A 130,551-nucleotide genomic window follows, 5' to 3' on the forward strand; every position below is an offset into this window, starting at 1 on the left:
TGTAAATGGTATAATGTCGGTGATATGAGGAGAGGAATAGTAGTTGGGAAGCACATAACTAGTGTTATCACTTCACGAAAATTGTATAAGGATGAGCCATTCACCCTTGCCTGTCAAGCATGCCAAGTGTTTTACCTTAAATATACTAGTAAACGTGGTAATTGGTCTATCGTGCAAAGGGTGACCAATAGGAACATGTATGATGTTCCAACTATACCATTGGTTAATGATGATGATGATCATGAAATGGATTTTGCAGCTTTCCAAGAGATCGAACTCTCATATGTAGAAGTAGAACCTGAATATGATGATAATGACATTAGGAATCCCTTGCATAGGTCCGACGTAGAACCCATCCATGTTGCTCCTAATACAACATTGAAAGACGCAATATCTCTTCTAGATGATGAAGACTTCATTGATGACGATATAGAGAGAAACGAGGATGACGACACTAGTAGCAGTGAAGATCTTGAATCTAATACCGATACGTCGTCTGAGAATGGTATGTATTCATTTTGCTATAAGTTTAAGCTGGCCCCCCTCCCATAATGAATAAAAATATGAATACATAACATAGTATGCTGACTTCTACTTGGAAATTATTTCATTTTGTTACTTAACCTTCCATTTTTTGGCAAATTATAGGTGAATGAGGGTAGCTCATGTGATGTTCGAATAGCTACAGAATATCACGAATTGGTATCTCTCTTCACTCCTAATTGTTGAGAAGTCACTAGCGCATATGTCTATACTCTGTTGTGATGTTGAATATTACTGCCTAGGTGGATATATTGTTGTTTGGAATTTAAAAAACGAATGTTTGTTAATTTGGGAGATGAGTTGTTTTTCTGTTTATTAAAAACAGAAAACCCACAAGTAGATGCTTTGAGATGTTTGTTTCCTGCTAGAATTTGTAATTTATTTGATGGTTAACATCATGCTGTTTTTACAGGTTTAAACAGTCTTGTGGACTTAAGCGTAATATATGTTGGTTTGCCAAAAGTAGCAATAAGCAAGGGCAAGGACACATTTTTGGTAGTCCGCGATACTTGAGTTGTGGTTTGAAGTGAATTAGGTGAATATGTTCACAGTGATGGCGTGAGAGCTCACCAGAATACTAGAGTTGTGATGGTTTATTGTATAGATGGTGTTGTAAATTGCTAGCTAGTATGACGAAGATCAATTTGAGAATAGGGCATTTGTGTACATGTGATGTTTTATATTCCAATGTACAGATGTAAAAATCAATTCCTTTTAAACACTATTCCGTATGAATAGTGTTAAGGTATTTATTCGTGCTGGTTTTACTAGTGAAGTATTTGGGGTTTAACCTCATGTAAGGTGATATCTCGGTTGATTTAGCTTCTTTCCAGAAGTACTTGAAAAAGTGTGGATTCCCTACAATCATAATGCTCTTCTTGGGTTTTATATGTGATGATGACCTAAATTGCTTCATATAGATGGTGCCGTAGCTTCCATTAAAAATGACAATTTGATAAAGAGTTTACACATACACGTGTGATGACCTGAATTGCTTAATATAAATGGAGCCGTAGCTTCCCATCTGATAAATATATATATATAAAGATATATTAAATGTTATCCAAATGGCGTGTCTTTTACTCGCCAATTGTAAAAATAGCTGGCTCAACATGGTAGCTTCTCCTTATAATTCAAAAGTAATATATAAAACCAAATGATGGCTAATTGCTACTGATGTATGTCCGTCTTAAGTGACATACTACATTAGAACACAATTGCTTTTTAATGACGGTTGAAAAATTTTGACAGTCCCCAAACCGTCACTAAAAAGCCTTTTCTGTGACAGTTTCTGGAAACCGTCCCTAAAGATAGATGAGATTTTTTTTGCGTTCCAATGTATGGAAAATTTACGTTGGAACGTCACATATACGTTCGAACATTGTGGCTACTTACGTGCGAACGTGAAATGTTTTGGCGCCAACATTCAAACGTAAAATGTTTTGCACCAACATGCGAACGTTAATTACTAACGTTCGAACATTGGCGCCAATTTTAATTAAATATGACTCTAATTTAAAATTCATGTGATTTATATAATACATAATTTGTGAACAAGTCTATATAATTGAATTGTATATATTTATATATACACAATTTGTAATATATAAATATATATTTATGTTTATATATATTTTAAGTGCAGTGATTTAGAATTAAAGATGGAAAATATGACATTAAATAAGATTGAGAATTGAATAGTGAAAAACCATAGAAATATTAAATAATATTTTTCTTCACAAATAATAAAAGCAAAATATAAAATATGATCGAATTTCTTAAACAACACTCAAATGATAGCGTTGTTCACGAAATTTGAACTCTGTACCTCCTCAATCAAGGTATCAACCTTGTTGTTGAGGATACCTACACGATGGGCGATCTCAGAGACAGATGCCTTTATAGCCGCAGGAGATCGATCGAAATGCGCAGTCAGCTGTGAGATCACCGCATCAACCCAAGCAAGCCGCGTATCTCCCGCAGATGTACTCGGCGGCTGCTGACTACTACTCCCCACATGACCTGGCTCAGATTGCATCGGAGGAACTAGATCCTCTACAAGGGATGGCTGACGTCCCCTCGCTTGTCCAATGCTACGTCGATGCGTGGTCATGTCTAGGGGGCTCATATGATCTTTGACCCGCTCATCTGGCTGAGTTGGCACTCCCCATACAAGTAATAGCCGGCTGATTAGGACACCGTATGGGAGATTATCTGTGGAGACGATGCTCACCTCGTAACGGATCCTCTCAAAGATGTGAAGTGGAAAATCTATGAAATCTCCACATGCCACTCGTATCAAAAACTATGCCCGAAGCTGACTAAATGCAGTTTTATGTGCCACAGGATTCACGTTTGTTACAACAATAAGGTGCAACATGTGGCAGAAATGTAGCAAATGGTTCTGGTTGAATGCATTCTTCCTCTCTATCTGCATGCGGTCCCTCCCGGTGAGGATGTAGAAATCCTCATCTCGGTCATCATCCCGAGCCTCAAGGCCAATATCCTCGACCTCTAACCGGTCTGCATCTCTGGCTGATGCTGGCTCAAATGGGCGACCAGTAGATGATGCAGAAGTGTCTACATCCTCACAAGGTGTAGAGTGTGCAGATGTCTCAACTCCTCGACGAATCTCGAGGTCCTCGGCGATGACATCTGGTGAAATCTTAATGGGAATACAACGTACAGTCACGATGTGAGAGGATGTGTCCTGAGACATGGCACATATCCCCATATAGAACTCCTGAACCATTGAGGGGTATACCTTCCCCCTCAATGTGCAGATATTTCCCCTGCCTCTACTGACGAAGACATCTCTCAGATTGTCTGCTCCCATATGAGTTCATCGAACTCATGAATCAAGACCTCTCGCTCTACCATAACAATACGAGCCCCGATACTAGCAATGTCCTGAATGGCTCCTTCCCTCCCTCGTTTCCTAGTATGTAGAGGATGAGTCATATCCTAAAAATAGAAAAGAAAAGAAAATTATTTACAATGATGTATTTTTTGTGTTAATTTTAAACTTCTTTGAATTAACGTTCGAACATAGTAAACTTAACGTTCGAACGTTAAAATAAAACGTTCGGACGTGTATACTTTACGTTCGCACGTAAAACACATACGTGCGAACGTATAACATACACATTCGAACGTAAGTAGTAAATAAATTTAAATGACGTATTTTCAGATGTTTATCTTGTACGTTCGCACATATGTGTTTTACATGCAAACGTAAAGACACGTCCGAATGTTTTATCTTAACTAAATTTAAAAAGTATTACGTTCGGACATTATAATTAAACGTTTGGACATAAATTTTATGAAAAATAACGTCCAATGTAAAACAATACACGTTTGAACGTTGAAGCCTGAACGGCTATGTAAAATGTTCGAACGTTACGACTCAGAATTGCTAAGTCGACTCAGCCATTATTGAAATCTCAAAAATCAATATAGAAGGTTCTAAATGCCAAATGCTACCATAGAAATGAAGTATACACTTCAAGAAACTTTTCTACGGTGACTATTTGGCCAATGGCAAGTCGTGGTCACCGGAAAACGGAGTTGAAAATTCGGCCACCACTTAACCCGTTTTAAACAAAACTGAATCTAAATCTCAAATAAAATACATGTTATTTGATTAAAAGATGAATGTCTACCTTTTAGTGACAGTTGTGGCAGAGTTTGATAGCGGCAGCGACGGAGGAGTGGCGGCCTACAAACGGGAACAAAGTTAGATAACAGTGAAAATGACGTTTCACTGTTCTGTTTTTGCCTTATATACCCAAAACGTTTGAACGTAATTCTTATTACGTTCGAACGTTTTTCGATTTATTTTTCAAAATAATGACTATAATATTTTATATTATTAATATATGTTATATATATATAATGTATTATACAGTATATTAATACATATATTATATAATAAATTATTATATACGGAGTAAATTATATGACTAATATATATATATGATCCATTATAAACTAATGAGAAGAATATTAGAACTACAAGCTCTTATTATTAGCCCAAAATGATATACTGTATTATGACAATCTATACCCAAAATTCTAGTGTACAAATTCCTAAATAGATTAATTGGAATCAAATTACCCTCCCTAATGAATGTCAATTAGTGAATTTGTGAGTGCTAGTTATATTTCTAAAGTTTAGCAATATGTTTATACATGTTGTTGTGATTTTATGCTTACTCTTGAAATAATTGTCATAATTGTTTATGAGTTTTATGAATAGCTTGTGAGTTTATGGTGTTCATTGATGAATTAATATATGTAGAAATATTGTTGTGAGAATATTGTTGTTGTTGTGATATGGATTTGAAATATTGTGATTATTGTTTTTGAATTTTTATTGAATATGTTTAACAAGAAAATTATAAGTTTAGGATCTTAATTTAAGTTAAGGTTAAAGACGGGGCTGGCCATTGGATCAGTAAATAGAAATGCAGTTTTAGTGGGAGGATCGATTCCTTTTGTTTTCAAAGTAATGTTCAAACATCCTCCATGATTGTGTTACAAGTAATAAATATATAGAGGACTGACTAGCTAGCTAGCTTGGTGATCACGTTGTAGTTGCGTACTTTCATTTGTTGCGTTTGTGGCTATGAAGTCCATTAAGTGACTAACAGTCGTACGGGCCTCTGCTGATAGTCGTGGTTACATTAAGTGTCCATGTCGATAGTGTAAAAATTTGTGTGCAATAGGGTTGAATGAAGTTGAAAGTCATATATTTATGAACTGTATGGATCTGGGTTGGATGAAGTTGAAACTGAGGGATCTGGGTTGCAGGAGTTTCTGCACTAGGTGGTTCAGTATTGAGTGTAAGAAACTGAGGGAACCCTTATAAGACCCATCCAAGCCAAGGTAGGCGTCAGGGCATACTGGGTTGAAGTAGCTATCACACTAGGTAAAGTTCGCAGCCTCTTTGAGATGCAACCTTTCCTGTAGAGTAGGATCAAAACCTGCTAGGATGAGGAGGAGTAATTCCTCAATTAGTTCCAGGTCGACTTTGCCACCTGATATTGTTAATGAAGAGGATTGCTCTTATGGGGAAGAGCTATCTCCAAATCTAGGATCATGGAAGATCCCAGATATTAAACCATCTTCTATTTATAAAACCACTTGGTTGAAAAATACTTTTTTGAATACTTTGAATGTTCGAACAGTCGAACAAACCTATAGTATATCTAAATCCCAAGAAAAATGTTATCTTCTTAATGGTAAGGAGATTGAAAGTTTTATAAATGAGGGATTTAAATATATTCACATAGGTTCTGTACAGATTGCTGCTAAGCCTTTAACAAGGTTAGGCATCAATGCTTCTGTTCTTTTTTGTTTAAGAGATGGCAGATTCCTCGGGTTTGAGGATAGCATTCTCGGAATGGTCCAGTCTTCTCTTTCTGAAGGACCAGTCCATTTTGATTGTTTTCCAAATATTACGTTGGCCTTGACTGACAAACATATTTTAAAATGTTTAATTTTAAACATTTTAACTTCTGGATATCATATGATTGAAGGAAGTAAACCTCTTGCTTTGATTTTCAGGGTTTATTATCGTCTTTTAAAAACGAATTTAGATCCAAAAGCCATTGCAAAACCTTCTGGAAAGCATACTCTTCTGATCCAGAGTAGCTCTTCAGATGTAGATATTAAAATTCCGAAAAGGATTTATTGGGATGAGATTTCTCTCCCTAATGAATGGATTTTGGAACAAGAAATGCCCTTGCCTCCAAGAAATATTGCTCCGGGTGCTGATGTTGACATCATCCAGCAATACCTCAATGGAGATGTTAAAATTTCTTTTCATAAATCTGAAACCTCCAGCAGTAGAAGAAGAAATTCTTTTGCTGGTTCCAGATCTAGTTTTGTTGGCCCTGTTCAGAACAATCCAAGAAAGGATATTAATTTCCATCAATTTCTTGAAGATTCTGTAAGAACAGCCCAACCTGTTGTTAAACCTGCTTTAAAAATGAAAGGAATTTCTACTTCCTCTCAAGTTACTTCTGCTTTTTATTCTGCAAAAGGAGAAACTGGTTCTTCACAAAACCAGAACATAAATGAAGAAGCAGACAAAGAAGATACGTCTTCTATGTCTCCAACTGCTTCAGATATGCAAGCCCCTGTTGCGCCTGTTTTTCCACCTGTTCATCACAGTTTAAATGTTTTGAGCAAACCTTTTGAAATTGATTTACCTGCTTTATTACAAGATTTTGCTTCTTCTGAAAACAAACAAAGGCGAAAAGCCTATGTTGCAAAATTTTCAGATTTAGAAAAACAATGTGTCAAACGCAAATGGAAGGAAGAAATTAATAGGCTCCAGCAGCATATTTCTCTTCTAGATTTTGCAGAAAATACTTATGTTTCAAAAAACACGTTGAATGTTGTTAAAAATGAATTTGTCAAAGAAGAATGAAGGACTGTAATCCAATCCAGTCATCCTCCTTTGGAGACTGTTGTTATTCCTTTTAAAGGATCGGAAGTAATTGCTTCACCTTTCAAAATATCTGATACTAATGTTTCAAAAGATCCAGAAAAGGACAAGATTCTGAAAGAAGCAAAAAAGATTATTTCTCAAAATAATTTTGCGAATCTTGCTCTTCATAAGATCGGAGAACAATTGGATCGGATTGAAGAAAATGTTGAGAAGCCTGTTTTTACTTCTCCTCCTGTTTTTAAAAATGATTATCCTTTGGTCTTCTCTAAAGATCAGCCAAAGAAAAAGATTGAAAAACCTTTGATTAGTTTACCCGAAGATAGGCCAAAAATCGATTTTAAAAATCCTCAGGCCAAAACCTTGGATAAAATTGATCAACTGCTTGCTGGTCTAAAGAAAGAACAACCTTCTACCAGTACTCTCAACAGTAATGGTGATGGATTTGTTCCTGAAAGAACTTCAGAAGAATCTTCTTGCGAAGAATCCTCTGAAGACAAGGATATTGATTTAATTGAAAAGAATTTTCAAAACTTGGAAATTGCCAGATTCTCTTCAAAAGGACCCAAGCCAATGAGTCTGACGAAGAATTGGTACTCCAGACCCACACCTCCTGATTTACAGTTTGAAGAAAAAGTTTTTCAAAACCAATCTTCTTACTCTGCTGACAAAGTTTACGAATGGAATATTGATGGATTCTCTGAACAAGAAATCATCAATACCATGAGTAAGATGTCAATGGTTGCTAATGCTTATATCAACAATAACATTAGACAACCAGATATTATTATAATTTTAACACAAGGTTTTATCGGTGTTTTAAGGAATTGGTGGGATAAGTATCTTACCAATGATGCCAGAGATGCCATCCAACATGCAGTAAAATGCAATAAAGAAGGCTTACCTATTTTTGATGAGACTATTGGGATGGCTCAACCTGATAGTATCAACACTTTGATTTTTACTATTTTAAAACATTTTATTGGAACACCGTCTAATATAACTAGTCGTATAAACGACCAGTTAAATAATCTCAGATGTCATCAGATGTCAGATTATAGATGGTATCAAGATGTTTTTATTTCTCGAGTAATGCTTCGTGACGATAGCCAAAAGCCTTACTAGAAGGAGAAATTTATTGATGGATTACCTCGACTATTTGCTTATAAAGTCAAGGAAGAACTTACTGGTGCTGATGGACTACTTAACTACGAGGAATACACCTATGGTGATATCTTCAGTATTGTTAAGAAACTTGGCATTAGTATGTGTCATGATCAAAGAATGCTTCGTGAACAGATGAGAAATAGTAAGAAGGCCAAATACGAAATGGGCACATTCTGTGAACAATTCGGTCTTCCTAGTATTGCTCCATCTAAAAGAAAGCACAAAATTACTAAACCTCATGGTGGTTTCAGGAGAAAACCCTGTGATGAATTTTATAAGAAAACTTATAAAAAACCATTTTCCAAACCATTTTTTAAGAAAAGGAATTTCAAAAATTCCAAAAATGATTCTTTAGAAAAATGTTTTAAATGTGGCAAGACTGGGCATTTTGCTGACAAATGTCCCAAGAAAGCCAAAGCTTTTAAAAAGAAGCTTAGCCAGATGGATATCAACCCCAATGATAGAGAAGAACTGTTTCGACTCCTAGAAACAGATTCGTCTTCATCATCGGAGATTCTTGAATATAGCTCTAGTGATTCAGAATATCACTCTGAAGCTACTATTCCTGATTCCTCTGACTTGAAGCTAGGTTGCAATTGTAATTCTACTTGTTGTAAACCTCCTAGTAAGACAATCAATGTCTTAACTAAGGATGAAGAACGAGAAAATCTTTTGCTAACCATGATTTCTCAAATTACTAACCCAGAGCTTAAAGAAGACTATCTTTTAAAGCTAAAGAAAGTAATGCTCCGTAAGGATCCTAAACCTTCTAATCAAAGGGTTAATTTTCAAGAAACCTTGGAAAGATTTTCAAAGAAAAAACCCAAGGATATTTCTACTTCTGATTTACAATTAGAAATAAATTCTGTCAAAAAAGAAATTTTAAACCTCAGATCTGAAATAAACAACCTCAAATCTGAGAATGAAGTTTTAAGACAAGAATTTTTATTAATCAAGATTGATAAACAACTTGATCAAGACATTCCTTCTGATAATGAGCAAACTGAGGCTAGTTCTAGTCAACAGGATTCTCCTGCCGACAACCAGATTTGTTTAATTCGTCATACTATTCCCCCTAAATGGTTTTCACAAGTTAATATCATTGTTGCTCATGATTTTCAATTTTCTGTTGTTGCTATGATTGATTCCGGATCAGACTTGAATTGCATTCAAGAAGGACTCATTCCTAGCAAATATTTTGAAAAATCTACTGAAAGATTATTCTCGGCAAATGGCTCAAAGATGACCATTAATTATGAGCTCAATAATGCTCATGTTTGCCAGGATAATATTTGTTTTCGGATTCCCTCTGTTTTAGTCAAAAACATGTCCGACAAAGTGATTTTGGGAATCCCTTTTATCTCTTCTTTATATCCTTTCATGACTGAGAAAGACGGTATCACTACCGACCCTTTTGGTCAGAATGTAAAATTTCATTTTGCTTCTCGTTTTGAGATTGATTCGGATAAGAGCAAGAAATCTTTGTTTCTAGCAAAAGAAAAACATTTGAATTTCCTCCAACAGGAAATCAAGTACAAAAAGATTTCTGAACAATTATCCAATTCTATTTTGATTTCAAAAATTGATGCTTTTAACAAACGTTTAATAACAGATGTTTGTTCTGATTTACCCAATGCTTTTTGGTATAGGAAGAAACACATAGTTTCTCTCCCATACATTAAAGGGTTTAATGAAGCCAATATTCCAACAAAAGCTAATTCTATTCAAATGAATAGCAAGACGCTGGAATATTGTAAGAAGGAGATAACTGATCTTCAGAATAAAGGCATTATCAGGAATAGCAAGTCACCCTAGTCTTGTCCTGCTTTTTATGTTCAGAAAAAAGCAGAACTAGAACGTGGTACCCCTCGTCTAGTTATCAATTACAAACCATTGAACAAAGTCTTAGAGTGGATTAGGTACCCTATTCCCAATAAACAAGACTTAATTCATAGGTTAAGTGATGCCTTGGTCTTTTCCAAGTTTGACCTTAAGTCCGGTTTTTGGCAAATCCAAATATCCGAGTCAGATAGGTATAAGACTGCTTTTGTTACCCCTTTTGGTCATTTCGAGTGGAACGTCATGCCTTTCGGCCTTAAAAACGCTCCCAGTGAATTCCAGAATATCATGAACGATATTTTCAATTCGTTCTCTACTTTCACCATCGTTTACATCGACGATGTTCTTATTTTTTCCAAATCCATTGATGAACATTGGAAACACTTGCAAACGTTTCTTGACATCATTAGATTCAATGGTCTTGTTGTTTCGGCAACAAAAATTAAATTGTTTCAAACCAAGATTAGATTCCTTGGTTATGACATCTCTGAAGGCAAAATCAGGCCTATCCAAGGAGCCATCGAATTTGCTGATAAATTTCCTGATGTCATTCTTGATAAAAAACAATTGCAGAGGTTCTTAGGATCTCTCAATTATGTTACTGATTTCTACAAGGATATGAGGAAACAATGTCGTCCTTTGTTCGAACGACTTCTTTCTAATCCTCCTCCTTGGACAGAAATTCATACTAATTTAGTAGGGAAAATTAAGGCACATGTCAAAACTCTTCCTTGCCTTGGTATCCCTACTATTGATTCATTCAAAATTGTGCAAACTGATGCCTCAGACATAGGTTATGGTGGCATTCTGAAACAATGTGTTTCACCAGGTTCATCCGAACAAATTGTTCGCTTCCATTCTGGAACCTGGAACCCTGCACAAGAAAAATATAGTACTATTAAAAAAGAAATTTTGGCTATAGTACTATGTATATCTAAATTTCAATCTGACTTTTTAAACCAAAAATTTTTAGTCAGAATTGACTGCATATCTGCAAAATTTGTTTTAGAAAAAGATGTTAAAAACATTGCATCAAAACATATTTTTGCACGATGGCAAGCCATTTTAAGTGTTTTTTATTTTGATATTGAATATATCAAAGGCACACAAAATTCAATCCCTGACTTTCTTACCCGTGAATTTTTGCAGAAACCACACCATGGCCAGCAAAAAGAAAACCAGAGAGAGAGAGAAAAAGGTGAATCCACCACCACCAATGCCCAGTATAAACCTCATCAAGAGTGAGGCTGGACCTGCTACTACCAGTGCTGTATCCACAGCACTAGATATTGCTAACAGGTTCCAGCCACTTGGCAAACCTGTTCAACCACAGACTTTCTCGTCTGCGGTAACTACTACTTTTGACCCATATGCGAAAGCAATTGAGTCAAAACCCATCCCTATTACTCCTCAATTTTTCCTCCCAAAAGGAAAAGCTGAGTATTTGAAGAAGCCCTTTTCTTCATATCTGTTTCATATTGAGCCCAATAGCACAATATATACAGATGCTTTCAAAATCTCTTCTTCCTATTTTCCTCCTCTTTATCACTGGATTCCTGAAGATTTCTCAAAAAATCTCCAGTTTTATCACAGTGCCTATTTTCATCGAGTCATCACTCAAGCAGAATGGGGACCCTCCCCATCTTCTACTAAACGACTTGACCTAATAGACACTCCTGTTTCTTATTTTGATTATATTGATGCTTGGAAGCGCTTCATGTTCTTCCAAACTCCTGCTATGGATCATTCATGGTTCTTTTGTTTTGATAAACATTTTAAAGGAAATTTTCCTCTTTGGTTCATCCAATGGTAGAACCAATTTGGATATATTCCTGAAAATCTTCCTGATGAGCTCCTAAAAGCTTATCAACATTTTTCTACTAAAGTTGGTCCAACCCTGGATCAACATTCCAGAAAATTTCACCATACTTTGCTTTTCTGTAAGAAGTACCACTTCCCGTGGATCTTCAAATGGAACTATGAAAGAAACGGTGATGTAATGACACGAGTTTATTTCACAAAATGGCGGGATAAATTCGCCCATAATCAAAAAATTGTTGATTTACTGATCAAGGATTTTCCCCAGTCTGCTCCCAACCTGCAGAATATTAAGGAATTCCCACAGATCATGGCTGGACCATCCAAAGGACCTGAATACCCACTACTACTTCAGGCCCCTACTTCTCCAACAAAATCCGGGGGGGTACAGGATAAGGACAAAGAAAGTTCATCCAGCAAATCCTCTAAGTCCAAAAAGACAACAGATTTACTCTTCGACAGACTTAATAAAAAGGATTTAATCAACATATTAAAAGAATCATTGTCAAAGTCTCAAAGCAAATCTGGAGATGACTCAGACTCTGCATCAGAGGCTTCATACAGCAATTTCTTCAGCAATTCCGGATTTATCGGAATCGACACAGATGAAGAATAATTGCTAAATACTACCTGACAGAAGGTCTCACTTCTGTCGACTACTACTTGAGTTCAAAAAAAAAAGATCGGATCCACCAGTCTCTTTTGAGCTTTGTCGTTTTGTGCCGAAAGCAGCACCAGCCGCCAGACACAATAATGACACCCGTGGTTAAACAGTACTAACACTGTTCACTCACGGATTTACTTTTGCTTTTACTAACCCGTGCTTCAATAGTAGTTGACAGCTGTGAGTCACGGATCTTTTGTAAACAGGGACTCCTTCACCTATAAAAGGAGAACCTCATTTCATTTCTAAGGGAGGGAATTTTAGCGAAACAATCTTGTAAGCTATCTACTACTCTCTGCCTATTACCCTTACTACCCAAGAGCAAATTCTGTTCTACCTTGTGCCATAAACTTTGTAATCTTATTAAAGTTTATGAATATGTTTATTTTCATATTATCTGTTTTAATTTCTTTATTTTGCATTGCATCCATGCATATGGTCGGTTTTACCGCCTGTCTTCATCTTCAATCTCTCTTCTCTCCATTCCGCTGTCTTGAAGGAAGGAGAATATGGAAGATGATTGCAAAGCAGATAAATATGCACAATTAAAGACAGGCAGTAAAACCGACCATATGCATGGATGCAATGCAAAATAAAGAAATTAAAACAGATAATATGAAAATAAACATATTCATAAACTTTAATAAGATTATAACGCACTACATATATACTATGTGGTGTATTATATATATATATATAAGTTTTGTTGTTAGTTTTATTAATTATATATTATTGATTCATATATATAGTATAGTATATATACTATATTATTATGTTTTCATTTAAAGTATTATACTATCATACTATATGTATATAAAATATAGTATATATACTATACTATAATATACTATATAATATACTATTATATACTATACATAGTCCAGATTACTTACATTGGCATCCACCTCTCATATTCCTAAAAATGAGCTTTTTTTTCAACATATTCACAAGTGATTGGAGAAGATGCCCAAATTCACACCTTGAGTGAGGAAGAATTTAATAAGGAACAATGAATATCTCAAACAAGCGGATTATATGAAAAAAGAAAATAGTGACAAAAAGTTAGAACGTGAAAAATGCGGCACTAATTTCCCGCTCGATTTAGGCATCTTTGTGATGATCTGAAACGTTCAGACGTACATATTCACCATATGTACATTTGCAATGTAAACATTCAAACGTAAACTTTTTTAACATTCGAACGTGAAATTAAAAGTGCGGGAAATTTCCCGCTCGATTTAGGTATCTCTCTGATGAATTGAACATTCGGACGTTGAAATTTTACGTTCAAAACGTTAGTCGATAAAAATCATTGGGAATGGTAAACGTTCGAACATGAAAATAAAAGTGTAGGACATTTTCCGCTCGATTTAGGTATCTCTGTGGTGATCTGAATGTTCAGACGTTGAAATTTTAAGTTCGAACGTCTGTCGATGAAAATCATTGGGAATGGTAAACGTTCGAACGTGAAAATAAAAGTGCAGAAAACTTCTTGCTCAATTTAGGTATCTATGTGGTGATCTGAACGTTCGGACGTTGAAATTTTACATTCGAACGTTAGTCGATGAAAATCATTGGGAATGGTAAACGTTCGAACGCGAAATTTCTTAACATTCGAATATGAAAATAAAAGTGCGAGAAATTTTCCGCTCAATTTAGGTATCTCTGTTATGATCTGAACGTTCGAACGTCTTTCGCAGAAAACATGCCTGATTTTTTTATCGTTCGAATGGTTACTAAAAATTGGGCGGGATAATATATAATATTCGAGCATGACGTTCAAACGTTTTGTTTAAAAATTTTATGATTAAATGAATATACGCACGGGAGGCAGCAAATTCATTTATGCTGCTTCTCCCGTGCGCACAACAGAGAGAGAGGTGAGAGAGAATCTTCGTGGGTTAGAGAGAGAGAGGGACGTGGGTTAGAGAGAGAGAGAGATAGAGTGAGAGAGTGTTAGAGTGAGAGTTAAGTTGAGCTTTGGAAGAAAAAATTATTTTTCTTTTGTATTTTTTTAAATTTTATGATATTTGTTTTATGTTTTTGTTTTATATATTTCTAATAAGTTAGTGTTGTATTTTTTTGATGGATTGGTTGTTTTGGCAAGTTGGAAGCTTTTGATTTGTAAGAGGATATTGTGAGTGCTATGTATATTTTTAAACTTTAGCAATTTGTTTTGTGATTTTATGCTTACTCTTGAAATATTGTAATTATAGTTTGTATATTTTTTGAATAGTATGTGAGTTTATGGCATTCATTGATAAATTAATGTGTATAAATATTGTTGTGGGAATATTGTGAATATGTTGTGATATGGATTTGAAATATTGTGATTATTGTTTGTGAATTTTGTTTGAATATATTTACATGGTTATAAATATATTGTCTTTAGGTTTTGGATTTATGTGAAAATTTTGATATAATATTTTTTGGTTTTGAAGAATTTGTGAGTGCTAGTTATGTTTCTCAAGTTTAGGAATATGTTAATACATGTATATGTGATTTTATGCTTCCTCTTGAAATAATTGTAATTATTGTTTGTGAATTTTGTGAATATTTTGTGATTTTATGGTGTTTATTGATGAATTAATATGTGTAGAAATATTGTTGTGGGAATATTGTTATTGTTGTGATATGGATTTGAAATATTGTGATTATTGTTTGAATATGTTTACATGGTTAGAAATATATTGTTCTTAGTTTTTAGTATTTATGTGAATTTTTTTGTGTTTTTTGAATTTGTTTTTTAACAAGAAAATTTTAAGTTTAGACTCTTAATTTTAAGTAAAAATGAAAAACGTTTAATATACATTTAATATGAGACTTATTATTTAACATTTAATAAGTATATATAATATATTCATACTAATTTAGTTAGAATATGATTATTATTCAAGTTATAACTATAGTATAAAATTTAATTTTAAAAAGAAGAAAAAAGAAGTATATAACTTAACTATATATAAAGTATAATATATACATACAATAACTATAATTAATAATTACTTATTAAATTTTCCTACCATAGTGAGGTTCCAAACCATTAAATGATATTGTTCAAAAAATATTCATAATCAAAATCCCTTTGGCATAGCATAAACTGAAACATCACATATTATCTTATCATATCAGAACAAATACCATGTTTAACCCCCGTGGTAGGGTTGTGCAAATCTCGGTAGCTAACCGAGCAGAAACAAAATGTGAATCTTCCCCTTATTCATTCTCGGAGCCCTGAGTGTGCACATAAGAAAGACCATGCAGAAAACCACTTTGTTTCCAAAGTGGGTGCACCAGAAACAGAAAAGTTGGTACTAACCCGAACAGAGGCCACAGTTTTACACCCGTGGTGAGGTCAGAATAGAATAGAAATAGAAACAGAATGTTATGCCAGAGGTTTTCAGAAATCACATCAGATCATATTAGAGTATAGAAAATCTTCAGAACAGAACAAAATTATTACACAACATAATTTTTGTACAAAATTTCATATTCGCTCTCTTTTTCAAAGTTCAGAAATAAAATGTCAAAAATAAGCTCATGTCTACACCAGTCATGACAGAAAATAATTTCTTCTTAAACAGAATCTCATGAGTAATGCAGAACAAATAACTGAGGCAATTCAAATTTCTTTTCAACATCAAATATGTATATTTTCCAAAAATAACCTCAGCTCATTTTATTTTAATGCAAAGTCTAGCATAAGAACCCCGCTTACCTGAACTTTTTAGCTTTTTCAGAATTCCTCAAAAATGCCGAACAAATATTAATCGTCACCTATAAAATAATCAAGTAATTCCCGTAAATTTCCAATCAACCATTTATTTCGATGTTTTTATCCTAAGCTTCTAAAATAACCTATTTAATTCCTCAAAACCTAAAATTCTCATAATTCCCAAAATACCATCATTTTCTAAAATTATCAATATCCACTTAATCGAATTCGTACCAAAAAGTGATTTAATCGAACAAGTGTTAAGACAATTACGGAACTCAATAAAAATTAATATTTAAAATATCTAAAGTACCGACAACGTTTTATAAATTAATAGAATACTTAGATTACTTTAAAAAATCTTATAAAATACGCCATGAAAAATTCCTCTCTTAAAAAAATAGGTTTACTTTCTTTAGTTAACAATATTATTAAAATATTATCCACACAAAATAATATTTTATGAGACTTAAAAATAAAACTCACTTAACATACACAACCTAAAAAAAGCCCTATCGTCCGAAACATATAACTAGAATTTACGCTAAGGTAAATTGGTAATAGTACACATCTATCAAGTTAACACTTTACATATATATAATATATATTATGCACGTATAAAACTTATAAGAACAAGACCGAACAAATAAACACACGGAATAACACAAGCATGCGGCGGCAGAAGCTTACTCAAGGGAAACCGAGGCACGCGTGGAGGGGTAAGGCGCGACGGGGCTGGTTGGAGGGGTTGTGGTGGCGCGGCAGAGAGCAGGAGTGCGGCGGAGCTACTGTCAAGCTGGGCTAAGCACGAGAGAGAGAAAAAGGGAGAGTGAGAGAGCAAGAGAGCGAGGACCACCGCGTGCGGAAAGAAATAGAAACAGACCGTGAGACCGGAAGGAGGCGTTCGACAGAGGCTCACCGCGAGAAGAGAGAGAGTCGTGGTTGAGGTAGAGGGGTGCAGATCAGTGGCTATGAACGAAGGTGGGAGATAAAACAGAGGCTCAACGGGTTGACTTTGTGAAGAGGATGGTGGCGCACGATGGGTTGGTTGAGCAGATGGGTTGGAGGGCGGTGCGCTGTTTGCAAGTAGGAGTTGCTGGCTAGGACTTCGAGTGGCAGGGCAGCGGCGTGAGGCTTCTTCGCGCAGAGGGTGACTCGTGATGATGATCTCCCTCTGATGGCCGTGCGTGGTGGAGTTTTTCCGAAGTGGGTTATTTTTCGGTGTTGGTGGTTTGCAGTGGAAGTTTTAAGTTGGCAAAGTGGACGAGCATAGAGCCGAGAATGCGGAGAGGCAGTGAACGAGAGGGAGTTAAGCATGGTTTGCGTCGACTTCGTATGGAGGCAGTGAACGTAACAGAGCAGTTTCTCTAAGGCCAAAGTGTGAGTATATATGATGCGAAAACCCTAAAGATACGAGAGAGACATGCGTGTGGAGAGTGCTGAAAATAGACGTGTGTGTGCATGATTGTGTGTGTGTGCATGGAGTGGACGAGAGGAAACCCTACGGGATTTAAAAAAAAAAATATAGACGGAATTAGAAATAAATAAATAAACATGCGGGAAAGAAAAAAAGTTAACGTGTGAAAAAAAATATAAATATAGTTATAAATATAAATAAAAAATAAAATGAGCTTGACTTGGTCCGAGTGTTACAGTGTTGTCTCCTTTCTAGCAGATGAAGTTAGATGATTGGAAAAAGTGTTGTGATCTTTTCACATCTCCAGATTATCAGGTATTTTACATTTATATCTTTTAATTATTTGCATTCATATTCATTCTATATATTATATGTATACATATTACAATTAGCATTCTTAATATATTTTGTAGCACTTGAGTTCTACAAATGTACAGAATAGATCCGCTATGAATGTCCACCATCGTGCCGGTTCAAGGTCATTCCACCGTCTTGCTGAAAAAATGGTAATTAAAAAATTATAGAATTCAATTCTTTTTCTGATATTCTTTTATTTAAATACTAACATTATATTTTTTAAAATTTCTAATGTCGCTTTGTTAGGATCGTGATAATCCTAAAATTTTTTTCCTCATTCATGTCTATGCTGCTGCTCACACTAATGAGCATAGTGAGTGGATGGATAATGTCGCTGCATATAATTATGTAAGGAATGTTAATTTTGTTAAATAAATTATGTAACATGTGAATGTATTTAGGAATGCGTATCAGTTCTCTTATTTACATAAAATTCCTTTAGTCAAGCATGTTTTTATTTGGTTTTGTTCACTTGTTTTTTGTTTGAGTTTTGTGTTGGTGTTTGGTGCTTGGGGCTTAATTAGTCTTTCTTATTATTGTAAAGCTCGAGTACATATGTTTGTTACCACGGTATTCCTACGCCACAAGTGAGGGCTTATTATTAAAATTGGGTGGGGATTACTATTGGACAGGTGATTTCTCACTCTTGTTTAAAAAAAAAATGTGAATAATTTTTTTTTATTTCTATTTCTTTTAATACGTTACTTATTAACGATCATTACCTTTCAAATTACAGGAAAAAATTATAGAGATGCAGTCGGCTTCAGGGGAATCCTCTCCTTGTGACGTAGACATATTCATACAAGTGCTCAGGCCGCAGTCTAGTATGGCAAGAGGTTTGGGACAATCTATCAAGCGTAGATGTTCATCATCCTCAACCTCATCGACTTCATAAATTAATAATCTTACCAAAGATTTAGAAGCTGCACGGTGTGAGAATGAGTATATGAGGTCGAGAAAGCAAGAGTTAGAGTCTCTTTTAGAACGACAGTCTTATTTAGAGACGCGTTTGCAAGACCAACAGAGAGACCAGAAGGAAAGAATACGCAGTGAAGTCCAAGAGCAAGTGTAACGGGAGATGATGGTGCAAATGGAGCATGTTATGTCGTTGCAACAGAATCGCAGTGGGCGAGGAAAAAAGAATAAATAAATTTTATCAGTAGTGGTGGCTAGTTTTCATATCTAATTTTAAAATTTTATAAGACATTGTTAATTGTTAATTGATGTTATGTAATATAATACAATTGGTATGCTTTTAAATTTTATGAAATTAGTATTTCTGATCTGTACATTCGAATGTAAAGTAAAAACGTTCGAACATTGGTTCCCATTCTAACAAACGTTCGAACGTGAATACATAAAATTGTATAGTAACATTCCAATGTAGGCATATACGTTCGAACAAACCTCCGAACGTACCACTTGCATTCAAACGCTCCTTCGTTTACAGTCAAAATAATGTCTGAACTTTAAACCCGTAATGTTTGAACATTGGTCTGTTAATGTTCAAACGGATATTCGAACGTTTATTATAATTTACGTTCCGACACATAAACGTTCAAATGTAAATATAATACATTCGAACTATAATCAACGAATGTCAACTTCTCTCATTCGAACGCCAATCGGTCGGGTTGCCGTTCGAACATTCAATTGGACGTTCAAACGTTACTTTCTGTGATGGTTCTTAGCTGTCACAAAAAAGAATGAACATTCAAACTTTCAACCAAACGGAACACCTTCAACCATCACTAAAAATATTTTTAGTGATGGTTCAACTGTAAACTGTCACCAATTCTTTTCTGTGATGCAGATTAGGTGACGGTTTTGGCGACGGTTTCAAACAGTCACCAGATATCTTTAGTGACGTTTTGGCAATTTTTGGTAACTGTTTCCTCTGACATAAAAGAAAAATTGTGTTATAGTGCTACTACAGAAGGTACGAACTAGATCTACTTAGTACGTTGGGTCTAATTATCTAAGCGGGAGATGGGTTTTAAGTGGGAATGTTGTTTTTCATTACCAATTGTTACATGTCTAGCTAATATCTTGAAATACCAACGGGATAAGTCTTTCCATTTCTGCTAGATGGAGCTGCAAAGTTGCGAGAAGCTATCTTCAGTACCATCCATTCCAGCATATCTGAGAAGGTACATGATTTCCCTTTTGTACAGCTACAAACTTGGTAGCCAAACTCTAGTTGATGTATGTTAGCTGGAGTTTACAGAGCATCTATTTACTTGCTTCTCTTGTGTTGGTTTCATGGCCATAATGTAGTAGCAATGATTCATAGCACTAGAGGGAGAGGCTGAAGAGCTTCTGGACCTATGTGAGCTGGAGTGTTGTGGCCCAATGGATGAACCTACAGCCAGAACCAGAAGGTTGGAGTTTGAGAGATGAAGATGCTGCCGTGGACTCTGATGATTCCACTCAACCCCTAGATGAGTTGCATCCATCATTTTTGCATCCTTATACTCCTACAGAGGTCAAAACGACAGACATTGGTAAGTATAAGTTACATCCTTTCCTGTTGGTATTTCATAAACATTATGCTTGTGCTGCTCCTCTAGAGGTATTATATATACTCCATGGTTTAATAGCATATACTGTTGTTTGTGTTGCTGGTATAGTAGCAAACACTAGCCAACGTCGTAGGGGTGTAGCCATAGGTACGAAGTTTGAGAAGATGCTAAAATTTGGCAAGATACCACTTGAGATAAAAGATGGGAAGATAAGTCCATCATGCAATAACAGAACAGTCTACACAAAGAGAGTTACATGGATCGTGAAACACTATGCAGAAATGAGGCATGTTAGCTGGAGTGTTGTCAATGAAAAAGAGAAAGAGAAACTTATTGAACGAGTTCGAGTATGGCTTTCATTTTTCTGGTTCATACCATTGATTTGCTAAGTGCTATTAATTAAATAATTTCAATAAGTTCTTTTGATGGTGAGGCATAATATAAGCATGCTGTGATTTGAATCAGGAACTACTATAAGAATTTTCTTGCTTATTAGAAGTTATATATGCTTATTCTGACTTCCCAATGTCAAGCAAGTAAATGAACCCAGATATGAATTAAAACCCATGAGCTTTTGGAAGAAACTACGCAGATTCTGGGTTTAAAAAATTGCTATGAGTTATTGACACAATTGTGCAAAGTAATAAAAAAATTTGAGATGGGTTTTTAACTCAATGACATTGATAGGCTAACTTTGTCTTGGATTGGACCAAGAAAAATCATCGTCGGACAGTCACAAATCAGCTATCTCATGCATATAATGTGTTTCATTACAAGCTACACCTTAAATACTTGAGTTATGCAAGACATGAGGAGGCACTAGCTAATGGAGGTGGGTGGGTAAAGCAGCCAGTTTGGGAGTGGTTATGCAATCGGTGGGGGAGTGATTCATTCAAGGTAAGAACTATATATTCATATCAAAATTCATATGTTTAACTTTGTTCTAATGTGGTTGTAAGCTTATACTTGCGTACCTACAAGGTGGTTTAGACTTGTGTCCATTAGTGAATGACATATAGCTAATAATAATGGTAAGATGGGAAAAACTGTACAGATTTCGTTAAATTTAAATTTGTTGTTGCTATAAGTTTATAATTGTGTCTATTAGATAACTATTACATATGGAATTTCCAACCCCCATACAATTTGAAAAGACTAAATTATGTAGAGAATAGTTAAGTGATGAATTGTTATAAAACAGATACATAACTGGGTAGCCAAGGTGATTATATAGCTATATTACTTAGAAAAATTATTTTTGGACAAATTCTATATAAGGAGAAGTTTCTTTATAATTTCCCAAATCTAATAACTATTTTAAGTTTAACCTTTTTCCTATTGGCATCCATTCCTTTGAACTTGCGTATATTGATGAAAAATCTTTTTGTTGCAGAAAATGTCTAGCCAGAACAAAGAAAATAGAAGTAAACAAAAGGTCAACCACACAAGCAGAAGGACATCATTTGTTGTACTAATGGAGAGAAAGGTATTGCCATAATTCCATGTCGTAGGTGTTGTGGCAAACTCTAGTTGGTCAATATGTGGAATACTATAGTAATATGACTGGTATTTTTATGACAAGTAGAAGGACAAGAATTTGATTGATTTCTACAAAGATGTGCATTGGTCAAACAAAAAGGGCAGATTTATCACACCAACAACAGAAGACAATTATGTGAGCATCTATTTGCTTAAGGAAGTATAGTTGTACTAGTATTAATTTAACTTGTTTAGCACATGGCGAGTGAACTCTTTTGGTGTTAGCAAGCATACATACGCATGTAAGGTTATAAGTTAAGTTGCTAGTGATATGGTGGTAATGGTGGTTCTGATTCATGCAACAGAATCAGATGGTTGAAAAGATGACTGCTATTGAGCCATATGCTTGCACAGATGAAGCAGCAGGAATATTTAGGGAGGTTTTGGGACATAGGCCAGGCTATTCCAGAGGGCTGGGCCACTTTGTTATGCCCGAATCTCCTAGAGTTCTTGGAGTACCCAATGAGGAGTATGAACGGCTTGTCGAGGAAAATGAACAAAATAGAAAAAATGTAGAGTATTATCAAAATCGGCTTAAAGAGTTGAGAGTGGCCTAATGGAAATGCAAGAACATATGCGAGAATATGAAACACGTTTAAACTTGAGAATGTTAGAAGTGGAGATAGAAGTAGAGTCTCAAAGAGAGACTCAAGCTGAAATTCCTTAGGCATCCACTGCAAGCTAGCAGTAACTACTATAATTATTTTGTCCTACACTTTTGCTTACCTTTTTTGATGAAGTTGTCTTGGGGAGAATGAAGTACTAGCAACATTAGTTTTGTCCAAGATTCTACTCTTGCTGGAGAGGATGAAGGAAGCTTATGAAGGTAATGTGGAACTTGAAGAGTTAAATATTTTTTTACCTAATATTTATCCTAGTTACTTGGTTTTGTGATCAGTCAATCCAAAAATAATTTAGCCTCTTTTAAATGTCGCTTAAAAAAGCAAGGGAAACTACTATTTCATTGATGAATGAAGAAAAAGCAGTAAGAATAGGGATACTACTATTATATCCAGCTTTGACAGCTCATGTATGAGTCATTCAGCTGTTACATAGAATTTCTTGAGGATAACATGTTGTATAGTCTAACTAGATTAAAGGAATTGGCCCACATATATGTTTGCATGCTATTAAATTACATAGGTCATACGTGGTATATAAATTGGCCAGCTTTGAATTTATAGTCTATTGCATGGTGATATCCTTTTAATTATTTAAGTGAGTGTCATTTGTAGGTATGTTTTAATGTTGTATAAGATAGACAAGTGTAATTAAAATCATAGATATCGTTATAGTGCTCTAGTAAAATGGAGTTTGATATATAACATTAGCCAATTTTGTAAAACCAGAATTAGTATGAAATTTATGCTATTATACACAGGGTTCTTGTATATATAGGCAATATTACATAACTAATATGTTATGATTCCAGTTCAGGTGGTACACAAGAGGTTGGTAATGGCCCTGTCAACATCAGGTAAATATAAACTCACGAGTTTAAAATTATCTCATCATTAGTTATATTTTCGAAAAGGCCATTAATTTCCAGCAGATAACTAAATGACAGGTAGCCCCTTCAAGGAGTTTTGTTTATGGAATTTTGTTTAGGACGTTTTAGGCTGAAGCTGGAAAAAGATGAGTGTTTTGTTCTTTTGGCCATTGTAAGTACTTCATGATGCATGGTATAGGGATGACCAAGGAGTCATTATAGGTTGGTGGTTGTGTGGAATTCATGGATGTAGGATATGGTCTGATTCCATTTTGTTGATGTGTTTTGTAACAAGTCAATTCACCTTCCAAGGCAAAAGCTTTTTTGGCATCTGCTAACTAATACCCCAAACAACTTCTAAGTGTAAAAATTAATTTGGAGTATGTACATGTACGTGTAGAGTTAGTAGGACTACTGGTATGTTGAAATAGCAACTATGGATGCATTGTTATGGTACTGCTAATTAACTAAGTTATCAAATTTCTACTATATGAAAGAGTATTTTCATGGTGATCATGAGATGCATGCTTGTTGTATATGCATGCAATTTGGACTGAATGTTGTACATAGACATATCGATCATTTCTGGCATGTTTTAAAACCAGATGCAGGCATTGGGAATCATTGTATCAATATATGCTTACGTCTGGCTCAATGAACAGGGCAAAATTGATCAGCTAGGATGTATTATCTAGTGACAAGCATTGAAGGTCTGAGAATATAATATAGTGATGTAGTACGTATATATGTGTCTATGTCATGATCATGTGTGAAAGTTACCATATCATTTGCAGACCCAATATCGAAGATAAAAAAGTAAGAACAACATGCATGCTCATGAAACGTACCTTAAATGTTTATGGTGCCAAGTAATTGATTTGTAATCCATCTAGCTAGTGCAAATCATGCTCAAAAACCAATATGCATGTGCATAACACAAGATTGGGAGTGGTAGTACCATTTTTTCCACAGATCATCGTGAATATAGGAACTTTTATAAAATTTATGAAATTTTGTGAAATTTTAGACCCAAATTTGTAGAATTCATGCAAAAAAATTAATAGCGAAGGAAATAAAGTTACCTGGTCGCAATTTTGGAATCGGCGTTTTGGGCAAACGCCATAAATAGTGTCCAGCCTTTTTTCGGCTTCCGATTACACTGTAGCTAACTTCTCAAGCTATTTTTGAAAGCGCCAAGATGAAGGGTCTCATCTGCGACGAACTACAGATTGCAGAGAGTTTATCTCCCTTTGCGACGAGAAGGCCGATGCGATGGAAAACAATAACGTCAACCAAGTTTATGGCTTTTCAACATGTAAATCGACATAAATAGTCCATCTATGCGGCGGTTCCCTTATCGGCAAAAACCAGACCAACTGTCAAGGTAAAATTGCGTCATTTTGTCTGGAATGGGAAAAATGTGGCTGAAGGGTATCATCGACAGTTTCATACCCTAATGCGATGACTTAATAGCGTCGTAAAAACAATGTTCTCTTGTGGTGGCTAGTCGTATATTTCTATGGTCTTGATTTTTATGAATTCCTCAGATTTATCTTTAGTTCGTAACTAAGGGCTCATTTGGATAGTAAGTTGAGATGAGATTAGATATTGTTAGAATATTATTTTTTAATTTTATTATTATTTTATATTTGAAAAATTTAAATTTTTTATTATATTTTATATGGAAATTTAAAAAAATTATAATAATGATATAAGATGAGATAGTTTCTGTATCCAACCGAGCCCTAAATGCATTCTCATACAGACAACTTTTGTACTAAGGTTATGCTTATTTTTATATTAATAAATTGTTGAGATTGATTGTAGTGATCAGTTGACAAATATAGATTATCACTTCCCATATATTGCTGCATCGAAAGATAGGAAAGCATGAGCAAATACCATCTCCAGATAAAAGAAAAGCATATATAATCCTGCGTTAATTGAAGATGATGGCATACGTGTTTAACTTCTCAAAAATGGGATGAAAGGAACCAAATTGTTAATGAATAAAATTGGCACATGAACCTCACCCACACATTGGTCGGAAATAAGCAGTGGATGGTGGTTGGTGGATTAGTAGGCAAAGAATCCGATGGTGGGGATACATTCATGGTAGTGGTACAGCTTAGGCCTGGGGGCCGAGTATTGCTTTGCCCACCCCAGGCAGCCCACCCACTCGACCCCTGCCTGGGGTGGGCAAGGTTGTCCTCCCGCATCATGCAAGTAGACGGGCGGGTGAACAACTGGGCAACCGCCCAATGTGAAAGGCAGGGATGGGTGTTGGGCTTGGCTTCTATCCTACTCGGATTTCACTTGATCACCTGGCCCATATATATAAACATATATATATATATATATTAAAAAGATATAAGTTTTGTAATGAAACAATGTCGTTTTGAAGAGTTTATACGGCGTCATTTAATTTTAGGTTAATCATCCCTTGCTCTGGATCTATGTGTCTCTTTGTCATGCCTCTCTTAAGGAATGCTTGAGGAGAGAGATGAGATGAGAATTTTGTAAATAATATTAAGATGGTTTGTGAACAATAGTGAGATAGTTTGAGTTAAGTATTCACTAGATCTTGAAAAATGAGACAGAAAAAGTTGAATAAAAAAAGTTATAAAGTTAAAATATTGTTAGAATATTATTTTTGTTTTGAGATTTGAAAAAATTGAATTATTTTTTTGTGTTTTGATTGGAAGTTTAGAAAATGTGTAATGATTAATTTGAAAAAGTTATAATGATTAGTTTGAAAGTGTTTGTCTTTGAGTGATGTTTGCGAAGAAGATGAGATGGGATGAGATGAAAATTATTTCCAAACAACCTGTTAGACTCTCTCTCTCAAACTCTCTTAACTCTCTCAGCCACGGCGTCATTGTAGCTCACATCGTCATTGTCGCAGATTTCATTTTCTCTCAATCTCACCTTGTAAGTATCTCGAGGCCCTAAGTTTGAGATTCTGAAATATGAATTGTTTTATATTTTCGATGGATGATGGGATTGTGTTTTGGATAATGTGAAGTTGGATTGTGTGATTAGGTTAAACTTTTGGTGTTTTATTTTGAGGAAAAATTTTAGAGTTTCAATCCGAAAGCCTAAATTAGTTTAGGGGTTCAAATTTAACCCCTAGACTATTTTAGGTTCTTTTTGGATTCAAATATGAGTTGAGATTGTTTGTGAATAATAGAATAAAATATCATTAGAATATTATTTTTTAATATTATTATTGTTTTGAGATTTGAAAAAGTTGAATTATTTATTATAAAATTTGAGAAAGTTGTAATGATGAGATGAGATTGGATAAGATGCTTTTCGAATCCAAACCGGCTCTTAGAGTGTCAAATTCAAGATCCTAAATAATCTAGGGATTCAATCCGAACCTCTAACCTAATTTAGAGTTTCAGATAGAAACCATAAATTAGGTTAGGGGTTCAATTTGAAACCTCTAACCTAATCTATTTTGAGGTTTCACAATTGAAACCCCAAACTAGATTGTGGTTTCAATGTTGCGTGGAAAAATTCAGGAAAAGATACTGCATCTCAATCTACATTGGCCGCAATATTGGTAGTTTGACTTTTATGCACCATTAGTTTTTTAATTAATTATTTATACTTTGTACTCATGTTATTTTTTTTTTCTAAATTGACATTCTTTTATTTTTTGAGATATCATATCATTCATATCCTCATTTTTTTACCTTTTTTTTTAAGGTTTTATGATGTCACTTGGAGTTGGAGGGAGTTCTCAAATGATCTCTTATGTTGTTACCTATATTTTTTTAAATGTATTTCAAATTTTCTAACAATTTTATTCATTCAAGTTATTTAACAATTCTTAATATTCTTAAACAATAAAAGGCGCAGGAATTCATGTCACTTCGAGCAGTATATTGCCAGATTTATGGAGCTTAAAAGATTTGCGCCTCATTTGATTGGCACAGAGAATATGCAAGAACAAAAATTTCAAGAGGGCTTGCAGTTGAGGATTCGTAGCCAGGTGGCTTGTTTCCGAATTTAAAATTATCAAGAGCTAGTTAACATGATAGCAATTGCCGAAGCCGAGCAGATGGGGGTAACTACCCAAATTAATTCAAAGAGAAATAGAGCAGCTTTCAAATATGTTGGAGGTGTAAGAAAAAAATAAAAATAAAAGGATGATAACCGAAGCTAATAAAAGAAAAGGGTATCGTGACTGGGGGACAAATGCCAACTATACTACTCATATATGGGAAGTGTGGAAGAAAACATGGGGCGAATGCATACTCGCTATAAGGGTCTGTTTCAAGTATGGTCAACCAAGCCAAATGATTAGAGACTACCCCAATAATGCCAAAGGAAGTGGAACTACCCCAACATTGATAGCAAACCAAATCCAAGACCCCAACCACTAGCTCGAGTGTATGCGGTCACTTTGGGAGATGTAGAAACCTACGCTTTAGAGATAGAAGAAGTTGGAGTTATCACTGGTATTTCTCTAGATGTTTATATCTTTGAGCTTTGAGCTTAGTTAAGATTAGTTTAACTATGGTTAATTGTAGTATTTCAGTATTGTCAATGTGAGATAATGTCAAGCTATTGATGTTTACAGCTTGTGCACTGTTTGATTAGGGCGCACCACAGTCTTTTATGTCTACAACGTTTGTACAAATATGTAGTTTGCAAACCAAAATGTTTCTCCAAAAGTAATGAAGTAACGATTCCCGATGGGAGTATTGTTGTTTGTACTTGAGTAGTTACAGAGTGCCCTATAGAAGTAGAAGGAAAAATATTGAAGGCCGTTTTGATGGTGTTTTGTCGAATGGGAATTGATTTGATTTTGGGGATGGACTAGTTGTTCAGACACTATGCTAAGATAGACTATCGAAAAAGGGTAGTTGTGTTTGAGCCACCCAAGGTTAATAAAGTAGGTTATGCGGGAGAGTTAGAGCCACCACACCTATAATTTGAGCTTTACAAGTTAGGAGAGGCATTGTTAAGGGTGCATCGACATATCTAGCATTGGTAGTTGAGAAGTCTATCTAGAACAGAGAGGTTCAGGGAATACCTAGGGTAGAAGACTTTCCTAAAGTTTTTGTAGAAGATTTGCCCTGGTTACCACCGAATATGGAGATAGATCTACGAGCAGGACAACTTCAGTCTCGTTTGGTTATTCAGATGAGATAAGATAAGATAAAAATTGAAAGTTAAATAAAATATTGTTAGAATATAATTTTTAATATTATTTTTATTTTGAGATTTGAAAAAATTGAATCGTTTATTATATTTTGTGTGAGAGTTTGAAAAAGTTGTAATGATTATATGAGACGAGATGGTTTAGTTAGTCTAGCTCTAGCCAGACTTAAGGAATAGGAATTGTACACCAAACTTAGTAAATGTGAGTTTTGGCTTAGATAGGTAAAATTATTGAGACATGTGATATCCAGTGAATGCGTAACTTTTGACCCTAGTAAAGTGGAACCAGTGATGAATTGGTAGAGACCGACCAATGTACACGAAATTTGGAGTTCTACTTGGAAGGATAGGACACGACTATGGGCATTGAGACCACACGGGGAAGTGGAGTCGAGCCGTATTGCGAAAGCACGAGCCACTATCCCAATGCTTGAGACTTCAAAGTTGTCGATGTCTTCCACTCATCGATATCGCCACCTTGAGGATGGACTGCCTTCTAGTGAAGATGACGAGCTTGGACCAGAGATTGACCTTGTGTTAATCGTCAATACGTATTATGACTCCAAGGATGACGAGTTGTACTACCTTCCTCAGGATTCCACCTCGGACGGATTAGGAGACCCCCACCTACATCACCAAACGACTCTACGGGGAACAAAGGATGTTAGCTTGTGGTGAGTATATTACATAATTGTTTAATCCATTTGTTTTGTGCATACCCTTTGATTTCGAGGAAGAAATCTTTATTTAAGGTAAAGATTCCCTCCATTTGTTTAATCTATTTGGGTTTCACTTACACAATTCAAGCTTAGTACAAATTTGTAAGAAGGTTGAGTGTAAAATAAGGTAAAACAATGCTTTCATTCAAAGTCTTACAACTTTTTTTCAAGCACCATACCTTGCCCCTCTGTAGCCTTGCACCAATTCTGCACAACCCTCCATCAATTTTGAATTCAATCCTCCAAAATTGCCCAACACACTCAATCGGATGCATGCCCCTTCACACACTATTGCACTCCTCACAAGCAGCCTAAACCAGCCATGCTTGGCCTGCTTGCATAGCCCATACCCTACCCTTAGTGGCCAGCTTTTCTAGCCAAAAAAATCCCCTTTCACTCAAGCCACCTGCCCCTCTCTCATGCCTCTCAATTTGCTCGAATCCTTTGCATCAAACCACTTGTCTAATTTGACAAACAACAAGCATTTCAACCCATGCCCTTCCTTGTACCGAAACCCCCTCCCTCTCATCTCAAGTTTCTTTTATTCCCGCATCCACCCTCGGTCATCCTCACTTACACAAGCTAAGCACTTCAGACTTTGCACAAAAGAGAAACCAAGTGTGAGAGAGAGGATAGAATGGAGCAATTTTTTTCTCTTAGTGCTAATTTCGGTAAGCCCTCTTTCCTCATCTTGCTCTTCTATTTTTGATACTCAAGTTAAGAACATGTTAGCATGTGTGTTGAAAGGATTTTCTTTAAGTGAAATGGTTGATTTTGGTGAACAATTCGGCTTGCATGAGTCTTTTGTTGATTTGGACATTTGAAGTGCCAAGTAGCCCTAGGACTTGCTTGGTAAATTCAGTTTTGATAAGCTTAGAACTTGCTTTTGGTATTAAGATTTATGATCCTTACCTAAGCTTTCCATATTAGAAGTTACATGAAAAAAATAGTATAACAAAAGCATCTTGGCTAGCCACTTTGCTACAAATATTGTTGACTTGAATTCTTAGTTCTAATGATGAGTTTTGTCATTTGTATGGTGAACGTAGTTTCAGTTTTGGGCTTGTGAATTGAGGGTATTGTTCAAATATGAGAGTTTTTAGGTGTTGGAAGCTATTAAATAGCATACTCATTTATGCCTATCTCGGTTGAACTTTGGCCTATGTATTTGACTTTGTCCCATGTGTAATTTTGGATTGTATGAAGATTAGTGTCTTAGAACTTTCAAGAAATGTTGTTTGACAACATGTTACAATCTTGGATCATCTTGAAGATTTTAAAACCTAATGAACATTACAAACAAAGCATACTACACATGGATCTTGGAATGATGTTCTTGATTTCAAGTTTTACTAAAGTAGACTTTTATGTCTTGAATGATGTTAACAACTTCTATGCTTGTAATAAGAGTACATTGAATGATTATAAATTTGTATTAGAGGATCATGAAAATATATAGAAGATAGTTTGCAAAGTTTTGCAATACTCATGTTTTAGCAAAGGCTAGATTTGTTTTTTATTATTATTAAATGGTTTCCCTTTCCATGTATATTTTAGCTCGATGTAAATGCTTGGTTTTAACACTTGATGGATTAATTTTGGTCATGAGTATATCAAAAACTTTGCTTCCCATGTAGTGCTAGGTTGTAATGAACAAAGGGAAACAAAGAATGAGTCATGGTTTTGATGATTGTTAATAAAGATTGTTCTAATTATGGTCCTATTCAAATTTGAATATTTTAAAGTGAGATTAGCAACTAAACATGTTTGTGAGGTCATGTTTTGGAGTGCTAATCATGAGAAGTTTCGGGGTTAAGCATTCAAGCATAATTTAGGTTCAAATCCTCACTTTGTCAAGTGTTCTTGTTATAAATTTCAAGGTTATGTATGCTTTTTGGTTAGAAATTTAGAAATTCCAAGGTCAAAGTTAGAAATTTAGATTCAAGTCCTCACTTTTTTAATTTTTTGAACAAGTTGACTGCTATTATATATTAAAAACCAAAGTACACCGAAAGTAAATAAACAATAGTGATTAAACTAAAGATAGAGAAGGTGGGTCTTTCCCGCAACAGAGAAGGTGGTAATAGGATTTGAGGAATATTCCCAAAGGCTTGCGTCGCCGTTGCCCATTGTACGCATTGATTATTTGAACGATGAATTTTTCTGACCTTCCATTCTTTGAAAAAGAGTATATGGTGTTTGATATCGCTGATGATGGGGCTTATGGTCCAGTCATGTGCTATCGATGAGTTGGATATTGCTTCAATAGTAGTACTTGAGTCCCCTTAAAATCCTCACTTGGTACAATACTTCTTTTGGTTTAAGGTTATGTTTTTCAAAGGATACTGAACTAGCATAGATGTTAATGTTATGAAAAGTAATTTTGGATTTTTGTTAATTCTAGAACAATCCATAATTGAACAAATTTTATGCTATGATTATTGCATACTATTATACGCATATTGCATACTATCTTTCATGAACCGCCGGGAGGGGGGGTTATGTTGTGTTTCATATTCAGACGCTTTAGCCTCCGTCAAATCCCAAGTAATGGTAACTTGATCATCTCATTTGACCAATTCTAACTTCTTGATTTGAAATATTTTGTTGTTTGAAGTATTTGGAAAAAAGATTTAGAATAATTAAGAATATAAAATATTTATTTTAGTTTTACATATCGTATTTTAGTTTTTTTTTTAACTGACTCCTTTAAAAAAAATGAGAGCTGATGAATCAGAAACAATTAACTAAGAATAAAATATTTTTATTTATTTTTGTGGAATATACATACCATTCATGGATCATACATTTCATTCAAGTTATAATTCCTATGTTAATAAGGGTGGGACTTCTCCTTTTTCCGAAGGCAACAAAAAATATTCGCCACGTGTGGGCTTTTCCTAGTGTTTTATTGTTAAGTATAGTTAAAACAATTTCAGCCAATCTGTCTATATAGCAAATAAATAACAGTTATATCTATCAATATGTATGGTCTTGGACCATCAATAATGAATTTTCTTTAGAGTTCAGCTACTTGATCAATACACTTACTTCTATTATGTTAATCTTAATTACTACTACTAGAATTATGGGGATTGGGAGCATCATAACCACTCAACCCAAAACAAATATTTTTAATAAAATGACGTCATTTTTGTGACACCCCATCTCATAAGGATAATGGTATGTGGTGTAACATTACTTGAGAATGAGAAGCTCTTGCTATTTATAAGGTTTCAATGGAACTCCAATTGCATCATTGACTAGTCATTTTGGAGTATAGTTCATATAGTTTGGGACTTCCATTGGGGCGTTATAAATGATATCAGAGTCTATCTCAACCAGAAATGTAGGACTTGAGTCGTGCCACCAACAATGGACTAGCCCGACGAGGAGGTCAGGAATTTAAGGGGTGGTAGACTTACCCCATCTGATAAGGATAATAATAGGTGGTGTATGAGATCCCACATTGATTGGGAAGGAGAAGTTCTTGCTCTTTATAAGTTCCAATGGAGCTCCAATTACATCATTGACTATTCCTTTTGGAGTATAAGTCATGTGGTTTGGGCCTTCTATTGGGGCGTTACAGTTTTGGTGTAGGGTTTTGCTTTAAAACCCCCTTCCCCATCCTTAACCTCTTTATCTCTCTCTCTTTCCTCTCTCAATCTATCTTCCCGCTATCCCATCTAGTTGCCATTGCCCCCAAGCCCATCTCTCTCTCTCTCTCTCTCTCTCTCTCTCACCCACCCTGAGCATCAAGTGGACAGCCCTGGAGGCCAATCCACTCACAGTCGTCCAGACCCCCACGCGCCCACAAGGGGCAGGGTTGAGGCCTAGTGGCCAACTTTCACTTCATAAATGTGAAACCTCATATTTATTAGAGTTTTTATTTATTTATTTAGAGACATTTAATTTTATATGTTAAAGATTTTCAAATTTTGTAAAAGTTTTGAAGGGAAAAATAGGTTTTGGGCTAAGTGTCCCAAAAAATTACAAAGGCACAAAAGCAGGTTCTTGGCCTAAATAGGCTGTGGGACCCATTGAGGCCCTTGTGGGCGGGCGGATGGCCTTGGGGCACCGTCCCAAGCAGGAGGGGGTGTGGGTGTGAGTGGTTAAGGGATAAAACGATTAGGATGGAAAATAATATTTTGAAGTACAAATTTGAGAAAACCGTAACAAAATTAAGGAAAAGAACAAAAGACAAGAAAAGAAAAACATCATCTCAATTAATCTCTTCAAAACATAGAAAAATACAATCTTTCACTCTCTCGAGTCTGCACAAGAAAACCCCATGGCAAAGGATCCAAACTGAGCAACAAATCAAATTACATTATTTATATTTTACTTCTGCAAAAGAATGCAACTTTCAATTTGACTATATTTCCCCCCAACTCAAATAACTTAGAATGTAACAATGAACGAATCAAAATAATAAATTTCTCTCCCACTTTTTTTTCATCTGTCCTCTGCCCTACACATGAATCCAAGACAAATTAGTAGCTTTTGTTGACCTTGTACCGATACAAACCCTCTTCTTCTTGCTTGAAGTGTTCACAATCGTGAGGACAACTTTCCCAAATTAATTCATTGGTTCTAAAACTGTTGCAAATAGGTCCTTCTTGATATCCCATCTTCTTTGCCTTCTGCACAATGATAGTGTAAGAGCCCTCATCGATCGGAACGAATTCCTCCTTGTAATTCACTTCCCAGCCTAAAACACTCAAATCCCAGACAAATGTGCTTCCAACCTGCCACCATTTTTAATCTTTTATCAAAGCTCCAAGTAACATCAATCCATGTTAACATCAAGAGTAAAAGAACCATATTTGGTTCCTCCAATGGGTTCAGTTGATCCAGCCTTCATTATGAGTTCTGAAGCCATGCTGTCTTTGCCGGAGAACTCATAATCATTCTCCTTCTTGAAGCCGCCGTAGTTTTCAGGAATCCTCCATCGGAATGTACCTATGCAATGAAGAATCGGGTTAACTTTGTCAACTTCGAATGGGTAGGAAATATAAGCAACTGTCAACAATTTCCAGAATTTTCCCTTTTTTAGGATATCTCATATATTTTAGCCTACTTTAAAAGTGAGAAAGTTTCATGTAGTAAAAATTCTAATTATTTAATTTGAATTTCCTGGCTCAAATTTAAAAATTCTAGATAATAAAATAACCTAAGAATAATAGAGGATTTTAAAAATCAGAATTTTTATGTAGAATATTAACCCACCTAATCTTTACTTAAATCGCAAGATATCCATGCATAACGCGGTACAATATTGACAACAATGATCTGTGCTGACCATCATGATCTTCTTCTTCTTCTTTCTAATTGTTTTCCCCTTCTCACTGGCTAGCAGTGCCCATCAATGTCAAAAGTGCAGAAAACGAAAGCATTATTAGCTCTTATGACCGGAAATATGTTTCAAAGACTTCCTTTTTAAAATCTCATAATTAATTAATTAGCAATTCATCATGAGTCTCGCTCGATCATGTATTCATATATAACCAAATTATAAACCAACGGATCCAAAATATAATTGATATAAATAATGAGAAAGATTTGAACATGATAATCATGATCATGTCAGAAAATAAATATTGTTTTTGTATGATCTCCATGAACATATATGCATGTCTCATTAATATATATATATATATGTATCTGTGAAAATTAACCTGAAAAATTTACAATCCAGTGTGTGCGCGTACTGCATGTGTGTATCCATATATAGCCGTTAGCCGTGCATATTAAATGGAAGCTCAATAGGTGAAAATAGGTAGAGAAAAAGGCGTTATCGCCGAGTACATGCAATCTTTAATTTAGATATCATATAGATCTCTAAATGTCACCACTAATCACCAAGATGAAAGAGCCGGAATGCTTTGTTCAGTCCTGAAGAAATTAGTAGGATTGATCATAGTCTGTCTTGCCTTCCGTACTATTTGTTCCTATGTCAAGGTCCCTATAATTGATGTATGCAGCTCTTGGAGATTTCGAAACATAGGCAGCCATGTAACTGTACAGCCTCCTTATCCAACTTATATGCCCGCCCAGATGCTGCAATTCCTTCATCTTCCCAATTGACCAAGTATTGGATTTTGTAGATATTACCAGCTCTATGGGGGAAAGGAATTGCAGACTCCAAAATTTCTCTCATTTTCTGCCCATAGGGAGTGAAGATCAATAATGCTGTTTCTGCCTCTTTCTCATAAAATCTCACCCAAATCCCTTCCAAGCCAGCTTCGGGAATAGGTTCCATCACATAGATTTTGCATTGAAAAAGGGTCTTATTAGAGGAGTCCTGTTTAGTAGAACATCAAGGGTTGTTTAGCGCATGCCCATTCCTGAGCAGTCCACAATGGTTATCTAGTGCTAAGTAGGTAACTGCATTTGCAGTTACCAATTGAATGCAAATTAAATGCATTCATACTAATATTTGCCTATAAATTGAGGCTCCCAGCGAGAGCCTCAGACACAACAAGGAAGAAGAGAAAAGAGAGAGAGCTAGGACAGCTCTAAGAGAAAAGAAGAGAGTTGAGTGGAGTGGAGTTTGATCCTCCACTTCTGTAATATTTTCTTGTGTTCCACTATTTATTAGTGAAGCTCTTTTCTGTAGATGTAGGCAGTTAGCGAACCACGTTTAATTCTTGATGTCACTAAATGCGTGGGTGTGCTCTTTTATTTTCATTTTTATTTATTCCGCTGTGTTGATTTCCCCAACAAAATTGGCACCAGTAAACACAACGTAAATGAATAGATCTTCATGAATTTTGTTTACAACATGTTGCCACCGATAAACAAGCTTGGTTGCATTTTGTTCCAAGTTCCTATTAACTGTGAATACAGTCACAATTGATGGAACATGAACCAGCTTGCTTTTCCATGCAACAATGATTCCAAAACTGGACCCTCCATATAACGCCCCGCTCCCAGAGGTCCGGAGAGTTAGCTCTTAATACATAAAATTAACTTAAATAACACAACTATAAACTCTAGAAAAATCCCATAAAATATTAATACACTTAATCAAACCAAAAATCTAAGTTCCTCCATGGCGATAATAAAGAAATCCCCAATAACATAAATTAGAAATTCTCCAAAAACTCGAAAACATCCTCAACTCATAAAATCAAATACCCGAAAAATAAATCAGTTTACTAACTACGACTCTCAAATAAGCATTTGTACCCTTAGGCACTTATTCCACTACGATCATCACACGTTGCTAAACTTTCTACTCTTGCTCCCCAGCTGAACCATCAAAATTATCTGAAAAATATATGGAGATAAGGGATGAGTTATCAACAACTCAGTAAGCAGAGAACATATACCACTGTATAAACATGAGCATTTACAAAAACCAGAATGCAGAAAAAAACATTTTCATTTTTAGAGTGCGGAAGCAGAACATGTTATCGAAATATCAGAGCGAAGATTTAGAAATAATTTCATTCAAAATATTCTTTGGCATAGCATAAACGATCATCATCATCATCAGAACATCATATCAGAATAGAGGCCATGTATAACCCCCGTGGTAGGGTTGTGCATCTGCGGATAGCCAAGCAGAACATAAAACACTCTGTCACCAAGGTGTGCACTCAAACAGAGACCACTACTCTAACCCGTGGCAGGGCCGTATCCACTATTATTACCCGTGGTTGGGCCGTATCGACTATTATAACCCGTGGTTGGGCTGTATCCACTATTGTAACCCGTGGTTGGGCCGTATCCACTATTGCAACCGGTGGTTGGGCTGTAACTGAACAGAGCGGAAACAAAATCAAATTCAGAATCAGAGAGCCATGCCAAAGGTTTTCAAAAATCACATCTTATCCAAACAAAGTACTGAACAAAATCATATCACAACATAATTTATGCATAAAATTTAATATTCGCTCTCTTTTTCAAAGTTCAGAAACAGAATGTCAAAATTAAGCTCATGTCTACACCAGTCATGACAGAAAATACGTTCTTCTTAAACAGAATCTCATGAGTAATGCAGAACAAATATCTGAGGTTGTTTTCAAATTTCTTTTCATAGTAGAACATGCACATTTTCCAAAAAGGACCTCAGTTCATTTTATTTAATGCAAAGTCTAGCATAGGAACGCCGCTTACCTGGACTTCTTAGCTTTTCAGAAATTTCCTCAAAATGTCGATAATTAACAATCGTCACCTATCAAATAATCAAGTAATTCTCGTAAATTTTTAATCAATCACGTATTTCGGTATTTAAGCCTAAACTTATAAAATAACCTATTTAATTCCATAAAACCCTCAAAAGCCCAAAATATAACATCCCTTCCTAAAATTGGCAATGTCCATTTAATAACTTCGGCTAAAAACCTTTAAAAGTCTAACTTATTTACTATTGACGTGTATTATAAAATCTAATACCAGCTAATATAATTACACCAAAATATTTTAAATTACACAACGATCATATAATAAACCAAGTCATTGTAAAAATACAACATTACCGATTATCCTTTGAAAGAAATAACAATTTAAAGCATTTAAGAAACATATTTTACTAACATAATAAAAGACTTATCTGTCATCAAAAACCCTTCGTAAAAGTCAACCCAACCCAACCAAAAAATATAAACTCAGACCGCCTAAAGCCTTGGCTTGTAACTCAAGGGGTAAAATCGTAATATCCTAGATCTACGTTTCCCTAACCTTACGTAAAGATCAAAACACCTCAAAATACAGGGCAACAAATTACTGGAACCACAAATGCATGCAACGAATGCTAACTAAAATCGGAAATAGTTTTCAAGTGTGAAAAGAGGCAGTGACAAGGCTCACCGAGGAAGGAGCCTACACCAGGGATCCGATCGGAGCTGAGTGGCTTTGGTGGCAAATGCTGGCAGTTGGGTGGCGTGCTGATGAAGAACGCACAGCTGAACAGGGCTGAGGAAAAGTATTTAGCCAGCGGTTTGAGGTTGGCTGAGTGGTTTCGGCAGCGTGATAAGCAGAGGTATCATGCAGCGTCGGCGGTGAAAGGTGGTGCTAGTTGACAACTGGACAACTTCCGACTGTGGAGACTTATTCCTTGGCGTACACTACTGCTGCTGGCGGCGCTCGACTGGTTTGCTTTGAAAAGCAGCAAACGAAAAAGGAAAACAAATGCACTGTTTTCGGAGACGAAAACAGAGGTTTCTTCAATGGCTTGAACGATGGCTTAGGGCGGGACGCGACGGCAGCGTTGAGTCAGATTCGTGGGGTGCTGCTACGGGAAAGACGCTGGTGGCAACGACTGGATCGTGTTGTGGAAGAGTTTGGCAGTGAGACTACCCTTCGGTGGTGGTTGTGCGGTTTCACGTGGGGCTCGGGCAGTGGCTATAACCTGGTGGTAAGCATGGCTGTGTGCGTGAACCAAAGGTTGGGTGCGGCAGGGTGGTGAATGAGCTAGAGGGCGAGCGCTGTTTGCAAAGAGGAGGAAAAAAAAATATCCTGGGCTAAGGTTTCGCATAGGAGGGCAGCGACGGAAGCATTCTTCGGATACGAATATATATAAAAAATATATGTGGAGGAACAAGAAAAAAAAACCCTAGAGGAGGAGACGTGTGAGCGGATGAAGATGAGATGTGTGTGAGCATGCACGACGTGCACGAGAAAAACAAACTTACGGGAGAAATAAGAGATAAGGACTGAAAGAGAAATAAAACAAAAAAAAATGATACATGCGGAAAAAAATAAACAAATAAATAAACGTGTGCAGAAAATAAAATAAAAATCACTACTCAAGTCTGTAAAATAAAAAATTAAAATATCAAGCTCCAATAAAAAAATAAATAAAAATTTAAAAAAATATCTAAAGTCCAACTATACCAATTTGGGTCCGAGTGTTACACTCCACCTCCTCGAATGGCCCAAAACAAATCATCCCCCATGGATTTTCTGTCAAGGATTCTACCCTTGAGTCAATCATTTGTGCGTCAATAATATTATTTGCAGCAAGGCCATATTTGCGCATCAAGGTGCCATATCCTCCCCTACTGAAGTGTCCACCAACACCCACAGTCGGTCAAAGTTCGGCCCGAAAGTCAAAATTTATACTTTTCTCGGCAATCCTATAATAAACTTCACCAATAATGGCACCGGATTCAACCCAAGCCGTGCCATCTTCTGCATCAACACTAATTGATCGAAGATTTATCATATCGATTATGAGAAATGGAACATCAGCTACATAAGAAAGGCCCTCATAATCATGACCACCGCTTCTAACTCTGATTTGCAGGCCATTCTTTTGGGAACAATTAATGGCTGCTTGAATTTGGGAGACATACAATGGCATAACAATGACTAGAGGTTTCAGGGCGGCAGGTGTTGAGAATATGAGGAATTGGCGAGTGTAAATGACTTGAGAAATTGAGGAGGTACTGGAGTTTCCAGTATGAAGGGTCAGGCATTGAAGGAAGTCGTCATTAGTGTAAGCCGAAGTTGCCCATAGAAATGAGAAAAAAGCAAAAACAAATGCTAGCGCTGATGTCCTAAGAAACTTCATTCTCGTCTGTGTTTCTGCGCTAGAAATTGGATGCGAGCATCATTACATATTAATTTTGTGTTATGAGGAGGATCCACAACTTGTTTAGGAATTGGAAATTTAATGTACGTGAACGTTACGGCGGTATTATCTTTTGCATGTTGTATTTTCTAAGGTTAATTTGCAGACCATTCCAACATCCAGATTGGAGAGATGAATCGCCACAAGAAATTAAATAGGCCGGAACAGAGAAAATTCGAAGGTAGCGTACGTCTGCAAGTAGTAAAGTCCAAATTGCATGGCAACTTTGACAATATTGAACTTTGACAATGTAACTTGTCACTTTTCTTCACCAAATTTCTTTTGTGTAAATCTTGGATTCTTTCTAAATATTCATACATACATACATACATACGTCTATATATCTATATATATATATATGCATACATATATACATGATATGGATAGATCACACACAGACACGTGTGGATATAATATCAATAGTAGTCATTATAAGAAAACTATTTATTTATGTTAGGATATTTCCTAGGAAATTGATTATTTCCTGCTAAAATAAGTTAATTTATTTTCATTGCAAATAATCATTATCGTCTCAAATAATCAGTTATAAATGCTCATTTTGATTCTACTTCAAGACTTTATTAATTTTAAAGTAGTTCTCGAACAGCCTTTTCTTTAAGAAGAAGCAGCTTAATTAATATATTTTAATTGGCAATGCTTTAATTTAGAATTCTAGATAGTAAAATACCCTCAAGTATATATGGATATATAGAGCTCGTGTTTTTATCTAATATTATTTTTGTATATTTCAAATTATAAGCCACCTAATCATTTATTTTAATCGCAATTAATTTATCCATAGAAATATAATAGACAATGATCGTGGAATTTTTCCACCTTCTGCTAACCATATGTCAAATTTTTGTTGAAAAGGAAAGCATTTTTTAGTGGCGTGCTTCTCGTGACCGGCAATTGTCAGAGACCTTTTCTGTAGCTCTGAATATTATATATAATCGAGCTAAAGCCTCCTCGATAATGATATAAAATAAGATGAGATAAAATGATTTTAGAATAGTTGAATAAAATATTATTAGAATATTATTTTTTAATATTATTATTATTTTAAAATTTAAAAAAGTTGAATTGTTTATTACTTTTTGTGAAGAAATTTGAAAAAATTATAAGGATGAGATGAAATGATAGATTTATGTATCCAAACGAGGCTAAGAGCTGATTAGTGATGTAATTGAGTATCATTAATTCATAACCACCAAACCAATATATCAAAATATATAATTGACGTAAACGAAAACTATATATATATTATTAATGGAACATAAACATGTCACAAAATACAATATTTATTTTTCTTTATATATATATATATATATATGCATCATCATCAGCAGACTATATGCCTCAATTTGTGGAAACCCTTTTATTTTACAATGCACATAAAATATATATAGATATATAGCCTTTATGATATGTGCTTATTAAATGGAATAATAGGTAAAACATGATAGAGAGGATTTATTGTTGAGTACAATATCTTCTGTAATTAAAATCACCTCTGATCACCAGGATGAAAGAGCCGGGATGCTTTGTTCATTCCTGAAGAAATTAGTGGGATCGACCATGGTCTTCACATGAACCAACCTGTTAAAGTTGCTCTTGAAATATTTTGTACCCCATATACTTGCCCGTCTATAGCTTGTGTTGCCATCCTTACTATTTGTTCCTATGTCAAGGTCCCTATAATTGATGTATGCAGCTCTTGGAGATTTTGAAACATAGACAGCCATGTAACTGTAAAGCCTTCTGATCCAACTTATATGTCTCTCGGATGCCGCAATTCCTTCTTCTTCCCAATACACCAAGTGTTGGATTTTGTAGATGTTCCCAGCTCTATGTGGGAAAGGAATTGCAGATTCCGAGATTTCACTCATTCTTCCCCCATACGGACTCAGGATCAATTCTGCTTCCTCGGCTTCTTTTTGGTAAAATCTCTCCCAAATCCCTTCCAAGCCAACTTCTGGAATAGGTTCCATCACGTAGTCAGATTTTGCTTTGAAAAAAGTTGGTCTTGTTAGAGGAGTCCTGCTTAGCAGTACATCCAAGGATTCTCCACTTGGAAACCCGGCGAAGTAGAGGGTAGATTCAATCCAGCTCATTTCAGTGCAATCTTCTCTTACCAAACCCAGTTCAGGGAAGCTCTCTTGCATCAATGAAAGGAGATTATCTATCCCCCCGAGATACAAGGAATTAAATGAAGCTTGTATTGTTCTCCTCCCTTCTTGGCTAGAATTAGCAGCACTTAAGATGACGCGAATGAATAGGTCTTCATCAAGCTTGTCTGCAACATATTGCCACCGATGAACAAGCTTGGTTGCATTTTGTTCCAAGTTCCTATTAACTGTGAATACAGTCACAGTTGATGGAACATGGACCAGCTTGATTTTCCAAGCAACAATGACTCCAAAGCTCGCCCCTCCACCTCCTCGAATGGCCCAAAATAGATCTTCTCCCATGGAATCTCTGTCAAGGATTCTGCCCTTAACATCAATCATTTGGGCGTCAACAATATTATCTGCAGCAAGGCCATATTTGCGCAACATGGTGCCGTACCCTCCCCCACTGAAGTGTCCACCAACACCCACAGTCGGGCAAACTCCCGCCGGAAAGCCAAAGTTTCTACTTTTCTCGGCAATCCTATAGTATACTTCACCGATAATGGCACCGGCTTCAACCCATGCAGTTGCATTTTCTACATCAACATTGATTGAACGAAGATTTATCAGATCGATTATGACAAATGGAACATAAGAAACATAAGAAAGGCCCTCATAATCATGACCACCGCTTCTAACTCTTATTTGCATGCCATGTTTTTGGGAACACTTAATGGTTGCTTGAATTTGGGAGACATGCAATGGCGTAATAATGACTAGAGGTTTCGGGGTGGCAGGTGTTGAGAATCTAGGATTTCGTATGGAGAATTCCAATACAGATGAATATGAGGAATTGAATGGGGTGTAAATGACTTGAGAAATTGAGGAGGTGGAGTTTCCAGCATGAAGGGTCAGGCATTGAAGGAAGTCTTCATGAGTGTGAGCAGAAGTTGCCCATAAAAATGAGGAAAGAAGAGTAATAACAAATGGAATAAGCACTGAAGAGCTAACGGGCTTCATTTTTGTTTGTGTTTCTGTGCTAAAAACAGGATGCGAGCTTCCTTATTTATAGTGTTATGAGGAGATATAGTATACGTAATTTGTTGAATACTTGCAAATTTCGTACATAGAAAGAGAGAAAATTCGAAGCTATCGTGCACGTAGTAATGCCCAAATTGCATGGTATTTGACAAAACATGGAACTTTGACAAACTTAATCGTACGTCGTGAGTACGTACTTTTCTTCAGCAAATTAATTGTCTTGCATGCGTGATCATGTATATATCGACCTACGTGATCATGTATGTTTCAGTTTTCACGACCGTAATGTCGGGTTTATTTTTGACATTCTTGTTTAATATGGGTCAAAACAGGAGCCATGCGGTGGAATAGTCAAAGCTCAGCCTCCGAAAATGTCACGATCTTTCCCTATTTAATGAAGATTCTAAAAGCTAAGGGACATTACCATCTTAATTTCTTTCTTTTCTTTTTTAGTTCACACTACAACATCTTAATTAGTTCACACTACAACAAATTGTGTAACTAGTAACTTATAATAGTTATAGTAACTTATAATAGTAACTAGTAACTAGTTACTATAGTTACGATAACTTGTATAGTTATCATAACTTATAATAATTGCACTGAAGTAGCTATAGTAACTATTTTAACTATAGTAGTTATGATAACTTGTATAGTTATCAAAACTTATAATACTTACACTGTAGTAGCTACATAACTAATAACTACTATATATATTAATTATTTTCACTTGTATAGTTATTATAACTTATAATACTTACACTGTAGTAGCTATATAACTAATAACTACTATATATATTAATTATTTTCACTTGTATAGTTATTATAACTTATAATACTTACACTGTAGTAGCTATATAACTAATAGCTACTATATATATATTAATTATATTAAGATGTATAGTTATCATAACTTATAATAGCTATAACTACATAGTAACGATATAATACTACATTGTAGTAGCTATATAGCTAATATCCACTATATCTATATTTATATTAATTATATTAATTTGTATAGTTATCATAACTTATAATAGCTATAGCTATATAGTAACTATATAATACTTACAATGTAGTAGCCATATAATGTATAACTACTATAGTTAGTAACTACTATAGCTATATAGTAACTATATATAATACTTATGCTGCATTTATATAACTACTAACTATAGTTAGTGTTATAATATTATATAAACTATAGGAGTATAGTTATCATAACTTATATATAGTACCTATATAATTCAACTATTGTAATTATACTAAGTACTTAGAGTATTGGCATTGGACTCGTCAAATGAGTTCAATCTTCAAAATTTGATGAATTCATGTTTAAAATCACTGCATTGGATTCACCAAATATTAAATGATGAAACTTTGACGAATTATGCATTCCAATTCATCTTCAATCGCTATATAGCTAATATCCACTATATCTACATTTATTTACTTAAATTATTGTTTCCCAATTTTGAGCCACAATATATTTAAGTATCAAATTAAATTATTAATTAACATATAGTTAGTATAATTTTAAAATATGAAAAAAATAAATTAAAAATATTTTTATTAAAAAAACCATATTATATTATTATTTTGATGAATCTAATGGCTAATTCAATGTGGGGTTATGGATAGGGAGGTTTTGAGTTTATGGAAAATATGTACTTTTCATCAAATTTTGAAGATGAAAATGATGAATCCAATGTTAATGCTCTTAGTATGTACTTAGTGTAATAGAAACAATATATTTAAAAAAAATATACTAAATATATTATTAAAAGTATTATAATACTATTATTAGTTTCATTTTTATACTTTTGTACTTTGTAATATTATTATTACTATATATTATTATTAGCAATATAATTATAAATATAGTAATATAAAAACCGTTCGAACGGATATTTATCCAGTTCGAACGAGACGCCACGGTCATTATAGACCCAGTTCGAATACAATGAAACAAAACTCTCTCATTCGAACACCGAGAGCCTCCGAGTTCGCTCCTTAACTCCGCCGCGAAAACCGCCACTCAACCGCCGTAGGAACCCCACATTTGAACTTCTAAGAGGTATGGGTCAACTCTCCACCTCTATTGTTTAGTTTTTTGCACGAATGGGATGTGTTTGGGGGTATGGATTTCGAATCCGAAATCCAACCATTTTGGTGTATTCCATGGAAATAACATCAAAATAATCTGTATAAATGATTGGAATTCACTCCTTAATCATTTCTCCCTATTAAAACAAAGGATAACATCTAGATAGGAAGTTTTTCAGTTCGGGACTGAGTCGACTCAGCCATGGCTGTTTGGCTTCTTACGTTCGAACAAACTCTAGTCCGTTCGAACAAAATAAATTCGTTCAAATGAACAAAGAAACTCTATTCGAATGAACAAAACAGTCCATTCGAATAGAGTTTTCTAGTTCAAACAGACTATATTCTGTTCGAACGAATTATTTCAATTTAGTTCAATATACTATAATTCTTCAATAATATAATTTAAATATTATGGTTAATTATATTCTTACTTTCACTATGGTTAAACAGTATATCAATGGCATCCAGTGGAAGAAAACGTGCGAGAGATCAGCCCAGCCAAAGTAGTGGATCAGCAGCTCATGCTCCGGAGACAAGGCCTACACTTGTCGAGCATGAAGTCGTTTTGTCTGACTTCTCCAATCTTTCATGGAAGGGACAGAGCATACATTCCATCTTTACCGAGTGGGGATGGATACCGATCTATGAGCACCGGGGGACTGCATATCCAAAGATGGTCGATGAGTTCTACCGTGCCACAGGAGAACTTAGCGCTGATGCTCTGTTCTACACCACATCAATCTGGGGAGTGAGTATTAATTTCTCTCCCCGCATTATTGCTGAGTTCCTTGACATTCCTCGTATAGCCGACGCATATCCTGCAACGGCTACACGGGGACCAGAGGCTGCACCATCTGATTCCGACACACCGGCCGCATCTTCCACGCTAGCCCCGAATGTAGATTCGGATGCTATTTCGGATGGTAGTGAGGATGAGGATCTACCTGATGATGGTCTCACAGACGATCAAGTGCGTCAGCTAGTGCGAGACCCATCGGCTCCTCCATATGATGGGAGCAAGGTGATCCGACAGACTGATTGTATAGGATTTTTTAGAATGCTTAATTTGATTGTTGGCTATAACATCGATCCGAAAAAAATAAAGACTGATTTCGGGATCGATCGAGCCAGATTTTTGCTGCGGATAGCATGGGGGGATCCCATTGATCTGGCATTGTATTTATTCATCTGCATTCGATCGGAGTCACGCTTTTCCAGTGGCGATAGTCTACCATTTGCACTGCTGATATCTAACCTCCTACTCCGATCAGGGGTTACGGTGTCGGCCACTGAGCGGACGTCGCCACAGATGGGGCCCCTTAAAAAGATCACATTCAGCAAGAGCAAAGGGCACTTGTGGAAGACTGCACCAGAGCAGCCTAGTGATCCTCCCACAGATCCAGCTTCTAGTAGTGCTGCTGCTGTTGAGAGACAGCCTCCTGGGGCTACTTTGGATCAGGTACGAGCTCTATTTGTGGAGTTCGTTGAGCCCATCAGGAAGAAACTTAGGGATCTGGAAGGATCTATTAAAATGTTACAAGAGGATGTTGATATACTAAGGAATCAATAATTATGATCGTTTTAGTTATTATTATACTTTTTTATGTTGTATTGAACATTATATATTTGAGATGTAATTAATGTTTGGTTTTTATTTCTCGTGTTTACTACTTTGTTTATTTTTTCCATTTTACTTGCCATTCATGATAATATAAAAAATGACAATATCTTTAAAGTTATATTTATATAAATTTAACATAAAAGAAATCATTATAAAGTTTTGAAGTTAATTACATAAAAGTAATTTATAAATGTTTTAACTCTCCGCAAATCATAATATATAATATATACAAATTTTTATATTTTGAAAATGATAACAAATTAATGGAAAAAATATTTATTACTTTAATGGAAAAATATATGCACAAATCCATACTAATAAAAAAATTAATTGAATCTCTATCCGTTCGAACAAAGAAATTTATGTTCGAACGATTGTTAACTTACCCCGGAAAAAATAAATTAATTTCCTGCCAATATTATTATTCGAACAAATTATATACTGTTCGAACGGACATTAATTCTATGTTCGAATCTATTTTGTTCCATTCGAACGGTTTTCTTTTTTTGAGACTATTTTGTTCGTCACAAAATATCTTGTTCGAATGGATATTTTTCCATTCGAATGAATTTAGTAGCTCAGGCATTTTTGGAGACGAAAGGTAAATTTCGTCTCTAAAAATGACTTTTAGGGACGAAATAAATTTTGTCCCTAACAAATTTTGTCCCTAAAAGTCAAATTTCTTGTAGTGTCAAACTAACCCGGTACGAGTAGTGAAAATAAGTTTAAAATAGTAATTAATTAATAAATCATTTTTTTTTGCTGAATTATCTATTATTTTTTACGATGATCATTCAAAGAGATCAACAACCTGATCTGCCTTTGCTCATTAGGACTTTGATCATGTACGTTTGAAGCGTAATTTCGCGTGCATGGATCTTTCACTTCATCAATCTTATTAAAAGTTAGGAAAATGATAAATACACAACAGGCATTTTATAATCATTTTTTAAATATATAACATTTTTATAAAATAATTATAAAAATATTATCACCTTGCAAAAATACCTTTACTTTAAATCATGATTATGAAAAAGAGTAATACTATATTATATTTATCATCTATTTTCTCATCATCCCATAATGTACTGGCATTAAATGATTGGAGACTATTTATTATATTTTATTTATGAATCTATAATTTAATATCACTTCATAAGATAATTAGAGGATGATCATAAAAAAAATAGATGACGAGTAAAGTTTTTCTTATGAAAATGATTGTCTTTATTGTTACTGAAATCATGATGAGTTTTATCGCTTCTAGAATGCTTAAAAAAATAAATAGGAGAAAGTCATCTCATAGAATTTTTATAAATTATTTATATATAGATATATATATATATATATATGAGAAGGAAAATTTTATATACTAGACTACCATCTTATTTTCATATCACAAAATAAGATGTGACACATTTATTACGGTAATAAATATATCATATCTTACTTAATAAGATAAAAATAGGATATATGAGAGTGTGGTATATAGTATTACTCTATAAAAACAAGCATAACCCGAATATAAAAGTAGTTCGTACGAGAATGCATTTAGTTAGGAACTAAAGATAAATACAAGGAATTCATAAAAATCAAAACCGCAGAAATCTACGGTCGGCACGTAAATAAAACATCAGGTAGATTTTATTTTCTGTTTATACCAAACAAAGTTACAAACATCAGAGGAAGCCTGTAGAATCCTGATCGAGAGCAGGCAACTCGGCCCATCGGAACCTATACCACCAAGCAAATAAGTGATCTATTAATTGAATACTTCTACGTACGCCTAATGCCATTAATTAACACGAAATATATATACAGTGGACCCTACGAACTTGTTATTTTCTTATATGATAGAGATGTTTACGTACGAATTTCTGCTTTCTGAATTTCCTTCTATATACTGCGAAACAATTGCGGAACACGCAAGGACTAGTTGAAAAAGTCCTCATTATGGAGATTAATGATCAGTGCATTATGCAACCTTCAAATCGATATATATATATATGAGAAATTTTATATAGAAGTTTTATATCACACACATTCATTTAATCAATATATGATTTGTCATTGTTGCTCTTCTATCCTAATGCTTAAATATGTGTATGTTTAAATATATTAGAATAATAAAAATGACAAATTACATGTTGATCAATTGGTAGTGTGTGGTGTAAAGCTTCATATATATATATATATAGTAGCATTTCTCATTTTTATATTAATAAAATCTTTCCGTATTTATAAAAAAAAAAGTCAGTATATTTTTCGAGAAATGAAATAAATAGATTGTCATGGCCAAGACAGTTTTTATTAAAGCAATCAGCTTATTAGCTTTGGCTGATATATATATAATATTAAAAAGAACAGTTCTTCTACATACAACCGGCAGTAAGGAACCGCCAGGTAATCGGTTATGCCACATCAACTGATACTAAAAAAAACAAAAAAACAAAGTTTTGATTTCAGTCGTCGTCTTCATGACAGGGGGAGCTATTTCACTTTAGACAAACAATTGAATAAGATTGGACATATCTATCCTTGGATTTAATTCATGAGAATTTTACAAATAGTTGAATTGTAGGATTAGTACTGGAAGACTTTAGAGGCCACGGAAGTTGAGCTTCAAAATTATTCACAAAACTGTCTAAGAAAAAAAGAAAAAAAAAACATTCCTTTCACCTTGGATCAAGATTTAAATCATGAAAATAATGTCTTAAGAAAGAAAGGAATTCTTTTTTCAATGCGTGCTCTCATCACGAGCTAGTTCTCATGGTGAATCTCTCGATGTCGTCCAAAAGAGATTTTTTTTTCTTCTTGTTGGGCTTCTTGTCAAGTGTGTGCTTTGAATCATTGGCTTGACCTCGGTCTTGTTACAAAATTGATGCACCATGGCCTCATCATGCTTTTGAATCCTCCACCCCAAACTCTCAGCCAACCCCAACATCTTGTCATTTTGCTCCTATGTGAACTTGGTCCTAAACCTCTTCTTCGAACAATGACCCACCTACTTTCCCTACTTGGATTTCACCTTCTTGATGATGGAAGTAAATCTGTCATTCTCCATTTTAATTTCATCCAAGGTGTAGAAAAAAAAAAGTAAAGAATTAGATAAATGGGTGTGGGGGAAGTGGCTGAGATTGAAATTCAGAAGAAAGAGTGGTTTGTGGCAGGTGGTTGGGACAGTGAAATTCCCAGTCTTATCTTCTTTCTTCAGCTTTGTCTAAGGAAAAAATCTAGGAAAAACAAAAAAACTCTTTTTTAGCTAAGCCTAACAAAATCAGAGAGATTGTTAGTCTTCGAAAGATCCTCAAGAAGTGGAGAAAGCTTCCCAACAAGTCAAAAGCAACGAGCAGCAACAAGAGCATAAAGTTTCGCAAAAGAACACTTTCTTTGTCAAATAATAGCTCTACTTGGGAAGTCTTCGCCATTAATGGAGTCCTGAAAGGCTATCTCGCCATTTGTGTTGGAGAAGAGCTAAAGAGATTTGTAATACCAACCGAGTGTTTGGGTCTCCAGGCTGTGAAATTCCCACCCACACCTATCTACTTTTCTTTTGAATGGTGAGAGAGAGCGAAAATGGTTATGAGGAGAGGGTGTCTAGATCGCAAGTGAAGCATAGTAAGAGTTGGTGGATGTCAAGCTAGGTTCTCGATGCCTGGGTTGTCATTATTTTTTATCAAAAGGTGTGCCAGTTCTGCAGTGTTTACACCAGCCAGTTACAACAAGCATTTTTCTAAAAAGAAATAAGTTTAATAATGAAACAACATCGTTTTGGAGAGTTTATATGGCGTCATTTCATTTTAGGTTTAATCATCCCCTGCCCTGCATCTCTGTGTCTCTTCCTCGTGCCTCTCTCAGGGAATACTTAGAGAGTGAGATGAGATAAGAATTTTGTAAATACTATTAAGATGGTTTGTAAATAATATTGAGATAGTTTGAATTAAGTATTTACTATATTTTGAAAAATGAGAAAGAAATAGTTGAATAAAAAATATTATAAAGTTATAATATTGTTATAATATTATTTTTATTTTGAGACTTGAAAAAGTTGAATTATTTTTTATTTTGAAGTTTGGAAAATGTGTAATGATTAGTTTGAAAAAGTTATAATGATTAGTTTGAAAGTGTTTGTGTTTGAGTGATGTTTGGGAAGGAGATGAGATTTGATGAGATGCAAATTATTTCAAAACAATCCCTTAGACTCTCTCAAACTCTCTCTTAACTCTCTCACTCAGTCACGGCATATTTGTAGCTCACGTCATCATTGTTGCAAAGTTCATTTCCTATTAGTCTCACCTTGTAAGTATCTCGTGGCCCGCCCTAAGTTTGAGATTCTAAAATACAAATTGTTTTATATTTTCAATGGATGATGGGGTTGGGTTTTGGATACTGTGGAGTTGGATTGTGTGATTTGGTTAGATGTTTTGTGTTTTATTTTTGAAAAAAGTTTTAGAGTTTCAATCCAAAGCCTAAATTAGTTAGGAGTTCGGACTGAATCCCTAGACTATTTTAGAGTGTCGAATTCAAGATCCTAAATAATCTAGGGACCCAATCCAAACCCCTAACCTAAATTAGGGTTTAGGTTAGGGGTTCAATTTGAAACCTCTAACCTAATCTATTTTGTGGTTTCACAATTGAAATGCCAAACTAGATTGGGGTTTCAATGTTGTACGGAAAACTTCAGGAAAAGAGACTCCATTTCAATCAACATTGGCTGCAACATTAGTAGTCTGACTTTGATACACCTTTAGTTTGTTAATTAATTATTTATTGTTTGTACTCATGTTATTTTCTTTTCGTAATTGACGTTCTTTTCTCTTTGAGACATCATATTATTCATATCCTCATTTTTTTGCCTTTTTTTTTTAGGTTTTATGATGTCACTTGGAGTTGGAGGGAGTTGGCGAATGATCTCTTATGTTGTTGACCTTTACTTTTTTAAAATGTATTTCAATTGTTCTAACATTGTTATTCATTCAAGTTATTTGACACTTTATAATAATTTTAAACAATAGGAGGTGCAGGAATTCACATCATTAATACAAGGGAACATGTCGGTCAAGCAATACATTGCCAGATTTATGAAGCTTGGAAGATTCGAGCCTCATTTGATTGCGGGTGGAAGCACAGAAAATAAAAGGATGATAACTGGAGCTAATAAAGGAAAAGGACATCGTGATTGGGGGACAAATGCCAACTATACTACTCATATATGGGAAGTGTGGTAGAAAACATGGGGCAAATGCATACTCGCTATAAGGGTCTTTTTCAAGTATGGTCAACCAGGCCAAATGATTAGAGACTTCTCCAATAATGCTCATGGAAGTGGAACTGCCCCAGCATTGATAGTAAAAAAAAAAACCCAAGACCCCAAGTACCAGCTCGAGTGTATGCAGTCACTCTAGAAGATGTGGAAACCTACGCTCTAGAGACATAAGAAGTTGGAGTTATCACTGGTATTTCTCTAGATGTCTATATCTTTGAGCTTTGAGCTTAGTTAAGATTAGTTTAACTATGGTTAATTGTAGTATTCCAGTATTGTCAATGTGAGATAATGTCAAGTTGTTGAGGTTTACAGCTTGTGCACTGTTTGATTGGGGTGCGCCACAATCTTTTGTGTCTACAACGTTTGCACAATACGTAGTTTGCAAACCAAAATGTTTCTCCAAAAGTAGTAGTGTAACGATTCCCGATGAGAGTAATGTTGCTTGTACTTGAGTAGTTAAAGAGTACCCTATAGAAGTAAAAGGAAAAATATTGAAGGTTGATTTGATGGTATTTTGTCTAATGGGAATTGATTTGATTTTGGGGATGGACTAGTTGTTCAGACACTATGCTAAGATAGACTATTGAAAAAGGAAAGTCGTGTTGGAGCCGCCCAAGGTTAATAAAGTAGGTTATGCGGGAGAGTCAATTATAGCCACCACACCAATAATTTCAACTTTATAAGTTAGGAGATGCATTGTTGAGAGTGCATCGACATATCTAGCGTTGGTAGTTGAGGAGTCTAGCTGGAATGGAGAGGTTCAGGGAATACCTATGGTAGAGGACTTTCTTGAAGTTTTTGCAGAAGATTTGCCTGGATTACCGCCAATTAGGGAGATGGATATAAGATTAAGACACCTTAGGCCTCATTTGGTTATACAAATGAGATGAGATGGGATAAGATAAAAGTTGAAAGTTAAATAAAATATTGTTATAATATAATTTTTTAATATAATTTTTATTTTGAGATTTGAAAAAGTTGAATTGTTTATTATATTTTGTGTGAGAGTTTGAAAAAGTTATAATGATTATATGAGATAAGATGATATTAGATAGTTTGGTTGGTCTAGCCAGACTTAAGAGCAAGAATTGTACACCAAACTTAGTAAATGTGAGTTTTGGCTTAGATAAGTGAAATTATTGGGACATGTGATATCCAGTGAAGGAGTAACTTTTGACCTCAGTAAGGTGGAAGCAGTGATGAATTGGTAAAGACTAACCAATGTACACAAAATTTGGAGTTCTACTTGGAAGGATGAGACTCGACTATTGGCATTAAGACCTCATGGGGAAGCGGAGTCAAGCTGTATTGCAAAAGCACGTGCCACTATCCCAATTTTGAGACTTCAAAGGTGTTGATTTCTTCCACTCATCGATATCGTCACCTTGAGGATGGACTGTCTACTAGTGAAGATGACGAAGTTGGACCCGAGATTGACCCTGAATTAGTCGTCAATACATATTATGACTCCGAGAACAACGAGATGTACTACGGGGAATGAAGGATGTTGGCTCATGGTGAGTATATTACATAATTGTTTAATCTATTTGTTTTGTGCATACCCTTCAATTTTGAGGATAAAATCTTTATTTAAGGTAAATATGCCATCCATTTGTGTATACCCTCCATTTGTTTAATCTATTTAGGTTTCACTTACACATGTCAAGCTTAGTACACATGTGAAGAAGGCTGAGTATAAAACAAGGTAAAACCATGCTTTCTTACAAAGTCTTACACCTTTTTTCCAAGCACCATACCTTGCCCCTCTGTAGCCTTGCACCAAGTCTACACAGCCCTCCATCAATTTTGAATTCAATCCTCCAAAGAAAAATGCTTAATACAGTCACTTGTCTCAAGCGCCGTGTAAACGGCTGCTGAGTTGGCAAAAAAACAAAACGCTGCATAAAAACAAGACCCTTCCCTCTCCTCCATCCCAAATCACCTACAAGACCTTCCTTCTCTCAACTCAGACCCTCACTGCATGACGGCAAGACCCTTCCCTCTCTTCCATCCCAAATCACGCTGCAAGAGATTCCCTCTCTCTCTCTATGGTAATACTGAAGCCGACCTTGCAAAAAGGGTCTAGCCGTTTGGAGCTGAATGGTCCTAGAAAGAGTGGAGGGATAGGCCAAGATCTTGGGTGGGGTTGGAGGCTCTTGAAATTATTTCAGGTGGGTAGCTCTGGAAATGATAGAGGAAGTTGCAGAACTTGTCGGGAATAAAGATTTCAAGGTATCTGTGATGGCCTCAGAGTCTAGACTTGGTGGAATGAAGGTTGAATTGTCATCTGGGTTCTCAGCTAATTCCCGATGGAGCTGAAGTTGTAGCCAGAAGATAATGATTGTTCTACTATTTTCATTTCTGTTGTGCCTGCATCTGGGTCTGGTTGTTTCTGGGTTTTGCATAGCCTCTGGTTTGGTCAAAAATATCTCTGTTGAGTGCTTTTGTTTGGTGAGAAGTTTATGCGTTCCCCATTTGGTTGAAGGTGTTGGGGGTATTGGCCAAGGCCTTGTTCTTCTGGTTCTTCTAATGTATGAAGAAGGGAAAAAAAAATTATCCAACAGATAAATCTATTCAAAATTCTTGGATGAAAAACATAGAAAGAGAGACGAGAAAGAAAAAATATATATAAAAAAAAAGGCAAGGAAAAAAGAAACTGAAAGAGAGATGAGAAAGAAGAAACTGAATAAGAAAGAAAATTTTACGGGGAAAGATAGAGAGAGAGAGAGAGAGAGAGAGAGAGAGAGAGAGAGAGAGAGGGTATGGTTTGTTTTTGTCGTTTTTACTTTTTTTTTTATTCCTACGTTTACCTACCGCTTGCATATACTAACTGTGCCTAGCAAAATTGACCCTCCAAAACCGCCCAACACACTCCATATGATGCATGCCTTTTCACACACCATTGCACTCCTCACAAGCAACCGAAACCAACCATGCTTGGCATGCCTGCACAGCCCATACCCTGCCCCAAGTTGATAGCTTTTCAAGCCAACAAAATCCCTTTTCACTCAAGCAACCCGCCCCTCTCTCATGCCTCTCGGTTTGCTTGAATCCTTTGCATCTAATCACTTGTCTAACTTCACAAACAACAAGCATTTCAGCCCATGCCCTGCCTTGTACCAAAACCCCGTCCCTCTCATCTCAAGTTTCTTTTATTCCCACATCCACCCTTGGTCATCCTCACTTACATAAGATAAGCACAACAAACTTCGCACAAAAGAGAAACCAAGTGTGAGAGAAAGGATAGAAGGGGAGCAAGCTTTTTCTCTTAGTGCTAATTTTGGTAAGCCCTCTTTCCTCATCTTTCTCTTATATTTTTTATACTCAAGTTAGGAACATGTTAGCATGTGTGTTGGAAGGATTTTCTTTAAGTGATATAGTTGATTTTGGTGAAGTTGGTATAGTCTCAATTCAGTTAGCATGAGTCTTTTGGTGATTTGGGCATTTGAAGTGCCATGTAGCCGTAGGACTTGCTTGGTAAATTCAGTTTTCATAAGCTTAGAATTTGCTTTTGGTATTAAGATTTATGATCCTTACCTAAGGTTTCCATATTAGAAGTTACATGAAACAAAAAGGGTAACAAAAGCATCTCAGTTAGCCACTTTGTTACAAGTATTGTTGACTCAAAATCTTAGTTCTAATGATGATTTTTGTGATTTGTATGGTGAAAGTAGTCTCGGTTTTGGGCTTGTGAATTGAGGGTATTGTTCAAATATGAGAGATTTTGGGTGTTGGAAGCTATTAAATAGCATATTCATTTATGCCTATCTCGGTTGAACTTTGGCTTATGTATATGACTTTGTCACATGTGTATTTTTGGATTAGTATGAAGATTAGTGTCTTAGAACTTTCAAGAAATGTAGTTTGAAAACATGTTAGAATCTTGGATCACCTTGAAGATTTTAGAACCTAATGAACATTACAAACAAAGCATACTACACATGGATCTTGGAATGATGTTCTTGAGTTTAAGTTTTACTAAAGTAGACTTTTATGTCTTGAATGATGTTAACAACTCCTATTTAAGCTTGTAACAAGAGTATATTGCTTGATTATAAATTTGTATTAGAGGATCATAAGAATAGAAGATAGTTTGCAAAGTTTTGCAATAGTACTCATGTTTCGGCAAAGGCTAGATTTTTTTTGTATTAAATGGTTTCCCTTTCCAAGTATATTTTAGCTAGATGTAAATGCTTGATTTTAACACTTGTTGGATTAATTTTGGTCATGATTATACCAAAAGCTTTGCTTGCCATGTAGTGCTAGGTTGTAACTGTAACGCCTCGTTCCCGGAGGTCCGGAGAGTTAACTCTTAATACCTAAAATCAACTTAAATAATACAACTATAAAGTCCAGAAAATTCCATAAAACATTAATCCAGTTAATTAAACCAAATATCTAAGTTCCTCCATGGGGACAATAAAGAAAACCTCAATAACATAAATTAAAAACTCTCCAAAACTTGAAATTATCCTTAACTCATCAGATAAAAAAAATAACCGAAAAATAAAATCAATCTACTAACAATGACTCTCAAATAAGCACTTGTACCCTCAAGTACTTATTCCACTTCGATCATCACACCTTGCTAAAACTTCCTACTCTTGTTCTCCAACTAAACCATCAAAATTATCTGAAAAATATATGGAGATAAGGGGTGAGTTATCAACAACTCAGTAAGCAGAGAACATATACAAGTGTATAAACATGAGCATTTACATAAATCAGAATGCAGAACAAAACATTTCCATTTCAGAGTGCGGAAGCAGAACATGTTATCAAAATATCAGAACGAAGATTTAGAAATAATTTCATTCAAAATATTCTTTGGCATAGTATAAATGATGATCATCATCATCAGAACATCATATCAGAACAGAGGCCATGTATAATCCCTGTGGTAGGGTTGTGCATCTGCGGATAGCCAAGCAGAACATGAAACACTCTGTCACCAAGGTGTGCACTCAAAACAGAGACCACTACTATAACCCGTGGCAGGGCCGTATCCACTATTATTACCCGTGGTTGGGCCGTATCCACTATTATTACTCGTGGTTGGGCCGTATCCACTATTATAACCCGTGGTTGGGCCGTATCCACTATTGTAACCCGTGGTTGGGCTGTATGCCACTATTATCACCCGTGGCAGGGCCATAACTGAACAAAACGAAAACAGAATCAACTTCAGAATCAGAGAGTCATGCCAAAGGTTTTTAGAAATCACGTCTTATCCAAACAGAGTACTGAACAAAAATCTTCGGAACAGAACAAAACCATATCACAACATAATTTATGCACAAATTTCATATTCACTCTCATTTTCAAAGTTTAGAAACAGAATGTCAAAAATAAGCTCATGTCTACACCAGTCATGACAGAAAATACTTTCTTCTTAAACAAAATCTCATGAGTAATGTAGAACAAATATCTGAGGTTGTTTTTAGAATTCTTTTCATAGCAAAACATGCACATTTTTTTTAAAAAAGGACCTCAGATCATTTTATTTAATGCAAAGTCTAGCATAGGAACCCCGCTTACCTGGACTTCTTAGCTTTTCAGAAATTTTCTCAAAATGTCGATAATTAACAATCGTTACCTATCAAATAATCAAGTAATTTCCGTAAATTTCCAATCAATCACGTATTTCTGTATTTAAGCCTAGGCTTATAAAATAACATATTTTAATTCCTCAAAACATAAAACCCTCAAAAGCCCAAAATATAACATCCCTTCCTAAAATTGGCAATGTCCATTTAATAACTTCGGCTAAAAACATTTAAAAGTCTAACTTATTTACTATTGACGTGTAATTATAAAATCTAATACTACCTAATATAATTACACCAAAATATTTTAAATTACACAGTGATCATATAATAAACTAAGTCATTGTAAAAATACAACATTACCGATTATTCCTTTGAAAGAAATAACAATTTAAAGCATTTAAGAAAAATTTTTTACTAACATAATAAATGACTTATCTGCCATCATAAAACCCTTCGTAAAAGTCAACCCAACCCAACCGAACCGAAAAATATAAACTCAGACCACCTAAAGCCTTGGCTTGTAACTCAAGGGGTAAAATCGTAATATCCTAGATCTAAGCTTCCTAACCTTACGTAAAGAGCAAAATACCTCAAAATGCAGGGCAACAAATCACTGGAACCACAAAGGCATGCAACGGACGCTCACTAAAACCGGAAATAGTTTTCAAGTGTGAAAAGAAAGAGGTAGTGACAAGGCTCACCGAGGAAGGAGGCTACACCAGGGTTCCGATCGGAGCTGAGTGGCTTCGGTGGATATGCTGGCAGTTGGGTGGCGTGCTGATGAAGAACGCACGGCTGAACAGTGCTAACGAAGAGTATTTAGCCAGCGGTTTGAGGTTGGCTGAGTGGTTTCGGCAGCGTGATAAGCAGAGCTAAGTAATGACAGAGAGAGAGCAACCGTGAGGGAGAGAGGGAGTAAACTGAGAGATAGGGAGAGGGGGTTTACGTATCATGCAGCGTCGGCAGTGAAAGGTGGTGCTAGGTGACAACTGGACGACTTCCGACTTCCGACTGTGGAGACTTATTCCTTGGCGTACACTACTGCTGCTGGCGCCGGCGCTCGGCTGGTTTGCGTTGAATAGTAGCAAACAGAAAAGGAAAAAAAAATGCTCTATTTTCGGAGACAAAAAAAAGAGGTTTCTTCAATGGCTTGAACGATGGCTTAGGGCGGGACGCGACGGTAGCATTGAGTCTGATTCGTGGGTTGCTGCTACGGAAAAGACGTTGGTGGCAGCGACTGGATTGTGTTGTGGAAGAGTTTGGCAGTGAGACTACCCTTCGGTGGTGGTTGTGCGGTTTCTCATGGGGCTCGGGCAGTGGCTATTATCTGGTGGTAAGCATGGCTGTGTGCGTGAAACAAAGGTTGGGCGCGGCAGGGTGGTGAATGAGCTAGAGGGTGAGCGCTGTTTGCAAAGAGGAGGAAAAAAAAACAATGTTGGGCTAAGGTTTCGCGTAGGAGGGCAACGGCGGAAGCTTTCTTCGAATACGTATATATATAAATATATATAAGTGGAGGAACAAGAAAAGAAAAACCCTAGAGGAGGAGACGTGTGAGCGGATGAAGATGAGTTGTGTGTGAGCATGCACAACGTGCACGAGAAAAACAAACTTACGGGAAAATAAGACATAAAGACCGAAAGAGAAATAAAACAAAAAAAAAAAATGATACATGCAGAAAAAAAATAAACAAATAAATAAACGTGTGCAGAAAAATAAAATTAAAAAAAAATCACTACTCAAGTCCCTAAAATAAAAACTTAAAATATCAAGCTCCAATAAAAAAGTAAATAAAAACTAAAAATATCTAAAGTCCAACTATACCAATTTGGGTCCGAGTGTTACAGTAATGAACAAGGGGAAACAAAGAATGAGTCATGGTTGTGATGATTTTTTATAAAGATTGTTCTAATTATGGTCCTATTCAAATTTGAATATTTTGAAGTGAGATTAGCAACTGAACATGTTTGTGAGGTCATGTTTTAGAGTGTTAATCATGAGAAGTTTCGGGGTTAAGCATTCAAGCATAATTTAGGTTCAAATCCTCACTTAGAGTGTTCAAGTTATAAATTTCAAGGTTATGTATGCTTTTTTGGTTAGAAATTTAGAAATTCCAAGGTCAAAGTTAGAAATTTAGATTCAAATCCTCACTTAGTAAAATACTTCTTTTGGTTTAAGGTTGTGTTTTTTTAAGGATAGCCAATAGATGTTAATGTTATGAAAAGTAATTTTGGATTTTAGTTTATTCTAGTAACAGTCCATAATTAAACAAATTTTCTCCTACGATTATTGCATACTATTATATGCATATTACATGCTGTCTGTAATGAACCCCAGGGGGGGCGAAGGAGTATGTAACTTTGCGTTGCATGTTCCGACATTTTAGTCTCCATTAAATCCCAAGCAAGGGTAACTTGGTCATCTCATTTGACCAATTCTAGCTTCATGATTTGAAATATTTTGTTGTTTGAACTATTTGGAAAAGATTTAGAATAATTAAGAAAAAAAAAATTTATTTTAGTTTTACATATCTTATCTTAATTTTTTTTTTTTATTAACTGACTCCTTTAAAAAAAAATAAGAGCTAATGAATCAAAAATAGTTAACTAAGAATAAGAGATTTTTATTTATTTTTCTAGAATATACATACCAATATTCATGGATCATACCGTTCACTTTAATAATAATTCCTATGTCAATAGGGGTGTGACTTCTCATTTTTCCGAAGGCAACAAAAATCTTCGCCACATGTGGCTTTTCCTAGTATTTTATTGTAAACTATAGTTACGATTTTTTCTGTCAATCTATCTATTTAGCAAATAAATAACAGTTATATCTATCAATATATATGATCTTGGACCATCAATAATGACTTTTCTTTAGATCGTTCAACTACTTGATTGATCAACTTACTTCTATTATGTTAATTTTAATTATCAATGTTGGAATTATAGGGATTGAGGGCATCACAACCACTCAGCCCAAAACAAATCCTTTTACTAAAATGACATCATTTTGGTGTAGGGTTTTGTTTTAAAACCCTCTTCCCGCTGTCCCATCTAGTTATCATTGCCCCCAAGCCCATCTCTCTCTCTCTCTATGGAAGCGCTCTCTCGCCCTGGGCATCGGGGTGGACAGCCCTGGGGGCCAATTCACTCCCAGCCGTCCAGACCCACTTGCCCACGGGGGGCTGATTGGGGTATTTTTTTTTTTTTGGGGGGGGGACGCCTTGGTGGATGGCCCTAGGGGTGGTCGGGTGTGAGTGGTTAAGGGATAAAACGATTAGGATGGAAAATAATATTTTGAAGTACAAATTTGAGAAAACCATGACAAAATTAAGGAAAAGAAAATAGACAAGAAAAGAAAAACATCATCTCAATTAATTTCTTCAAAACATAGAAAAATACAATCTTTCACTCTCACGAGTCTGCACAAGAAAACCCCACGGCAAATGATCCAAATGGAGCAACAAATCAAAATTACATACATTATTGATATTTTACTTATGCGAAAGAATGAAACTTTCAATTTGACTATATCCCCCCCAACTCAAATAACTTAAAATGTAACGAATCAAAATAATAAATTTCTCTCCCACTATTTTTTCATCTGTCCTCAGCCCTACACATGAATCCAAGACAAATTAGTAGCTTTTGTTGACCTTGTACCGATGCAGAACCCTCTTCTTCTTGCTCGAAGTGTTCTCGATCATGAGGACAACTTTCCCAGGTTCATTGGTTCTGAAACTGTTGTGAATAGGTCCTTCCTGAGAGCTCATCTTCTAGGCCTTCTACACAATGATAGTGTATGAACCCTCATCGATCGGAATGAATTCCTCCTTCTAATTCACTTCCCAGCCCAAAACACTCAAATCCCAAACCAATGTGCTTCCAACCTGCCACCATTTTTAATTAGCATTTATTTTATCAAAGCTCCAAGTAACATCAATCCATGTTAACATCAAGAGTAAAAGAACCATATTTGGTACCCTCCAATGCGGGTAACTCAATGGTTTCAGTTGATCCAGCCTTCATTATGAGTTCTGAAGCCATGCCGCCGTCTTTGCCAGAGAACTCAAAATCGTTCTCCTTTTTGAAGCCGTCGTAGTTTTCAGGAATCTCCTCCATCGGAATGTACCTGTGCAATGAAGAATCACGTTAACTTTGTCAGCTTCTAATGGGTAGGAAATATAGCAACTGTCAACAATTTCCAGAATTTTCCCTTTTTTAGGATATCTCATATATTTTAGCCTACTTTAAAAGTGAGAAAGTTTCATGTAGTAAAAATTCTAATTATTTAATTTGAATTTGCTGGTTTAAATTTAAAAACTCTAGATAATAAAATAACCTAAGAATTATAGAGAATTTTAAAAATCAGATTTTTTATATAAAATATTAACCCACCTAATCTTTACTTAAATTGCAGAGTATTGAGCAACTTTGTCAATTGGACAATCAAGTTTTATCTCTTATTGATCCAAGTACTAAATGGTGGGACATTGCTAAAGTTAGAGCTCTTTTCAATCCAAATATTGTGGATGCTATTCTCAGAGTGCATCCAAGTCATACTAGAGCTGTAGATCATTGGATGTGGGAACATGAGAAGTCAAGATCTTTTTCTGTCAAAAGTGCTTATAGATTCTTTAAACTTTCTTGGAATCAGCACATGGGGAATTCTCTAATGGGGCTTTGATGAAAAAATTATGGACTGCTCTATGGAAGTTATAAGTCCTCCATAAGGTTAAGGTTTTTGCTTGGAGGGCGTGTAAAGACAGTTTACCAACCAAGGCCAATCTGATTAAGAGAAAATTGGACATTGAGGGGAAATGCAGTTTTTGTCAACATCCACTTGAGGATTTGAGGCATGTGTTGATATTATGCCCTTCCATCTATGAATTTTTAAGGAGTAGGTTTCTAGTTTTCCAAAATGGAGGCCAAATTAGCTCTTTTCTCACTGCTGCAATGGATATTTTATTCAAAGGCACTTCTGAGGAACTGGCTGATTTCTTCTTGATGGTTTGGGCTTTTTGGTTCAAAAGGAACAAGATGGTTCATGAACAGATTGCTTTACCACCTCAACAAGTTATTGGCTTTGCTTCTACAAACAAATTGCATAGTGTTGTGGTTAGACATCAGTTGGGGCTTCATAGTTCTAAAAACCTGGTGTACAGATGGTCACCCCCTACAGAAGACTCTCTTAAGCTAAATATTGATGGAGCTCTTTTTTTTTATTTAAACAAAGCTGGTATGGGTGCGGTTTTGAGGAACCATATGGGTGAAGTTCTTGTGGCATCTAGTAGAGTGGAATCTATTTTCCTGGAACCAGAACAAGTTGAAGCTGTGGCATTATTAAGAGGCCTTCAATTGTGCATGCATTTGGGTATTCCTAAGCTGATTATTGAAAGTGATTGTTTGTTCCTAGAAGAAGAGATTAACAGATCATCTGAGTCTAATGCAGCTATACGATTTACGGTAACAGAGGTAAAAGGTTTGATGCAAACTTTCCCTCAATATAGTATTCAGCATTGTAGCAGATTCACAAATGAGGCTGACCATAAACTTGCAAGACATGCCTGGTCCATTAAAGATAGTTTATTTGGTGGAATAGTATACCTTTTATCATTCATAATGTAATTTTCATTGATCAACACTATTGTAACCTATCTCAAGGTGTTATGCCTTTATGAAATGAAGTTATTTTCTATCAAAAAAAAAGAAGAAAAAATCGCAAGATATCCATGCATAACGTGGTACAATATTGACAATAATGATCCGTGCTGACCATCATCTTCTTCTTCTTCTTCTTTTTAATTGTTTTCCCCTTCTCGCTGGCTAGCTAGCAGTGCCCATCAATGTCAAAAATGCTGAAAACGAAAGCATTATTAGCGCTTATGACCGGAAATACTTTTCAAAGACTTCCAGCTTTTTAAAATCTCATTATTAATTAATTAGCAATTGAGTATCGCTCATGTATTCATATATAACCAAATTATAAACAAACGGATCCAAAATATAATTGATATAAATAATTATGAGAAAGATTTGAACATGATAATCATGATCATGTCAGAAAATAAATATTGTTTTTGTATGACTCCATGAACATGCATGCCTCATTAATATATATATATATATTTATATCTGTGAAATTTAACCAGAAAAATTTACAATTCAGTGTGTGCGTGCGTGTGTGTGTGCGTGTGTGTGTGTGTATCCATATATAGCCGTTAGCTGCGCATATTAAATGGAAGATCAATAGGTGAAAATAAGTAGAGAAAAAGGCGTTATCGCCGAGTACATGCAATCTTTAATTTAGAGATCATATAGATCTCTAAATATCACTACTAATCACCAAGATGAAAGAGTCGGAATGCTTTGTTCATTCCTGAAGAAATTAGTAGGATCGATCTTAGTCTTCACATGAACCAACCTGTTAATGTTTTTCTTGAAATATTTGGCACCTCATATACTTGCCCGTCTATAGCTTGTCTTGCCTTTGTTGTTATTCTTTCCTATGTCGTGGTCCCTATAATTCATATATACAGCAGCTCTTGGAGATTTCGAAACATAGGCAGCCATGTAACTGTACAGCCTCCTTATCCAACTTATATGCCGCTCAGATGCTGCAATTCCTTCATCTTCCCAATAGACCAAGTATTGGATTTTGTAGATATTACCAGCTCTACGGGGGAAAGGAATTGCAGACTCTGAAATTTCACACATTTTCTACCCATAGGGAGTAATGATCAATAATGTTGTTTCTGCCTTTTTCTCATAAAATCTCTCCCAAATCCCTTCCAAGCCAACTTTGGGAATAGGTTCCATCACATAGTTAGATTTTGGTTCGAAAAAAGGTCTTATTAGGGGAGTCCTATTTAGTAGAACATCAAGGGATTCGCCACTTGGAAATCCGCCAAAGTATAGGACTGATTCAATCCAGCTCATTTCAGTGCAATCTTCACTTACCAAACCCAGTTCAGGGAAGCTCTCTTGCATCAATGAAAGGAGATTATCTATGCCGCCGAGATACAAGGAACTAAATGAAGCTTGTATTGTCCTCCTTCCTTCTTGGCTTGAATTTGTTGAAGTCCATGCCCATGCCTGAGCAGTCCACAATGGCTGCTCAGCAAGTAACTGCATTTGCAGTTACCAATTGAATGCAAATTAAATGCATTCATACTGATATTTGCCTATAAATTGAGGCTCCGAGGGAGAGCCTGAGACACACCAAGGAAGAAGAGAAAAGAGAGAGAGCCAGGAGAGCTCTAAGAGAAAAGAAGAGAGTTGAGTTGAGTGGTGTGATCCTCCTCCTCTGTAATATTTTCTTGTATTCTAATATTTATTAGTGAAGCTATTTTCTGTGAATGTAGGCAGTTGCCGAACCACGTAAAAATTTTGGTGTCACTGAGTGCATGGGTTTGCTCTTTTATTTCCGCTTTTATTCATTTCGTTGTGTTGTTTTCCCCAACAAGTGGTGCAAGAGCGATTATTGGAAGGAGTTTTTACAAAAAACTCATTTTTAGTGTGTTGCTCAGTTTGCAAATTTGAGCATACCACTGTGTTTGTCTCATCGAGACAAGAAAAGTGGTGAAAACCAAAGGCTGAACGAATGCCGCACACGCCCCCATGTGCCTCCTGAAGATCGGAGAGTGAAGTCCACTCTCGACATGCACCACACACACCAAGGAAAGGATCGAGCGCGTGACCCCATGCGCACCAGGCGCCACACGAGCTCCAGAGAAGTATTTGCGCATGATGTCCACGCGTTTCACACTCTACTGACCATTGAAAGGCGCGTGACTTCCATGCGCCTAGGCATTTTTCACTCGCCACACACTGCACGCGCGACACAGTTCATGTTTTGGTTTTTTGCTCATCCTTGTGCTATTTGAGTCTGATTTTCATGAAACAAGATTCATTTCCAACAAAATCAGGCTTTCCCAGACACAATGGTGTTGTTCGTTTTGCAATATTCTACATCAAAGATCCTATACTTGCATTTTGTATTTAGAATCAGTCTAAATCCATGGAGGATTCAGTATCAGAGGCCATGATAAAGCTAACTTCCTCAAACTACAATCTTTGGAGACCTCAGATAGAGGATCTCTTGAACTGTAAAGATCTGTCTGACCCCCTAGAAAATGAAGAGAAGAAGCCAAATGAATATACAGATCAAGTGTGGAATAAGATGCATAAAAAGACTATCGGTCAGAGCAGGCAATGGATCGACCATAGTGTCTTTCACCATGTGGCCTAAGAGACAGATGCATATAATCTTTGAAAAAAGTTAGAGGATATGTATCAAGCTAAGACTGCTCGAGACAAGACCCTCTGAATAAGACGACTTGTTAACTTGAAGTTGAAGAGTGACACCTATGTTGCCGAGCGCTCTAGCGAGTTTCAAAACCTAGTTAACCAACTCGAGTCCTTTAAGTTGAATCTTGACAATGAAGAACAAGCTTTGCTACTTCTCAATTCATTACCAGACAATTGGGAGATGTGGTCTCCCTAAGTAACTCTACTCCAAATGGTAAACTTACCGTGGCGATGGTTAAGGATGCCTTGTTCAATAAGGAGGCCAAACGAAAGGAGATGAGCATGAATCAGTCTCATGTCCTTGTCACCGAGAGTAGAGAAAGGACTCAAGGTAATGATAGAGTGAGAAGTGGAGGCAGAAACAGAGGGGAAGTCTCAACCACCTGGAAAGTCCAACAATAGCAGGAACCAGTAGACGGGTAACATGAAGTGTTACCATTGTCGCAAAGAATGCCACATGAGGAAAAATTGCCGCAAGTTTTTAAGGGAGCAAGGTCAAAGCAGTAACCTGAAGAAAGAAGATGGTGAAACTCTTGTCACTCTTTTAGGAGATGTGGCGATGCTCTCCACCAGTGACGAGACGTGTCTGTACGTTGCAAGCCACGATGTTGAGTGGGTGGTAGACGTAGTAGCATCATACCACACCACTTCCCATAGTGAATTTTCACTCATACAAAGCAGGAAACTTTGGTACGGTAACGATGGGGAACGCCAGTTCCTCGAAGATCGTGGGAGTTGGCGAAGTGAAAATAAAAACCAACATTAGTTGCACCATGGTGTTGAATGATGTTTGACACATTCTTGACCTTCGGCTTATCCTGATTTCTAGAACTGCCCTTGATCAACATGGCTATGACAGCTATTTCAGCAAAGGCACTTGGAAGTTGTCACAAGCTACCATAGTTGTTGCCGGAGGACATATTTGCGGTATGTTGTACAAGACCCATGTGAAGATCAGTTATCATAGCCTCATTGCATTGGAAGACGAGGCATCACAGAATCTATGGCACAGGAGACTCGGACACATGGGTGAAAAAGGGGTTGGATATGCTTGTGAAGAAGGCACTCATCAAAGTTGCCAAAAGAACAACGTTAAACCCTTGTGAGTACTGTTTGTTTGGCAAACGATGCAGAGTCTCGTTTAATTCCTCTACAAAGAGAGGATCAGAGTTGTTAAGTCTGGTACACTCTGATGTATGTGGTCCTATTTAATAAGAGTCATTGGGAGGTAATAGATATTTCATGACATTCATTGATGATGCTTCACGAAAGGTTTGGGTATATGTTTTGAAATCAAAGGATCAGGTCTTCAAGTACTTCAAGAGTTTCCACACCCTAGTGGAAAGAGATACGAGAAAGAAGTTGAAGTGCCTGCGAACGAACAATGGAGGAGAATATATTTCCAAAAGGTTCGCTGCATATTGTGCTAATCACGGTATTCGACATGAGAAGACGGCCTCATATATCCCTCAACATAATGGTTTAGCCGAAAGATCGGCTCAGACCATCATGGAAAGAACAAGATGCATGCTCAGTATGACCATGTTACCAAAGCCCTTCTGGGGTTAAGTTGATCGTGCTGCCTGGTACCTGATCAACAGATCAACTTCTGCACCATTGGAATTTGAAGTTCCTGAGAAGGTTTGGACTAGAAAAGATGTCTCTTACTCTCACCTGAGAGTGTTTGGGTGCAAAGTCTTTGCACACATATCCAAATAGTTGAGACATAAGCTCGATGTCAAGTCAACTCCATGTATCTTTGTTGGATATGGAGGTGAAGAATTCGGATACAAGTTATGGGATTCAATGACAAAGAGAATTATCAGAAGTAGGGACGTTGTATTCCATGAAAACCAGCACATAGGAACTGAAGCTTCCTCACCATCAAGAGAGCTTAGTTCTTATACTCCAAATCTTGCACCATTACAGTTTGCCACAGATAATGAGGATGTGCAGGATCTAGATCCAGAAGCAGAAGAAGAAGCTCGGGGTGTCGAGCAGGGGGAGCAAGAATCCTCTCCACCAGAAGCTGGTGTACCACCACAGAGGTTAGATAGTGATGAACCTCCTTTGGTTGATGAAGCTCAACCAAGAAGATCGGCAAGAGGCCGCCTACTGATTCCGTCAAAGAGATATCCGGAATTAGACTATATTTTGCTTATTGATGAGAGGGAGCCAGTGAGCTTCTAGGAAGTTCAAACTCATGCTGATAGAAGCCTATGGGTGCAGGCAATGCAAGAAGAGATGAGTTCTTTGCAGAAAAATCAGACTTATGAGTTGGTGAAACTTCCTGAATGAAATAAAGTCTTAAAGAACAAATAGGAGTTCAAGTTGAAGAAAGATGGTCTAGGAAAGCTGATAAAGCACAAGGCCAGATTGATTGTCAAATGATTCCAACAGAAGAATGGAATCGACTTTGACAAGATACTTTCTCTGGTGGTGAAGATGATGTCAATCCGGATTGGTAGCCAGCTTGAATTTGGATCTCGAACAGATGGATGTGATGGCAGCCGTTCTCCATGGAGATTTAGAGGAGGAAATCTATATGGAACAACCAGAAGGGTTTGAAGCTCTAGGGAAAGATCACTTAGTCTGCAAGCTAAAGAAGAGTCTATATGGCCTCAAGCAAGCGCCGATGCTGTAACGCCCCGACTCCCACGTATAGGGACGCGAGAATCGTGACGTCGGGATGATGACAACATGGGTCACGCATCCCAATGAAATGTGCCCAAGTGTGTGCAACATGCAAAAGTGCACAACAAAAGTCACAGCAGATAATATAATAAGTCAACTAAATACCAGAAATTTAAATACAAGTATCCAAAATAATTTACCTTTAGAAAGTTATACAGTCATCCCAAATATATTACAAATGATAAATACATAAAAGAAGAGGATAATAAATCTCAAAATACGAGAGCAATCCCAGATCGCTCTTCCAACAGAGCCAAAGCCTAAGGCTCGTCATCCTCATCTGCATCAAAATCTGCATTACCACAAAATGGTACCGCAGGTAAGTATAACACAAATAATCCTCAAGAATAAAATGCATTTAATGCAACCAACATGCATGCATGTGATGAAATATGCATTTTTCTCAAAACATCATTTTCGCCGAAAATGATAATTTTCCAACACAGCCCAAAATCTCATTTGGCCCAAAATATCCATAAAACATTTTCCCAGAAAATGATTTACACAAAATCCAACACACACTATTTTCCCAGAAAATAACCAATTAATCCGTTATTACCCTATGCACCATGATCTCCCCTAGGGATCATCCGCACGTCCTGGCTTCGTAGCGATGCCCAGTGCGTTCATGGCCAGACATCCACTACACAACAAGCGATGCCCAGTTCCGCGCCCAGCCCGTTTATGGCCAGACATCCTCTAGTCCCCGCCAGCAGAAGGACCACGGAGTCGGCACGAGACCATCTCGTCCGATCCCATTGTCGCCCAGCGACAATCCAGGGAACGTTACTCAGTATATTCCGCTCCCGAGTAACCAGAGGAGCTCCACCGAGATAATGCCCCATCTCAGCTTGGGGTCGTGATACACACGCACCCAAAATCCATTCTCACATGAAAATCCAGTTTTCATAAACACATGAACATGAATGCAATACACGAAAACCCAGTTTCCTTTACAAATATGATTATGCGTGCAAAATGCAATGTACATGAACAACACAATATCCAAACTGACAATTACCAACCCAATCAAATCCAACCAAACAACTCCATTCACCAAACCATCCGACTCCCGTACTCCTCAGACTCAGTCCGGTAAAACCAATCAATAGTTTAAATACAGTGTAATGTGTTAGTGAAAAAATACATTAAATTCACAAGAATTCTTTGGAAAATACTTACAGTGCTATATAGCAATTTCCGAAGGATCACGAAGCTGCAAGAGGCGGCAACACAGCAACAGAATAGTGTCAAATACACTATGGCCGTGAGTCTCAAAGACCCACTTTTCAACGGTGACAAACGAAGACCCAAAATTGATAGGGTAGGGCCTAGGGAGGTCGGTGAATCTAGTGGTGGTGAAGGTTGGTCGTGGGTGGCATCGTGGGCGGCGGTAGCAGTCCAAAATACCCAAATCGGAAATGTTGATGAATGTACTTCACCGATGACGGATCGGAGGTGGGGTTGGGTCCAATGGGTTACCAAGAGGTCGAGGATGAAGTGGTGAGAAGATGGTGGCCAATGGTGGTGCGACGGCGGCGCAGCAGCGGAAAGAGTGAGCTGCTTCAATGGGCTCGTGGTGGCTAACGGGGGGCTTGAATGGAGCTGGAAACGGAGGGAGGTGGTCACCGGCCGGTGGGGAAGCTGGGGAGCCGGGCGGTGTCTACCACCGCCGGCGCACGGCGGCGGGCTGGGGGAGAGAAGAATCGAACAAAGAGAGAGGGAAGGGCTGGGTTGCGCGCGGGAGAGCCAAGGGAGAAAGAAAAAAAAAAGAAAGAAAGGAAAAGAAGAAAAAGAAATAAAGAAAAGAGGAAAGAAAAATGGAGGGAAAGAAATGAGGTCCAATCCTCACATCTTGGGTAACAAAAATGACCCAACGGAAACGATTTTGAAACAGCTAGTGAAATAAAATATTTCAAACGCAGTGATTAACATGAAAATAAATAATTAAACCCAATAATAAGTTAATTTAATTCGAGAAGAAATTTAAACACATAACAATAATTAATTTAAAAAAAGCACTTCAAAAATAATTTTCGTAAACTAAAAATCATAAAAATAACCCAATTAAAAATCCAATAATTTTAAAACAAGAGAATAATTTTTTGAATAAATAAAAATAATTCTTCAGTAAAAATACACTAAAATACGGGGTGTTACAGATGCAATGGTTCGACTCATTCATGATGAGTCATGGTTACAAAAGACTTGTTGCAGATCAGTGTATCTATGTTCGAAGATTCCAGGATGAAAAGTTTGTCATATTACCTTCTTTACATTGATGATATGTTAATCATTGGTGATGATAGGTCCATTATTAACAAACTAAAAAAGGAACTATCCAAGTCCTTTGACATGAAGGACTTAGGCCCAGCACAACAACTTTTGAGCATGAAGATTGTTCGTGATAGGAAAGCCAAAAGGGTGTTGCTATCACAACAAAAATATGTTGAACGGGTTATCAAATGTTCCAACATGGGAGATGCTAAGCAAGTCAATACTCCACTTGCTAACCACTTCAAATTGAGCAAGAGCTTGTGTCCTTCTTCAGAGAAAGAGATTGAAGAGATAAGAGCAGTCCCCTATTCTTCAATAGTAGGAAGCCTGATGTATGCAATGATTTGTACTAGACCAGATATTGCACATGTTGTAGGCATGGTGAGCAGATTCCTTTCAAATCTAGGAAATGATCATTGTGAAGCAATCAAGTGGATTCTCAGGTACCTAAAAGGTACATTGAAGATGTGCTTGTGTTTTGGAGGAGCTAAACCAGTTTTGGAAGGCTATACTGATTCAGATATGGCAGGAGATCTAGATAGCAGGAAATCTACTTCAGGATTTCTCTTCACCTTTGCAGGAGGATCTGTCTCTTGGCAGTCCAAATTGTAAAAGTGTGTTGCTTTATCTACAACAAAGGAAAAATACATTGCCGCAGCAAAGACTGGGAAAGAAATGTTATGGATGAAGCATTTTTTCCAAGAACTAGGGGTTAGTTAAGAAGACTACAAGGTACATTGTGATAGTCAAAGTGCTCTAGACTTGAGCAAGAATTCGATGTACCATTCCCACACCAAACATATTGATATCCGCTATCATTGGATATGTGAAGCGATGGAACAACAGCTGTTGAAGCTTGTGAAGATCCATACGAAAGAGAATCCAGCGAACATACTGACGAAGGTGGTTACAAGTGAGAAGCTTGAGTTATGCAAAGACATAGCTAGAATGAATAGCATCTAGGCACATGGACATGGAAGGGGAGAATTGTTGAAGTCCATGCCCATGCCTGAGTAATCCACAATGGCTGCTCAGCGCTCAGCAGGTAACCGCATTTGCAGTTACCAATTGAATGCAAATTAAATGCATTCGTACTGATATTTGCCTATAAATTGAGGTTCCCAGTCAGAGCCTCAGACACACGAAGGAAGAAGAGAAAAGAGAGAGAACTAGGACATCTCTAAGAGAAAAGAATAGAGTTGAGTTGAGTGAAGTGTGATCATCCACTTCTGTAATATTTTCTTATGTTCCACTATTTATTAGTGAAGCATTTTTCTGTGGATGTAGGCAATTGCCGAACCATGTTAAATTCTTGGTGTCACTGAATGCGTGGGTGTGCTCCTTTATTTCCGTTTTTATTCATTCCACTGTGTTGATTTCCCGAACAGAATTGGCACCAATTAACACAACTTGAATGAATAGATCTTCATGAACTTTGTTTGCAACATGTTGCACTGATAAACAAGCTTGGTTGCATTTTGTTCCAAGTTCCTATTAACTGTGAATACAGTCACGGTTGATGGAACATGAACCAGCTTGATTTTCCATGCAACAATGATTCCAAAACTGGACCCCCACCTCCTCGAATGGCCCAAAACAAATCTTCCCCCTTGGATTTTCTGTCAAGGATTCTACCCTTGACATCAATCATTTGTGAGTCAATAATATTATCTACAACAAGGCTGTATTTGCGCATCAAGGTGCCATACCCTCCCCCACAAAAGTGTCCATGCCAACACCCACAGTCGGGCAAAGTCCCACCATTAAGCCAAAATTTATACTTTTCTCCGCAATCCTATAATAAACTTCACCAATAACGGCTCCGGATTCAACCCAAGCCATGCCATTTTCTGCATCATCAACACTGATTGAGCGAAGATTTATCATATCGATTATGAGAAATGGAACATCAGATACATAAGAAAGGCCCTCATAATCATGACCACCGCTTCTAACTCTGATTTGCAGGCCATGCTTTTGGGAACAATTAATGGCTGCTTGAAATTGGGAGACATGCGATGGTGTAACAATGACTAGAGGTTTCAGGGTGGCAGGTGTTGAGAATCTAGGATTTTGTATGGAGAATTCCAATACAGATGAATATGAGGAATTGGCGGGGGTGTAAATGACTAGAGAAATTGACATGAGGAGGTGGAGTTTCCAGCATGAAGGGTCAGGCATTGAAGGAAGTCTTCATTAGTGTGAGCCGATTAATTAGTTGCCCATAAAAATGAGAAAAAAGTAAAAACAAATTCAAGCGCTGATGTCCTAAGAAACTTCATTCTTGTCTGAGTTTCTGCGCTAGAAATTGGATGCGAGCTTCAGTATTTATTGTGTTATGAGGAGGATCCGCTGCTTGTTTAAGACTTGGAAATTTAATGTTCGTGAACGTTACGGCATTATCTTTTGCATGTTGTATTTTCTAAGGTTAATTTGCAGTCCATTCCAACATCCATATTGGAGAGATGAATCGCCACATGCAAGAAATTAAATTGGCTGGAACAGAGAAAATTCGAAGCTAGCGTACGTCTGCTAGTAGTAAAGTCCAAATTGCATGGCAACTTTCACAATATTGAACTTTGACCATGCAACTTGTCACTTTTCTTCCCCAAATTTCTTTTGTGTAAATTTTGGATTCTTTCTAAATATTCATGCATACATATATACGTGTATATATCTATGTATATATATATATGCATACATATATAAATGATATGGATAGATGCCACACAGATCAACACGTGTGGATATAATATCAATAATAGTCATCACCTCTCACCACGATGCAGAAAGAGCTGGGATGCTTTGTTCATTCCTGAAGAAATTAGTGAGATCGACCATGGTCTTCACATGAACCAACCTGTTAAAGTTGCTCTTGAAATATTTAGTACCCCATATACTTGCCCATCTATAGCTTGTGTTGCCTTCCTTACTATTTGTTCCTATGTCAAGGTCCCTATAATTGATGTATGCAGCTCTTGGAGATTTTGAAACATAGGCAGCCATGTAACTGTAAAGCCTTCTTATCCAACTTATATGCCTCTCGGATGCCGCACTTCCTTCTTCTTCCCAATACACCACGTGTAGGATTTTGTAGATGTTACCAACTCTATGTGGGAAAGGAATTGCAGATTCTGAGATTTCACTCATTCTGCCCCCATACGGAATCAACATCAAATTTGCTTCCTCGTCCTCTTTTTGGTAAAACCTCTCCCAAATCCCTTCCAAGCCAACTTCTGGAATAGGTTCCATCACGTAGTCAGATTTTGCTTTAAAAAAAGTTGGTCATGTTAGAGGAGTCCTGCTTAGCAGTACATCCAAGGATTCCCCACTTGGAAACCCGGCGATGTACAGGGTAGATTCAATCCAGCTCATTTCAGTGCAATCTTCTCTTACCAAACCCAGTTCAGGGAAGCTTTCTTGCATCAATGAAAGGAGATTATCTATCCCTTCGAGATACAAGGACATAAATGAAGCTTGTATTGTTCTCCTCCCTTCTTGGCTAGAATTGGCACCAATTAACACAACGCTAATGAATAGGTCTTCATCAAGCTTGTCTGCAACATATTGCCACCGATGAACAAGCTTGGTTGCATTTTGTTCCAAGTTCTTATTAACTATGAATACGGTCACAGTTGATGGAACATGAACCAGCTTGATTTTCCACGCAACAATGACTCCAAAGCTGGCCCCTCCACCTCCTCAAATGGCCCAAAATAGATCTTCTCCCATGGATTCTCTGTCAAGGATTCTGCCCTTAATATCAATCATTTGGGCGTCTACAATATTATCTGCAGCAAGGCCATATTTGCGCAGCAAGGTGCCGTACCCTCCCCCACTGAAGTGTCCACCAACACCCACAGTCGGGCACATTCCCGCCAGAAAGCCAAAGTTTCTACTTTTCTCGGCAATCCTATAGTATACTTCACCGATAGTGGCACCGGCTTCAACCCATGCAATGCCATTTTCTACATCAACAGTGATTGAACGAAGATTTATCAGATCGATTATGACAAATGGAACATAAGAAACATAAGAAAGGCCCTCAAAATCATGACCACCGCTTCTAACTCTTATTTGCATGCCATGTTTTTGGGAACACTTAACGGTTGCTTGAATTTGGGAGACATGCAATGGCGTAATAATTACTAGAGGTTTCGGGGTGGCAGGTGTTGAGAATCTAGGATTTTGTATGGAGAATTCCAATACAGATGAATATGAGGAATTGGCGGGGGTGTAAATGACTTGAGAAATTGAGGTGGTGGAGTTTCCCGCATGAAGGGTCAGGCATTGAAGGAAGTCTTCAGGAGTGTGAGCCGAAGTTGCCCACAAAAGTGAGAAAAGAAGTGTAATAACAAATGGAATAAGCACTGAAGAGCTAATGTGCATTTTTGTTTGTGTTTCTGCTCTAAAAACAGGATGCGAGATTCCTTATTTATAGTGTTATGAGGAGATACAGACGTAATTTGTTGAATACTTGGAAATTAATGGGAAAACTGTACGTACAATGACAGCTGTTGCATATAACGTACATATTTTTTAACTTTGCAGGAAACCATTCCATGCATCCAGCTGATTGGCCAGGACAGATCACGAATTCCCACAAGAAATTTCGTGCACGTTGTAAAGTCCAAATTGCATGGCGAATTGACAACATAGAACTTTGACAAACGTGTCTCAAAACTTGCCAGCAAAACAAAACCGACAGCAAAACCAGTCCAGGTTCACCAGTTCACGAGGCCATAGCTTCACAAAGCGAGGCCATCACGTTTCAACACATTTAACTATTATATTTTTTAAAATTTTTTTTATAAAATATAATAAATAATTTAATTTTATTAAATATTAAAATAATAATAATATTAAAAAATAAATTCTAATAATATTTTATTAAAATTTTAATTTATATATAAAATCATCTCATCTCATTTTACTATACAAATCATACTTAAAAAAGACATTACCTTTCTTTTATTATTATTTTTTTAAATGATTACCATCTTAATTTCAAACTAACCCGGTACCTGTAGTAAAAGTAAGTTTAAAATAGTAATTAATTATAAATCATTTTTTTGCTGAATTATCTATTATTATTAATTACGCTGGTCATTCAAAGAGATCAATTACAATCTGTCTTTGCTAATTCGGATTTTGACATGTACGTTTGAAGCGTAATTCCGCGTGCATGGATCTTTCACTTTCATCAATCTTATTAAAAGTTAGTAAAATGATAAATACACAACCGGCCTTTTTTATAATCATATTTTCAATAAATGAAATTTTTATAAAATAATTTTAAAATATTATACTCTTGCAAAAATACCTTTATTTTAAATCGTGATTATGAAAAGAGTAATATTACTTATCATTCATGTTCTCATTATCCCATAATGTACTGGCATTAGATGATTAGATTATTTATTATATTTTATTTGTAAATCTATTATTTAATGTAACATCATGGGATGATCATGAGAAAATAAATGATGAGTAGAGTTTTTCTTATGAAAATGATTGTGCTTATTGTTACTGAAATCATGATGAGTTTTATATGGCTTCTAGAATGCTTAAAAAAATAAATAGGAGAAAGTCATCTCAAAACATTTTTACTGTAGTACCCAGCCCCTGAAACCCAAGCCCAACCTTTCATGAGGGAACGACGCCGTTTTAGTAAGATCTTCCTCCTCACACTTCAATTGCTTTCCCCGATTTCTTCCCATCCCTTTCAGTTTTCTTTACCCCCAAAATTTGCTCCACTCCAGTTTCCAAAACCTCCACGTCTCTACGGTTTCTCTTCTACTCCTTATCCTCATATCACAACTCCCCTCTTTAGAATAGGCTCTTTCCCTCTGATAGCCACCGTGAAACATCAACATTCTTCTCATTGCTGCCATCTTGCACTAACGCTGCGTAGATACCCGAAAAACACCATGCATTGCCGAGTATAAGCTGCCATCTTCTCTTCCCTTCACACTGTAGTCACCTGCCCCTTGCTTTATACCCCAACCGAAACTTCTCCCTCCGCCGTTGACCACCATGGAAACAGCCCAGGCGCACAGCTCAACGCACGTACAAGGACCTCTATTTTGGTCAAGCCGAAACAGAGCACCCACTCTCTCGAACTTTTTCCCCCTCTGTGTTCGGTTTCTCTCGGTTTCCCTCTCCTCATCTCTCTGTCATCGCTACCCTTACACGCCAGATGACTGCAGGTCACTGTTGTTGTTTAACCACCATGCTGCCGCTCATCATCGAACTACCGCAACAACCCATCACCAAGAGCATGGTTCCGTTAAACACAGCTTTCATGCTAGTCGGACAGTCACTTGCCGTCCGTGTGCCGTAGCCCAGCTGTGAACCCGCAAGTGGAGCCGCTGCAGATCACGAGCAAGATTCCATGGTCAAACTGCAGCCCCCACGTTGCATGGTCCGTAACTCCCTCTCCCTCTTTCTCTTGGATTCTATCTCTTTCTCTCTCGCTGTCAGTGCACTTCAGTCAAGCCATACATTGTAGATCTAGTCCAGTTGCCACTTCTGTCGTCCCTGGCCACTCCTCTCGGTGAGTATGGACTGATCCTTACACACGGTTTGATTCTGGAAGTTTTAATCTCATAGCTCTTTCTTTGTTGTGACCATGCATGCTTTGCCCAAAGAGCCCTTGTATATATTTTTTTATTTTCCTAAACACCCTTGTCATCAGATGGTCCAAAAGGCATATTTTTATATTAAACTTGATTTCATAGAAAATATTTAAAGACTTTAATTATATTATTGGGTATTAATTTTATGGTTTAATTTTGGTAGAAATTTGTTAGTGTTTAAAATTATTAAAAAAAAAAACTTTAAACCTTTTATATGAAAGAAATCTTGGATAGTTTTAAATTAGATATCATTAGTCATTAACGATGATTTTTAATATAAGCATTATTAAGAATATTTTATGAATTAATATTGCTTAAGAAATTTATGACGTCCTACTAGATTATATGCTGGCAGTATTAAGTTTCGAAATGAGTTTATGTTTTTTTGCCATGATAAAATTATATTATAATAAGTTAAGATTATTTTTAATGATAATATATTTATTAGATTTCTGATAACTATACAGTTATCAAAGACATTTCCGTATTATGAATTTAAGTAGATGGAGAGTTTTAGCAGTTCTTTTAGAAGTTTAGTAACGTTTAGTATTTCGTATAGGTGACAATTGGCATTCATTCGGCAAGATTATGGAAAGATTCAGAAAAACTAAAAAGTCCAGGTAAGCGGAGTTCCTATGCTAGGCTTTACACAAATTATCGAGACTGAGGTTGACTTTCTAAAAACTTTGCATATTTTGTGATGAAATGAGAACTTAGGAAAAACCAACATCGGTCGCTTATATGCATTACTCATGAAATATGTATGAAAAAAGAAAAATAATTTATGACATGCATTGTGTAAACATGAGCTAAATTTTGTTATGCTATCTCTGAAATTTGAAAAAGAGTGATATTGAGAATCTGAAAAATTGTGCATTGATTTAGAAATATGCTCCGACTTTTGTTTTTAGTATGTGAGAAGGATCTGATTATGTTTTGGTACTCTGTTTTATTTTGATATGGCATTTGAAAACCTTTGGCATGCTATACTAATTTTGTATCTAAATCTGTCTCTGCTCTGTTATGCTCTGCTCTGTTTGGGTCGGTACCCACTTCTCTGTCTCTGAGTGCACCCACTTTGAAAACAAAGTGGTTTTATTGTGGTCTTTCATCTCTGTCTCTACCCGGTTTTGCCACCGAGATTAGCACAACCCTACCACAGGGCTGAAACATGGTCTCTGCTCTGTGAGATGCTCTGTTTTGAAGTGATGATGATGCTCAGGTTATGTTATGCCAAAGTACTCTGGATTTTACTTGTCTTAAAACCGTCACTCTGTTACATTTGAAAACATGTTTTGTTCTACATGATAACTCCAGAAAATATTTTGTTCTGCATATTGTACTTTGTAAGTGCTCATGTTTGCACGCTAGCATATGTCCTCTGCTTACTGAGTTGTTGATAACTCACCCATTACCTCCCCAACATTTTTCAGATATTTTGGATACTTCAACGAAGGTTCAAAAATAAGAAGCATGGGTAAGGCTTTGTGAGCATAGTATATTAAATACAAAGAGGGTACTTATTATTGGAAAATTTTTTATTGAATAGTTTCATTTTGCTCTGTTGACTTAGTACCTTGGGAAGTTGGCATTTTGTTTTAGACTTCGTCGTATTCTTAGTTCTTTATTTTGAAGTAAATGGTATAAAGCAATGAGGCCTATGAGTAATTGAGGAATCTGAGTTTATATTTGTACAATGAGATATGATTAAGTGTTAAGAGGTAACTCTCTGACCCATCCGAGACCGGGACGTTACATTTACAAATTATATATACATATATATATATATATGAGATAGAAATACTACAACGAAGCCTTACACTACACACCTCTAATTGACCAACATATAATTTGTCATTTTTGTCATTCTAATATATTTAAACATACACATACTTAAGCATTAGGATAGAAGAGTAAAAATGACAAATCACATATTGATTAAGTGAATGTGTCATGTGGTATAAAGCTTCTATATAGAATTTCTCAGATATATATATATATATATACATATATATCGATTTGAAGTTTACATGAGGATTTGAATTTTGCATAAGGATTTGAAGTTTGCATAATGCATTGATCATTAACCTCTATAAGGACTTTTCAAAGGTCAGAGGTTCTGAAATTATCATTTTCATATAAATGGAAATTAAAGTCCTGCCCATTGTAGAAGCATCTGACACATATGCATGCCTAATCCTTTCATGGTCCGCAATTCTTTCCAAGTATAAGGAAATTTAGGACAAAAAAAAAAGGGGTAAAGAAAAAAAGAAGAAGAAATAAACTTAAGTCAATAAGTTTTGGGTTTTTCTTTTCAAAAGTTATATATTGGCATAATTAATTCCTTTGCAAAATCTTTGTGGAATAAAATGCATTCTCATACGGACTACTTTATGTGCCGTATTTATATTACGTGCCCACTACAACATAACCTAGCTTTTGCTGCATTTTTATTTTCCCACGACTGGATTTGGTCACAAATGTGCATCAACTCATGAAGATCGAATGTTATTCCATCGTCTAAGGAGGTTGCTGGAAATTCTTTTTTTTTTTTTTTTTTGTGGCGAAAGATGGGCACAACAAATGTAATCGCAGCAAATGCATAAAGCTTCTTTGGCGCTATCCCTGATTGTCGCCTGTTTATATTATTTGCTGCAATCATGTGTCGTCGGAAATAAGTCCATCACCAGACATGAAATGGCGGCGACTATAATTACGCCGTTAAAAATCAATAGCTGTGATTTCCCTTGCGGCCAACAAAATTGACACAAGTTTAAGCATCAAAGGCGAGATTCTAGACGCAAGGAGTAAATGGAGTTATTGCGCAATGCAATAACAGTATTGGTAAATGTATTACAGCGATTGTAGGATTCGGTTTCTTAGTGGCGAAAACACATGCGCCGCTATAGATGTTTTTACTTCACATGGAGCAAACTCGACAAAAGCTAGAGACTAAAGCACAGAAAACATTTCCCCTAATTTTTCCCCTACTGCGCCGACGAATCTCTCTCGACGAGTTGCTGTGCTGCCACTCATGGCCAAGTTAGCCTCTACTGCGCCGTAGTCTCCTCGTTGGCATACAAACACTCCGACATCGCTAATTACTCTCCTCGTCGAGTTTGGTATTTTTATGGGTTCCCTTTCTCTCTCTCTCTCTCTCTGACTCGTCCAACCCTTTGTCTCCCTAGGCTTCCCCACCGGTATTCGACTTCCCCATTGGGCTAGCCTATGCCTTTTTGTTTACAAACTACAAATTTTGTAAACTACAAATTAATTGAAAATTTATCAATTTTCAAACCCCCATTTGAAATTATTTACTTGTTGTATTTTCTTTTCATTTTAAGTTGCTATGAGTTGGTTGAGATTTTCAGTGATTATTGTATAAAACCAAGTACTGGCAATGCAGTAATCCTGTGTTTGCTCAAGATGGACATGGTGATAAGTTAATAACTGGGGCAAGTATGTCTATTGCATCTCTATCTTTATGGAATTATGCTTCTTGTTCTTTGACTCCATGCAAAAAAAGTAGAACTGTTGTTTGATAAGTTAAGCATCTCTTTATTTGCTAAATTTTTGGAGATCCAATTTTTTTATTCAAAGTGAGTTTATGTTTGTGTTGAGAAGACCCCAAAATAGTGATACCCATAGGCTGTCATGACAGGGGAATACCACTAGATTATTCTCCGTTTCAAATTTTTTAGAATATCATTCAAGTATCATATTCTTCAATCTATATAATTAATGTTTTATCTTAGTTTGTTATTTGTTGTTGTTTTGATGGATCAATTTTATTTGGCCTGGTTTAATAGGTGATACTATATATATACTACTATAAACATGTTTTAATTTTTGGCTCATACCAACATAACAACTTATGAAACAATATGGAATATTAATGTAAAGAAGGCAGTTGGACAAGCTATAAGACTAGGTGCCCCACTCATGGTATATTATATAACACTAACCCTGCATAGCTTAACATGTTAGAGAAAGCATTGGTCATGATTTTAACACTTGTTTTCTATATATGAAATTGAAGCGCTTCTATGTTGTCTAGTTCAATTATTAGATCTGTCCATTGTTTATATCCTTTCCTTTTTTTTTCTCTTTTTTTAATAAGCATTGTTTATATCCTTTCTTTTTTTTAATAAGCATTGTTTATATCCTTTTAACGTAAAGCTTTTTATGTGGCGTGTCAGAGAAATTTTGCTGCTTTGCTTCTTATATGTTTTTGGCATGTTAGAGTCATATACAAAATTAATGACCAAGTATAAAAATTACTTTCTTAATAATATTCAAAAATATTTATTTCTTTGCTCTTATATTGTTTAATGGAAAACACTATTCCATAGAAGATATCCACCAAAATTCTTTACCGAATTTTATTTTTTTACTTAATGATTAAGTAAGTGTTTGTAAATGAATATGTAATTTTTTTTATTTTTAAAAAATATTTAAATAGTTTAAAAATAGTGAAAGAAAAGATAAAAGATATTAAAAAAAGATTTATAGTATTTGGCAGAAGATTTTGGTCGTAGCAACGTCCTTGTTTAATTAATCATTGTAGCAACCTAGCTCAATTATTTCATTGATTTGCTTATGGAGGTATCATTCATTTCGCTTAATAGATTGAGCTGAACAATGGACAAGAATTGGATGCACGTGGCAAATAGGTTACCTCATGTGAATACAGTAAAGGGATAGATAATCTCCTCACCATGGCAAAAGCTCATGCACCTGGATGAACTACCATCAGGTGTCCATGTCGGAGATGCCGTAATAACCTATTCCTACCATTCATTGAAGTCAAATATCATCTATTCATGATAGGTATTGATCCAAGTTATACACATTAGATATTCCATTGAAGTCAACAATCATCTATTCCCATTCTGGTTGCATCATGAATGAGACCAAATTCAACACACTATGTCGTGGAGAACATCTCCGAACCCAGAATAGTGGGGTGGTTGTTAAAGGGGAACACAATTCAAAGCCCATTGAATTCTATGATGTTTTGAATGATATATTGCAATTACACTACTTGGGTTGGCGTCATGTATACTTGTTCAAATGTGAATGATATAATGTCGGTGATATGAGGAGAGGATTAGTAGTTGGGAAGCACATAACTAGTGTTAACACTTCACGAAAATTGTATAGGGATGAGCCATTCACCCTTGCCTATCAAGCATGCCAAGTGTTTTACCTTAAAGATACTAGTAAACGTGGTAATTGGTTTGTCGTGCAAAGGGTGACCAATAGAAACATGTATGATGTCCCAACTATACCATTGGTCAATGATGATGATGATCATGAAATGGATTTTGCTGCTTTCCAAGAGATCGAACTCTCATACGCAAAAGTAGAACCTGAATATGATGATAATGGCATTAGGAATCCCTTGCATAGGTCCGACTTAGAACCCATCCATGTTGCTCCTGATACAACATTGGAAGACGCAATATCCCTTTCCAATGATGAAGATTTCATTGATGACGGTATAGAGAGAAACAAGGATGACAACACTAGTAGCAGTGAAGATCTTGAATCTAATACCGATACCTCGTCTGAGAATGGTATGTATTCATTTCGCTATAAGTTTAAGCTGGCCCACCTCCCATAATGAATAAAAATCTGAATACATAACATAGTATGCTGACTTCAACTTGGAAATTATTTCATTTTGTTACTTAACCTTCCATTTTTTGGCAAATTATAGGTGAATGAGGGTAGCTCATGTGATGTTCGAATAGCTACAGAATATCACGAATTGGTATCTCTCTTCACTCCTAACTGTTGAGAACTCACTAGCGCATATGTATATACTCTGTTGTGATGTTGAATATTACTGCCTAGGTAGATATACTGTTGTTTGGAATTTAAAAAATGAATGTCAGTTAATTTGGGAGATGAGTTGTTTTTTTGCTTATTAAAAACAGAAAACCCACAAGTAGATGCTTTGAGATGTTTGTTTCCTGCTAGAATATGTAATTTATTTGATGGTTAACATCATGTTGTTTTTACAGGTTTAAACAGTCTTGTGGACTTAAGCGTAATATATGTTGGTTTGCCAAAAGTAGCAATAAGCAAGGGCAAGGACATATTTTTGGTAGTCCGCGATACTTGAGTTGTGGTTTGAAGTGAAGGTGAATATGTTCACAGTGATGGTGTCAGAGCTCACCAGAATACTAGAGTTGTGATGGTTTATTGTATAAATGGTGTTGTAAACTGCTAGCTAGTATGACGAAGATCAATTTGAGAATAGGGCATTTGTGTACATGTGATACTTTATATTCCAATGTACAGATGTAAAAATCAATTCCTTTTAAACACTACTCTATGAATAGTGTTAAGGTCTTTATTCGTGCTGGTTTTACTAGTGAAGTATTTGGGGTTTAACCTCTTGTAATGTGATATCTCGGTTGATTTAACTTCTTTCCAGAAGTACTTGAAAAAGTGTGGATTCCCTACAGTCACAATGCTCTTCTTGGGTTTAAAACCATGTCTTTGAAGCTTGGGTCATTTTCAGCCTCTTTATATGTACTTATAAAAATTTTGGTTTTGGGTGGAGCAATTAATCTTCATAATCACGAAGTAGATTGATCGTCTAATATAGTTCCTCAGCATTTATGTCCTGAAGATTAATATGTGGTTGATGTATGCATGTCCTTATTAGCTTTGCCACAAATGGAAAAGGAAAATTTTATTCTTCTTTTCTAGATCTATCATTTCACCTTGCTTCATGCGGATAGAGATATATAAATAAAATTGAGATCAACTCCTAGAAATGAATGGTGGAATTCTTGTGACATCGGGTGACGGAAATTTAGACTCCATATGGATAGTGATGAAAGTGTTTTATCTCAACATTACAATTTTATTAAAATGGTATAGGGAAATATAATGTTGTATTTTAAAAAAAAAAAATTATAAGATAGTTTTAATATCTCTTGATGGTTTGTTGATAAAGAATTGCAATAGAGAATTGACCATGGCATCTGGGACGATACTACTAGGAAGAACATATTCTAATAAATTTACATGGTTTTATATATGATGATAAGGTGGATATGGAAGTAATGTGATGAGATACACGTGTGGTGAGGAATATACTCTTATCAATACCTAACCTACTTGACAAAATTATGCATTTATGTTTTTTTTTTTTTTTTTTTTGAAAGAAGAATTCTATTTATAGAACTTCAGTTACAATCATGAATACAATTGGGAATAAATCCCATATCAACAGAAGAGATGGAATGTAACAAAGCATCCTTAGCAAGCTTATGAGCAGCTTGATTTCCTTCCCTCCTAACATGTGAAGCTGACCACTCTTCATAGCTATTAAGCTGAATCTTTACATCTTCAATGAGCATACCCGTAGCTGACCAGTTCTCCTCTCTGTTGTTTATTGTTGAGATGACTATCTTGGAGTCGCCTTCAAGAATTATCCTTTTGATTCCCAGCTGTAGACCAAGACAAGAGGCTTCCATAGCCTCTGCCAACAAAGGGTCAGGGAAGAGGGGTCTAAATTTCCTTAAAGTTACCACAACCCTCCCATTCCAGTCTCTGATGATTATGCCTATCCCAATCTTGCACTGACTTCTATCGACAGCAGCATCCCAATTGATTTTATATATGTTTTCAGGGGGTGGGGTCCATGATGAGTTCCTGTGTTGCACTGAAGTTTGCTGAACTGACTCATTGATAGGGCTAGAGTTCAATTCATTTAGAGTTTCCTTAGCCAGTTTAACCATTGAGTTGGGACATCTGAACTCTTGTTGGAAGATGAAATGATTTCTCCTCATCCAAACTCTTCTAGCCACCACAGCAAACTCTTCAACCAGATTCTTGCCTCCTAAATCCTCTCGCTCTGTTATGAGATTCTTGATTGTAGGTTTGGGGGAGGAACATTTTTGAAGTTTCTTTGAGCACTGGTGCCATACATCCTGAGCAGCAGGACAATTCCAAAAGGCATGAATGGCACTCTCCTCTTCCAAGTAACAAATAGGGCAGTAAGGCTTTTCCACGATCTTCTTCTTAAAGAGATTTAGGTTTGTAGGTTGTCCCTCATGGCTGGTTCTCCACAGGAACAGTTTGTCAGCAGGAGTGATTTGAAGCTTCCACAAGTTCGACCAAAACCTTTCATTATTAAAGCTACTAGAAGCCTGGCTCCTCACAGATTCCATGAAGTCCATGTGCATGTGGTAGGCACTCCTCACAGAGAAAGACCCCCGAGTAGTACCTAACCAAATTAGTTTGTCAGGGCTGTTGTTATAGCTAATAGGGATCTGCTTGATCAAAGTAGCTTCTTCAAGTAAAAACAGATCCTCCACCACACTAGTCTTCCATTGTTTTGTGCCAGGATCAATTAAGGCACTAACAGAAGCCTCAGGACTCAATACCCTCATTGGACTCATAATCTTAGCATATGGAAGTTTTGGAACCCATTTATCCTCCCAGATTTTAATAGCTTCACCATTTCCTACTCTCCACCTAGTGCCCCTTTTAACAAGTTCTCTAGCATCCATTATACTCCCTCCAGATGAAAGAAGGCCTGCTTCCTAGTTTGGCTTGAAAAAATTCACTTTGGGGAAAATATTTAGCTTTTAGTACTAGAGAAGCTAGAGCTTGAGGATGATGCAGTAGCTTCCAACCTTGTTTTACCAGCATTGCAAGGTTGAAGCTATGTAATTCTCTAAAGCCCATGCCACCAGTTGCTTTCGGTTTTTCCATTGTCTTCCAAGATACCCAATGGATTTTCCTTTCCTCTTCAATCTGACCCCACCAGAAATTTATCATTACCTTGTTTATATCTTTCAAAAGGGACCAAGGTAGTTTAAGAACCCCCATGCTATAAGTTGGCAAAGCCGGCACCACTACTTTTAAAAAGATTTCTTTTCCAGCTTGTGACAACAATTTGACTCGATGGCTGCCTAACCTTTGTCTGACTTTGTTTAGACTAGACTTGAAAGATTTATATCTAGACATGCCTATTAGAGAGGGGAGTCCAAGATATCGTTCATAAGGAAGGCTAGATCTCACCCCTGCAATGTTCAAGATCATATCCTGGTTTTCCTTTAGAGTGTTCTTGCTAAACTGTATTGAGGTCTTCTCTTTGTTTAAACATTGGCCAGAAGCTTTTTCATACCTGTTAAGCAAAAAGATCAACCTGCTCCACTCAACGGAGTTTGATTTGCAAAAGATTAGGCTGTCATCTGCAAATAGCAAATGGTTTAGGTGAACTTGGTTGAGCATAGAGCTTAACACTTCTGCACATATGATGAAGAGGTAAGGAGACAAGGGGTCTCCCTGCCTGATTCCTCTAGTAGGCTTGAAAGGTTCTTGAGGTATGCCATTGAGTAGAATGGAGTATGACACAAATTCCACACACTTCATTACAAGTCTGATCCAGTTTTCAGCAAAACCCATTTTCCTCATCACTTCTCTTAGGAAAGCCCATTCAATATGATCAAACGCTTTGCTCATATCCAGCTTCAAAGTCATGAAATCCTCTTTTCCTTTCAATCTGCTATTCATGGAGTGTAAAGCCTCAAAAGCCACTATAATATTATCAGAGATTAATCTGCCTGGAACAAAGGCTGCTTGGGTAGGGGAGATAATGTCTTGCAGTATAAGCTTCAATCTGCTAGCAATGGCTTTTGAAACAATCTTGTACAAAACATTACAAAGGCTTATAGGGCGAAAGTCAGATACTTTAGAGGGACAATTTAGCTTTGGAATAAGGGCTATATGAGTAGAGTTTATTGCATCAAAATGGCCTTCAGAGTTGAGTAAGAAAAGAGAAGCTTCACTAAACTCAAGTCCAACTATGTCCCAATGGTTTTGATAGAACGCTGGAGGGAAGCCATCAGGCCCTGGGGAACTCAGAGAGTTCATGCTAAAAAGAGCATCTTCAACTTCTTACCTGGTGAACTTTCTAAGAAGCTTTGAGTTCATTTCAGCTGTGATAGTTTTGTTCAAGTGCTTTAAGCATAAGGGAATAACTTCAGGGCTGGAAGTAGTAAAGAGACCCTTGAAGAAGTTTTGAAATTTTGCACTTATCTCCTCCTTAGTAACTGCCTCTTCACCATTTTCATATGTAATTTTTCTAATGAAATTCCTTTTCCTCCTTTGGGTGGCACATTGGTGAAAAATATTTGTGTTCCTATCCCCTTCCCTCAACCATTTCTGTTTTGCCCTTTGTCTCCATTTTTTGTCTTCCTCCTCAAGCAACTTATCTAATTCATGTTTTTTTGCCCTTATTTCCTCTGTTAGATTCCCTATATTAGCCTTATGTAGGTCAGATAGTTGTTGTCTCTTGGCTTGATATTCTTTCCTTAAGCCATTAGCTATAGCTTTGCCCCATTTTTTGAGCTTATCTTTGCATCTGGACAAACTTGTGATAGCCAGATCAAGTTTGTTTTGTGCCAAAACACTCCCCTTCCATGCCTCCTCTACAATCTTGTGACACTCCTCTCTGACAGCCCATAAAGCCTCATATCTAAATGGCCTTTCTTCTCTAGTAAAGAACTGACTTCTCGAAGAGATGGAAATAATTAGAGGCCTATGGTCTGACTTTTGGGCAGCCTCTGTACTCACCATGGATTATGAGAACATTTCAATCCATTTAGCATTTGCACATGCCCTATCCAATCTTTCCTTGGTGCATTGAGGACCCTGTCTGTTATTGCACCATGTGAATTTGTCTCCTGTGTAGCCCAGATCACTTAGCCCATTCACAACTAGAGATTGTCTAAAAGCTTCCATCTGAGAGTAAGGTCTCATTCCCCCTCCATACTTTTCACCATTATGTAGGATTTCATTATAGTCTCAAAACCATGGTACATTATCAGTAGGTTTTAAAGTATTTAGTAAGTTCTAGCTACTACTTCTCTTGGATGTCAAAGGATGGCCATAGAAACCTGTCATGAGCCATTCCCCCTTATTACTTCTTTGTTTGATCTTGGTAGAGATATGGAAATGAGAATAAGATGTCAATGACACATTCAAATCATCCTTCCAAAATAAAGCCAGGCCACCACTTGCACCCTTGCTATCCACCACAAAACAGTTTCTCATTCCTAGTTTAAGTTTAACTTTCTCCATCTTAGACCTGGAACACTTAGGGCAGGTTTGGGACCCCAAAATTCTTGTCTTGGTTCAAGTCAGAGACGAGACCTGATATCCAAACATATATTTTGGTTTAAAACACAAACAAGAATTCTGTCTCCATGACTGTTCATCAACAGGACTTCGCACAGGCCACAGTCAGTACGAGTCCACGGGCCGTGTTTGTACTTTTTCCGTTTGAATTTACTCTTGCGTCCTTCTTTCAACGACCCCTCGCGGCTGTAATGAAGAAATCTCGAGGACAGCAGAGAGGTCTTCACTTCACGACCGCATAGAGGTTTCCAGCCCGTGCTTCACGCAGGTTTCACCTAAGCATAGCGTCGATTCCAGTTCCGGCCCAACCCCGAATTCTGATTTCTCCTTCATGCCCTAACTGCGAGAATCATCTCTTCTACCTCCGGTTTTCCCATGTCCTGCAGCTTGGTATTCATGCCGTTAAAGAGTGTTTCCGTTCCCGTGAAGAAGAAAGTGCGATGCACCTAGTCGAACCTCAAATCACTCCTGCAGTTGAGAATCTCTGCCTCTAACCTCTGCATTGGCAGTGCAAAATGTACCCCAACCCAGCGAATCTCTGCCCCTAAACCATAGCCCCTGTTTTGCCTTGGAACAACGAAGAGAAGTCACCTCAAGGGAAAACCCGTGGGCAATCGCGTGGAAGTGAATCTGTACGAACGCAGAGGTTAGATTTGTTTGCTGTGTCTGCAGGGGAAACTTTTGTAATGGTGTATAAAGTCCCAGTTTCATCTCCAACGGTCTTCACCCCAATGAAGAGGTGTGAATCTCGCAACCAAATCCCCAAACGTCGCAAGGGATGCCTCGCCCTTCATAAGGTCACCACCACGGGTCCTAAGACACGCTCCTACCAGGTAAATTTATCTTTTGCTTGTTTGATGGGTCGGTTACAAATTGTTGATGGGTCGGTTACAAGATCATCTAGACATTAGTATGTCCCCTTGTTTTCATACCGTCTGGAAAATTATTGAATGGCTGGAGTTGGTAGTTTACACATGCTAGCATTTGTATTCTTCTACGGCTTTTTGATTCTTCAAAATGCATAGCTGTGTTTACCGAAATTTCCCTGCATTGATATTAGGCGTAACATATGATCTATGAAGCTAAGGACCCTGTGCTGGCATTTTTATTCATAACTAATCAGTACCCTACATCCACAAAGATAGCTGCCTGCCTCATGCATTCAGATTTGGGAGAAAGTGATGTACATAATATTTAAACCCATGTCTATGACTTTATTAATGCCATCAAGGGAAAAGTTGATAGAAGCCATAGATTATTGGGTATTTCATACCTCCTATGTTTTTACGAATTAGTTTTCAGGGGATGCAGAAGCTGCCAAGCAATTTAAAAGAGTATATATATATATATATATATATATATATATATCAACTGCCACAATAACTTGGTCTAAATGGTATGTACTTAGCTTACTCGATTCTTTGTATAAAATTGAACCAAACTGGGTTGTATCAGTCCATTGAATTTTATAAGCAATCTACCATTGTTAACCATTCATCAGAGGGGTAAAAACCTCCCTTAGCAGTCTATATGTGTATCAGTCAATGCCATCAAGTTATTGTTGCCTTTTGCTGATGAGAGATTAGAACTGTACAGAAATGGTGATATTGCAAATGAACAATAAGGCAATATTGAAAAGGACGTTTTAAGATCTAGGGTTGGTTCAGAATCACGTTCTGCATTGTTGGGAACTTGGGGCTAGTTGAGTACTTTATTTTGAGGTAAACAATGTTGAAAGCTGTTGTAAAGAAAGGGTCCATGAAGTGATGGCTGCGAACAACTAAACTGAAGTGAGCTTTTGATTTTTTTTCTTTAATCATGTTCTTGAAAGTTCCTTTCCATAGCAAAACTTCCACTGCACTATGCTTTGTTATCCTGACCAATTTTTTAAGGTGCAAAGGTTAGTTCCTGAGTCAACTCATTACTCCCTCTATCCTTGCCTCTTATTATTGTAGTGGATGGCTTTCTTATATTGGCTTTCCTAGGCTCTAATACTCCATCGAAGGCCTACCTTATTACTCGTTAAGTATGAGTTATTATGTTGCAATTACCAATGTCTTGCTCTGATTGTGAACTTCTCAATCAGAAATTAGGATTAAGCATTAGTGTTATCAGCCTTCACTTTCTGCCCAAAATACTGGGTTTTCTTTTCTTGGCACACGATCAAGCCTATCCTGTGGTTGTCTTTTATTTTATAGTTTTCTTCATCTAACGAAACATAACAAGAGAAATATCTGAATTTCTTAACACTATCTAGAGCTGGCTCTGAACTGAAACCTTCCTCATTATGAAGACTTCATCGCCGTCTCTTGGAAATGAAACATTTTTTTTCTTTAGCTACATTTGCAATTTTTTATTATGAGAACAAAAACTTCAATGAATCTTGAAAAATAACCCGAAATAGTTTATTGTGCCTATGCGAGTCAGTAAACTGCTGAAGTTGGATAACCATAGTTGGTATATCCATTAACTGCTTCTTTTGACCCCCCTTGCGTTATTGTTGTTTTCTTTGTTTTCTTCCATTCGATTATGTGATTTGAAAACCATAGATTATTTAATTTATCGATTATGTGACGATGCTTGCACGTCCTATTGCTGTTTTGAGAACAGCAATATAACAAGGCATTTGCACAGACAGTTATTGCATGCCTATTCCCTTGGTGCCAGTCTACAATGGCCACTGAAGAACAGATTTTATGTGCCGTGCCCTGCACTTTGGTGTGAATAGATTTTATTAATAGTGATGCAAACTCACCCAGACCGTTGCCCTGTGCACCAACCCACCCGAAGTCTGCTCTGGATTTACCAACTTCCATCCACTGCCAATTAATTTAATATACCAGAATTAATGATATAATTGATTATTCGATTCCAGTGTGATATCATTGTACATTCACAACATGCACATTTGTAAATCTGAACTCCTAATATAGCTCTCAGAATTTATCTATACATAAGAATTAGGTTTTCTTATAATATGGTTTTTTATTTCATGTAGCGTTACTACTTACGCTCAACATCCAGGTCATCCTTGTATAAGGTACGAATGTACTTACCTCTTTCAGATTTTACCACTCTATCAAGTTTTGTACCGTCTTCCTTGACTCATTTTGTACCTACTTACGCCATAATGATTTTTATTACTCATACTTCCTGTCATTATTTAATATTTAATTCTTCTATATCATGTTACCCAATGTTTTCACCATTTTATCGTTGATTGGAACAAACCCACCCGAAGTATGCCTTTGATATCTCACTCATTGTGCAATCGTTGGTTTAATTTGAGCATATATTAGATTTATATGGAGAATGACACAATCGATTCGACCCGGGATGGAAGCTTATGGGCAGATGGGTTTGAGGAATGCTTGATAGACATGTTGTATCAAGATACCCTTATGGGTAGATTGAGGGGAGGGAGGATCACGAATAGTGATCATGTAACTCTTGCTGAAAGGTTGTCTGCAGTTGGGCCTAGAAATTTTAATTCCGATCAAGTTAAAGGGAAACTAGCTCGTCTGAAACGCAGGCAACGGGAATTTACGGATCTTATGAAGCAAACTGGTTTGGGGTGGGACCCAGAGAGGAAGGCACCAGTGGCTAGTGAAGAACACTGGGCGAATGCCCTTCAGGTACTACAATCTATTTATTCAATTCATATTTAGTTCCTTTTAGTACTAGAGATGACAGTCAATATTATGGTGATGTTAATTGCTTAGGTGAGACCATCGTGGAAGAATTTCAAGACGATGGGATGCCCAAAATATGAACAACTTTGCGCAATATTTGGCTGTTCTGTTGCGACTGGTACAATGCATAGGGCTTCGACAGATCCGGCCCCAGACAGTGATGATGAGCGATTGCTTGATGAAGAGATGGGGAATCGTGGGAGACCACTCCCTGATGATCAAGCCGACCCCCAGGTGCAACCCAGACCATTCTCCGCCTCATACGCCAGCGGGTCTCATAGACGACAGAGGGGAGGGCCCACCCAAGACGCATCCATCCACCAGCAAATGAGCGAGACTCTCGATGCTATCAGACGCAGTTCCGACGCCAGAGAGAAGGCAGCGCTGGAATCGATAGAGTACACAAGGGCAAGGAAGCGCAGTAAAGGCGACACGAGAATGGAGTCATGTGGGGCGTTTGATCTCCAAATGCATTGTATGAAACTACTTGAAGAAGTTGAACCTCCCCTACCACCCGAGCAATTTAACAAGGCATTTGACCGATTGTTGAGCACAAAAGTCCAGAGGTCGTTTGTGTCGATCTCGGATACGCGTAGAAGTCAGTGGGCTTGGAGTTTGAACTGATCGGTCAGGACGGATGATGAGTTTGAGGAATGAAGGCCTACCTATTGTTTGCTTTATTTAAATTAGATAATTTGCTGGACATTTAAGTTTTTTCAATTGGTGAACAACTTCCTGGATGTTTGGGATGCTTTGTATTTGAGTACGTCTAGTTTGTTAACCAACATTAGATTTCTAGTTTCCCTGCACTTTCTGATATTATATGCCAGCATGGATTATTGTTATGTGCTTATTGTGATTATGTTGGTTAGGATATCTACATAATTCCACGACTTTATGCTATTGACATAACAATAATAACGTATTTCTGCCTCCATATTTAAATAAGCATGAACAACATCATTTTTGAAAAGTAAGAGGCTAATATAATTTTTTTTTTAAGGTACCAATCACAAGCATTGTTAACGCATAATGGACACTGATAGTAGTTCGGAAGAACCCACATCGATGGAGACAAACAGCGAGATGGAGGATACATGCTCAACTACGTCTCAGAGGAGCGAGACGGGTGATGGAATCTGCCCATCTCATTCGAGTGGAGATGAAGCCGCAACGCAGGAGGCAAACATCGTGTACATGATGTTCATGGCATCACAGTTGTCTGGAGCTCGAGTTCGTCTGCCCGAACACAATATAGGCCTACGAGGGGATCAATATATTCAAGCAGTATTGAATGGTAACCCCAGAACTTGCAGAACAATGTTTCGAATGGAGGTGCAAGCCTTCCGTTATGTTTGTGACCTCTTACGAGACTCATTAATTATGGACCGTACGGAGAGAGTGTCTGTCGAGGAATCATTAGGCATATTTTGCCTTCTGGTTGGGCATGCACAGGGTCAACGCATCGTTGGGGACCGATTCCAACATTCAAGCGAGACAATTAACCGCCATGTGAAGACTGTGATGCGGGCACTACATCAACTTGGGAGGACTGTGATTAGGCGCACTGAGATGGATGGGGTCCATCCTTACATTACGGAGAACCCCCACAATTATCCATGGTTTGAGGTATGAAGTTTTTCTATATATGCCTTATGGTTTTAACTATATTGTGTGCTATCTTATATGATCTTCCGTTTCGTAGAAATGTCTTGGTTCAATGGACGGCACAATGATTAACGCTCGAGCACCATCTAGGCTGAGTAATGCATATAGAAATCATCATGGTCAAATTGCACAAAATGTACTATGCCTATGCGACTTTAATATGAAGTTTCAGTATGTATATACTGGCTGGGAGGGCACAGCACATGATGCAAGAGTATTCCTGGATGCCTTGAGTCGACGTCGGAATCAATTTCCATGGCCACCCGAAGGTAAAGTTTGTACTTTATAAAATAGCAAGGTTATTTTACGCATTTTTTGGTAGAACAATAATTGCTTAGTTCTCTAATTCGCGTTGGTTGTGGGTTCATTTCATATTAACTTTTGCAGGGTATTATTACCTTGTCGATTCTGCATTCCCATGCATTGAGAAGTTTATGCCTCCATATCCGCGAGAGAGGTATCATCGCTCTGATCGTTATAGCGGCCGTCAATTCCGAGGATATAAAGATTATTTCAACTTTCGACATTCATCGCTGCGCAACATTATTGAACGTACATTTGCGTTATTGAAGAATCGATTCCAGATATTGAGTGCTATGCCTCGCTATCGCCCTACCAGGCAAGGGATGCTCGTTACCGCATGTTGTACACTGCACAACCTTATTAAAACGGTAACGCCGAATGATGAGTTCATTCAGGCTGCATTGGAGCTTCAGTTTAGTCAAGAAAAGATGACTGGGGCCGATAATGATGCGGGCGACACATCTGAAGTGGTTGACATGTCCCATGAGTCAGCCAGCGCCATGATAGCACAGAGAGATGGAATTGCGATCCCTATGTGGGCAGATAGGTTTGGAGAATGAACCTGTCATTATTTTGCTTAGTTCAGTTTATGGTTTTGTAGTATTTAAATATTTAATACTATTTGGTATGACGGGTTTTGTCAGGATTGCTTTTCAATTTCGTATATGTACAGAGCAGTTAAAACATAAATCTTCGTTCTACTTTATTAGACAAGATTAGTTTGCCAATCAATGAACCTGTGTTGACCGATTCTAAACAGACTTCCGTTTCCACTATGTTAAATACTGACGAAAGTGAACCATAACCCACTTAAATACAACAGTTCACAACTGATTGTATTAAAAGCAAATATCAAGCATATAAGATACAGAACATCGTATAGGGTTATATACGACAGTTCACAACCTCACCCGCACGTTGAGCACAACATTTCACTATGATTCTTGGCACAACAGCGAATTTAACATAATGGAAACATGGTTTAAGGTAGCATTAACTTATTTACATTATCATTAAGTTTAGGAAATTTAACACTAAAAAATAACGTAATAAATAAAACCCAAGATGTGATCAATGCACATTTGTACTTAAACTTCATTGATTGGAACTTGGCGTCTTCTATTCTTGCACGTTCACCCGCTAGCCTTTCATTCCTTCGTTCTGCTAATTCCAACGTGCGGCCACAACAAACTGGTAGCGATATTGAAAGATCAACCCATTGGAAAAAGCTACATTGTTTTTCACTTTTATAATATTGACAATTAAAAAAACGCCTCCCAAAACTGTTGGGCTTGGTAGACATCCGCAGTTTGGAGGGGATGCCACAATAACATAGAGGTCGTCGTCCCAATACGAGGTCATCTTCTGGCCTCATAGGATGAGGGGAGCTTATGGACACACCGCTACTAGTTGCCATAATTCTTGCAGACAAAGTAAAAAATACAAAGTTAAATGTATGCTAGTGTTGGGTTTGTGAAGCCACTGCCACACAGTATAAAGACCAACAACTCAGAATCACAAGCTACCGTGTGCACTGAACAAACACTACAATTATTATATTTGGTTGCTCTCAAGTGCAATGCAATAGTCGGCAAAAAATAAGGCACGGCCATTCAAAGGTTTATTTCAGTTTGTGGCCTTCAGTATTGTTAACATCGCACATATACATAGGAAACTATAACAAGATCACATGCATAATACCTCACTGCAAAGGTTAGTTTCACAGCTTGGGCAGTGGCTCTGTTTGCAGTAAACTACATTTGATCAGTACATTTTACTATCTACTTACTACCATAAACCTCCCTCTTCCCTTTCCCAACCATCCAAATATTCTATGTCGGTCAGGACAGCAGTTCAAGTCAAGTTTAATGTCATTGAGTTGCTCAGTAATTGAGAGCAAAATTACTTACCCAGACTGAGAGAATCATAAATGATAGAGGGAAAATTGTAAATCTGAAGTTCATATGCACAATATGCTATAACAGTAGTTATATCAGTGACCAGAGATGAGATAAAAACAGACGGATGAGCTCGGTATTTCAGCTCTTGGTGGGCTATATTAATCAAGCACCAGTCGGTTGTTTTCACGAAATCCCCAACCGATAGACATGATGAATACCTCCTGAGACACGCTTCAGTAATTGCCAGCATAAATAACTTCATGGTGTATAAAGTACGAGTTCGAATGTAATGCAGTGCATTCTTCAGTTTATTTCAGAAAGTGGCAAATATTATCAACATTATGTCATGCACGAAATCGGTTGTTACGAAATTGGGTTTCATAACAACCGAAACAGAACACAGAGCACGGTAAATCCCGAGGTCCAATGTCCAAATTTTGTTAATAAATTTCAACATTGGACGTCGCTCAATCGAATGCAGGTTTGGGTTGGCTTCGGATGCTTGCGATTGGAAACACATAAACAGAGGAAAATACCTTGCGGTATGAAACCCCAACCCAAATTTTGTACAATGCATTTTTAGAATTATTGATGCGGGCAACTCAGACCCCAACCTTGTCAAGGTAAATCGAACACACTGATCTCAAGAAAATCGAGCTGCGAAAGGCATGAAGGAAACCCTAATCTCCCTAACTTGGATTTCGTTTAGTAGAGATCAGGGCAGGGGAACATACCTTCTTCTCGAGTTCGTAGTAGTGCCGGAAAAAACAAAATGCAGAAAGGGAACCACGAGACCTTTGCAAACGTCGGTCGATAGAGCTGCAGAATCAGTGGGTCTTCAAACGCAGGCGATGGGAGACTTGGAACACAGGTCTCACGTCTGGTGCGGAAATATTAGGACGCAGGAGATACGGGCCATCAAACGTAGCTCTCAGAAAGGCATGAAGAAATCTTGAAACACGAGGAAGAGAAGCTGGGTTTTCATGGGTTATATAGTATAGAGAAATAACACTGCGAGAGAAACATTGTTTGCGGGGAAAGAGATGATGTCGGTGGGGTAGTTCAGGAGGCGTGTACCATTATTTGACAGGCCATAAATGCACACAGTGGGACCCACCGAAATATCTTCTGCCAACAATAGAAAATTCTCATCTAACTTTACTTCCAAACACATCTATAATGGGACCCACAAAAATTCTATTCTTCAACCCAAAATTTTAACTCATATCATCTATATACTATTCACAAAATTCTCAAAATTCTCGTCTCGTCTCAACATCCAAACCTGCCCTTAGTCTCCATTAGGAAAATGAGACCTGGGACCTTGGTCTTCACCAAGAGGTGAAGTTCGTGAACTGTCTGGGGGTTCCCAAGCCCCCGGCAGTTCCAGCTTATACAAATCATGGCGATTGGTGGTGCTGCCTAGCAGCCACCACCAACAAATCATCTTTAATCTCATCCAAACATGGTAGATTAAGCTTCTATTTTTTACTAACATCTAAGAGCCTATTCTCATCTTGATCAGAGGCAAGATTTCTCTTCAGAGGAGTTAAAAAGTTGACCTTTTGAGAAGTCACCTAGATGTTCTCAATTGAATCAAGATTGTGAGCCCTTGCTTGTCTTTTCCAATGTGGCTTTTTCTTAACTTGAGCCAGCTGGTTAATTTTTTGGGACATAAACTGATTTAGAGAGTTAACCTGAGAAGCTAAGGAGGGACCCTTGGCAGCTTTTGGAAAGTCTTCTATGTGACTGGTATGTAACATCTCCACGTCTACAGGAGCTTCCGAGGACCCACTCCCTTATCAACAGGTTTCGAGGTAGAGCCAGTAGTTCCTGAAAATCCTCCCTCATGATCTTTTTTGAAAATTTCCTTTTAATTAAGAAAAGATCCTGGTTGATCTTTTACCGCAATAGGCAACTCTGGTGAGATTTCCTCGAGACTTTCCACTTTCGATAGGTCAACTTGCCTATTCAGTTGGTCCTCCTTTTTGGGAACCACAAAGGTATGGGCGTTTGTTGCAGGATCCTGAAAAAAAAAGGGCATGATTATAGTTGACAGGTTGGCCTTCCTCCTCTGGCTTGTCCTGCTGCTGGACTGGATGCTCAAAACTCCAGCGACCTCTTTGGTATCTTTTAGTGATTGTGCTGCCAGCTTTTGGAGGGTTTGCACAGAGCCAAGGGCCAAAATCCTTGCTTGATTGTCCGAATGTTTCTCGTGATCCTTTCGAGCAACCTCCAACTTTATGCTTAATGGTTCAACACTGGAAACAAAAGGAGGGAAGGCGTTCGTATTTAATAGGCAACCATACCTGTTTATCTTCTAGTTTCAGCATCCTCCCTCTGCACAGAGGCCTTGTGATGTCAATCTTCACTTTCATGCATAAAAAAGGACCCCATGCATTACCAGACCCATCAGTGTCCAACTCAAGAACATTTCCAACTCCAGACCCCAGTTGCCTTCCTATTTCATGGGTCATGCTCACCAAAGGCATGTTATGAAATTGTATCCGGAAAACCTCAAAAGAGAAAGATGGCGCTTCTTGTAGTTGGGTCCTTTCAAGATCCTCCATGCATACCAAGAACCTATCAAAAGTCCAAAGTCTACCTCGAAGTACCTTCTGTTTATCTTGTTGGTGCTGAAACTCAACCAGGAATTCATTCTGACCCATCTCTTTAAACTGTACCCAACCCACCGTATTCCACACTTTTGTCATTGTAAGCCGAAAAGCTTCTTTGTTAACCGTTCTCTCAGAGATGACTAGGACCATGATGCATAACTTCCCTTTTCCCGCTTCTCTATCTATTTCAGCCTTTGGAATCTCCACCTCAGCTCTCTCTTGGTCAGATAAAGAGAAGCTTTTCCACATCTTCTCCAGCTCAGTCTCCATTGCACACCGCACCCGAAGTGCAGAGACCACTGATGCTCTTGCAAAGACTAAACCTCACCCTCTAGGAGGACCCTGCACAAACCCTCTTCACCTTTTTTAACATGAGAAATAAAATTACACATTTATGTTGGTTTGCCGAATTGGAAGCTTTTAATACACATGCCGTACTTTTCTCTATCCACATGCACATATATAAAAGCTTTTATATATGTGATGATGTTGTAACTTTTATCACATGCACACGTGTGATGATGACCTAAGTTGCATCATATAGATGGTGCCATAGCTTCCATTAAAAATGACAATTTGATAAAAAGTTTACACATACACGTGTGATGACCTGAATTGCTTAATATAGATGAAGCCGTAGATTCCCATCTGACATATATATATATATATATATAGATATATTAAATGTTATCAAAATGGCGTGTCTTTTACTCGCCAATTGTAAAAATAGCTGGCTCAACATGTATGTCCTTCTTAAGTGACATATTACACTAGAACACAATTACTTTTTAGTGACGGTTAGAAAATTGTGACAGTCTCTAAACCATCACTAAAAAGCTTTTTCTGTGATGGTTTCTGGAAACCGTCACTAAAGACAGATGATATTTTTTTTACGTTCCAATGTATGGAAAATTTACGTTCGAACGTCACATATACGCTCGAACATTGTGACTACTTACGTGCAAACGTAAAATGTTTTGGCACCAACGTTTGAACGTTAGTAATTAACGTTCGAACGTAAAATGTTTTGCGCCAACATGCGAACGTTAATTACTAACCTTCGAACGTTGGCACCAATTTTAATTAAATATGACTCTAATTTAAAAATTATGTGGTTTATATAGTGCATAATTTGTGAACAAGTCTATATAATTGGCTTGTATATATTTAGTGTAGTGATTTAGAATTAAATATGGAAAATATAACATTAAATAAGATTGATAATTGAATAGTGAAAAACCATAGAAATATTAAATAATATTTTTCTTTTCAAATAATAAAAGAAAAATACAAAATATGATCGAATTTCTTAAAGAACACTCAGATGATAGCGCTGTTCGCGAAATTTGAACTTTGTACCTCCTCAGTCAATCTATCAACATTGTCGTTGAGGATACCTAGACGATGGGCAATCTCAAAGATAGACGCCTCTATAGCCACGAGCGATCACTCGATCTAAAGCAGGCCGAAGCAGGCTGTGAGATCACCGCATCATCCGAAGCAGGCCGCGTATCTCCAGCAGATGTACTCGGCGGCTGCTGACTACTACTCCCCACATGACCTGGCTTAGACTGTGTCGGAGGAACTAGATCCTCTACAAGGGGTGGCTGACGTCCCCTCGCCTGTCCAATGCTACGTCGATGTGTGGTCATGTCAAGGGGGCTCATCTGATCTTTGACCAGCTCCTCTGGCTGCGCTGGCACTCCTCGTAGAAGTAATAGCCGGCTGATCAGGACACCACATGGGAGATTATTCGTGGAGACGATGCTCGCTGTGATACCCCGTATTTTAGTGCATTTTAACTAAATGATTATTTTTATTAATTTAAATATTGGGTCTCTTGTTTTAAAATTTATTGGGTTTCTCGGTGGTTTATTTCATGATTTTTAAGTTGTGAAATTTATTTTGGTGTGCTTTCCTAATATTAAATATTGTTTCTCATTTAAATTGTTCTTTTATTCAAATTAGTTGTTTGTGGGTTTTAAAATTATTGTGTTGTTGGATTTGATTATTTTATTTTACTTAGTCTTTATGTTTAAATTATTTTATTTAAATTTATTGGTTTGAAATAATTTTGGTTGGATCATTTTGTGACCTAAGATGTGAGGATTGGACCTCATTTCTTTCCCTCACTTTTTCTTTCACTTTTTCTTTTTCTCCTCTTTTTCTTTTCCTTCTTTCTTTTTTCTCCTTATTTCTCCCCTGCTTATCTTCCCGTGCGCGACGTCCCTCTCTCCCTCTCCCAGTGCATTTTCTTCTTCTTCACCCAGCCACCGCCGCGCGCCGCCGTGTACCTCATCGCCTTTCCCATTCCCATCCCCACCGGCCAGCGACCACCACCCTTCAATCTCAACCTCTCTCGCGCCGCCGTTTGTCCCCACGCTCAACGCTAAGCCACGACACCTCTTGTGTTCGCGTGCCGCCGTCGTGCCAGCTCCGGCCACCATTTCTTCACCACTTCATCCTCGACCTCATAGCAACCTAATGCACCCATTCTCAACTCCGATCTGCCACCGGTGAAACCCATCTATCTCCATCTCCGATTTGAGCATTTTGGTCTTCAACCACCTTCTACACTGCCACCCACGGCCAACCACCACCACTATTGGCTTCACCGACATCCCTAAGCCCTACCCTATCAATCTCGGGTCTTGGTTTGTTTCCGTTAAAAAGTGGGTTTTTGAGACCCACGGCCACAATGCATTTGGTACTTTTCTGTAGTTGTGTTGCCACTTCTTGCAGCTTCGTGATCCCTCGAAAATTATTATATAGCAGATGGTTCTGGTTGAATGCATTCTTCCTCTTGATCTGTATGCGGTCCCTCCCAATGAGGATGTAGAAATCCTCGTCTCGGTCATCATCCCGAGCCTTAAGGCCAATATCCTCGGCCTCTGACTAGTCTGCATCTCTAGCTGATGTTGGCTCAAATGGGCGGCCAGTAGAGGATGTAGAAGTGCCTACATCCTCACGTGGTGTAGCGTGTGCAGATGTCTCAACTCCTCGACGAATCCCAAGGTGCTCGGCGATGACATCTGGTGAAATGTCAATGGAAACACTGCGTACCGTCACGATGTGAGAGGATGTGTCCTGAGGCACGTCACACATCCCCATATAGAACTCCTGAACCATTGAGGGGGAAGGTCCCCCTCAATGTGCAGATATTTCCCCAGCCTCTACTGATGAAAACATTTCTTAGATTCGTCTGCTCCCATATGAGTTCATCGAACTCATTAATCAAGACCTCTCGCTCTACCATAACAATATGAGCCCTGATACGAGCAGTGTCCTGAGTGGCTCCTTCCCTCCCTCGTTTCCTAGTATGTAGAGGATGAGTCATATCCTAAAAATAAAAAAGAAAAGAAAATTATTTACAATGATGCATTTTTTGTGTTAATTTTAAACTTCTCTGCATTAACATTCGAACATAGTAAACTTAACGTTCGAACGTTAAGATAAAATGCTCGGACGTGTATACTTTACGTTCGCACGTAAAACACATACGTGCAAACGTACAACATACACATTCAAACGTAAGTAGTAAATAAATTTAAATGATGTACGTTCGGATGTTTATCTTGTACGTTCAAACGTATGTGTTTTACATGCGAACGTAAAGTATACACGTCCAAACATTTTATCCTAACTAAATTGAAAAAGTATTACGTTCGGACGTTATAATTAAACGTTTGGAAGTAAATTTTATGAAAAATAACATCCGAATGTAAAACAACACACGTTTGAGCGTAGAAGCCTGAACGGCTATGTAATTGAAACGCCGTATGTTCGAACGTCTTGATAAAATGTTCGAACGTTACAACTCAAAATGGCTGAGTCGATTCAGCCATTATTGAAATCTCAAAAATCAATATACAAGATTTTAATGCCAAAATGCTACCGTAGAAATGAAGTATACACTTCAAGAAACTTTTCTACAGTGTCTATTTGGCCAATGGCAAGCCGTGGTCACCGAAAAATTGAGTTAAAAATCCAGCCACTACTTAATCCGTTTTAAACAAAACTGAATCCAAATCTCAAATAAAATATATATTATATGATAAAAAGATAAATGTCTACCTTTTAGTGACGGTTGTGGCAGAGTTTGACAGCAGCAATGACGGAGGAGTGACGGCGTACAAACGGGAACGAAGTTAGATAACGGTGAAAATGACGTTTCACTGTTCTGTTTTCGCCTTATATACCCGAAATGTTCGAACATAATTCTTATTACGTTCGAACGTTTTTCGATTTATTTTTCAAAATAATGACTATAATATTTTATATTATTAATAAATGTTATATATATAATGTATTATATAGTATATTAATACATATATTTTATATTAAATTATTATATATAGAGTAAATTATATGACTAATATATATAATATAATATATTATATATATCATCCATTATAAACTAATGAGAAGAACATTAGAACCACAAGCTCTTATTATAGCCCAAAACGATATTCTTTATTATGACAATCTAGTACCCAAAATTCTAGTGTACAAATTCCTAAATAGATTAATTGGAATCAAATTACTCTCCTTAATGAATGACAATTAGTGAATTTGTGAGTGCTAGTTATATTTCTAAAGTTTAGCAATATGTTTATACATGTTGTTGTGATTTTATGCTTACTCTTGAAATAATTGTGATTATTGTTTATGAATTTTATGAATAGCTTGTGAGTTTATGGTGTTCATTGATGAATTAATATGTGTAGAAATATTGTTGTGAGAATATTGATGTTGTTATGATATGGATTTGAAATATTGTGATTATTATTTTTGAATTTTTATTGAATATGTTTAACAAGAAAATTATAAGTTTAGGATCTTAATTTAAGTAAAGATTAAACACGGGGCTGGCCATTGGATCAGTAAATAGAAAGACAGTTTTAGTGGGAGGATCGATCCCTTTTGTTTTCAAAATAATGTTCAAACATCCTCCATGATTGTGTTACAAGTAATAAATATATCGAGGGCTGACTAGCTAGCTAGCTTGGTGATCACATTGTAGTTGCGTACCTTCATTTGTTGCGTTTATAGCTATGAAGTCCATTAAGTGAGTCATAGTCGTACGGGCCTCTGCTGATAGTCGTGGTTATATTAAGTGTCAATATTGATGGTGTAAAACTTTGTGTGCGATAGGGTTGAATGAAGTTGAAAGTCATATATTTCTGAGCCGTATGGATCTGGGTTGAATGAAATTGAAAGTCATACAAATTATGACCCTCAGATGATGTGATTCTAGACAATCATTACTATATAGTATATATATAGTGCATTATATACAATGCACTATATATATAGTACATATGAATAGTCAGCAAATGTATTACTCGATCATCACAATTATTTGCAGCACATGGATGATGATTATGAGCAAGATGAGATGGAGGAGATGTTGGGTGACATTGGAGCAGTGATGTTTATGGATGAGGTTGACGACAATGCCTCAAGTGGCGAAGGGACTTATTGTGAAGATTTCGCTTCAATGTGGGAAGATGCAAAGCGCAAGCTTTATCCAGGCTATACAAAACATTCCAAAATGTCGTTTATTGTGCAATTGCTTCACATTAAGTCATTGTGTGGGATGTCGACGAAAGCATTAAACATGGGATTGGACTTATTTAATGAGGTGCTTCCCGAAGGGTCTGCATTGCCCAAGAACTTTTATGAAGCGAAACAGTTAAGAAAGGGATTAGGATTTGAGTACAAGTCCATACATGCATGCAAGAATGATTGTATTTTGTTCTAGAAGGAGAACAAGGAGAAACAAGCATGTCTTGTATGTGGAGAGTCAAGGTGGACCGGTAAGAAAAACGTACCAGTTAAGGTGTTGCGGTATATTCCCTTGAGACCTAGGTTGTAAAGACTATATATGTGTAAGAAAACAGCTCACGATATGAGGTGGCACGAGGAGAAAAGGGTTAAGGATGACGCATATATGAGGCACCCTGCTGACTCACTTGCGTGGCAGTCTTTCGATAATCAATATCCAGAGTTTGGGATAGAAGCTCGGAACGTGCGCCTAGGACTCACAACCGATGGATTTAACCCTTTTGGGAATATGAGTACAAGTTATACCACTTGGCCCGTAGTGTTGATTCCATACAATCTTCCACCATGGAGGTGTATGAAGGCGCCCAACTTTTTGTTAACTTTACTTATCCCCGGCCCGAGATCACCTGGGAATGGCATTGACGCATTCATGCAGCCATTGATTGAAAAGCTGAAAGAGTTATGGGAAACAGGCGTTAGAACTTATGATGCATCCACGTCGACATCTTTTCAGATGCATGCTACGGTAATGTGGACCATAAATGACTTTCTGGCATATGGGAATGTTTTCGGCTGGAGTACGAAAGGGAAGTTTGCATGTCTGACATGTAATAAAGAAACTGCTAGTGAGTGGTTAAAATATTCTCAGAAGTTGTGTTTCATGGGTCGTCAACATTATCTACCAGCAAATCATGCATGGAGAAGAGAATTTGCTAAGTTTGATGGTAGAGTAGAGGATAGAATTGCACCAAAAGAGCTGTCTGGGAAAGAGATAGTGGAACAACTGGTACATGTTAGAGCGAACAATTTTGGCAAAGGTCGGGGAAAGAACAAGAGAAAATGAGGTGCAATAGAATTGAATTGGACAAAGCGTAGTATTTTTTTTTTTTTTTGACTTGCCATATTGGTCGTCCTATATGTTACGACATAGTTTGGATGTAATGCACATAGAGAAGAATATTTGTGATAATATTCTAGGTACATTGATGAGCATTAACTAAAAGACGAAGGACATGATCAAGACGAGGAAAGATCTTGATAGAATGAGGATTAAAGATAATCTACATTTATGGGTGGAAGGCAATAGGGTGGTTGCAATGTGTGAAATTTCCAGATGGTTATGCTTCAAATATTGGTAGATGCATGAGTCCTGATGACTGAAAAATCAATAGATTGAAAAGTCATGACTGTCACATATTTTTGTAGAAGTTATTACCTATGGGAATTCATGGGAAGCTGACATCTAATGTACGTGTTGCCATATCCGAACTCTATATGTTTTTTAAGGATTTGTGCCCTCGGGTAGTAAATCAAGATGTCTTGCAGAAATTGAAAGAAGATATTGCTACTATACTACATAAATTCGAGCAGATCTTTCCACCATCATATTTGAAGTCATGGTCCATTTAGTAATACATTTACCACGAGAGGTAATGTTGGGTTGACCGGTGCAGTTCCGTTGGATGTATCCAGTTGAAAGATATTTAGGTCGACTGAAGCACACTGTTGGGAATAAAGCCAGAGCTGAGGGTTCAATAGCTGAGGCCTATATACATGATGAATGGTTAACATTTTGCTCTCTATATCTTCGTGGTGTTGAGACACGATTTAATCTTCAAGAGAGAAATGTTGATCTTGCTGCTTCGCCTCCTCGTGAGCTATCAGTGTTTTCGTAGAATGTACGACCCTTGGGTGCACAAACGGGTTACGATTTAATTGATGGAGAGTTGGGTAAAGTTCGATGGTATGTGCTAAATAATTGCCAGGAGATTGATGATTATCTCAGGTATGTCGTTCCATGCTTTGAATAATTCTAATGTTCTTCAAGTTTAACTATAATTGTTGTGCTCAAAATAAACTTCTTTTGCATTTATCTATAACAGTAAGCACATTGACAAACTTAGGACGGAATGCGTAGAAACATAGAGGCAAGACACGAGGAAGAATTTCCTAGATGGTTTGAAGAATGCGTATGAACTAAACTTATATATATGTTATATTTTGATACTTTTAACTATGGATAATGAAATAATAAATATACACTATTTCAATTGTTAGATTTTGGAACAACGTGCTCGTGATTCCGGATCAATTTCTTCTAAATTGTATGCATTGGTCCGTGGTCCCTCAAATAGAGTACTTCGATACACTGCATGCACGGTTCGAAGTTATAGATTCCATACTCTGGGCCATGAATATAATAGAAAGACTCAAAACTCTAATGTGTTGGTCGAGAAAAGTCATGGAACAGATGATATTGACTATTATGGTGTCATACGTGATATTATCGGATTGAAATATCTGGGTGGGTCTGTAACATGTCTTTAAATGTGATTGGTGGGATCTAGGTGGTGGTCAAGTTTCGATACATAGAGATAATCATTTTGCTAGCGTCAATACTGCATCTAAATGGTACGAAGATGATCTATTCGTATTGGCTTGTCAAGCTACCCAAGTCTATTACTTGATTAAGCTAATGAAAAGTGTTGATGAAGATAGTGGAGAGATAACTTGGCGAATTGTACAAAAATTTGTCTCTCGAAATATATATGAAGCATGAACGAGTGTAGATTACGAGAATAGTAGAGATGAAGATGACACTCCAATTGTAGAGGCATACCAGGAAGATGGAAAGGGTATTAACTTGTTTGTTGACCTCGGTGCACTCGAGTTACTCCCCTTGTGTAGAGATGATGTTCCACCCGTCCATCTCGACCATCCGTATTAAATGATCATTCAATTCAAGTAAGCGAGGAGGAAGAAGAAGAAGAGTCAGAAGATGAAGACAAAGCAGAATCCGACCAGGAGGTGGATAACGAGAATACCAACTGTAATACCCCGATCCCAGAGGTCCGGAGAGTTAGCTCTTAATACTTAATATCAACTTCAATAACACAACTATGAAATCCAGAAACTTTCAAAAAATATCAATTCATTTTCTCAACCCAAAAATCTATGTTCCTTCATAAGGACAATAAAAAAATTCTCAACAACATAAATTAAAAACTCTCCAAAGACTCGAAAATATCCTTAATTCATCAAATCAAAATAATCGAAAATAACTCAATTTACTACTACGACTCTCAACTAAGCGTTTGTACCCTCAAGCACTTATCTCACTATGATCATCACACCTTGCTAAAATTTCATACTCTTGTTCTCCAGCTGGATCATCAAAATTATCTGAAAAATATTTTGAGATAAGGGGTGAGTTATCAACAACTCAGTAAGCAGAGGACATATACTAGTGTGTAAACATGAGCATTTATAAAGTTCAGAATGCAGAACAAAATATTTTCTTTCAGAATGCAAAATCAGAATATTGTTTTCAAAATGCAGCGTCAGAGCATGTTATCAAAAATATCAGACCGAAAGTTCGAAAATATTGAGAATCAAAACCCCTTTGGCATAGCATAAACTAAAACATCACATCTTATCTTATCATATCAGAACAAATACCATGTTTAACCCCCGTGGTAGGGTTGTGCAAAGCCTAGTAGCTAACCGAGCAGAAACAGAATGTGAATCTTCCCCTTATTCATTCTCAGAGCCCCGAGTGTGCACATATGAAAGACCACACAGAAAACTACTTTGTTTCCAAAGTGGGTACACCAAAAACCAAAAAGTTGGTACCAACCCAAACAGAGGCCACAGTTTTACACCCATGGTAAGGTCAGAACGGAACAAAAATAGAATGTTGTGTCAGAAGTTTTCAGAAATCACATCAGATCATATCAAAGTACAGAAAATCTTCAGAACAGAACAAAATCATATCACAACATAATTTATGCACAAAATTTCATATTCGCTCTCTTTTCAAAGTTCAAAAACAGAATGTCAAAAATAAACTCATGTCTACACCAGTCATGACAGAAAATCATTTTTTCTTAAACAGAATCTCATAAGTAATGCATAACAAATAACTGAGGTAGTTCAAATTTCTTTTCAAAATCAAATATGTATATTTTTCAAAAATAACCTCAGCTCATTTTATTTTAATGCAAATTCTAGCATAGGAACCCAGCTTACCTGGACTTCTTAGCTTTTTCGAAAATTTTCTCAAAATGTCAAATAATAATTAATCGTCACCTATAAAATAATCACGTAATTCTCGTAAATTTTCAATTAATCACACATTCGATATTTAATCCTAAGCTTCTGAAATAACCTATTTTAATCCTTCAATACCTAAAAATCCTCATAACCTTAAAATACCATCATTTTCTAAGACCATCAATATCCACTTAATCGAATTCATACTAAAGAAGAAAATTTATCTAATAAGTATTATGATAATTATAGAACTCAATAAAAATTAATATTCAAAATATCTAAAATACCAACAATATTTTATAAATAAAAAGAATACATTGGTTACTAAAATTTTCATAAAGTAACTCATGAAAAATTCATCTCTTAAGAAAAATAGGTTTACTTTCTTTAACTAACAATATTATCAAAATACAATATAATATTTATTGAAACTTAAAGCAAAATCCCATTTAAATATAAACCCAAAAAATAAAAATAAAAACTTCTCACCCGAAAAACATTAGGTTAAAACTGAGAACCTTCCATATATATATATATATATATATATATATATTAGGTTAAAAACTAGTAAGTGCCCATTAAAACTTTACATATATATATATATATATATATATATATATATATATATACGTACATATATATATGTAAATAAAAATACACCTTAAGAAGAAAAACTAGCGATGAACATACACAAATGAATAACAGAAAAATAGCGGCAGCAAGGACTCACCGAGAAGGTAACGTGCGACGGTGCAGTGTGCGATGGGAGGTGGTGAAGTCGGCGGAGCACTGAGAGAGAGAGAGAGAGAGAGAGAGAGAGAGAGAGAGAGCAATACGGTGAGGGAAACAGAGAGAGAGAGGTTACGGGATGAGCAAGCCGAGCATTAGAGAAAAAAAATAGAGAGGGAAATTACCGTGCGACGGAGGTGGCATGAGGCGGACTTGAGGTGACGAAAAATCTCACCGGAGGTTTCTGGGGCTGCAACTTGAAGGAGCTCTCAGTGGGCAGTTGTCGTAGTGGCTCAAGGTAAGAGGAACACATCCTCTGTTTCGGGAGTGAGGAACAGAGGTTTTTGCAAGATGGCTAATGGTGGATTTCGATGTGCATGGGTGAGTCTCTCATCGTGCAAACCTTGGGCTCGGTGACTCATGTGGTTCAACCCGTGGTGATGATCTTACTTTGCTGGCCGTGGGTGGTGCACTGCATAAACGCACGATGGGGGCAGCTGAGTATTCTGTCGGCAGAAGAAACCCGATGGTAGAAGCTGTGGGGGCTACATGATGGGGGTTTCCATGATCGTTGTTTCTTGAGGAGTGGCCGAACAGCAGTGCATGGTGACAGACGAGGAAAACGACAACATCGGGGTGGCTGAAGAGGGTAGCTACGTGGAGGTGCAGGACTAGGTAGGTGGTACTGCACGGTTGGAGCGGTTTGGGAGGAATTGCGCGAAGCTGGGTAGCGGCTTCTCTTGGGATCGAAAAAAGACGATTGTGCATTCTAACGTGTGGTATAAATAGGCGATTGAAGGGCCAAATTAAAAAGCCTAGATATGGGAGAAAGCGGCGTGCATGCGCAGGGATAAAACCAACATAAAATTGTGTAGAACGTGGTGTCTTAAAAAAAAATAAGGTAACACGGGCTTGGGCTTGGGCTTGGGCTTTAAGGTCCATAAAAAAAAATGCAGTGAATAAAAAAATAAATGGGTTCTTCCTTAAATTTTCTCGGCCCATAAAATAGTACTTGAAAAATTTTAGCCTGATTTTTCACATACTTAACCCAAAATAGGTAAAAAAAAGACTTGGCGCTAGGCCCGGGTATTACAAAAGAAGAGGTGCATGATGATAATGAAGATATTATTGAGGGAGATTCTGAAACAAGCATGGAAAATACATCTAAAGATGAAGAATAAAAGTACTAAATATTTTATTTGTATAAGTGACTATAAAATATCTTGAATTTTCAACATTTCTTCTAATTAATTTTCTTTGATATAATTAATTATTTTCAAGAATGTCGCCAAAATGACAACGAAGAAATGTGCCTCCGCCAAGTCTAAGTCCCGAACCCATTAAGGACTCCCCACTCGAGGAATCCGCTCCTGAAGATCAAGTTAACACGCAAGAGAACAACAGTCAGTCCACACCTACTAGTAAGGAAATATTGTCGTTGATAATTAATTATATAGTTAATACTTTTGTCTCAATAACTATATAACTATAATTGTACTATCTATTATCATGTAGTTGATGCATCTGCACGTCGCGGTCGTGGCTATACACTTGACATCTCTCTTGAGAAAAATAGAAGGTACGGAAAACTAAAGATCACCATTCCTGATAATTCCATTGGAGGAGTGGATGATAGTGCAACAGCGCTTTCCTCCTATATTGGCACAGTAGTTCAAACTTATGCTCCATTTTATGTGCGCTCATGGTGAGATATGCCGAATGAGATTAAGGAGCACATTCGAAGTCGTGTGTTGGTGAATTTTCTTTGAGAGTCATTTTTTTCAGCTAGATTAATATATCATATTTTTTACCTAATTCACTTGATAGGATGAATTCGACCTCGACTTTGGCCATAGCGAGGATTTGAGAACCATGAATGAGTTGATGGCTACACTATCTCGACGTCACAAGGGACAATGTCATGACCACTTCAAGAAGTTTGAGACGTTGGAAGAGGCTATGCCGTCTCCTTTCAAGTAGATGAAGTTAGATGATTGGAGAAAGTGTTGTGATCTTTTCACATCTCCAAATTATCAGGTATTTTACATTTATATCTTTTAATTATTTACATTCATATTCGTTCTATATATTATATGTATACATATTACAATTAACATTCTTAATATATTTTGTAGCACTTGAGTTCTACAAATGTATAGAATAGATCCGCTATGATTGTTTACCATCGTGCCGGTTCAAGGTCATTCCACCATCTTGCTGAAAAAATAGTAATTAAAAAATTAAAAAATTCATTTCTTTTTCTGATATTCTTTTATTTAAGTACTAACATTATCTTTTTAAAATTGCTAATGTCGCTTTGTTAGAAACGTGATGATCCTGAAAACTTTTCCCTTATTCATGTCTATGTTGCTGCTCACACTAATGAGCATAGTGAGTGGATAGATCCGGTCGCTGTAGATAATTATGTAAGCAATGTTAATTTTGTTACATAAATTATGTATTATGTGTATAATTTTTTTTTTATTTCTATTTTTTTTAATACGTTACTTATTAACGATCATTAACTTTCAAATTGCAGGAAAAAATGATAGAGATGCAATCAGCTTCTGGGGAATCCTCTCCTAGTGACGTAGACATATTCACACAAGTGTTTAGGCCGCAGTCTAGTATGGCGAGAGGTTTGGGACAATTTATCAGGCATAGATCATGTTCATCCTCCTCAACCTCATCGACTTGACAAATTAATAATCTTACCAAAGATTTAGAAGTTGCACGACGTGAGAATGAGTATATGAGGTCAAGACAGTAAGAATTAGACTCTCTCTTAGAACGACAATCTCATTTAGAGATGCGTTTGCAGGACCAACAGGGAGACCAGAAGGAAAGAATACGCAGTGAAGTCCAAGAGCAAGTGCAACGGGAGATGATGGTGCAAATGGAGTCTTATGTCATTGCAACAGAATCGCAGTGGGTGAGGAAAAAAAAAAGAAATAAATTTTATCAGTAGTGGTGGCTAGTTTTCATATTTAATTTTAAAATTTTATAAGACATTGTTATTTGTTAATTGATGTTATGTAATATGATACAATTGGTATGTTTTTAAATTTTATGAAATTAGTATTTCTGATCTGTACGTTCGAATGTAAAGTAAAAACATTCGAACATTAGTTCCCATTTGAACCAACGTTCGAATGTGAATACATAAAATTGTATAGTAACATTCGAACGTAGGCATATACGTTCGAACGTATTGTCCCTCAAACGAACAAAACGTTCGAATGATTAAACGATTCACGATCGCACCAACCTCCGAACGTACCACTTGCGTTCGAACTCTCCTTCGTTTACATTCAAAATAACGTCCAAACGTTAAACCCGTAACGTTTGAACATTGGTTCGTTAACATTCGAATGGATATTCGAACGTTTATTATAATTTACGTTCGAACATAAATATGATACGTTCGAACTATAATCAACGAATGTCAACTTCTCTCATTCGAACGCCAATCGGTCAGGTTGCCGTTCGAACGTTCAATTGGACGTTCAAACGTTACTTTCTGTGATGGTTCTCAACCGTCACAAAAAAAGTGAACATTCGAACGTTCAACCAAACGAAACACCTCCAACCATCACTAAAAATATTTTTAGTGACGGTTCAATAATAAATCGTCACCAATTCTTTTATGTGATGCACATTAGGTGACGGTTGTGGTGACGTCTTTAGTGATGTTTTGGCAATTTTTGGTGCCGGTTTCCTTTGTCACAAAAGATAAATTGTGTTGTAGTGCTACTACAGAAGGTACGGACTAGATCTACTTAGTACGTTGGGTCTAATTATCTAAGCGGGAGATGGGTTTTAAGCGGGAATGTTGTTTTTCATTACCAATTGTTATCTATCTAGCTAATATCTTGAAATACCAACAGGATAAGTCTTTCCATTTCTGCTAGGTGGAGCTGCAAAGTTGCGAGAAGTTATCTTCTGTACCATCCATTTCAGCATATCTGAGAAGGTACATGATTTCCCTTTTGTACAGCTACAAACTTGGTAGCCAAACTCTAGTTGATGTATGTTAGCTGGAGTTTACAGAGCATCTATTTACTTGCTTCTCTTGTGTTGGTTTCATGGCTATAATGCAATAGCAATGATTCATAGCACTAGAGGGAGAGGCTGAAGAGCTTCTGGACCTATGTGAGTTGGAGTGTTGCGGCCCATTGGACGAAACCCACAGCCAGAACCAGTAGGTTGGAGTTTGGGAGATGAAGCTGCTGTCGTGGACTCTGATGATTCCACTCAACCCCCAGATGAGTTGCATCCATCATTTTTGCCTCCTTATACTCCTACAGAGGTCAAAACGACACACAATGGTAAGTATAAGTTACATCCTTTCCTGCTGGTATTTCATAAACATTATGCTTGTGTTGCTCCTCTAGAGGTATTATATATACTCCATGGTTTAATAGCATATATTGTTGTTTGTGTTGCTGGTATAGTAGCAAACACTAGCCAATCTCGGAGGGGTGTAGCCAAAGGTACGGAGTTTGAGAGGATGCTAAAATTTGGCAAGATACCACTTGAGATAAAAGATGGGAAGATAGGTCCATCATGCAATAACAGAATAGTCTACACAAAGAGAGTTACATGGATCGTGAAGCACTATGTAGAAATGAGGCATGTTAGCTTGAGTGTTGTCGATGAAAAAGAGAAAGAGAAACTTATTGAACGAGTTCGAGTATGGCTTTCATTTTTCTGGTTCATACCATTGATTTGCTAAGTGCTATTAATTAAATAATTTCAATAAGTTCTTTAGTTGGTGAGGCATAATATAAGCATGTTGTAATTTGAATCAGGAACTACCATAAGAATTTTCTTGCTTATTAGAAGTTATATATGCTTATTCTGACTTCCCAATGTGAAGCAAGTAAATGAACCCAGATTTGAGTTAAAACCCATGAGCTTTTGGAAGAAACTATGCAGATTTTGGGTTTAAAAAATTGCTATGAGTTATTGACACAATTGTGCAAAGTAATAAAAAAATCTAAGATGGGTTTTTAACTCAATGACATTGATAGGCTGACTTTGTCTTGGATTGGATCAAGAAAAATCATCGTTGGATAGTCACAAATCATCTATCTCATGCATATAATGTGTTTCATTACAAGCTACACCTTAAATACTTGAGTTATGCAAGACATGAGGAGGCACTAGCTAATGGAAGTGGGTTGGTAAAGCAACAAGTTTGGGAGTGGTTATGCAATCGGTGGGGGAGTGATTCATTCAAGGTAAGAACTATATATTCATATCAAAATTCATATGTTTAACTTTGTTCTAATGTGGTTGTAAGCTTATTCTTGCGTACCTATGTAACACCCCGTTCCCGAAAAAACATTTTAGAATTTTCGAGGAACCAGTGTGCTACTACTAAACTTAAATATAAAAGTTTTTCCTTTTTAACAACGCGCCAAATACGAAAGAATTTCATAAAATAAAAAATTTCAATAAATACTGAAAATCTAAAATAAAGTCTGCGGAAGCATTTATTAAAAATACAGAAGTCTTATGTGCTTATTAAAATAATTTATTCGATAAATTCTAATTGGCTTTAACTCATTTATTGAGTTTAATAAAATTATTCAAATTTTATCCCTAAGAAAGAAAATATAGGGTCGGATCGTTACAATCTCCCCTCCATATAAAAATTCCGTCCTTGGAATTTGCTAGACTTCAACAACCAACTACTACTTCTCCATATTATTTCGGTGTCTTTATTCTAAATCCTTGATCATTTAATCGAACCTATTATTCCCTGACTTTTAATCCTTTGATATTTATTCTTACACCTCGCTAATTCTCCAAAATTGTAAATCTCAATAATGAATACGATTACAAGCCTAAAAATAATAATTCCGCAAAAATTATTTAAAAAAATTCTCCACATGCAATAATAATCTCAAATAAATCATAACGTGAGATTCTCCAAAGTTCAGATCCTAACTCTTATAATTCATATGCTAAAATAGAATTTCGTTACCTATAGTATCAATAATATTTCCAGTAGTCATCATGAATACCACAACTTACATAGCTAACATTCCAACAATAATCAATATATCTAATTGAGGAAATTAGTTACCTATGTTCTTGTAACGACCCGACCCTATATTTTCTTTCTTAGGGATAAAATTCGAATAATTTTATTAAACTCAATAAATGAGTTAAAGCCCATTAGAATTTATCGAATAAATTATTTTAATAAACACATAAGACTTCTATATTTTTAATAAATGCTTCCGCAGACTTTATTTTGGATTTTCAGTATTTATTGAAATTTGTTATTTTATGAAATTATTTCGTATCTGGCGCGTTGTTAAAAAGGAAAAACTTTTATATTTAAGTTTAGTAGTAGCACACTGGTTCCTCGAAAATTCTAAAATGTCTTTTCGGGAACGGGGTGTTACAACCTACAAGGTGGTTTAGACTTGTGTCCATTATGGATGACATATAGCTAATAATAATGGTAAGATGGGACAAACTGTACAGATTTCGTTAACTCAGAATTTGATGTTGCTATAAGTTTATAATTGTGTCTATTAGATAACTATTACATAGGGAATTTCCAACCCCCATACAATTTGAAAGGACTAATTTATGTAAAGAATAGTTAAGTGATGAATTGTTATAAAACAGATACATAATTGGGTAGCCAATGTGATTATATAGCTATATTACTTAGAAAAATTATTTTTGGACAAATTCTATATAAGGAGAAGTTACTTTATAATTTCCCAAATCTAATAACTATTTTAAGTTTAACCTTTTTCCTACTAGCATCCATTCATTTGAACTTAAGCATATTGATGAAAAATATGTTTTGTTGCAGAAAATATCTAGCCAGAACAAAGAAAATAGAAGTAAACAAAAGGTCAACCATACAAGTGGAAGGACATCATTTGTTGTACTAATGGAGAGAAAGGTATTGCCATAATTCCATGTCGTAGGTGTTGTGGCGAACTCTAGTTGGTCAATATGTGGAATACTATAGTAATGTGACTGGTATTTTTATGACAAGTAGAAGGACAAGAATTTGATTGATTTCTACAAAGTTGTGCATTGGTCAAACAAAAAGGGCAGATTTATCACACCAACAACAGAAGACAATTATGTGAGCATCTATTTGTTTAAGGAAGTATAGCTGCACTAGTATTAATTTAACTTGTTTAGTACATGGCGAGTGAACTCTTTCGGTGTTAGCAAGCATACATATGCATGTAAGGTTATAAGTTAAGTTGTTAGTGATATGGTGGTAATGGTGGTTCTGATTCACGCAACAAAATCAGATGGTTGAAAAGATGACTGCTATTGAGCCATATGCTTGCACAGATGAAGCAGCAGCAGGAATATTTTGGGAGGTTTTGGGACATAGGCCAGGGTATTCCCGAGGGCTGGGCCACTCTGTTATGCCCGAATCTCCTAAAGTTCTTGGAGTACCCAATGAGGAGTATGAATGGCTTGCCGTGGAAAATGAACAAAATAGAAAAAATGCAAAGTATTATCAAAATCGACTTAAAGAGTTTGAAAGTGGCCTAATGGAAATACAAGAACATATGTGAGAATATGAAACACGTTTAAACTTGAGAATGTCAGAAGTGGAGACAGAAATAGAGTCTCAAAGAAAGACTCAAGCTGAAATCCCTTAGGCATCCACTGCAAGCTAGCAGTAACTACTATAATTATTTTGTCCTACACTTTTGCTTACCTTTTTTGATGAAGTTGTCTTGTGGAGAATGAAGAACTAGCAACATTAGTTTTGTCCAAGATTCTACTCTATTCTACTCTTGTTGGAGAGGATGAAGGAAGCTTATGAAGGTAATGTGGAACTTGAAGAGTTAAATATTTTTTTCCCTAATATTTATCCTGGTTACTTGGTTTTGTGATCAGTCAATCCAAAAATAATTTAACCTCTTTTAAATGTTGCTTAAAAAAACAAGGGAAACTACTATTTCATTGATGAATGAAGAAAAAGCAGTAAGAATAGGGATACTACTATTATATCTAGCTTTGACAGCTCATGTATGAGTCATTCAGCTGTTACATAGAATATCTTCAGGATAACATGTTGTATAGTCTAACTAGATTAGAAGAATTGGCCCACATATATGCTTGCATGCTATTAAATTACATAGGTCATACGTGGTATATAAATTGGCCAGCTTTGAATTTATAGTCTATTGCATGGAGATATCCTCTTAATTATTTGAGTGTGTGTCATTTGTAGGTATGTTTTAATGTTGTATAAGATAGACAAGTATAATTAAAATCAGAGATATTGTTGTAGTATTCTAGTAAAATGGAGTTTGATATATAACATTAACCAATTTCGTAAAACCAGAATTAGTCTGAAATTTCTGCTATTATACACAGGGTTCTTGTACATATAGGCAATATTACATAACTAATATGTTATGATTCCAGTTCAAGTGGTACACAAGAGGTTGGTAATGGCCCTGTCAACATCAAGTAAATATAAACTCATGAGTTTAAATTATCTCATCATTAGTTATATTTTCGAAAAGGCCATTAATTTCCAGCAGATAACTAAATGACATGTAGCCCCTTCAAGGAATTTTGTTTATGGAATTTTGTTTAGGATGTTTTAGGCTGAAGCTGGAAAAAGATGAGTGTTTTGTTCTTTTGGCCATTGTAAGTACTTCATGATGCATGGTATAGGGATGACCAAGGAGTCATTATAGGATGGTGGTTGTGTGGAATTCATGGATGTAGGATATGGTCTGATTCCATTTTGTTGATGTGTTTTGTAAAAGGTCAATTCACCTTCCAAGGCAAAAGCTTTTTTGGCATGTGCTAACTAATACCCCAAACAACTTCTAAGTGTAAAAATTCGTTTGGAGTAATTACATGTACGTGTAGAGTTAGTAGGACTACTGGTATGTTGAAATAGCAACTATGGATGCATTGTTATGGTACTGCTAATTAACTAAGTTATCAAATTTCTACTGTATGAAAGAGTATTTTCATGTTGATCATGAGATGTATGCTTGTTGTATATGCATGCAATTTGGACTGAATGTTGTAGGTAGACATATTGATCATTTTTGGCATGTTTTAAAACCAGATGCAGGCATTGGGAATCATTGTATCAATATATGCTTGCATCTGGCTCAATGAACAGGGCAAAATTGATCAGCTAGGATGTATTATATACTGACAGGCATTGAAGGTCTGAGAATATAATATAGTGATGTAGTATGTATATATATGTTTGTGTCATGATCATGTGTGAAAGTTACCATATTATTTGCAGACCAAATATCGGAGATAAAAAAGTAAGAACAACATGCATGCTCATGAAACGTACCTTAAATGTTTATGGTGCCAAGTAATTGATTTGTAATCCATCTAGCTAGCGCAAATCATGCTCAAAAACCAATATGCATGCACAGAACACAAGATTGGGAGTGGTTGTACCATTTTTTCCACAAATCATCGTGAATATAGGAACTTCTATAAAATTTATGAAATTTTGTGAAATTTTAGACCCAAATTTGCAGAATTCATGCAAAAAAATTAATAGCAAAGGAAATATTGTTACATGGTAAAACCCTAGTAAAATTCCTATTGCGCCAAATTAACAACCCTCGTAAAAGTTACCTGGTCGCAATTTTGGAATAGGCGTTTTCGACAGAAATAGTCCATCTATGCAGCAGTTCCCTTATCCGCGAAAACCAGAGCAACTGTCAAGGTAAAATCACGTCGTTTTGTCTGCGATGGGAAAAACGTGGCTGAAGGGTATTATCGATAGTTTCATACCCTAATGCGACGACTTAATAGCATCGTAAAAACAATGTTCTCTTGTGGTGGCCGGCCGTATATGTCTATGGTCTTGATTTTTATGAATTCCTTGGATTTATCTTTAGTTCGTAACTAAGGGCTCATTCGGATAGTAAGTTGAGATGAGATGAGATATTGTTAGAATATTATTTTCTAATATTATTATTATTTTATATTTAAAAAAATTAAATTGTTTATTATATTTTATATAGAAATTTAAAAAAATTATAATAATGATATGAGATAAGATATTTTCTGTATCCAACCGAGCCCTAAATGCATTCTCATACGGACAACTTTTGTACTAAGGTTATGCTTATTTTTATATTAATAAAATTGTTGAGATTAATTTTAGTGATCAGTTGACAAATATAGATTATCACTTCCCATATATCGCTGCATCGAAAGATAGGAAAGCATGAGCAGATACCATCTCTAGATAAAAGAAAAGCATATATAATCCCGCGTTAATTGAAGATAGTGGCATACATGTTTTGCTTCTCAAAAATGGGATGAAAGGAACCAAATTGTTAATGAATAAAACTGGCACATGAACCTCACCCGCACATTGGCCGGAAATAAGGAATGGATGGTGGTTGGTGGATTAGCGGGCAAAGAATCCAATGGTGGGGATACATTCAAGGTAGTGGTACAGCTTAGGCTTGGGGACCGAGTATTGCTTTGCCCACCCCAGGCAGACCCCTGCATGGGGTGGGCAAGGTTGTCCTCCTGCATCATGCAAGTAGATGGGTGGGTGAACGACTGGGCAACCGCCCATTGTGAAAGGCTGGGACGGGTGTTGGGCTAGGCTTCTATCCTGCTCGGATTTCACTTGATCACCTGGCCCATATATATAAACATATATATATATATATATATTAAAAAGATATAAGTTTGTAATGAAACAACGTAGTTTTGAAGAGTTTATACGGCGTCATTGCATTTTAGGTTTAATCATCCCTTGCTTTGCATCTATGTGTCTCTTTGTCTTGCCTCTCTTAAGGAATGCATGAGGAGAGAGATGAGATGAAAATTTTGTAAATAATATTAAGATGGTTTGTGAACAATAGTGAGATAGTTTGAGTTAAGTATTTACTAGGTCTTGAAAAATGAGACAGAAAAAGTTGAATAAAAAAAATTATAAAGTTAAAATATTGTTAAAATATTATTTTTTAATATTATTTTTGTTTTGAGATTTGAAAAAGTTGAATTATTTTTTTGTGTTTTGTTTGGAAGTTTAGAAAATGTGTAATGATTAATTTGAAAAAGTTATAATGATTAGTTTGAAAGTGTTTGTCTTTGAGTGATGTTTGGGAAGAAGATGAGATGGGATGAGATGAAAATTATTTTCAAACAACCCGTTAGACTCTCTCTTTCAAACTCTCTTAACTCTCTCAGTCATGGCGTCATTGTAGCTCACATCGTCATTGTCGCAGATTTCATTTTCTCTCAATCTCACCTTGTAAGTATCTCGAGGGCCTAAGTTTGAGATTCTAAAATACGAATTGTTTTATATTTTCGATGGATGATGGGATTGTGTGATTAGGTTAAACTTTTGGTGTTTTATTTTTAGGAAAAATTTTAGAGTTTCAATCCAAAAGCCTAAATTAGTTTAGGGATTCAGATTTAACCCCTAGACTATTTTAGGTTCTTTTTTTATTCAAAGTTGAGTTGAGATCGTTTGTGAATAATAGAATAAAATATCGTTAGAATATTATTTTTTAATATTATTATTATTTTGAGATTTAAAAAAGTTGAATTATTTATTATATTTTATATGAAAATTTGGGAAAGTGGTAATGATGAGATGAGATTCTTTTCGAATCCAAACCGGCTCTGAGAGTGTCAAATTCAAGATCCTAAATAATTTAGAGATTCAATCCGAACCCCTAACCTAATTTAGAGTTTCAAATAGAAACCATAAATTAGGTTAAGGGTTCAATTTGAAACCTCTAACCTAATCTATTTTGAGGCTTCACAATTGAAACCCCAAATTAGATTGTGGTTTCAATGTTGCATGGAAAAATTCAGGAAAAGAGACTTCATCTCAATCTACTTTGGCCGCAACATTGGTAGTTTGACTTTTATACACCATTAGTTTTTTAATTAATTATTTATACTTTGTACTCATGTTATTTTTTTTTTCTTAATTGACATCCTTTTATTTTTGAGATATCATATCATTCATATCCTCATTTTTTTTCCCTTTTGTTTGAAGGTTTTATGATGTCACTTGGAGTTGGAGGGAGTTCTCAAATGATCTCTAAGACTTTCCTAAAGATTTTGTAGACGATTTGCCCTGATTACCACCAAATAGGGAGATAGATCTACGAACAGGACAACTTCGGTCTCGTTTGGTTATTCAGATGAGATAAAATAAGATAAAAATTGAAAGTTAAATAAAATATTATTAGAATATAATTTTTAATATTATTTTTATTTTGAGATTTGAAAAAATTGAATTGTTTATTATATTTTGTGTAGGAGTTTGAAAAAGTTGTAATGATTATAAGAGATGGTTTGGTTAGTCTAGCTCTAGCCAGACTTAAGGAATAGGAATTGTACACCAAACTTAGTAAATGTGAGTTTTGGCTTAGATAGGTAAAATTATTGAGACATGTGATATCCAGTGAATGAGTAACTTTTGACCCTAGTAAAGTGGAAGCAGTGATGAATTGGTAGAGACCGATCAATGTACACGAAATTTGGAGTTCTACTTGGAAGGATAGGACCCAACTATGGGCATTGAGACCTCATGGGGAAGTGGAGTTGAGTCGTATTGCAAAAGCACGTGCCACTATCCCAATGCTTGAGACTTCAAAGGTGTCGATGTCTTCCACTCATCGATATCGCCACCTTGAGGATGGACTGCCTTCTAGTGAAGATGACTCCAAGGACGACGAGTTGTACTACCTTCCTCAGGATTCCACCTCGAACGGATTAGGAGACCCCCACCTATATCACCAAACGACTCTACAGGGAACAAAGGATGTTAGCTCATGGTGAGTATATTACATAATTGTTTAATCCATTTGTTTTGTGCATGTTTAATCCATTTGTTTTGTGCATACCCTTCGATTTCGAGGATGAAATCTTTATTTAAGGTAAATATTCCCTCCATTTGTGCACACCTTCCATTTGTTTAATCTATTTGGGTTTCACTTACACAAGTCAAGCTTAGTACAAATGTGTAAGAATGTTGAGTATAAAATAAGGTAAAACAATGCTTTCATTCAAAGTCTTACACCTTTTTTTCAAGCACCATACCTTGCCCCTCTGTAGCCTTGCACCAATTCTGCACAACCCTCCATCAATTTTGAATTCAATCCTCCAGAATTGCCCAACACACTCAATTGGATGCATGCCCCTTCACACACTATTGCACTCCTCACAAGCAACACAAACCAGCCACGCTTGGCCTGCTTGCATAGCCCATACCCTACCCTTAGTGGCCAGCTCTTCTAGCCAAAAAAATCCCCTTTCACTCAAGCCACCCGCCCCTCTCTCATGCCTCTCAATTTGCTTGAATCCTTTGCATCAAACCACTTGTCTAATTTGACAAACAACAAGCATTTCAACCCATGCCCTTCCTTGTACCGAAACCCCCTCCCTCTCATCTCAAGTTTCTTTTATTCCTACATCCACCCTCGGTCATCCTCACTTACACAGGCTAAGCACTTCAGACTTTGCACAAAAGAGAAACCAAGTGTGAGAGAGGATAGAAGGGAGCAATTTTTTTCTCTTAGTGCTAATTTCGGTAAGCCCTCTTTCCTCATCTTGCTCTTCTATTTTTGATACTCAAGTTAAGAACATGTTAGCATGTGTGTTGAAAGGATTTTCTTTAAGTGAAATGGTTGATTTTGGTGAAGTTTTTATAGGCTCAATTCGGTTTGCATGAGTCTTTTGTTGATTTGGACATTTGAAGTGCCACATAGCCCTAGGACTTTCTTGGTAAATTCAGTTTTGATAAGCTTAGAACTTGCTTTTGGTATCAAGATTTATGATCCTTACCTAAGCTTTCCATATTAGAAGTTACATAAAACAAAAAGGATAACAAAAGCATCTTGGTTAGCCACTTTGCTACAAATATTGTTGACTTGAATTCTTAGTTCTAATGACGAGTTTTGTCATTTGTATGGTGAACGTAGTTTCAGTTTTGGGTTTGTGAATTGAGGGTATTGTTCAAATATGAGAGATTTTGGGTGTTGGAAGCTATTAAATAGCATACTCATTTATGCCTATCTCGGTTGAACTTTGTCCTATGTATTTGACATTGTCCCATGTGTAATTTTGGATTATATGAAGATTAGTGTCTTAGAACTTTCAAGACATGTTGTTTGACAACATGTTTGTGCTGCCCCCGACCCCCATGTAAGGAAACACGGGAATCGAGATGTCAGGATGATGATAACACGGCCACGCATCCCAACAATAGTGCTAAGTGTGTGTAAATGCAACAGTGTACAAAAACAACGCAATAGATAATTTAAGTCAACTAAGTACCAAAATTGTTTAATACAAGTATCCAGAATAAGTAGTCTTAAAAGTTATACAGTCATCCCAAAGTAAAATATAATACAAGTCCAAACCAAAATGAGTGATCCCCGATCACTCCTCGGGCAGAGCCGAATCCTCAGGCTCACCCTCAGCTTCATCTGCATCAAAATCTGTGTTACCAAAAACAGTACCACAGGTAAGTATAAACCAAACAACCACGAGATTATTAATGCATTAATACCACCAACATGCATGCATATGATGAAATATGCATTATGCCCCAAAACATCATTTTTCTCGAAAATGAATATTTTCCAATGCATGCCAAAATCCCATTTTGGCCCAAACATATACGTAAAACATTTTTTTAGAAAATGATTCACACAAAATCTATATCCAACACACGCTATTTTTCCAGAAAATAGTCCAATATTCCATTTTACCGTAGCACCACACAATCTCGCCATTTGGAAGAGTCACTACCAAGGATTGTGATAAATGCTCTGTGACTAGATTGCACATCCGTGCAAGAGTTGCGGATACAAAAGATTGAGACGCCCCAGAGTCAAACAAGGTACATGCATAAAAATCATATAGACAAACTCTACCTAAGGTAAACACATATACCAATGAAATTCAAAAACAAAAACAACCCTTAACCCACCTTTCAACTCCGAACAAAACAAAACAAAACAAAATAAAATAAAATAACATACGACAAAGTGAATAAAACCAATGAAGTAGTTTACAATAAAATAATTTAAACATAATGATTAAATGAAAATAAAATAATTAAATTCAACAATAAACTAATTTAGAATAAAGAGAAATTTAAATGCATAACAATAATTAAATACTAAGGAAACATATCAATTTAATTTTCACAAATTAAAAATCATAAAAATAAATCCACTAAAAATCCGACAATTTAAAACAAGAGAATCAATTTTTAAATTAATAAAAATAATCCTTCAATTAAAAATATACTAAAATACGGGTTGTTACATCCTCTCCCCTTAAATAAAATTTCATCCTCAAAATTGGCAAGGTCAAACATTAAAACCAGGACAGAAATAAGATTCGACTAAGAGCAGACTTAAGAAACATACCACCAGGGCTAAACAAACAAATATGGATATTGCTCCCTCATGTCCACTTCTCTCTCCCAAGAGAAATCTTGAGCCAACGGATCGCCCCATGACACTTTCACCAAAGGTATTGTCTTAGACCTTAACCTTTGCTCTTTCCAATCCATGATCTGCGTCGGGGCAACTTCATAAGTAAGGTTAGGCTGAAGTTGAATGCGTTCAGGGTCAACAAAACATGGTTCTTGTTGGCCAAAACTCTTCTTTAATGACGACACATGGAACACATCGTGAACTTCTCCAAAATAGTCCGGCATTGCAACTCTATAAGCAACAAGCCCAACTTTCTCCACAATCTGAAAAGGGCCAACATACCTCTGACTAAGCTTTCTCTTCTTACCAAAGTGCTTAAAGCCTTTCATAGGAGAGACTTTGAGATAAACCCAATCACCTACTTTGAAGGATAAGTCTCTTCTTCTTGTATCTGCATAACTCTTCAAACGACTTTGGGCTTCCGCCATTTTAGTCCTTATAAACTGAACTTGATCTTTCATTTCTTGAATTATCTCAGGCCCAATCAATATACTCTCGCCAACTTCATCCCAACACAAGGGTGATCTACACTTTCTCCCATACAAATCTTCATATGTGGCCATCTAAATGGAGGAATGAAAACTGTTATCGTAAGCAAACTCAATTAGCGGCAGATGATTCTCCCAACTCCCCTGAAATTCCATGACACAAGCCCGCAACATATCCTCAAGAGTCTAAATACTGCGCTCTGATTGACCGTCTGTTTTGAGGGTGATATGCAGTACTAAACTTCAACTTAGTGCCTAAAGCTGCCTGCAAACTCTTCCAAAAATGGGACGTGAACCGAGAGTCCCGATCTGACATGATACTCTTGGGTACTCCGTGCAAACGCACTATCGCTTTGACATACAACCGAGTCAACTTACCCAAAGAGTCGATATTATTGATAGGCAAGAAATGGGCACTCTTGGTCAATCGATCAACAATCACTCAAATTGAGTTCTTTCCACTAGGGGTCCTCGGCAAACCCACTACAACATCCATAGAAATGTCATTCCACTTCCACTCAGGAATAGGGAGAGGTTAAACTTTACCAGCAAGTCTTTGATGCTCAGTCTTAACTTGACGGCATGTGACGCATTTCTCAATAAACATGGCAATATCCATCATAATCGCAGTAATCCCCCAGTGGCACATCACGCCCAATATTCATAGGGTGGCTATGTTATCCAAAATCTCTTTTTTTCCACAAGAACCTTAATATAACATCCAATAAATCCCAATGATTAGTAGCTCCATACAATATTCTGTGCTAACCTCAATCGACTCATATGCTACAACTTCTAAACCTCCATTGAATTCTACCTTCGGTAACCTAATGGTCACTTCCAAAGTTAACCATCAATAACAAATTTGCACAACCAAATGATTAATCTCCAATTACAAATATCTTCTCAAAATTTCAAGTCACCACTAATTCCTCAAGATCAACACAAAATCCAAACTCCTAACTACAATCAAAATATCACGCTTCTGCTGCGCACTCTGATAATTCACCACATGCATAAAATTTGTCCTCATAAAAAAAAAATACCATCGAGTACAAGGTGGCTCCATACCTACTAACCAGAAAACTCTTATCACCTTTTGGTAGAAAATATTCTCTTTCCCAAAACCAGGAGGTATCTCTCATATTCCTCAATTACTCCCACTGCCTTGATCAAAATCAATATTCCACAAAATACTTCCATTATAATAGACAAAAACGCACTATCAATCAACCTCAGTATCCCAAATTGAAAACAAGTAACATCACCCCAAAATACACCTGTCTCATCTAAGATAAGGAACACCACCACAAAAGAATCCAGAAAAGGACGAAACACCCAATTCATCAAATCCAATCATTTCAAACAAGCTCAAAATCATTTCTCACATACTTGATCATATTATCCATCGCTAATGCCTAAGCTTCAACTTCCAAGATCTTATCAACCCCCAAAGAACTTTCGTGATTTAAATGTATTTTTGTACTAACTCATCTTTATTGTGAACTGTCTGGTTGGTTTTGCCGAACTGATTCCAAGGAGTAAGGTGGTCGGATGGATTGGTGGATGAAGTTGTTTGTGTGTTTGGGCTGTGTTGAGTGGTGTTGGATGTTGGTTATTAAGATGTTTCATGTACATGGCATATTTGCACGCATGATCATGTTTGTAAAGGAAAATGGGTTTTTGTGTAATTGCATTAATGTTCATGAGTTTATTGAAAACTAGGTTTTCATGTGAAATGATTTTTGGGTGCATGTGTATCACGACCCCAAACCGAGATGGGGCATTATCTCGGTGGAGCTCCTCTGGTCACTCGAGCGTAGAATATACTAAGTGACGTCCCCTGGATTGTCGCTGGGCGACAATGGGATCAGACGAGATGGTGCGCTCTCGTGCCAACTCCGTGGCCCCTCTGCTGGCGGGGGCTAGAGGATGCTTGGCCATGTACGCGCTGGGCGCGGAACTGGGCATCGCTCATTCCTTCGCATGGCGAAGTGAGCCAGGACATGCGGATGGTCCCTAGGGGAGATCATGGTGCATACGGTAAAATAGAATAATGGACTATTTTCTGAAAAAATAGCGTGTGTTGGATATTGATTTTATGTGAATCATTTTCTAGAAAAATGTTTTACAGATATTTTTGGGCCAAATGGGATTTTGGCGTGTGTTGGAAAAATGTTCATTTCGAGAAAAATGATGTTTCGAGAATAATGCATATTTCATCATATGCATGCATTTTTGTTGGTTCCCTTAAATGCATTTTTATTCTCGAGGGTTGTTTGGTTTATACTTACCTGCAGTACCGTTTTATGGTAACGTAGATTTCGATGCAGATGAGGCTGAGGGTGAGCCTGAGGATTCGGCTCCGCTCGAAGAGTGATACGGGATCACTCGTTTTGGTTTGGACTTGTATTATATTTTATTTTGGGATGACTGTATAACTCTTTTAAAACCGCTTTTACTGATTTTTAAATTGTGTTAACAATTCTGGTACTTAGTGACTTACTTAAATTATCCGCTGCATTGTTTTGTACATTATTGCATGTACACACACTTGGCACCATCGTTGGGATGCATGACCGTGTTGTCACCATTTGTGTGTCTCGATTCTCGTGTTCCCGTACATTTGGATCAGGGGCGCCACAATGTTACAATCTTGGATCACCTTGAAGATTTTAAAACCTAATGAACATTACAAACAAAGCATACTACACATGGATCTTGGAATGATGTTCTTGATTTCAAGTTTTACTAAAGTAGACTTTTATGTCTTGAATGATGTTAACAACTTCTATGCTTGTAACAAGAGTATATTGCATGATTATAAATTTGTATTAGAGGATCATGAAAATATATAGAAGATAGTTTGCAAAGTTTTGCAATACTCATGTTTTAGCAAAGGCTAGATTTGTTTTTTATTGTTTCCCTTTCCATAGATATTTTAGCTCGATGTAAATGCTCGATTTTAACACTTGATGGATTAATTTTGGTCATGAGTATATCAAAAACTTTGCTTGCCATGTAGTGCTAGGTTGTAATGAACAGAGGGAAACAAGAAATGAGTCATAGTTTTGATGATTGTTTATAAAGATTGTTCTAATTATGGTCCTATTCAAATTTGAATATTTTAAAGTGAGATTAGCAACTAAACATGTTTGTGAGGTCATGTTTTGGAGTGCTAATCATGAGAAGTTTCGGGGTTAAGCATTCAAGCATAATTTAGGTTCAAATCCTCACTTTGTCAAGTGTTCTTGTTATAAATTTCAAGGTTATGTATGCTTTTTTGGTTAGAAATTTAGAAATTCAAAAGTCAAAGTTAGAAATTTAGATTCAAGTCCTCACGTTTTTTATATTTTGAACAAGTTAACTGCTATTATATATTAAATACCAAAGTACACCGAAAGTAAATAAACAATAGTGATTAAACTACAAATAGAGAAGGTGGGTCTTTCCCGCAACAGAGAAGGTGGTAATAGGATTTGAGGAATATTCCCAAAGGCTTGCGTCGCCGTTGCCCATTATGCACATCGATTATTTGAACGATGAATTTTTCTGACCTTCCATTCTTTGAAAAAGAGTAGATGGTGTTTGATATCGCTGATGATGGGGCTTATCATCTAGTCCTGTGCTATGGATGAGTTGGATATTGCTTCAATGGTAGTATTTGAGTCCCCTTCAAATCCTCACTTGGTCATTACTTCTTTTGGTTTAAGGTTATGTTTTTCAAAGGATACTGAACTCGCATAGATGTTAATGTTATGAGAAGTAATTTTGGATTTTTGTTTATTCTAGAACAATCCATAATTGAAGAAATTTTCTACTGCGATTATTGCATACTATTATACGCATATTGCATACTATCTTTCATGAACCACCGGGAGGGGGGGTTATGTTGTGTTTCATATTCCGACACTTTAGCCTCCGTCAAATCCCAAGCAATGGTAACTTAATTATCTCATTTGACCAATTCTAACTTCTTGATTTGAAATATTTTGTTGTTTGAAGTATTTGGAAAAAAGATTTAGAATAACTAAGAATATAAAATATTTATTTTAGTTTTACATATCTTATTTTAGTTTTATTTTTAACTGACTCCTATAAAAAAAATGAGAGCTGATGAATCAGAAACAATTAACTAAGAATAAAATATTTTTATTTATTTTTGTGGAATATACATACCATTCATGGATCATACCTCACATTCAAGTTATAATTCCTATGTTAATAAGGGTGGGACTTCTCCTTTTTTCCGAAGGCAACAAAAAATCTTCGCCGCATGTGGGCTTTTCCTAGTGTTTTATTGTTAAGTATAGTTAAAAAAAATTCAGCCAATCTGTCTATATAGCAAATAATAACAGTTATATCTATCAATATGTACGGTCTTGGACCATCAATAATGAATTTTCTTTAGAGTTCAGCTACTTGATCAATACACTTACTTCTATTATGTTAATCTTAATTACTACTACGAGAATTATGGGGATTGGGAGCATCATAACCACTCAACAAAACAAATATTTTTAATAAAATGACGTCAATTTTGTGATACCCCATCTCATAAGGATAATGGTATGTGGTGCAACATTACTTGAGAATGAGAAGTTCTTGCTATTTATAAGATTCTAATAGAACTCCAATTGCATCATTGACTAGTAATTTTGGAGTATAGGTCATATGGTTTGGGACTTCCATTAGGGCGTTACAAATGATATCAGAGTCTATCGCAACCAGAAATGTAGGACTTGAGTCGTGCCACCTACAATGGACTGATCCGACGAGGATGTCGAGAATTTAAGGGGTGGTAGATTATGATACCCCATCTGATAAGGATAATGATAGTTGGTGTATGAGATCTCACATTCATTGGGAATGAGAAGTTCTTGTTCTTTATAAGGTTCCAATGGAGCTCCAATTACATCATGACTATTCATTTTAGAGTATAAGCCATGTGGTTTGGGCTTTCTATTGGGCGTTACAGTTTTGGTGTAGGATTTTGTTTTAAAACCCTACATCATTGACTAGTCTTTTTGGAGTATAAGACAT

The 130,551-nt window shown here is 36.6% G+C and overlaps 3 protein-coding genes and 3 pseudogenes across 3 annotated transcripts; 2 read left to right on the forward strand and 4 right to left on the reverse strand.

Annotated features, from left to right (window-relative positions):
- Positions 1–35,737: 35,737 nt before the first annotated feature.
- On the reverse strand, positions 35,738–39,940 carry LOC108997746 (annotated as a pseudogene).
- A 1,406-nt stretch (positions 39,941–41,346) lies between these two features.
- Positions 41,347–43,131, reverse strand: LOC108997731 (berberine bridge enzyme-like 18). The gene has a single exon (XM_018974107.1). The coding sequence runs from the start codon at positions 43,129–43,131 to the stop codon at positions 41,518–41,520; it is 1,614 nt and encodes a 537-aa protein (XP_018829652.1). The 3' UTR covers positions 41,347–41,517.
- Positions 43,132–64,038: 20,907 nt separating this feature from the next.
- Positions 64,039–73,158, reverse strand: LOC109017522 (annotated as a pseudogene).
- Positions 73,159–73,752: 594 nt separating this feature from the next.
- On the reverse strand, positions 73,753–75,366 carry LOC108991600 (annotated as a pseudogene).
- Positions 75,367–92,089: 16,723 nt separating this feature from the next.
- On the forward strand, positions 92,090–93,100 carry LOC118347989 (L10-interacting MYB domain-containing protein-like). The gene is made up of 2 exons (XM_035688703.1): positions 92,090–92,419; positions 92,507–93,100. Exons 1-2 carry the CDS (start codon positions 92,090–92,092, stop codon positions 93,098–93,100), a joined length of 924 nt encoding a protein of 307 aa, XP_035544596.1.
- A 408-nt stretch (positions 93,101–93,508) lies between these two features.
- On the forward strand, positions 93,509–95,007 carry LOC118347990. Its single transcript, XM_035688704.1, has 3 exons — positions 93,509–94,105; positions 94,182–94,413; positions 94,532–95,007. The coding sequence occupies exons 1-3, from the start codon at positions 93,509–93,511 to the stop codon at positions 95,005–95,007; spliced, it is 1,305 nt and encodes a 434-aa protein (XP_035544597.1).
- The last annotated feature ends 35,544 nt before the right edge of the window (positions 95,008–130,551 follow it).

The sequence above is a fragment of the Juglans regia genome, chromosome 3 (assembly GCF_001411555.2).
Source record: "Juglans regia cultivar Chandler chromosome 3, Walnut 2.0, whole genome shotgun sequence".
NCBI classification, from domain to species: Eukaryota; Viridiplantae; Streptophyta; class Magnoliopsida; order Fagales; family Juglandaceae; genus Juglans; species Juglans regia.

Bases quoted from the DNA above. Each gene is read 5' to 3' on its own strand.
- LOC108997731 (XM_018974107.1), bottom strand. From the start codon at position 43,131: ATGAAGCCCGTTAGCTCTTCAGTGCTTATTCCATTTGTTATTACTCTT.
- LOC118347989 (XM_035688703.1), top strand. From the start codon at position 92,090: ATGGAGAATGACACAATCGATTCGACCCGGGATGGAAGCTTATGGGCA. The intron at 92,420-92,506 runs GTACTACAATCT...TTAATTGCTTAG, and splicing joins ACTGGGCGAATGCCCTTCAG to GTGAGACCATCGTGGAAGAA.
- LOC118347990 (XM_035688704.1), top strand. From the start codon at position 93,509: ATGGACACTGATAGTAGTTCGGAAGAACCCACATCGATGGAGACAAAC. The intron at 94,106-94,181 runs GTATGAAGTTTT...TCCGTTTCGTAG, and splicing joins ACAATTATCCATGGTTTGAG to AAATGTCTTGGTTCAATGGA. The intron at 94,414-94,531 runs GTAAAGTTTGTA...TAACTTTTGCAG, and splicing joins ATTTCCATGGCCACCCGAAG to GGTATTATTACCTTGTCGAT.